Genomic DNA, 132979 nt, shown 5'->3' on the forward strand with positions numbered 1-132979 from the left:
GCTGCATGGTTGGCTGTCTTATTGCTGCCGGTTGGGGTTCGGCTCTTGGGCGCAGACGCACGATTGCAATTGGGATGGGCATCATGGTGATTGGTAAGACAGCCCTGAGCGACGTTTAAACAATGCTGAATGCTACAAGGAGCGGTACTGCAAGCCGCCTCGTACAGTGTTGCGCAGATGGTTGTCGGCAGAATTGTCTCGGTAGGTGTGGCCCTCTTACAGTAGTCTTGAGGTTACTGACATGGCTATCCAGGGTATCGGAAACGGGATGAATACTGGCACTGTGCCAACCTGGGTTTCCGAGACAAGCAAGGCAAAGCACAGAGGACAGCTTGTCGCCACACAGTTAAGCATTGCCGCTTTTGGGATTGTCATTGCATACTGGATGAAGTCAGTATCTTCCCACATACACTTGAGAATACACATCTAACGCACTTTCCGCAGCTACGGATTCTTCCATCTCACTGGGCAGATCGTGTGGCGGTTCCCAGTCGGTGAGTGAGATCCTATGCAAATCATACTAAGCTAACAGGTAGTATATAGCGTTCCAGGCTGTCTTTGCCATTGTTACTGTAATTGCGCTCACTTGGCTACCAGAGAGCCCGCGATATCTTTACTCCAAAGGCAGACACGAAGAAGCTGATGAAGTCATGTCGGCCCTCAAAGGTCTACCGCTCGAGGATGAGGTTGTACAGGCGGAGCGTGCAGAAATCCTCGCCGCAATTGCACTGGAGGAACACTTTGGCGAGTACAATTTGAAAACAATCTTCTACGACAAGTCAGGTCAGAAGATACCGATCCGGATAGCATTGGCCTGTATCATCCAAATGATTCAGCAATTGCCCGGCGTCAATATCGTCATCTACTACTCCAGCACCGTGTTTCTTCAGCTTGGAATATCTGCCGAGACTTCGCTGGTACTGGGGGGTGTTGCTTCAATCAGCTTTTGGGTTGGGTCGCTATTTGGAATCGCGTTTATCGAACGAATCGGCCGCAAGAAGCTCTTGATCTCCGGCACCATACCAATGTTGATCGGGTACTGCATCTATCTGCCCATGGTGAAAGATGGCAGAAGTACCCAGCTATGGGTGGCTTTTGGAGCTACATGTCTGATCTGTTTGGCGTTTGGTTGGAGTTGGTTGCCAGTGTAAGTGGAAGAAATGTCTCTTGTTCAGCATATCGACTGATCATCCACGCAGACCCTGGTGCATTGGACCTGAACTGGTTCCAGTCAAGTATCGTCACGTTGGTGGTGCTCTGAACGCCTTCACAAATTGTAAGGAAAACAAAGCACGTTCTGGAATCCTTCTCACACAAGACTGATCATCTACTAGGGACTTTTACATTCATCATCGTCAAGGTTGGACCAATTGGGATAGCGAACATCGGATGGCGGTTGTACATCGTCTTTATCATTTTCACCTTCATTCAATTGCCAATTGGTAAGTGATGACTGCCCACAATAACAATCCAGGTACTAACCAAGTCACAGTCTGGTTCCTATACCCAGAAACGAAAGGATTGACTCTTGAGGAGATCGACACACTCTTCATCAAGGATCGGGCTGTGACGCACACATTGACGGAGAAGGCAGAAGAGGTACACCATCTGGAGGAGAACAACAAGTCTCAGCATTAGGGAGGCAGCAGTCACTACTTGAGTTCAGAAAAACTGGGGTTATTGTGGAAGGATCCAAGCCTGGTCATCATCCAAGGGCTGTGATAATGGTGACTGTACCCAGGTCGCCTCGGATTTCAGCAGTCCATAATAAATAGTCGGCTCAGCAAGACCGAACATCTTGTCTTTTTCCAGATACAGTGTCCAAGTTTTTGTGCGACAGTAGTCAACACTAAAAACTGTCAGCATCGTAAATACCGACAACCTGTTCCATTCGGCCGATGAATGGCTGAAGTTCGCACCTCATGAAGGTCAAATGATTGTAACTTTGGCGTAGGGCTCGGAGATACTTGTTTCCGACCAATTTTGCTGCTGTTCTTACAGCGGCCAGCCTCACGTTAGCAGTCTGACACAATTCTCGTCACGCCGCTTCAACATCTTGGCAGCCTCGGCCTCTTCCCGCCCAACATTGACCTGGACTCATGACTCTCACACGCTCTTCCCCGAAATCAGACTCACTTCAGGAGAACGCGTCGAGCATGGAGCTCTCCAAGCAGACATGAAGCCTGTGAGGAATATTGCGCCAGACAGGAAACGAGATCATCAGACGATTTTCCTTCCAAGCGCTGCGGGAACATCCCCTCAATCAAATCCAAAGCGAACCAAGATTGAACAGGCTTGTTCATATTGTCGCGTTTTACGCCGCAAGGTTGGTGGGACACCGAGAAGCATGCTATGTACTAATATGCCAGGATAGTGCAATGGTCAAAGTCCATGCAGTTCCTGTGTCGAGAAATCAGTTCCGTGCGATTACGGTGGCGATGCTCAACCCCCGGGGAAGATGACCCTGGCTAGGGCACTCAAGTAAGCGGCTCTTCTAGTTGTGCATTGATTCTTCTTGCCAACCTAGACTTCAGACGGATCTCGGAATTAGAGAGCAGACTGCGCGAGTACGAGAATCTGGACCCTGAGAAAGATGGCGGCACAACTTCGTCACCACGCCATATTGGTCAGATCTATGACTACCTCCCAGAGAGCCATCGACCCGACGATGATATGAGCCAGCTTTTACGTGGAGTGAACTTTCTAACTATCTCGACGAGAAACCCAGAATTTTACGGCGGGTCGTCTTCAAACGCCATTATCAGCGCGGTGGAAGCCCCTAGCCATATCTCACATAAGCACGACTCATCTATGAGGCCAGACCTACCGGCGCAGCAATGGATACACAGTTCGCCGAACCTTCGTCTTGCCAATGCATCCGGTTCTTCCTTACCTCCCAGGCCTGTCGCTGACGAGTATGTGAATCGATACTTTCAGACTGCCCATCACATCTACCCAATCCTCAATCCAAAAACGTTCGTGGAGAGGTATCGAAATTTCTGGGAGGGACTACCAACGGAAGGAAGAGGCTATGAACTTTGGATAGCGGTTATGTACATGGTACTGGCTCATGGCCACCAATGTAGCATGGTCGATCCAGATACCGCAGTGCGACAGGCCGCGCTTAATTCCAATCACGGTGAAGTCTGCTTCAACCTGGCAAAGGCTGTTCTTACCGATGTCTCCTTCACCTCTGGTGATATGTCAAGCGTCAACAGTTTGTTCCTTGGTGTAAGTAGGCTCAAGCTAGATCCCCTGTTGCTAACTCTTTAGTTTGCGTGGCTGTATAACCAGCAGAGACTCCACGAAGCCTACGCTATGATGGGGGTTGCAACACGAGTTGGCTATGCTATTGGTATGCACAGGGAGCTCATTGTTTTGGGCGGTCCTACTGCAGACGCTAATGGCTGGTGCGCATCGTGGTGGTAAGTTAACAATCTGATTACTTCGATACAAGCTGATTATTCCAGGTGTCTCTTCACCTATGAAACGTAAGTTCCGAGAGCCGTCAATGATTGCCGTGTTTCTGACAATGCCTAGCGAACTCGCGGCTCTTTCTGGTCGACCCTGCGGGATTCAACCCCGAGAAGTTGATGTTAGACCATTTTCCCTGGACTCATCACCGATTGATTTCCAGTACCTCGAACGAATGCGACAGTTCTCATACCTGGCTTGGGATGCATACGAACAGGTCTACTCTTTGGAATACAAACACACCAGTGTCTCAGAACGGACCGAGGCACTCAAAATGGCCGATGCAGCTCTTTGCACGTGGTACGATGAATGGTCTGAGAACTCGATTTGGGTCAAGGAACCTCATGGACTGATACTACGGCTGCGTATGACACTCTGTGGACATATGAACACCGCTAACCCCCCTGCTTTCGTACAGGCTACTTGAACTTGCGCATTCTGCTGTACCGGGCATTTCTCAACCTCGTTGTGCAGAAAAAAGAGGCCGGCAAGGTGATCCCGGAGGACCTGCTCGCAGCGGCTGCTAGGTGCATTGTGATGGCCATATCGTTGATTGAGACCACCACAACCTGTATCAACCCGGGCAGTTCAGGGACTCTTCAGGCAGCTCTTTTGCCATCAGCTGGCTATCTTTGGAACGCGACAATCACACTCTTGCTCTACGTTACCAGCCAGGTAGTCCGTGATACTCTGCCCGAAACCGCACCAGATTACACCACTGTCATCTCAAGCATCCAAACGGCAATTGCTTTCCTGACCGTCCATCAAGATGCCCTAGCATCTGCACCCGAGTCAATCAAGAAAGGACAAACCTTACTCAACAAAGCGATAGCCTCGTTCGACGACGCCCAAAGGAATGGGGATGATCCTGGCTACCAAACCGACATCCGACTACCCCATTTTGAGTCACCTTCGGATCAGATTCTGGATTTTGTACACGGCTTCGACGTCCCGACATTTGACTTTGGCAGACCCTCTTCCGATCACATTTCTGGTACGATTGGAAGCGAAAAGTATGCTACAGGCGACCAGGCGCAAGAACCCGATTTCAATGCCCAGTGGACACAGGAAGTGGACACATTTTTCTTCCAACACCTGGGAGAACAGGGTTAGTCGCATATTGTCACCCTCAAAGTTGTCACCACCTGTCGAGAGTCCTGCATGGGGCGTGGATCTGGTTGTGTACGATGCCCTGAGCATGCTGCCAATGGGAATCCGCGGGATGAAATTCTCCCACTCTTCTCCCCACAGAATTCTGACTATGTTGAGGTCCGCAAATTCCCCGCACTCTAACCATTGAATACTCATATCAGGCTTGTCATTGAAGGACAAAATCGAGACAGACAGCGTAGTTGCTTTCGCTGTAAGATTCGTCGTCTCTCTCACTTGCCGATACTGACCAAGAGCTTAATCATTCGAGTAATCCGCGACCATGCCTAGACCGGCTTTGTTACCCGTTCATCACCCTCTGGCCTTTTCATCACCAACAGACGGACATCAGAACAATTTGAAGACTCCAGCGGAACACTCTTCTTTAGCCAACCCTCAAAGCGCTGATGACAAGGTACATTTCCTGTTCGAACGACAAAGACTCGTATCCCTTCTCGACGAATACGCGTATGTCCTGGATGCATGCATGGTCCACCATGCTGCAGCACAAACTTGGGCAGGGCTCTTCACGGATGATTGTATCGTGACATTCCCATTTGGAACACACCATGGCACTAAAGGTCTTTCTGGTTGGTGCCTTGGTGCAGAAACGAGATTCAGCAGAATGCTAGTGAGTTTACCTACCAAGCTTGACTATCAGCCGTCAAGATCTAACCAGCTTCCAGCACATGTCGTCTAACATGACAATCACATTCGAAAGCGACATAATCGCCCATGGTCGGTCTGCACTGTTTGCCATTTGTGGGGTACATTCGGACAACATCAACAAGAACTTTTCCGAAGGAGGCTACTATTACTGGAGCTTTCGCAAAGTTGGCGAGACCTGGAAAATCTCCTACCTCTTTTTGGACGTGATGTGGGAGAATGGCGACTCTTTGGGCCTCAATGAGCCAGGTGCAGCAACTACAAGGGCGGAGGCTGGTCTTGGAAGTCACCTGTGAAGCGAACGTGGATGTAGCCGCAATGGACATATGAAGCACCCAGATTTTATTGCAATGCTGATAGGCATTGCACTGCGTAATGCCTCTTCCGAGAAATGGAAGAGGCAAGGTTCAACTTCAAGTGTCACTTCATCTTGATGGACACGAGGATATCCATGAGTATTGGCGATGTATTATTTGACAAGTCGTCTTCCGGCCTTAATTCTGACTATCATGGGCTTGGAGTTTTCATCTTCCAAATGAGCGCTCTCCATTTTGATCTGGGGTCGCATCATCGCCATACAACCAGCAATCACCCTACCTCCATGACTTCAGTAGGTATACCTGAATCCCTCCAAACCCTCAATAACGACCCGACCTTGTCTCTGCTTTTTATTTTGGACGTAAAAATAAGTGCTGGTGGTGCAGACCGAGAGAAAGGTCATGCAAGCAGCTGTAATGCAGGTGTAGAGCCCCGGCCTTGCAAAGAGAGTTAGCACAAATGTAGCACGAATGCCTTCAGAAGCATGCCTCACCGATACTGCGGTGCATCTTGACTTCGGAATGTCAAGGAGCCAATGATACCTCCGATACCTCCAGCACCCACAATCGTCGCTGAACAGAAAGCCCGTCGCCACACACCTCGGATGTTGTTGGCCTGGTATGTCAGACTTAACGGAATATTTGAATTCGCTCCTCCGATGATGAGAAAGGCCCCGAAATATCGTACACCACTCTGTTTTGCATATCCCAATACGACGACTCCAATGACCTCAATGACGCAGTTGAAGAGGAGGAAGGGAGTCCGGAGGCCGATTCTATCTGAAATGACACTCTGTATCAGGCCGAGAATCGACGCAAACACATAACACTAGGAAGACACAAGTCAGTCGTTGTCATCGGATACTGTAGATGATGCTCACCGGGGTACTCAAGCATTGAGCCGCCGCCTCAGAGAATCCAAGTCCCTGACGAAGGACAATGGGCAGAAAGTATGCTGCGGCATATGTCACAACAGAAGTAAGGCCAAAATTGGCGGCGAAGAACCAAATCTTCCAGTCAAGCGCATTCTTCAAGTACAGTCCCAATTTGAACGGAGGTGTCTCGACGTCCATGCGGTCTCGATTGATACGGTCAATCACGATCTTGATCTCGTCATCTTTGAGGAACTTCCAAGATTTGTGTGCGTCTTCGGGAAAGTCAACGATGAGGAAGTAAGCTACAATACCAAAAACGACGGTGATGATGCCCTCCATGAGGAAGATCCAGCGCCAGCCAGCGTGACCTCCGACGCCGTCCATCTTTGAAAGCTGGAATAAATGTCAGGATACCAATTGTGAAGAGAAGGGGGCCTTTGAGAAACTCACGCCATATGCAAGGATGCCGCCAAAGCCGGCAATCAACGAGCCCAAAAGATAAAATGCAGCATTTCGTTTGGCAACCTCAGCTAGATAGGGATGGTGAGAAAAGTGAATGACAATCTGTTCAACTCATTGTCTTACCTCTGACATACCAAGTGCTCAACAAATACGCACAGCTCGAGAAAAACCCGGCTTCAAAAATACCCAACAAACAGCGCAAGGCCAGCATCGCATGCCAACTCTTGACAAGGCCGTGACCAACCATCACCAAGCCCCAGGCTGTCACAATGAATCCAAGGAAACGTCTAGCTCGAACCTTTCTGGCAATGGCGGTCATCGGAGGTTGGAATGAGATGTAGAATGGGAAGAAGACCAGGATCAAGAGGGTCTGGTCAAGCACGTATCAGTATCACTTGCTAATGCAGGATCCTAGGCCCAGGGCCGGGCTCACATAGGCATTTCCTTTGAGGTCAAGACCCTTTTCAGGGTCGCCCATGCCAGCGACATAGCTAATGAGGAAATTTAGTGTCCGGTAGCACAACGAGGACGTCGCAATTCGACTCACGCATTCTATACATGTCAGCTGGGTAAAAAATGCAAAAAGGACAGGCTCAGGATGCACTCACAGGTAGATTGACACGATCGATCAGTGATGCCGTGTACAATACACCCAAGACAAGACATATTCGTAGATCAATCTTCTTCTTGATGTCTTTTATCTTTTTAGGGTCGACGGTATCGACCTCTTCATCGAATTCGCTCAATCGATCTTGGTGCTCCGACTTTGCTGCCAGGTCTTTCGCAGAGTCTACATTACCTTGTGCCATTTTGACTGATGGTCGAGATGAGAGTCGAAAAGCGGCAGAGGAGTAGAGAGGCCTAGATAACTCATAAAGCGATCAACACTCATGCGGAGTCCCCAGGTCCATCTTCGGGGGGAAAGAAGACCATGACATTGTGGAACGGGCCGGCTATCTATTCTCGACAATGGGACTTTCTCGTACGATACCTACTTGTAGTCATAACGGTCGTCTGTCTTAAGAGTGGATAGTGATGCTCCAACATGGTCTGATGGCCCCATATACGCTATTTGTATACCCGAGGTTATCTAACACTTGGCAGGTGGAATTTGCCCACGTAACAGTATTCGTTCCTCCCCAAGTCATCGGTCGATTGATGTGTTTCTGCCGACGTTCAACATTATTTCCCCGACTTCGGTTATCTTTTGTGTCCCCCAGTGTTTCTCTCCACACTCTCTAAGACACCGTCAATAAAGAGGGTGAGCATGCAAAAGTCTGACGTTGCCGGAAAGGGGAAGAAGAAGCGTGCTGGGAGAGCCTGCATCTTGTGTAGGGCAAGAAAGGTCCGTTGTGATGTGGTGCTGAATGGTACTCCTTGCACCAATTGCCGTTTGGATTCACTCGACTGTACCATCCCAAAAAACAGGCGTCACAGGTATGTCTCCGATACAGTCGATTTAATCACAGCAAGCCCGGGTAGCTGATCCACCTTCCTCGGAAAGAGTTCCAAAGGCCAGCAAGTCGACGGTCGGCATTGCCCCCCGGCAGTCTCAATCGCTCTCAGAGACCACAGCACAACGAACAGACCATCTCCAATGCAGTCACAATATTGACACGAGAGACGCTCCTGCATATTCTGAAAGAACACAGAAGAGCAATGATGGCCTACGCAACTGGCGTGCAGCACCTTCATTGTGCTCTGCCTCAATCTCCTTGGAAGATCCCTCCCATTTAAGGTTGCCTGCTTTTATTAAAGCTCTGGATGACGGCCTAGACTCGACAGATCTAGACTATTTACGGGCGAAGAAGGCATTATCACTCCCCAGCAAAGAGTTTCGCGATGTCTGCGTCGCGCGTTATCTGGAGTTCGCCCATCCATTACTGCCTCTGCTGGACAAGCGCCAACTTCTGTCCACCTTGCGCGAAGATGAAGTTGGTGGTGATCAGATTAGCCTTACATTGTTCAACGCTGTCATGCTGTCCGGGGTAACATTTGTGGAAGATGAGTGGATTGTCCGAGCAGGTTTCGAGTCAAGGCAAGCTGCGCGCAAGACATTCTTCAGTCGGGCTAAGGTAAGACAATACCCGAGCATTCGCCTTGCAGCAAACTAAAATTCTCTGTCAGGTCCTTTTCAATACCAACGTCGATCTTGATAGGTTCGTGGCTTGTCAAGTGGCCGTTCTGATGAGCACATGGTACCCTGGAAAACACGAGAAAGCAGATGCATGGTTTTGGACAGGCACAGCAGTATCTTTGGCTTATTCAATTCATCTGCACTTGGAACCAGACGAGTCGCACTTCAGCATCGAAGAACAACGCCTTCGCCGAAGGCTTTGGTGGGGTACATTTGCCCGCGATCAAAAGGTTGCATTGGCATTGGGACGGCCGCACAGGTCAACCTACTATAACGTCCGAATGCTTTCATTAGAAGATCTTGACGACAACATCCAGCCCTTTACGACAGTCTATCCTTCAGAGACTCGGAGATACACTGGCGTCGTCGAAAATCCTAAAACACAATCTATTTTGGGCAGGTTGTGTATCGAGCACATGAAATTATGTGTATGCATCGCCTCATTCGTCACTACAATCTTCAAATGCCGTCGAGATATCAAGACCAGGAGCAGGGAGGATGTTCAAGGACATTCACTGCCATCGCCGACGAGCCGACTGAATCGCTGTACACAAGATTTTGCCCTCTGGTATCGCGGACTCGCTGCAGATCTGCACTACGAACGAGACGTCGCACTGGTCAAGGACACCTGCATCAGTCAAGCTCGCTGCTTGGCAGTCCACAAATCAACCGTCCACATTCTGTACCACGTATCTATCAGCGCCTTGTACCGGCTAAAAGCCCTATCTCCAAGCTCGACGTGGCGAGACACTGACCTCCACGGAGAGCTACACAGCGCGTCGCAACGCATCCTCCGCCACACGGCTTGGGAATTGACCCGCACAAATCAGGAGTTATGCGAGTCAGGCTTCATGCCGTATCTATCTACCGGAGCCGTTGGCGGCGTCGTTGCCGCTCTCGTCATTCACCTCTTGGACGTCAAGGCGCCGAACGAAACCGTACGGCGTGCAGCGGTGTACGGCATCCAGCAGTGCAAACAATTCTTGCTGATCCTTAAAAACGCTTACAACACGGCTGTGGATGCACTGGATTACCTTGAAGAAGCCGAGAAGCAAGATGCCAACATTCCTGCTTCCGAAGAACGAGACATGATGGACACCGAAGACGCGGCGTCCCAGCCTTTTCCAGTCGCTCATGCCCATCAGCGGCTGCACAGTCCCTCGTGGGTGCCGACCACGCTGCTAGAGGAGGACTCCTCGTTCGCAATTTTCCAACAAACTCCAACGATTCCAACGATGGAGACGTCTCCATTCAAGGATACAGACGAGATCTTTTGGCAGTCGTTCATGGATGGCGCATCGACTTATGAGTTTCACCAGGGTACAAGTTTACCTCTTTACGATTTAGGCTTTTCGTCCAACGACATAGGCAATTTTGAAATGCCCAGTATGCTTTCATGATCGAAGATGAAAAGACAAAAGGTTTGACACGATCTGTATGCAGGATACGAGGCAGGAGGTTTACGCATTGATATTCGACACAAAGGATGCCATTATGGTATGACGGTTTTCGCAGGACGCTGAGCCTCTAAGTTATAGGTGTCTGTTTTGGAAGCTACAGTTGGAAGACACAGCCCATGACATCGCCAAACTCATTCGCACTCATCTTCTCCCCGGCTGTTCGACGGTTGACTGCGCCCAGTGCCTTGAATGTTTCCGACCACGAAACTCGGACTGCATCCCCGTCATCCCATCCGTCCGATGTGGCACCATCGACAGGCAGCATAGTCTGATCATCTTTCGGAGAGAGGGAATGAAAGTGCTCCATGTGCGAATCCTCCGACGGCAGGGGTCTTTCTATCTGGGGTGGTGTCAAGGCGCTGACGATTCTTGGTAGACTGTGAGAGGATATTGGTGTTGCGGACTTGTATCCAAGATTAACGTCTACTCGTCCCTGGGATGAGTTAGAGTTCTGTTTTTCTCCCCCAGATGCCGACGAGGCCAAGATTGTCCCGAACCCAGGTCTCCCGTGTGGAGAGTCCACCAAGCCCGTAACGTCGGCGGAGGGATGTTCCATGCATAGAGAGTTGTTGCCTTCTGAATAGTAAGGGGATTCTGATATCATGATGTCTGGGTGGTAATGGTGGACGACATGTTGATCGAGCATTGCTTCGTTGGAGTTGAGACTGGCTCCACCTTGATGGTTGCATACATTGGGTGCAATATCCGGAAAGGCGGCAGACACATCAAATGTGCATGGAGTGTGAATGTTAGGGCAATCTCGTATGGGGCTGACCCCTGTCGCATCGCGAGGATTTCTCTGAGCTTGCAGAGACCTTGCCAATCTCTCAGCCGGGGCGTTGATATCGGCCATGCTAGAGAAGAATCTTTGTAAAACGTCCAGTTGACTAGAAGCTAATTTATGCATACTTGGGTCCTCGATATGTGGTATGCTGGTCAAGAGAGAGCTCGCAGCAAGTGCGGCTTGCTGGACTGTGGGTGGCGGAATGGCGCCGAGTTCGAATCGTTCCATCATCTCGGAGAGTAGGTTACAAATTTGTATCGCACTATTCAATACGAGGTTGGAGATTGAAGCAAACAGCTTATGGCGAGCCAGGACACTATCTGTGTCGTAGACTGGGGATCGCAATGACTTTGGAGAGTTGACTGGGCGGAAAAGAAGAATATTCAGGGAATGGTACTGCTGGCTGTAGGAGACATTCACAGTAAGCTGCTTGGCACAAATCAAGTCTGTCATGCTTCACGGGTGCTCAAGAATACAGGATGCATTTGGGACTCACTGGAGAAGGAAAAGGCTTGGAGTGGCCGAATGTCTGCCTGGTGCTGCTTTGTCGAGCTTCAAATGGGTCGGTAAGTTGGCATACCAGTATTTAAGCCGGCCGTGCAGATGTGTCAGCAGAGGAAAGGCCATTCCTTTGTCTTGTAAGATGACATTGTTACCCGAATGCCGCTTCCGATGGTTCGACACCATCGATTCAGGGATGGCGTGGTTTTGAGCTACGTCGGCAATGCCCATAAGATCTAGATGGGCGTTGTAAACTTGTGAATTGAGGTCATTAGGCTTGGATGTAAAAGTAGACGAGCGCAGGTGTTTAGTTGCAGGAAGATGGACGGTATGACAACCGCTACCGGAAGCGTGAAAGTCGAGACCCGGGCCATGATCAAACACGGTCCAGATGCTGGCAACGACAGTGGGTGAGTCTCCATAAAGCATGTATTAGTCGATCAAGAGGAGACGTACCTGTGGATAAATCTTACAGCTCGCAAGGTCATTCGCTGAATAACCAGCTCATCGTCGGAAATGTGCAGGTCGAGTAGGGTTTGTGTGCTTTGAAGCTCTTCAATCTTTTGCAACGCCAAGTCTTGAGTTTGGACGTGTCAGCTCAGCCATGAGACGGAATTACAACAGGCCAGGGAGACACACCTAGATAAAGTCTCGCCGAATGATCCCTTCCAGACTCCAGCTCGAGCTGGGCCAAGATAGCGGTAGCCTGAACCTGGCATACACTGCTCCATTGTTGTTGTTGACCAACCACGGTAGGCAGAGAATCAATCGTATCTCGGAGTTGTCTGTGCAAGGATGACTCCCAGCCGCCAGGAAGCAAAAGACGAGCAATGTCCGGTCCGCGTGTATGATGGTGATCTGCACGACTGACACCCGTGGCCAAAATTGCGAGATGTAACTCGGGAGAGCAAAAGGGGCCGCCGATCACACCACACCCAGCATCTGAATGCGACTTGGAGTGGGTCAAAGTAGGAGTCTCGAGACTGGCCAGGAAGGCCTCCTTGTGCACAAGTGGAATGACTGCGTTGAATCGGTCCCAGAATTGATCGAGCAGGTGGCTTTGGAGAGTAGGGTCGAGCTGTGCGATCATCGCGACGCAGCGCTCCGAAGAACGAGTCGCTGCATCGGAGCACGACGCCCGATACAAGTCGAAGTCGTGACTTGGCGGTAGCATTGTTGTGTTTGTTCGTTGCTCTTGTCCGATCTTTTCGCCTTCGCCAGAGAGGTCTTCATTCAGCAGGCGTAGGAGGGTGTCGGTGTGGTTTCCGGGGCTGCTGTTGTCCCCGTCATCGTTGCAAACGAACATGCTCGGAGAGAAAGAGTGTCTGCCGCAGAAAAGACGCCATTAGTTCCGTAGAATGTTTTTGCCGCGGCGAGGATGATATGGCTCGACTCGATGCTTACCTTGATCTCCTCATGCTGGTGCGAACGGCTCGTTGATGGTTGTAAGAGCGGCGGCGATGGGTAATCTACAGAGCCAAAAAGAAGGATCAGAACTGGCTTGAGAGTCATGCACCTGAACCGCATGGAGTAAGGCCGTCTATGAAGCTATCTGTAATGTGACATGTCGGTTTACGTGCAAACACACGTACCTTTGATTGTGCGAATCGTTGACCTACTGCGCATTCTTCGGCCCTTTGGGTCTCGATCCTCATCTCTCCCGCCATATGTCGAGGAAGGCCATCAGTCGCGTAAGAGATACAGTAGGTTGTGTATGTAAGAGTGTGTGCACACGTCTGTGTTTGGTCGTCAAAATTGTGGTGTCGCCGGACAGTACCGGAAGACCTGCATCTAGACTAGTAGAAAGTATCTAATGGAGAAAGATCTTCTACCGCCGTATACGACATGTCTCTGCCTCAGACCGGCATTGAATTGATGGCCTGCGACATTTCACTCAACATGTGAATGAGCGAGGGGCATTCTTCCCGACACGAGGCAAACGAGCCATCCCCACCGAGGTCTCCGCAGAAGTGGAGGTTGGGACCTATTTCATTACAAACTGCAGATCTCATCGGCCCCCATACACAAGGCTTGGGAGCATCAGTAGCCGATGATCAAGAAGCCCGAACCTCGGTCGACGCCCACGTTTGGCTAAGAGTGTCTGTCACGCCCAGAACCCTTCGACCTCAGTTGACATGCAAATCCACCCTCTGACTCGACAAAGTCTTATGGCAACAACAACGAGGCTCCCAATCTTGGTGGTTGAGCATAGTCCAGTATCTGCTGATTATAGCTCATGTACCGAGCACGTGGGATGATTTCATTTATCTGTGTCTGCGACAGTGTTCTAGTGCCAAGTATATCTCATTTTTTCATCCTCTTTTTCATTGTTTGGAGGCATTCACTCATGCATCTTTCTATGCCCTTTATCATTGACATTTAATTCCCTACCACAATATCTAGTCTAAAGTCGGGCTTTTCCAGACAAAAGAGTCTGAACTGCCTCGGTCGTCAACGGAACGTATCCCGAACCCTCCTTTTCGATCCAGTAGATTCTGTCCATACTTCCTGTCGGTAATGTGAATCCTGAATAAATACCACAGATCAGCACCATATCGTATAGGAGACGGGTCGCACCTTCACTCACCTTCTGATCGAAGCCCAGTTTTGAGCTTTTTCATGATCAAGGACACTCGATCAGCGCCAGTGTCGTTATTGCCGACATTTGTTGTCATGGTACGATCTGTGGCCAGCACACGCAAAAACCGGGGAACGGCATATCCAGGCAAGGCACCAAGTGCATTGGTCGTGGCCCATCTCTCGAGCTCCCTGACCGTGTCCAATTCCTGAGCATCCGGTCCAGACTCCGAATTGGCTTCGCTACCGTTGAAAGTGACAGCAGCACATCCCAACTGTCCATCGTACCCGTATCTGTTCATCGGGATCGCGTAGACATTGACAGATGCGATATTTGGGTGTCTGCTCAGGCAGCCCTCGACTTCGGTCGTAGAGATGTTGTGTCCCTTTGCACGGTACGTGTCGCCTAGGCGATCGTGGAATGATACGAATCCTTCGGAGTCCTATTGCGTAAGAATATGTCAGTCTCGTTGCAAATCTGGTTGGCTGGCATGACCTATGTAGCGTAACTTACCATCATCATTGCATCTCCGAGTCTGAAAAACTCATCACCCTTTTCAAAGACATTTCGAAGCACTTTTTTCTGCGTAGCATCGTTTCCACCTTCACCCACATAGTCGTGTCGCCGCTGCACTGGCGGGGTAACCCGGCATATTGACTCTCCAATCTCGCCAGGTCGTGTTTCAAGACAAAATCCCGTCTTTGGGTCTCGCAGAAGCTCACCAGTTTCCAGGTCTGTTCGGACAATATAGAAAGAATTCTGGAAGAATTTGCGCATCAGAGGACCCCAATGTGCAACCTTGCCGACGCCACGATCATTCTTGTTCGAGACGAGGATTGAAGTCGTCGCTTCACTTGCCGAGTAGTACTCCACGATCCAGGGGATACCGTATCTTTCGCGCACAGCTCGCCACACAGTAGGCGCCAGACCAAGACCAAAAGCGAGATCTACCTCGTGGTCTTTCTCATTCGGAAAACGAGGATCAGGTGGAGATTGGACAAGGTATCGCAACATTTCACCAATGTACAGAATTGCATTCGATCTTGATTGACGAACGTCTGACCAGAATTCTCGACGGGAGAATTTACGTGCCAGAATGACCGTGCCTGATGTTGAAAACGTTGCTGGTAATGCAGCAAATCTGTAAGTTCAATGTCAGTGTCAACGATTCATAACTCGGAATGCAACTTACGTGGCTGTGCCATGGAACATTGGCAGGCAGATGTAGAACCTTCGACGCTTTTTCTGCATTCCAGGGTACCGGTTCGAACATGAACCGGACAGACTGTAGCCGGCAGGCCAGATCAAGGCTTTCGGCATGCCTGTCGTGCCTGACGTGAACAGATATTGAGATGCCTCGGTGTGCAATACTTTTGGTCGCGATGATTTGGGAAAGTCTCCCATTTCTGGCGTCGCTGGAGGCAGTCTTGAGTGGTCGAGGAGAGTTGTACGCCTCCGAGAAGACCACTGGCCTGTCGGTGGATACGTTTGATGGTCATACAAGATGATCTGGCCGACTTGAGGACATGCGGCATCACCATCAAAGTCGATAGCTCCATCGTTCAGATCGAAGGTCTGCCCGACTATATTCGACAACTCGTAACTGGTGAAGAGCATTTCGGCATTGCTCACTTTGAGGCAGTGCTTGATGTGGTTGCCTGTGATGGATGTGTTGATTGGGGCTGGGATCGCACCGAGCTTGTACAACGCCCACCATAGTATCATAAACTCGGGCGAGTTGTTGATGAACAGACCTGCAACCATCCTGTTCTTCACCCCGAGATCCGTGAGTGCTTGTGCACACCGACCAATCTCCAGTCTGAGGCGGCCATATGTCCAACTTCGTCCTTCGAATACAAATGCCTCCAAGTCATCATTCAGGCCGTAAGTGCAGTGTAGGACGTGGTAGAAAGACCAATCGTCCTCCCCGTGAATGTCGTACAGGTGCTGCGTATATTTTTGTATACTTCTCTGTCCTCGAATTTGAGCAATATCCTCGCCGATCGAGTATTTGCCATCCAAGTACATGCCTAGGCCTGTAGCGGCGGCGGCCACGGCGGCAACAGCAGCAGTAGAGACTGGCATGGTCAACAGCTTCCGTTTGGGGTGCTGATTGTAGGGACTGTCGAGGCACGAGTGCTATACAAACACTGGAATCGGGCCAAAAGTAGTCAAATTTGTTGCTTGGGCGCAAGGCTCGCCCCGAACATGCCATCTCCTCGTACAGCCGAATCGACTCAGATGTGATGTGCGGGGAGAAGGTGTTAGGTAGCCGGGGCTATGCAAAGCCAGGGTCCACATTGTAGTTGGGGAATTGTTGCCAACTGCCAGTGTCTGTATGTTGCCTCGGTTCGTCTCTGAAACAATGAACTGTGCAGTTACGGTGACATGGACGTTGGCATACGTTCGTGCTGTCGGCCTTGCCACTAGATCGATGAGTCTGCGACATCCGTACATTACTCAATAACCCAGTGAGACAGTTGAGCCATTCTGCACACTATCAGTCCTTCGTGTGCACTTCACCACACTCAGCGCCATCAAACGCACCTGCGGTGGTGTGCTCCGCGTCATGGGGCCACCTGCCAGCATCAAGAGGCTCCTCATCGCCAACAGGTCAGTTCGGCGCCCCAATTTTTGAAGGAAGGATTGATGCTGAGATTGAAACAGAGGAGAGATTGCTATCCGAATCATTTCGACCGCACGGGAGCTTGGAATTCACACCGTCGCTATATACACCGCAGACGATGAGAACCATGCTATCCACGCGGACGAGGCTGTGCGCCTGAAATCGCCCGAGGACTTTATGAACAGCAAGCTACTGACACAGTTATGTCTGGATTATCGGATTGACTCAGTGCATCCCGGATACGGCTTTCTCTCAGAAAATGCCGACTTTGCCGAATCTCTCGAGGCAGTCGGGATCCGTTTCGTTGGACCAACGCCGGAAATCCTACGACGAACCGGTGATAAGACTACCGCTCGTGCCCTGGCCGAGTCGTGCGCAGTGCCGGTTCTGCCAGCATTGAAGGAGCCCATTTCGAGCTTGAATGATGCGTCCAGCTTCATAAGTGCGAACGGTTACCCTTTGATGATCAAGGCCGTCGATGGCGGGGGAGGTAGAGGTATCAGATTGGTGTCTAGTGCCGAGCATCTCAAGGATGGGTTTGATCGAGCCCGAGGAGAGTCTCCTGGTGGCAAAGTGTTCATCGAAAAGGCTGCCATCGATGGGTACCGACACGTTGAAGTCCAAATTATCGGAGACGGACAAGGTCAAGTAGCACACTTGTGGGAGCGCGAGTGCAGCATACAGAGAAGGTCAGTGTTCCTGAATTATAACTTCTAACGGTGCCTATATTGATGCTCGATTCAGGTTTCAAAAAATGGTCGAACTTGCTCCGTCTACGATTCAAAATCGCGATCTGATAGCTAGAGTCATCGAAAGCGCAATCAACTTGGCAAAATCGGTATGTTGAAAGAATAGTTCACTATGGAAGCTCCCTTCACTGGCTAATTGCGATGCAGATACAATATAGATCACTGGGCACGTTCGAATACCTTGTACATGAGACCAGAGCAGAGTTTTACTTTCTGGAAGTCAATCCGCGACTACAGGTTGAGCATACTGTGACGGAAGAGATCACAGATGTCGACCTGGTTCGAGACCAGCTGCTGATCGCTCAAGGCGCGACCATCGACAGCTTGGGATTACCATCGCGTGAAGTGTCGGCATCACCACAAAAAGCACCGAAAAAGGCAGCTATACAACTACGTGTGACAGCTGAGGATCCATTGCAAGGATTCACATTGAGCATGGGCCGCATATCTCAATTTCATAGTCCAGGAGGCAGGAATGTCAGGATGGAAACCCACCTCAGTGGTAGTCGCAGTACTATCGTCGGATCATCCTTCGACTCGTTGCTTGCTAAAGTCATTGTGAGCGCCTCCGCGCTCGAAGAAGCTAGAGCCAAAGGTCTCAGAGCACTATGTGACCTAGAAATTCAAGGTGTGAAGACGAACCTGCCAGTTCTTTTGGGCACTCTTGCCTCCAGCGACTTCCAGCAGTCTGCGTGCTCGACTACGTGGCTGGAGAGAAACCTAGCCGACATCATCAAACTTGGTCAGGACATGAAACTTTCAACCCGAGCTGCACGACAGGCATCCTTCACATCAGCTTCCGGGAGTGAACCTGGATCGACCACGGCAGCCGGTATTGGCAACCCCTCAAATATGCTCTTCAAGAAGGGCGACGCTTTCCGAGTGAGATTGAGCGAATTGCTCGACGATGGACAGATAGGTCCTGAACGAGAGCACGTCCTCGTCCTAGACCGCATCATGAACAATGACTTTCCCAATCTCATCACCGGCGACGTGTCGCTAGCGTCAGAGTCGTCCGAAGCGACGAAAAAATTCAAAGCCAGCCTGGCCATCTCAACTACAGGACTCAATCTAGCATCATCTCATCACAAGAGAGGCGACCCGTCAAATCCAAATCACATCATTCTACCTTTCCCCGGTACTGTGGTCGAACATCTCGTTGAGGCTGGTGACGAAGTGCAAGAAGGCGAGGTTCTCATGGTGGTTAGGCAAATGAAGATGGAGTTGGAGGTTCGAGCACCGGCTGCCGGCGTGGTCAAGTGGGCATGCGAGATTGAAGAGGGTGAGAATGCTGGTGAGGGCATGTTGATCTGTGAATTGGAGCCGTTCAAGGAGAAAACTTCAACGAGAGACGGGCTCGTTGCGAAGTTGTAGAACGGTTGTCAAGTCATGAAGTCTAGTGCTTGATGTGCGCCCATAATTTCCTGTTTGATAGAATGGCTATATAGTCATCACGAAGAGGAATGCTAGATCCAATTGATGCGCTTCTAGATTCATACATCATTCCAACTGTCACGTTGTGGAGCCCTCTAGTATAATGCATAACTCAGATGGCTCTTTGACCTAAGAATGACAACATCGAGTCGCTAAGCGAACGAAGGATGAATTCGACCAGCGGCCCTATCCAGCAACCGCTGTGGCAGCACATCGTCATATCTGGCAGCCATATTAGAAGGATGTCGGAAGCGATGGAATGCTCAGAACTCACATTTGTATAGCCCACTCAGCAACGACACTCCTCGTTTGTGCAGGGTCAATGATCTCTTCGACACCAAAGGCGTTGGCGGTGCGGATGGGATTCATGAGTCGACGATATTCGTTCTCTAGTTGATCGTAGAGCTCTTTTTTCTTGCCTGCTTCTTCCGCTTGTTTCAACTCCCAACGATGCCCGACCTCGATACCACCATCGAGTGGCAAACTTCCCCATTCACCACTGGGCCAGGCCACACGTCCCATAGGATCACGACATGCGACCATGATGCCACCAGCGACACCATAAACCCGACGGGTCAAGACACTAAAGATTGGGATGGTTGTCGAGATGTATGCCTTGCCGAGTTCAACGCCCCATCGCATGGTAGCTGGGGTGTCTTAGTCAGTCACGAAGAGTGTGTGGTCTCCTTTAGTCTTACGCACCTTGTTTCTCGGCCACTGTTCCAATGGCGTACCCTGGGACATCCACAAACTGGACGATGGGAAGATTCATCACATCACATAGCTTCAAATGTCGTGTAATCTTTTGAGAACCACCAGCGTCGAGGGCGCCAGCATTCACTTCGCAATTGAGTGATATGACTCCGACCGGGCGCCCGCCGAGCCTCGCCAGCCCAACAATCGCAGTCCTTCCCCAGAGAGCTCCAATCTCGAACCACGAATCAATGTCAAAGACTGTCTTGATAATGGCGCGGGCATCATACATGCGTTCTTTCTTTCGAGGGATGGCCGTCCTTAGCTCTTCACTGACTCTGGTGATGGGATCTGCCGTGGGGATGACGGGAGGCAACTTGGAATGACCACTATTTGGCAAGTACGAAAGAACCTTCCTGATCTGCTCGAAACACTCGGCCTCGTTTGCTGCTAGATTGTCGATCGTTCCGTTTAGACAGTGGATGCCCGGACCTCCCAATTCGCGCAAGGTAAGACCTTCTTCGAATGTTGCTCCTTCAACCACTTGTGGTCCGGCGTTGAACAAGCTTCCAATATCGCCTGCCATGACCGAGAAATGGGAGATGACGGCTCGTGCGGCACCAATTCCAATCTGGGGACAATGTCAGCGCCGGTAATCGTGCACAAAAGCCCCCCGCGGCATCACACTCCTCGACCGAAGGAACTGGAAACGCACCGCAGGACCTAGCACGGCCGCCAAGTTGGGAATGCCCATATTGAGACCCTTGACGGCATGTATGAAGCCGGGCACACCTGGAACATAGGACCATCCATGGGTCTTGATCGTGCTCACGGAACCGCCGCCAGAAGATCCATCAGTCAATTTAATAATTGGCATGTTCATAGAAACTGCCAGTTTTTCCGAATACACCTGGAGAAGGGAGGCGGTGTCAATACGAACAAATCACTACCATCTCTGCCGAGCGAGAGACTCACAGTCTTGTCAGAAATGGCTCCATCGGCATGTCCAGCTCGAATCGTGTAGTCATCGGCCGTGATGATGACTTTTCTGCCTCCCAATAGGCCAAATCCTAGTAAACGGTATAAGGAACCACAGCTATCGCAGATTTCTGGACGCTCTCACCTTGGAGGTTATTTGTCGGCTGGAATGACACCGGCTCTTCGTCTCGTGGACCAGTCTGCTTCCATTCCACCCGGCCACTCGCGCTGCCTAATTCTCTGAAGCTGCCATTGTCGACGAGCAAGTCCAGGCGTTCTCTCACCCACAACTTGCCATCTCGTTTCTGTCGGACATATCCCCGATTGGAAAGGTCGGGCGTATGTGCGATTTGACTGAGCCTCTGCAAGTTTGAAAGAACATCCGAGTAATCTGCTGGCGGGCCTGCGGGTCGGGGCCCTCTTGAGCGACGACCTCGTTTGGACGAAGATGGAAGTGCCTCCCCCTCCCCTTGTGCTCCCGCGACGTGCCCGGCGACTTGTGAAAGACGCTCTGCCGGTGGTGATGCGGCTGAGGCGGACCCGGACGCGGAGCGGCTTTTGGGACTCATTTCTGGTTTGATGGAATCACGCAGTACTCCCCTCCCGCCTTTGATGGAAAGACTCAATTATCAAGTAGCACACAGTATCACGGTCATACGAATTCGAGTGTGGGTAGCCTCAAATGCAAAAGAACGATTGCTCCCATGTGGTCAGCTAATTCGATGGCAAACCCCCAGACCGCCGTTCCCTACGGGTAGATAACCTCGGTCCATTTGTGAGTCTGGAGTTTTAACCGGGGGAGACAACTGTTTGACCCCCACATGCGGTGATCCCCAGCCCGATCTCACAACCCTGACCCGACGAGTACAAATTACGTGCCCAAAGATAGGTGATACATCGCGCGGCGCTATTTCAACTCCGTAGATACCCAGGTATATACTCCGTAATACAACAAAAGATGAAATTCCCAACTCGTTTCATCCATTATGCATGTATAGATTCTGCAGGTACCACACCATTTCTCGGAATAGATTTGCCAGACAAAAGCGCCGGGATGTCATCCCACTCACACCTACACAAAATCTTGCCAAAAGAATACCCTCGGCGATCGAGTTCTTCAAAAACTTCCTCGCACCTTTCAACCTCTTCTCTTTCACCGGCGCTCGTGAATACGTGCATTGCGGAGCGCAGGGCGAAAAACACCTTTTGAGGTCCGAGGATGTGCATTTCTTCCGAGAGTAGATACTCCATTGATTGAGCGATCTTTTTCGCTTGGGCCAATACTTGTCCCTGGGTGAATTTATCGGTCATGGGCGCCATGACCAAGCCAAAAGTCTGGCTAGCGTCACCACCCAGAGATGACAAGGTGACTGTGAGCATGCTACTGTAGAGCAGGAGGAGAGTAGTCCAGTAGGAAAGGTGAAGATGTGCGATTTCGAAATTTTGAAAGTGCAGAGAGTTGGGAAAGGCGGATATAAATCGGGAGAGGAAATCGGCCGACGAAGGTCGCTCGTAGTAGAGCGGTCCGGGTTGTCTAATGGTGAGGTCCTGATACCAGTTCTCGAGCTGACAGTGTAATTCTCGTCCCTCCTGCATGATCTCTTCCCTCTGTGTGGGGGCAGTCTCGGACGCGGTGAGTGCGACCGTGGTGTTGAGCTGCCCCGCTCTCTCGATTAGATTTGCAATTTGAGCCATCGCATCTTGCAGTCGGTCGAGGTCAGACTTTGGGTGCATCTTCCACGGCACTGTCAGCCAGCCCTGTTGTGCAAGATATGTCGATTTTCGAGTGGCCAAGGCGTAGGTGATCTAAAGTCGGGGTCAGCTACTGTCCACGTACATGCAGGACAATGCGCTCGCTCACACTAGTAGATCTGAACCCCAGGAATAGACGATGACTTAGTCCATGGACATGCGACTCTGGCCCTCGAAGCTGGATCAACCTTCCCATTCCTTCTACATGGCTGGCCCATCCGCCGAAATTGTCTCCGGAAACTTCTAGGAGCTGGTCAATCGGTCAGCATCAGCCTCGGGAGTCGTTCATGCTCCACGAGAGGAGACTTGCCTCAAAAGTGGACAATGCCATACAGCTGGCAAGAGTCTGCTCTTCGAAAAGTAGATTGTGGTGTGAAAGAATGTCTTGTAGTCGGTGCAAGGCTTTGCCATAATTCGCCGTCCCTTCCCGCCGGAGCCTTTCGTCCCCGTGTTTGCGACCCAAACAAGTCAGACTCAGGGCCAGAATCGCGAGATCAAGAGATGCGTTATTTGCGCTTGATGGATTGATGGCTTGGAGCCAGGAAAGTTGCGCTTTGTTTCCATTCCGAAACTCGGGTTCTTCCCTGGGAATGTAGTGTTCGAGAAATTTACCAAACAAGTCTGAAAGGCTGAGCGGCGCGAGACTTGTACGCTGAACTATCTGATTGTTGAGAGATGCAGTGTCGTCTGAATCGGGGGTACTGCGAGGCGTGAGACTGTTGACGGTGCGCAAATCAGTGAGCGAGGTCAAGGGTTGAGTACGAGTCAACAAGGTCTCCCGATCCAATGCGCTCAAATTCTTGAAATGTCGTTCACGTTGATAACCTCCGCAGACCCGATTACTCTTTATACATCGAGCGCAGGACGGTTTGGATCCATCACACTACCACCGAGTTAGTCCCTCTTTCTACCAGGATACATCTCCACCACAAGCCAGATATCAATACGTACATGGATCTTTCGTTTTCGGCAGGTATTGCAACCTTTAGATTTTCCAGCCACGCCTACCATCAGCGTCACAGATGAAAAGCGCAATGAAGACAGGACCTGATTGTTGTTTCCATAAACGTTGATCAATTTTTTCGGAAGACTTTGCGATGCTGACGGATCATCAAAAATGCACGGCCCTCACCGGATTTTAGGGCTTTCATGCACAAATCAGCCAAGGAAACTAGTCGTCAATGCTGATGCGGCTCAGTGACCAAAGTGGACCTCGGCGTAGTAGATTTGGGCTGTTGACATTCAATCAAAAGGGGCCAGAAGGAGGAGAGATTATTTCATTATTCCTGCTGCCTGCGGTGACGTGTTTTGTTGCGACTTAGTTGCTAGAGAGGAATCTTCCAAGACAGTCGATACAGATCTTCTAGCCTTTGGCCGGAGAGACCACCCCTATTGCATGGTCTTCCTGCTATGATTTTTTAAATTCCAGGGAAATTAATGTTCGATAGACTAGAGCGTGTCTTCGGTTTTGACAACTTGCGCTACACCTGTCGACTTTATCACCTTGGATCGCCAACCACCGTCCTCATAAATATGTAAGATACGAAAGTACTTCAATTATGGTTATTTATTCTACTTTACCCAAGGTCCATGCTCCAAAACTCCTTCTAAATGCTCCTTGTCCTGTTACCAAGTATTGTCAATCGCTCCAGTCCTTGCCTATTTCCATCGCTCTCTGTCTGCTCTGTGCCCACTCTTTTACAGAAACAAGTACAAAACACCACGCCATCAGAACTGCCGTTACGCCCATGGTGACAGTAGCCACTACCATTGCATTCAGATTGTTTGCAATCATCGATTCGACTGTATCTCTGTTCTGTGGTCTTCGTCAGTATAAGTTGCCGTCATGAGACTTGCCAATGATCCCTTACGCTGGCCATAAGCATGAAACCTCCCGACATCAGACAGAATGCCGTGATAAGCTCGGATGGTGGCCGAGATGGTGAAGTAGACCGTGCCGGTGCAATGTATAGCAGCAGGTATGTAACACCTCTCATGGCCGCTGCTGCCGTGAGGAAATTACCAAACTGTAAACTTTTAGTTACAATAACCTTGAGGAGCACAGGCAAGTCAGAAATTACCCATTTATGCATCATTGTAGATGTCACCGTGTCTTGATGGTGGCCACCGAGAATTGTGCCCAGCAGAAATATGATCATCGCAGGTACAGGGTTTGTCGAGTACCCAGGAACTAACGTCTGCTTCTCCTCCAGGGTGATGGTGCTGTCCGATGGTTGTGCTTTTCGAGATTCCCTAGAAGCCCGAGACTCGGCCATCAAACCGCACTATACTACAGTCAGTATCTACCGCAGCAACCGAAAGTCTGGTAGACGCACCAGACCACCGCCAATGAACAACAGTGATATGGCGACATGTTCGAGATCCTGTGCTGTCCATGCTTCTCCCCAACCAGAGAGATGTTCTAGAAACACATTGGTGATTCCGTAGATAAAAATGAGCAAACATTCAAGCCCTTCCATGGAGATGGAGCGACTCCTTTCGCGAGATGGAGAATTTGTCGTGGCCTTGAGATTCCAAGCCCATCCACGTCCAGCAAAGCAGCCGATGCAACGGAGCGTGGTTATGATACCAAAGAAGAAGAAAACGCCGCCTTTGATGAAATGCGCTAAACCATTGAAGATCTGTTTTTCATGCTAGACTTTTGTCAGCGGTGTATTCAGGTGCAGTAGACGGGAGCTACTCACAAATATTCCAGCCATAGTGACTATTCCAGTGCAGATGGAAACAAATGCGAGTACGATCATTGCCATGAGCAAAAGGCTAGACGTGAACGCCGCAATAGGGACAAAGCGACCAGCTGAAATCATTCTGGACCAGCCATTTTTCCAGGAAAAGGGTCGTTTCGGTCGTCCATCGCTTGTAGCTCGCCAGGGAAAGGAAGGAAAATTCCAACGAGCGTGAGAGTCGGGTCCAATGGCATTTCTTCGATTTGTTTGAGTTTGTCTCCAGGCCGGCATATATGTTTGCTCTGCGGAGCGTCTCTGGTTGTCATCGAGGGACTCGTTAGATTCTCGGAAAGGGCTGGAAGACGACATAAGCGGCTGCAGGTCGCGATTCGTATCAAAGGTGGCTTTCATGAAGGGTTTCCGCCCAACCCTTTTCACGATGCTGAGGACAGACTCCAGCACAAGAATTGCCGACAACGTCCAAACAACTCCATGATGTGAGCTGTTGGGATATAAGTCGGGTGTTTTGGACTTGTATGCTAGACCGAAGACAGTCCCCAGCCCATGTAGTCCGAAAAGTACGATTCGGGCCGGATATACAAGGTTCGAACTGGCGATCTCCAACGAAGCCACTGGAGGTTAACGATTAGCGTTCAGTCCCTGGGCCGAGAGAAACGAGGCACTTGCAAACGGGAAGAGCTCCTCCCCAAGCCAATATCATAAGCCCGATATGAGCATATAAGATATTTGGAGCGATAGGTTCTCTAAAATAATTCTCGGCCTGCGAAGAAAGCGACATGGTCACATTGGTTTCGTTGGTACGGACTCGAAGTGATGTATCGTGGGAGGGAGGACTCTGAAGAGGTGAGCACGTTGGTACGGCACTGCGAAGTGCCTGTGTCTGGAATCATGATTCTATATATTGTTCGGAATTCCCGGAGACAGATTGCTGCAGTCATACGGTGGCCTGAGTTGGTGTGACTCTCAGAGCCATCAATAAGCAACTGCAGACGATTCAAAGCCTCGTGGGATCGCAATTTGTAACCCTAAAAAGGATACAGCCGTGAGGCGCTCCAGGATAATGGATACTTGTGACGGCAATATTGGGGCGTGCCAAGGCTGACGTAGAGATGGCACAAGGCTGTGACTGAACTAGACCGAAAAGGGCAACAAGTTGCGACGTTGTGCATGCTGTTTGAGTCCGTGGGCAAGATGGACTTTAACAGTATTTGGCGACTTTGACACGTCGGTATCTGGATGTAGCTAGTGGGAGGACAGCGCGAGTGATGCCGATCATGCTTTCGGACGAAGGATATGTGCTTGCGGAGTAACTCGATCAAGCTACAGCTTTCACAAGACCGAGATTGGAGACTGGCCAGTAATCTAAATCAGATGTATGATTCGGCTCTCTCGCTGTTAGGATGCTCTGCATATCTCTCGGGAGCATACCTACGCACGCTGGTACTTGACAAGGCAACAGGTACAGGTGCCCATCATCAGCAGTGTGAACGGACGGACAGTATCCGATAGGGTGGCATAGTGCGAAGTGACCTTGGGCAAAAGTACCATACAACAAGAGCAAGAGTCAGGGGTCAGTGCCATGCTCCGGATAGACTTCAGTGGCCCTCATGACTGCGCTATCGTGCTTTTGAATGCGGTTTGAAAGTGCTTGTTTCCTTGTCACAACATGCCTCGTCGATGGCGGTGTCTTTGAAATCGCTATTGGAGGAGAGAGTGCCATGGTCCATACTGCACAAGAAACATCCTTTGGTGTCAAACAACTTGGGACAGCGTAGATCTCGATATAGGATGCTCTTGTTGGCCTTTCCCTCCGATCGCTGGATTTACACCCAGGTTGCCCACACTGCCAGACTGGAGTCTTGCTTGCCTTCGACGGTACGGCGAAGAGGTCCTCCTTCTTGGGCAGAGAGTCACTGAAACCATTTAGCATCAGATATTGGACAGGCGGAATAGCCGATAAGGCTACGATCTCTTCTGGCTGGTTATGAAGTCCTGCCCTGGTTTGTTTTGGCGAGGCCAACGCCTTTTTCTTTCGCACCAAAGGGCGGATCGGCGACGGCTGTATTGTATGCTATACTCCGTCTCTTGCGTTTGTTCTTCTCCTTCTCCTTGAGCCCACTTTCAAGATCACTTCGTCGCAGCTAGCCATGGGTTGGCCGGAGCAGAGACACCTGGAGCTCACAGGTTTCGCTTTCGCTTCGAGTGATGGCCGAGTGTTGTATGGGAGTTCCTAGGGCGCTGGAATGCGGGCGGGTTTAGTAGATAGCAAGGAATAGAACCAAGGGGGTATCTGTAGCTGAGCCTCATAAGTTCTAATAGAAGACTAGGACCGAATCTGTCGCCTCAACTTGAGGTACACTTTCGGCACGAAGTTCTGCAGCCTTTGTCCAGTTCTGCTTTGCTATAGCTTGTTGTTGGACTGTCGTCACTGGCTGTTCAACACCTACTTACTCCATGGGATAAGAGGAGCCGCGGTGCTCTTAGAGCGCTTGCAGCTCCTCAACTCACCCATAGCCAGGTTGAACTGAAGAGGACATCAAGCCAATTCCTCCCAGGTCCCTGGGCAGATATGTAGCTTCGGATACTCCATAAAGCCTCAAAAGGTACTCCGTAGGTACAGGACTGTACATGATGAAAGGATGATTTGACCAGGCTCACACATGTTGAACTGCGAACTGTCGCATTCGATATCAAACGATGCGATCACCACGCTAAGCCCATTTCGAATACCTCATAAAAACATCTGCTGATGTAATCATCTTTCGCTACACTGTTGACGTTCCTCGGACACCGAGACGCGTAACTCTGCCATGTTAACTTGAGCTCAAACTAAGTAGATCTAGCATTGGTCTAGGCTGGCTAGTGAGATCGTAATTGAGGTATTTAGGTCAAATCTTTCGTCTCCAACCCACAGGTAACGCCTCTCTAGCATGATGCCCTCGTGAAGTTTATGGCATCATTCCAATCGACGGATCCAGTGCATTGTCCCAAGCGCGCCAATCGAAATTCATCTGCGAAAGTATGCCAGGTGACAAATGTGACTGCTCTTCATCCACTTGAAAGAACTCTCGTGGCATTTCTTCTTGCACCGCCGGCGAAAGGTCACCGCTCGAATGTGGATGCGAACTTGGCGCAGTCGAGTCGTCGTTCACAATCTGGTCGCCACAGATGCAGGAGCTTGAAGAGATCGCCGGAGATGGGTACAAGACGTGGTGATCTGCTCCAATGTGTTCCAGAGCCTTCCTTCGTGTCCTGAGGAGCATCGTCCAAGCATCCTTTCCAGCCGGCGAGAGTTGACGTTGAGGCGGTTCATCTCTGCTGACAATGCCCTCATCCACTTGATAAAGTTCGAAAATCGCATCGATCAACCCACGAGACAATGCCGCGTGGTCGCTGTGGGGATGTTGTAAGAGGTCCGCTAGAAGAGTTGCTACAGCTTGAAGAGGCTGGTATGTTCCGGGATACATCCAATGAAACGGTTCCGATGTGCGATCATTGCAGACTCGTATGAAGAGCTGGAGGAACGCTTGGGCATGTTTGACGGCGCTGTGTTTAACCATAGATGTCAGCTCATCAACGAGTCATCTCATCCGGGATCTTTTCTTACTTCATTCTGATCACATCGTGAGCAGACATCGCCGGGTCACGGAAGAGGGGGCGATAGAGCACACAATAGGCTTTGTGGACCATCAGATGCAGCAGAAAGACGGCCCAAATCGTGAAATCTACCACTTCTTTGTCATTGGGGTCCGGTCGTAGACCCCAGACGCGGTCGAATGGCCGTCCACCTTGGCTATCGTCTTCAAGAGCTCTGTTGCGGGTGGCTGTTGGTGTCGAGGAGCCAGAATTTGACCTCAAGAGTGTCTCGACGGTAGATCGTACACTGTTTGCAACATCCCTGAGTCGTTTGGCCACCTCGTTGACCTGATCAAGTGATTGGAAATAATCCTCGAAATGATATTTCAAGACCTCCCGAATCTCCTTGGTGACTTTGTATCGTTGAAGGGCCACCACGTAGCGTATATCAGCTGCACGAGATGGTCAGATGACATCCGAAATGGAACAAGTATGGAGATGGCCAGATACCTTCAATGTTGAAGCCTGCTGCACCTTCAACCCAATCATACCGGGCGATTTCATCCGTATTTGCCATCTTCTTGTTGATGAAAAGGGGCGAGAGTCCCGAGGAGCTCGACGACATGACATCAAGATGCAAGATATACCACCAAAGGCGTCGCCTCGTCTCCATCTCTGCATGCGTGAATCCTGCATCAGGGATGTGCCGATGAAGACCCATACCAAGTGCCAGTCGAAAGGAAGTGGATATGAAATCGGGCACGTCCGAGAACTCTTCTTCCCTGACGAATTGGCTCTGTGCGAACAGATATGCAGCCAGTGAGTAAATGCTAGGACGTCGAGGGAATCCGGTCAGGCTTGCCGACACCATAGCGGCAAAGTACATTTGGCCCGTCTCAGGAACATTTGTTTCGCCTAGTAGTGCCCTCACTCGCGGTTTAGATGCAGATGACAACGTCGAGAACAGAATCGACGTCAAAAGAGAAAGAAAACCTGGCTTCTTGAGCAACAGGAGGCTGGGCTCACTGTTGTGCATATTTCCTTGCCTGACTCCCTCCCAGAACTCGGCGAAATCTTCCGCGAAACTGTGGAGGTGTAAAAGTGGTATCAAGGGAAAAACCGTGGAGAAGAAAAGTCTGCACAGTTTTTCGCAGACATCCCTGGTTGGCAAGAGTGCCATGACACACGAGACATTGTAGTTTCTTCCGCAGAACTTGCACTTATTAGATGCTGCTCCAGTCCACAGCGCTGAAGGTCGAGGTGGTCGAAATTTCGAACCAGCCCATCCCTGATGATCTTCAGATGTCAGTGGCCAACGGACAAAGTGGCTCGAGTCATCCGGGAGATCATCGTTATTGTCCAAGCGGTTGCTATCCTTGAGTTGAGAAGTTGGCGGGCAGTGCTCTACAACATTGGGGGAAAGGACGTACCTTTGACAGAAGTGGGTTCGCCCAGTATGTCGCAGGGGTATAGACCGATCGCCCACCAGCAAAGGCTGCCAGGCGACCTTTCTCGTTTCTATTTTGGCTTGTGTTGGTCCGTTCATGTGCTGGGTGCGACTTAGCATGTCAGACTACACTGGCGAGAAAGAGGAGTCCTACGCTCATGTAGAGACTGGGGGACTCTCGGCTCGTCAACTCGAGGGAGTGCCGAGGACGTGAACGATGCAGACTGGGTTCCTGTAGCAGATGGCCCTTCTGGTAGGTCTATATTTGTGCTTGTGTCGTAGGTGCAGGTCAATCGGCTGCTATTACACCGCATGCACACTGGATGTGTCTGCCGCCATGTCAGTATTATTCAACACGCTCCTTATCAGCTCGCTAGATCTTACCCTATCACACCTCACTCTTCGTTGTCTGCATGTGAGGCACGAAGTTACAGGGCGTTGTCGCTTCATACTGATCAATAACCTGATTCAACGACCTCCAAAGCGAAAACTTCCAGGCAAATCCAACGGGAGGTAATCACTGTGCTGTGTGCAGTTAAGAGCAAAGGAAGAACGGAGAGGTCAACAGTTGACCGATTCACCGTCAACTACCATTACTATTCTCCACAAAGGCTGTGGCGATAGTGGAGTCAACACAGCAGAAGAGACAATTTGAACCTTTGAATTATGAAAACGGATCTGAAATGACATGAAATATTTCACTGTGGTTATAGCGGCACGTAGGGAACCCATTCACTAACTAAAAGTAAAAGAAAGACTGGCCGCTATATGTGCCCTAGCCCTGAGATCGCACCAATCGCCTTGAGCTTGTAAGCTGTGCCCTACCAGCTCCCCAGTTGCCTGAGAGCAAGTGCCTACTTTTCTAATGGTTGGCTAGAAGGAGAGATGATGAACCGAGCTAGTGCAATGAGGGTGTTTATTCAGGTGGGCCAATGGAATAACGCTACAACCGCGAGGCGATGAGTCGACTAGACTATCTTCCCGAAATAAAATATTCTTCAGACCAACAACCATCATATCTCCTTCACCACATCGTCACCTTTTCGCCCACGAGACAATGGGAAGTGTGGCTAGGCATGGACGTTGAATCAAATCTTTTCCGAGTACTGCTTTCCTTGCTTTGACCCTGAAAAAGGGAAGTACTTGGAATAGACGGTCTGGGGATCGTTTATGACGAGATCATCGCATAATGTTGCGCTTGTGGGCAAGAAGACCTAGAAGAATATCCCCTATATTCCGGCATGGAGGTCCGAGTTATATCCATCAACAGTTGGCGAGCATTGCTACAGGAGCAAACACACAACCCTCTTCAGAAGATCATCAACCTTTGCTAGGTACTCATACTGGTCATCATGACACAGAGTTAACGAGCATTTCGGCACGCGCCCCAGATATTCGCTCTCGGAAGGATAGGCTGCGAGACCACCTCAAGCCATTCTCCGAGTTCCTCACGGATTCATATTCTCGCCAACACAATTATCTCAGAATCTCGATAACCGAGAGGTGCAACCTGCGATGTCTATACTGTATGCCTGAGGAAGGAGTTCAACTTTCTCCACCCTCACACAATTTGACAAGCACAGAAATCTTGTATCTGGCCAAACTGTTTGTTGAACAGGGTGTGACAAAAATCCGACTTACAGGAGGTGAACCTACGGTCAGGAAAGATATTGTCGAGCTCATTCAAGAACTTGGTGCTTTAAGAGCGATAGGATTGAAGGAGTTGTGTATCACCACGAACGGAATCTCTCTGGCGCGAAAATTGGACTCTCTGGTGGCAGCTGGCCTCACCAACATCAATCTAAGTCTCGATACTCTCGATCCATTTCAATACACTCTGATGACCAGACGGAATGGCTTTGAAGCTGCCATGAAGTCGGTCAATAAGATCCTCGACCTCAAGAAAGGAGGATGGCCAATCAAATTCAAAATCAACTGTGTGGTCATGAAAGGATTGAATGATCGCGAAGTAGTGACGTTCTCTGAACTCGGCCGGAACGAAGACATTGAGGTTCGATTCATTGAGTATATGCCCTTTGACGGTAACCGATGGTCCAAGGGTAAGATGATCACGTATCAAGAAACCCTCGACCTCATCAAACAAAAATATCCAGACACCCACAGAATCCGAGACCAACCCAACGACACTAGCAAAACCTACAAGATCCCTGGTTTTGTCGGGCGCATTGGTTTCGTCACTAGTATGACGGAGAATTTTTGCTCAAGTTGCAACCGACTACGGATCACAAGTGATGGAAATCTAAAAGTTTGTTTGTTTGGGAAGGAGGAGGTATCGTTGAGGGACATTCTACGAGATTACAACAATGGTCAACCACTGGACCAGTCGTCCCTGCAGACCCTGGAACCCTGGAGTGTCAGTGGCCAGGAGGGACTGGAACATTCTAGCAATACTTCTCCAGTGTTGCCAGACCCAAGACCACGACTCCTACGTCTCATAGGCATGGCGGTGAAGCGAAAGGCAGAAAAACACGCTGATCTGGGCGAACTTGAGAAGTTGGAAAATAGACCGATGATCCTTATTGGAGGGTAGCAGACTAGAAGTATGGAAGCCTGCCCATCCATTTAGCTTACCATAATGAAAGGATGGAAGCTGGTCTTTGCTACTGGTACGAGTTACTCGTACTATTGCAATTTAGATTGTTAGATGAGCATCAAATGCCGATCTCTTCAATGAGGGGGTGTGCAAATTGTCTCGTACGAACGGCTCGCGCGAGATCGATGGGTCAAGTTTGAGTTTAAGAAAAACCCACATGGCATGCAAAGCGCAGTAAGCAAAGGCAAAATGTGGCCCGGAATACCCGGCTGATGGGGCATCCACGTATCAATCCTGTAGATCATTTGAGTTGTCTTTCTGCTAGCTGGGCTGAAAAGGCCGTGTCGCCCTCCATTAGTGAATTTTTGTGTCAATTCTTGTGGGTAACCACCAACTCGGTGTTGATTGCTTTCTTGGTTACATGTAGGATTAACCTCCAGATACATGCAGGGATACCTTCCAGATACTTTATAGCTTGCAGTCACTAGTGCAATGAGTCGACGGTCATTTTGTGGGCCCTGACGACCAACATGGATCCTGCCACGCTTTCTCACTCGCTCCCTCTTCTCACATCCAATATATGCACCTCACCATCATGTCAAGCAGTCTCACGCTCCCGTCTTGCCAAAAGTCCCCTCTGCCATTCCATTTGTCGCCGGGTGCTGCAGCCTCTTCTTGCTGACCAGCCGAAGTCCACCAACCAGCATAATGAGCAGCTCAGCCCCCAAGATGACTCCAAGTGTGACCATTGCGCCAATCACTCCGCACACTGCCTTTGAAATGCCGTTGCCATTGCCATGGCTAGATGTCGAGCTTCCACTGACTGTAGAGCCGGCACCGTCAGTGCCCAAGGCGTCCGCGGAACAAACCCCAGTGCTATTTCCACAAGCTTCACACCATGCTGCCTGGCCAGAGATGGAAAATTTATTCATGCCATCAACAAAATCATTCCATGGAAGGGGGGATCGCTTGCTCCCAAAGAGAGGATACTCTACCGGTTCCGAAATGTTGGATGTAGTGCCATTGTGGAACAGGAATCGCACATATATGTCATCGGCTGATGGCCAGCTGCTTGAGGTGACGGTGGAATTCGTTACGAGCTCCCAGGTCAAGGTGCTGGCATAATCGGGAACGCCAAAGAAATCCGGGTTGACTGAAGTCAAATTGCTGAGGCCGAAGAATGACTGCATTCCACCGTACGCTCCAAATTGGATGTTGACTTTGGACTTTCCATGTCCCTCAATGGTCGAATTCAACGCAGTTACTACTTCGGCAGCCAGGATGGAACCAGTGACTGCACGAATGGGCTCGGATGCGTTGAAGGCCAGGCCAAACTCATGTTGATCAGCCAAGGTCTTGAGCTGAAAGAAGTCGGCATCGTCTGGCAGTGGTACAGACGCGTTATGAATGGATGCTACATTCAGAAGATCCCAGACCACATAGGCGTTCTTGAAACTGGTCTGCTCTTCGGTGAAAGTTTTGGCAACATCAGAATATATTCTGTGGTATAATGACTCCGTTCGGTTGGATGTTTCCAGGAATTCAGCTGAGGCGAAGTAATTGTTGGAGCTGATCATAGCATTGGCGCAGTTCGTGCTTCCTTGCAACCAAGCAGAGTTCTCACTGTTGGATCCAGTCTGAACAGCTTGAAGAGGGATCAGTTGATAGCCATTGAGCGGGGACTGTATGAGCGTCCCGTTTCGAAGGGTATTAGACCCTAGTTGCTCGCCCACTGGAGGATAGAGACCTTGGAGGAAGCCTTGAGCAGAATTTTGCAAAACAGTGTCTGATGGAGCGGAAGCCGTTATCTGTGATTGCTTGACCAGGTCGCTGTTTACACCATAGATCCTTCTGCTTGCACTTTCGGCGACATAGCGATTGCGAAAATAGGTTCCCGATGTGAAAACTTCCTGGTAGCCGAGATCTGTCAAGTTGGCCGGAGGAGTCGACTTTGCTGTGCGATCCCCATGGCGAGAGAAGATGTAGACCCCTAGAACTGTCTCTTGGGAAGCGGCCAGCTGCGCCGTTGCAAGAGATATTAGCAAATATGAGAGACGCATGGTTTGCAGAGGTGAGATAGAATAGACTGGAAAGTGAGAAATTAAGGATCGATCCTATGAAGCGAACCAACGTGCAAGGTAGAAGACTGTGATCGTGTCCTATATCCTTTTTTTTTTCTGATTTGAATTGCCGATTGTGGTGGCTCAGAGAGATACCTGCTTTTCTTCACAAGCTGTCTCATTCGCTGTGACCGGATGATATCCTAGAGCAACAACACGAGGTCGGTGCACAATCTAGTACAGGTTCGTCAAGTCTCTGCTCACAAGTGGACACAGCGTAAATATCATCCTGGACAATATCGACATCAAAAGCTCTCATGTATATGCTTTAGCGGGATGTATGTGGCTTCTGCCGACCAATGCAACCTCTCATGCTGACCCGTCTACACTCAATAGGTGCATGACTTCGTATTTCCTGAGTACCTTCGGTTGGCACTTTTCCAATCAGTGGGCTAGAACCACCTCGCGTCGTTAGCTCAGATTTTAGCTGATATCGAGTCAGTTCAGAGTTTGTGTCCCGGACACCATTTCGTGCGATTAAGCGTTCGAGCTTGAGCAAAGAGTCAATGACCTCGCACAAGAGTTGACGTCAGCTTTGAATTGCTACTTCTGCCTCGAAGCCGTATATCCTGAGGTGTGCCACTTTAGTTCCCTCTCCCGTGAATATCTTTGAGCACACCATCTCTCTCTGTGTAACAATGGCTCATCCCAAGAGCACATTCATGCGACCTCTCCCTGGAGAGGCTTTACCTATTCACAATCGCCCTGACGAGTGGAAAATTGAGCAAGGTCTCTCTGGAGGTAAACTGCCCATCCTCGACCAAACAGGCTCTGAAACTCGTATCATCGCACCTCAAAAATGGCCTGATGTGGTGAAAGATGAAGCAGCTATCAAAGCAGTAGGAGATCCTGAGAAGCTCTTCAAGCGCGAACTGGAAGGATGGAAAGGGTACGATCCATCTTGGTAAATTTTGTTCACAGCCTTGTCCAACTGACTGTTGTACCTCTAGCTACGTGGAATGGGAGGACTACCCAGAGAAGAAAGACAAGGCTCGCAGGATCCTCGCTGCCCAGAACTTTCCTCCAAATCCAGAGTTCCAGATGGGACCAATTCCGGATTCCAACCCTGTTCTACCTGGTACCCATTGGAAAATGTGGCACCATGCCGTCGGTGGTGAACTCACGGACGTACCCGAGGACTCATGGGCAACGGTGCTGCGCGAGAAGCATCCAGAAATGTTGCATTTGCTTCAGTTTCCCTACAATGGAGAACCCCCCAAGCGACTTGTGACTGACAAAGCGGTTACACCCAATTCTCTTCATTTCGTTCGAAACCATGGAGGAATCCCCTTGATCGATAAACAGAAATTCTATTTCAACTTGGATGGTCTAGTGGCGAATCCAAGATCATTCACTCTTGACGACATCATGGACGAAGCCAAGTTCCCCAGAGTCAAGAAAGTGGTCACTATGCAGTGCTCCGGAACTCGTCGTATCGAACAAATTTCTCTCTATGCAGGTCAGGGTGACGAAGTCCCCCAAGCTCCATGGGCAGAAGGGGCCATTGGTACAGCCGAGTACGTTGGGATCAGCCTCAAAAAGGTGATCAAGGCTTGTGGAGGACTTCTGGAAGGTGCAAAGCATCTGGAGCTCTATGGCGCCGAGACTTACTTCAAGGACAATGATGTGATGAATTACGTGGTCAGCGTCCCATGGTCCAAGGTCAAAGCTAATGAGGTTCTTCTCTGCTGGGAGATGAATGGAGAACCACTTCCTGCCATTCATGGGTTTCCACTGCGAGTTATGGTCCTCGGATATATTGGAGCTCGAAGTGTCAAGTGGCTCTATCGCATAAAAGCAATCGAAAATCCATCTTTGGCCCCGGTACAAAGCAAGGAATACTTGTATTTCAATCAGCAAACTGGCAAATATAATCAAAAGCCGACCGATGGCATTCAGATTCAAGAGATGCCGGTCAGCTCAGCAATTATGTCGCCATGGACGAAACAAGTCGTCTTCCACAATGGCACAATTCATTGCAAGGGTTGGGCGTATTCCGGAGGCGGTCGTTGGCCGGAACGTATAGAGTTATCTGCTGACGGAGGCTTCAATTGGTATGCCGTACCGAACTCGAGTATGTCTCCAAAGCACAAATGGACTTGGAGAACCTGGGAATTCGACCTTCCTTGTGACGTGGAGGGTTGGGTTGAAATTGTCTGCCGATGCTGGGACAACTCACTCAACACTCAACCTCTGACTGTCCGAGCAGCCTGGAATTGGGGTCTTCATGTAACCAGCTCTGCTCATCGTATCAGTGTCTACAGCGTCAACAAAAGCCATGCCAGGACCAAGGAGAAATTGCAGCGATTCGTGGAGATGGACTCACCCCTTGCTCCGTTGACTTGGCCAGAGGAATTTCCAACTCAGAGCTGGGAGGAGTATAAGCAGTTCTGGAAGGATAACGATCCCAGAGACGTCGATGATTGAGTTCACGGACTTAGGACTTGTGCTGATCGGCTTTGCTATGTTTAAGACCATTTGGTAATCAAATTGCTTCTCTAGTTGTTCTAAATCATGGTCTTGCACAAAGATCGTCCTTGTTGGGCAATGCAAACCACTCTCACCGTCTAAATCGCCAATAGCCCCATTTCCTAATCCAAAATTCCTCCCAATGATGTCTCGGCGTCAAGTAGGGCCATAGCTATTGGAGCAAGACCGTGCGAGCGACCCCAGCAAGTCTGTGAGACAGGTCCAGGATGTATTTTGTAGCACGATTCTAAAAATGCCGCAACGAGCAGCAGCATGTAGGTGGCCAATGGCAATTACTGCATTTGCGATGGTTGCTGACGGATTACGGGGATAGGAAGTCTCCTGGTTTGGTTGAAACTTATCTCTAAGCATGCATCTGTATATCATCGAAAGGCCCGCCTTGAGCTCGGAGCCCTACGAGGTCCCCGCAATGACAGCGAATCGTGTCGATCGTGATGGAGGAGTGGAAAATAACACAAAGACGGTTGGTGGACTTTCTCCCTGCAAGCTCTACAGCTTCGCGTAAAGTCTCGTGCGAGGGCTCGTGCGAGAACTTTTCAGGGGTCTGACAGTGGGTCATTACTAAGTCGCTAAGGTTCGAGACTCCGACTGGTCTAAGGTATGAGGGGTGACCGTTGCAATGACCATTCAAGCGACACACCAAAAGCATGCTCAGTGATGTGAACGAAGATGTACTCGTACGATGGCATGACATTGCATGAAGCCAGAGAGGGAATGCAGCGCGGGTAGTCCGAGTCACCCGTCCTCACCATCGTAGACATAAAATGTTAGGTTGTGTAAAAGACAGCCCCTTGTCCAGCACATTTAAGTCTTGTGTTGGCATAATTTCCAGCTGTAAATCCAAGCTTTATTGACATCAGCAAAAGCCGTCGACAATGACTTCCTCGCAGCCATACTACACTCTCGCCGAAGGCGTCCCTTTGCCACGTAACGATACCATTCAACAACTATCGACGGGATCCGGGGGTGGTCATGTCCTGCTCACAAGCACACAGCTCCTTGAGAATCTGGCACATTTCTCTCGTGAACGAATCCCAGAGCGTACAGTTCACGCAAAGGCGTCCTCTGCACGAGGCTACTTCGAGGTTACAGATGATGTATCAGACATAACGGATGCAGATTTCCTCAACGGCATTGGGAAGAAATGTGAGGTCTTGATGAGAATCTCAACAGTTGGGCCTGAGCGTGGGTCGGCGGACACTGTTCGAGATTTTCGAGGCTTCGCTGTCAAGTTCAAAACCAACGAAGGAAATCAGGACTTTGTCTTCAATAACCAGGTAAGTCCGAGATACTATGACGGACCAAACCTGGTTCCTAGAGAAGACTAAATGCTAAAAGCCTCCAAGCCAGTGTTCTTTGTTCGCGATCCTGTCAAATTTCCCTCGTTGAATCGAAGCCATAAGAGACACCCGACAACGAATGCGTCGAATGCCGATATGTTTTGGGACTTTCATGTCAATAATCAGGAGAGTATCCATGCCCTTATGTTCTTGTTCGGTGACAGGGGTCTTCCATCATCCGTTCGTCACGTCAACGGCTACAGTGGTAACACCTACAAATTCACAAAAGACAATGGTACCTCATCCGTGTATGCACGGATCACATTCAAGACCAATCAAGGAATACACTACTATACCAACGCCGAGGGTGCCAAATTCGCCGGTACAGCGCCGGACAAACATATTCTCGATCTCCAGGATTCTATCAAAGCCGGAGACTTCCCTTCATGGGATGTGTACATCCAAGTGATCCGCCCTGAGGACATCGAGAAGGCGCCCATCAACATCTTCGACATGACCAAAGTGTGGCCAAAGAAGCTCTACCCGTTGCGAAAGATGGGGCGCGTCACTCTGGACAAGAACCCCAAGAACTGGTTTGCTGAGGTCGAACAGGCGGCCTTTTCTCCAAGTAACATGGTCCCAGGGATCGGTCCCAGCCCTGACCCGATGCTGCAGGCCAGAATGTTCGCCTATCCAGATGCGGCTCGATATCGACTAGGTGTCAACTATCAATTTCTCCCGACCAACGCCCCAACCAGCAAAGTCTACTGCCCAATCGAGCGGGATGGGTTCATGAATTTCACTCAGAACTACGGAGGTGATCCCAACTATATAGGCACGCAGATCAAACCAAACAGGTTCACTACAAGGACCAGCTCGGAGCCGACAAGCGAAGTTGAGGCACTTTCGTTATCGTCCAAAGCGAAGACCGCAGACCAAGTCCAAGTCACCTTGCCGGTCTCGGCGTTCACGGAAGTAACGGACAAAGACTTCGATCAGGCAATTGCTCTGTGGAAAATCATGGGCACACAGGATGGTGCTCAAGACCGTTTCGTCAACAATCTGGCTGGACATGTGAGTGGCGTTGAAACCAAGTGGATCAGAGAGAAAGTCTACGGTAAGAAAGCCCCCCAAATATTCACACTTGTAAGCATGCGTATGCTAATGCCATGGGCTGTCTAGAAATGTTCTCAAAAGTCGATAAGAATCTGGGTGACAAACTCAAGAAGGTAACGGAGGGGAAAATCGCTGGTGATCATGCCCATGTCCATAAGACCGCATGGCATTAGGGACAAACCATGTTCGTACTGATCACAATATGACTAAGGGTGTCAAGCAGCGTGGCGTTGGGATATCCAACAGATGCACAGTGTGGCTGTCCTTCGTCTAGGTTTACATGTATACATAGTAGGCTCGATGCATGCCCAGTGAAAATCAGCTAGAGCTAGGCTTCTTGACATCCAATGCTCGCTTATTCGCAATCTTTATCACCAGCTTGTTTCTTCTGCCTTCCATACTGGGTGCTGGGTGTTTCTCAGACCGATTGCTTCTAATAGGATTACATGTGGTAATAAAAAACTGAACATGGTGGGATTACATTGTCACAGCCCGCTATATATATATGGTTCAACCTGGAATTGCACGTCAATCACGCTAGTACCTTGTTACAGGCACAGTGAAAGTCATCACAAAGAACGGATAGCGTAGAATATTAAAGGCGTCTGGTGAGGTGAGACGAATGGAAGCGTGCTTTCTTTTTGTTACAGATAGAGAGGAGAGTGTTAGAGGAGGCCCCCAAGGTTACATCAATACAGCCCTGTGATCATTTCTTGTTGACCCATTCGGTTTTTCACGCATCAATTGCAAGCCCTCTAGGTCAACAGGTAGCCCAAAGCAAGCCCGAGAATGGGCAAGGACATGAACATATGACCCTTGCTCTTGTCAGAGGTGACCCCCTCCGCCTCGGACGATAAGGTGCCATCCTCAACCAGCCGCGACAAGACCAACGAGTCCCCCAGTGCGACCACAGTACCAACCAAGAGTGAGATTCCTAGAGTCCTCTTAACGGCGATGGAGGCGAGCGGGGAGTTCCGACATAGAGAGGAAATTTGCCAGAAGGCTGTGAGGGAGAGCAGTGACGCGCCGCTCGCGAGGTTGCGGATTCCAATGGCTTGAATGAATGCCTTCTGCTCGAAGGACGAAGTTGAGCCAGCTTTTGTGATCACACCGAATTGGCGTGCCCAATCGAACGGCGATTGGAGGGCGTAGATGCCGCCTGCTAAGCCTCCCGTCCCCAAGAGGATCGTCAGCCCCGGTAGCACGGCGGAGTGGAGGGAGGATGTGGAGAGAAGGGTTTTATCCATGACAATGATCAATTCGCTTCGATTTTGGGGCTTGAGGAATTGTACTTGTCTGTGGGATTGTTGGGATGATAAGATGGTCTATATACTATGGAGCAACTGGAAGCTGTGTTTGTTCCGATTCAAATACCGCTTTGGCACGGGACACGCGTGCTGCCTCAGCCACCGCATCATAAGTGAAACTCAATCGGACAACGGCTTCACCTTTTGAAGTATCCCGAGAGGCTGCGGGGAATCCGATACCGAGAAACCACTTTTCAGCGTATGAAAAGTCTCGACAAACGTGCATCTTGTAAGACTTAAGCTTGCTCAGAAATTTACCTAAGCTTGCAGCAATTCATTTTCGACGCGTGCGCCAAACGATAAGTAGCACCGGCTAATAATAAACTGCCTACGCCGCGTCCCTGCATTGCCCCGGTTAGAACCCTTTGCATGATTTCTAGAATATGAGCGACTCAAGCTATTCTGGTCTAGGTAGTTTCTAACTCATACACTACATGCACAGGCGAATTGTGTGTCTACTACCAGTGCCCAATTCGGTCAAACCCAATTGAGCCTTTGGGAATGCTTCAGGCCATCAAGCCAACCCCGAGACCGCCGTTGGTGCTGTGGACATTAGTCTGAGCTGCTGATGGCTTTAAAAGGCTTGTCAGAGCGCGTTCGAGCGTCTCATATGGATCAGACGTGGCCGTTGGAAAGCGACAAGCAATGTAGCGATCAGGCCGTACAAGAAGTGCACCGTCGGCACTGATCTCGCTCAACTTGGCCCAAGACCTTGTCGGATCACCAACGTCGCCACCAGCTGTGATGCGATAGCTCTCGATGGGAATGCCCGACTGACCAGACAATCGTGTGGCGGCTTCACACCAATTTTTCCCCCTGGAGCCGGTGAGTATGATGAAGTTCCCGATGCCTCCGAGGTCATGAGTCGACAAGCGGTTACCACGTTTGTTCAGCCAAACGTGCGGCAGTCGGTGACCTGGTCGAGTCGTCGGGGTGTAGGCAATGCCCATCGGATCTCGGAGCGGGGCTGGTGATCCGTCAGGAATCGTTAAGCCTTCCTCGTAATGGAAGCCTATCTCTCGGTCATGAGGGTCAAGCTCCATGCGGCCGGTACCAAACACTTCAGCTCCAACTGCGCGACGTGTCCTCCCCATAGGACTGTCTTCCAGGTACTTTAGGAATACTGCTTTCCTCTGCTCTGGTGTCTTGGCGTGGATCAGTCCAATTCCGGCTTCAAATGCGAACTGGTTTTGAAAAGCGAACAGCGCATACTCGATGTTGTCTTGGATCACTGGCCTTCGTTCGGTCTCATAAGTATGCAGGATTGATTCATTGGCCCAACCCTTTATCACTGCCGCGAGCTTCCAGGCCAAGTTGTCCGCATCCTGGATCGCCGACTGCAAGCCGAGCCCGGACGTCGGAGGTTGGCGATGAGCTGCGTCGCCGATGAAGAAGACATTGCCGACGTGGCTTTTTTCAATATGCACTGATTCAATATGCCACGGGCTGACACCCAGAATCTCAGCGTCTAGCTCTGGGAGGTTCAAGAGTGCCCTGAGACGGGTGAGCGCACGCTCTTTCGTGAGATTTTGGGCGTCCGGCTCATCAGGTGGGATCATGAGGTGAATCGTCCATGTCTCGGAATGGCGATCCCAGTTCTTTGGACCAGCCTTGACCAAAGCGCCACCGGTCCACGAGCCAAATCGAGGGCCAACGAACCAATGGACAACCACATCGTCGGTCACGTATTCGGAAAGGTCCGCTCCGAAATAAAGGCTCGTCATGGTTGCGAGACCAGACTGTCCAACCATCGAAATACCAAGCATTGGTCCGACCGTTCGGCCACCGTCCGCCGCAATAACATATCGTGCGCGAATCTTGTGCACATGACCATTCGCAACCTCGCGAACTTCCGCCACGACTCCGCCATCATTTTGGAAAAGGCGGGTTAATTCGAACCCGAAACATACCTTCCCTGGGTTTCTGTCTTCTGCATTGCTACGGAGCAGAGGCTCGAGAAGATACTGACCCAGACCGGCGGAGAGTTCGGGACTATCTTTCTCGAATATTTCCCGAAAGACACCTTCTCCATTCACGTCGAGGCTGAATAATTCTCGCCGGTCCAACTCGTCACTTCCCCCAAGAGAGGTTACCCAGGTGGATCGAATTCGGGTTTCGGCGGGCATACCAATCGCCTGGATTTGATCGGCTATACCATGGCGACGAAAAATCTCCATGGTGCGTTGGTTGTGAGCGCCAGCCTTGGGCATGTGCGACGTCCCGGGACGTCGCTCGATCAACAGAGAGTCTACGCCCAGATCAGACAGTAGGATGGAGGATGAAAGCCCACTGCCGCCTCCTCCAACTATGAGGACGGATACTTCGTCCGGTAACATCGCGCCTCAAGTTGCGATTCAAGTTGAAAAAGTATAGGATTGTAGATCGAGCGTTGGTTCAGAGAATAACGGCCCGGGGGGCAGACTGAATATCGCTACGATATAGATTCTTGTTATGATTTGGAAAGTTTAAACTTACAGCGACATAGGAATAAAAAGTGATGAGTTGTTTTGCCAATTGGAACGGTACCGTAAGCATAGTTCCAACGGAAGCGTGCCGGCAGGGGAGTCTATCTCGGAAATGCACCAGTATCGAGCTCGTCCCGGGGATGTAGTCCTTGTCCTAGGCGGGATGGTAGAGGGGGTGGGGCCATCATGAGTTCTATCAAGTATTCCGATCCCCATCGGAACGGGATGCTCACTCGTACGTTCTGTAGACACAACATTGGCCAGTTGTGCAACCGTTCCGCATGGTAGTGCCTGGTAAGAAGTGATTAATGAGCCTCCGGCTATAGCTTCGCCGCGAACTTAGGAAGTAAAGTTGAGCGCTTCAGCGTGCGAGTACACGACCGCAAGACTGCAGCTGCAGGGGACGATGTATGAGACCAGTTGAACCCTGATCCACAATGTGAACATGAGCTAAAGACCACAAGTTTCCGGAGCACAAGCTCTAACATTGATGTATGCCTGATTTTCAGCATAGAACTGAGCCTGAGGATGGACTGTAAGTACGAGTCGTTGAATTGACTTCATATTTGTGCTGACGCCATGCAAAGACGACATTGGGGCTGATGGTGACGTAATTAGTGACCTCGAGTACATATCCATATGAGATTTTCAAGGCACGTAGAGTAATGTACTACTTGCAATCTCAGCTATCTCATCCACAGATGGCAAGACAATCAAGCCCCAATGTCCAAACACGTACAGATCCAAAGGAAACCCTTGACCAAGTAAGACAACCTATGTTACACCTCGACCTTCTTAGCTTTTCCCGTGCCAGGCTTATGGAGAGTCTTGTTAACATAATTGGTGAGATAGTCGTTGACATCTTTGACGAAGAAGGCCGCAATGAGTCCGATACCCGTAAAACCCAAGGACGATAGATATACGATTTTAAATGCATGGGTATATGCGTGCTTGGTGGCCAAGGTAAGGGCGTCTAACACTCCGATGTCTATGCCAGGCACTGCTTTGAGTGCTGCTTGAGTTCCGTTAGCGACAGCTGCGAAAAGGTCTGGAATACTGCTGGCTGGTAGTCCAGCCGCCTCGACAGCTGTAGTGATCTCCTGAGGCAGAAAGGCACCTAGTCGGTCACTATAAATTGCTAGGAAGACGCTGACTATAGATTAACCGTTAATTCACCATAGTGATGCTCCTAAGGGGGGTACATGTTGACTTACCAGCAACGGTGCCGAAGGTTAGCCTGGTTGACCCAAAGAAGCCTTGAGCAACACCGATATCGTTGGGTGGAGCCACAAGTCCAACAATAACGATCGTCACGAGATTGATCCATCCGTTTGCAAGGCCAGCAAGGACGGTAAAAGCTACAGCCATGCCCTTTGTCCCGTAGGTCACGCCCGCCATACCGGTACAGAATGCAGCAGTCATTGAACATGCAACCAGCATCTGCCATTTGAGATAGCCTATATTCCTGAAGAGTGGTGCAAAGAAAAGCTCTCCGAAAACCAAGCCTATCCCTGTCGTAGAGGACAGGAAGCCGATGGTAACTTCGTTCGTGGTGAAAAGCATACTGATCTGAATTGGCCAGAAAACGTTCAAAACAAGCCAGACCATTTGCATCGTCGAGCCAATGAAGATACAGGCTACGATATTCGGAATCTTTAAAAGCCGGACAGGAAGTAGTGGCTGTTTGAGTGGCATAAATGTTTCGTACACACCAAATGAGGCAAGTAGAAGGCAGCCCACCACCAAGGACGCAATGACATGTGCACTTTGCCAGGAATACGTACCTTGCGCCCAGGTGAATCCGAGGAGGACTAGGATGAGGCCAGCGAAGTACAGCAAAACACCCTGAGATCAACATTAGTAGGTGGTAGCGACAATGATGTGTTCTGGTTGTATACTAACTCCATAGTCCAAGGATTTCACTTCCTTCCACTTGGTCATCTCGCTATTGATCATATGGAAGTTGGGTGGGAAGTAGCAGGTGGCGAAGAGAACCACTGATACTCCGGCCACGGCGACATTCAACCAGTAAACTCCTCTCCATCCCACGGCTGTATGGGCAATCATTGTTCTCGCAATAGCAGGGCCAAATCCCAAGGTTGGCAGGACTGTCACTGTTATCGCAGCCTGTCCCCAATGGCGGTATTTGTTGGGAAGTAACTCGTGGATGATCACAGGGTACAATAAACCTGCCGCACCGCCAATCCCAGTCAGGACACTTCCGCCGATAAGAACATCGACGCTGTTCCCAGTAGCACAGATTATGGAGCCAATGACACCCAGAGTTTGTCCACCAACAAGGAAATAACGTCGGCCTAGGATGTCGGAAAGCCGAGCGAAGAATAGGTGCAACACTCCAGTGAAGAGAGTGTTGACCAAAGAGATAAGGTAGATGTTTGGCGAAGGTCCAATATCAACGTTGATGACGGAGAGGACATTGACTGGCATTGAATAGCCAATAAAGATGCTGTTGGCCAGAAGAAAAGCAGCAAAGATAGACCCGATCAGTCGTGGCGATGCCCAATAGTTTCTGAGGTCAGTGGCATCGTGACCCAGCTCGTTACGGTGAAGAGAGTCTTTCGAGTTGACTTTCGTCAGTTGTTCCATTTCATGATGTTCAGCTTCTTGTTTATTGACTGTGTCTGCTACCGTTGTCGACATTTTGTGTCTGCCTCTTGACGTCGTGTATGGGAAGTACTTGGATTGACGTTGCAAAAAGATGATCTTGATTTTTGAGACCATTCTGAGCCAGGGGAGGTAGGAACAGTGTTCACCTGCTTAATATCTTTCGAAAAAAGCGTTCAAACTCCTACGGTGATAAGGCTGCCGGAGATCGGGGCCCCGGACGGGGTGTCGAACCGGGGTACTGAGCGGCGGGCTAGGCATATTTCTTCGAAAGAGTCGATCCCTACCCAGGGCTCCGAGTTCCACCGGCCCCTCCGGCAACTTCATTTCTCTACAATATTTTAAGAACATCTTGTGTAATATACCCCGACCTTCGCTCGGACTAACCGCGTCAATGACTTTCCTGGGGTTCATAGTCGAAGGGTTAGCAAGCAATTTTTCTCCGTACCCCCTGTGCCCCACATAATTGCCCCGTGGAAGAGTTCCTCCGAAGGCTCGGTGGAATAAGGCTTTGGGGGACTCGGTCACAACTAAAGAGTACTCGGTAGCTCATTAAGCGACTACTAATCCTACTCTTGAGTTTATTTGCCTGCAAAACGAACGCTTCCTTCGACGTAAAGAACAGATACCATTACCACCGTCAGGAAGAGCTATATCATGTTCTTTGGCCTCTTTTCGAAGGACTCAGGCATCGTAGGAGACAGATCCAATCCCATGGATCTTCTTTCTTCGACATCTCTTCGGTACTTGATAGCCCTTTTTGTCGGCAGCCTGATTGTCCGTTCAATCAAAAGACGCTATCTTACAGCTTTACGTACTGTCCCTGGCCCTTTCGCCGCGTCAGTCACGAGGGCATGGCGCATCAAAGAGGTCTACTATGGTCATATTGAACAGACAGAATTGAAATTGCATGAGCTGCACGGTATGATCCTTGGTTTAACCAGTGGCATAGGCCCAAGTACGGGACGCTAAGGCCTCAACAGGCCCTCTCGTGCGAACAGGCCCCAATGAAGTGATCACAAATGACCTCAACGCGGTTGATCTCCTCTACAGCATCGGAAGCAAGTTCCCAAAAGTGAGTTTCATATTAGATCAGAACGACCATAGATGACTGAAACTTCGACCACAGACAGACTTCTACAGACTCTTCGGATTTCCCGACGTCTACGGTGTCCACCAGTTCTCAGCACTTCCCAACATGCTGCATAAGAAGCTAGTGCGGTACACTGCTGGGGCATTCTCCATGACCTCGATTGTAGAACTGGAGCCGTTTGTTGATAGTTCGGTGGAATTCTTCATTCACAGAATCAAGGACATCGGTTCCAACAGCACTCCTATGAACATGGCCGAATGGTTCCAGTGGTATGCATTTGACGTGATCGGGGAACTTACATTTTCTTCGCGCTATGGCTTCATGGAACAAGCCAGGGATGTGGCCGACTCGACCAAGATCATTGATAAGTTCCAGGCGTATGTTTCCTTCGTTGGCCAGGCATTTTCATATCATTGGATGCTTCTTGGGAACCCTATATTGTCCTTGTTCATGAAACCACCTTCAGGAATAATTGGCGACGTAGGTCTTTTCAACCTTACGTTATAGGACATATGTACTGACTGGGCTGATAGATGGCTATTCGGGAGATTCAAGCTCGACAAGGCAGGTCTACTGACAGACGAGATATGCTGTCCCGCTTCCTCAAGGAACATGAAAAGCATCCAAATGACTTTACAATGTCTGACGTCTACAGAGCTGGAGCCATGACCATGTAAGTTTGGATGTCTGTAATCGACCCTTTTCCGGTGCATCGCTGACATTAATATAGCGGTGGAGGCTCTGACACAACCGGGATTGCGCTAACCGCTACCTTTTATCATTTGCTGAGATATCCTGAAGCCTATAAACGACTTCGCGCAGAGATCGATCAAGCCATACTTGACAATAAGCTGTCGAAGCCCGCTAAACTCCGTGAAACTCAATCACTGACATACTTGCAAGCGGTAATCAAAGAAGGTATGAGGATTCATCCATCGGTGGCATTCATCCTTCCTCGACATGTCCCGGAGGGAGGGTGCACTATCGCTGGGAAATACCTACCAGCAGGCGTAAGCTAACCACCCACGTCTTCAGCTTTTTCTCTATTGGAATGCTGATATAAATATTAACAGACGCGCGTTGGAATGAACCCATATGTCGTGCACAGAAATAAAGAGATCTTCGGCGAGGATGCCGACATCTTCCGGCCTGAAAGATGGTTTGAACGCGAGGAGAAGACTATGAATCGCTACATGCTACAGGTGGGTCAAACAGCAGACCACTATTTATGGTGGGATGGATGAATCAGAACTTTGACTGACGAGTTGCACATCATAGTTCGGCCAAGGGTCGAGAATTTGTGCTGGCAGGCATATAAGCATAATGGAAATGAACAAAGCCTTGGTGGAGCTTATTCGGAACTTCGACATCGAGCTTGCAGATCCGAATTTCGAGCTCAATACCATGACTCGATGGTTTTTGAAGCCTGATGCATTGCCTTGCATTTTCAAGCCACGCTCACTTCTTTGATGAGACCGACCACATGGACCAACCACTATGAATGTGAATGTTCAAGTTAAATTGAGGGAATCTCTAATATATCAACTTGATCGTGAAAACGGACCAGCGTAGAATAACTAAGCTATGACACGAGGTCTCTTTGTGCCTAAAAGATGAAATGCTATGTGCGTGTGCAAAGGGATTTTCAATGAAGACAATGCAATTCAGACAAGAGATGTGCAAGTGTACATGAGCACCATTTTCTATGGCAAACTATAAGATGATCGAAGCTTTGTCTATCCGGCGATTTTCACACTCTGGCCAGTGGTCGACTCCCTCGACCCGGATTTGTCTGTATTATTTAATGTTCAACCCTAGTAGCTTCTGTGCATTTTTGTAGAGAACCATTTCAATCTCCTCCTCGGTTAATAACTCACTCTCTCGAAGCTGCTTGATAAATTGCAGCCCATCATCCATGGAAACCAAAGGATAGTCAACGCTGTACATGATACGATCGATAGATGTAGATCGAATCAGGCATGCCATGGCCGTCACATCAAACATACTTGTGGTGAACCACAGGTTCTCAGTCCATACCTGGTCCCATGTCCGTTGAAGATGGAGCCAGCTGTGACCTGCGGCATACTGCATCCGGCCTTTCATAAAAGGCAGCATCTCACCCATATGTCCAAGCACAATTTTTAGTCTGGGGAACTTGTTAAAAAGACCACAAAAGAACAGGCGCAGAACGTGACTGCCCACATCTGCGTGCCAGCCCCATAGGTGCATTCCCAACATCAGACCGAGATCCTTGGGGTAATTCCCAAGATAGAAGTGGGCGTGTGTAGGATCTGGTGGTGTCGGGTGGATGTAAACCAGTGTCTCAAGTTCTTCGGCCTTCTTCCAAAATGGGAGGTATTTCTCTGCGTCATAAAAGATACCATTTGCATGATTTGGAATCAAAGCTCCCAGAAAGTTCAATTCTTTGACACAGTACTCAAGTTCGGCGCATGCTGCTTCCGGATAAGTCATGGGAAGGCACGCAAAGCCACGGAGTCGAGTTGGGAAGTCCTTCACAGACTGCGCGATTTGCAGATTGGTTCGTCGACAAACCTCAGGCGTTTCGAGACACGGCACCGATGAGATGACCTGTAGAGAAATACCTCCATGGTCAAGATCCCGGATCCTGCCGTCTCTGATATCCCGGAGCTGGGTCACAACCTGAGGTGGGAAGGTGTGTAGGCCGAGTTTGGACACCGAGGGTGAACCATATAGGGCGTCAGATATAAAATGATCTTCTAGGCTGATGGCTGGTATCATAACTCCTGGCGAAAGCCCGTAGAAGACTCAAGGATTCTTAGAGGCTGTGAGAGTTACCAAGGATGAAGTGTAAGGCTGGTGCAACGGATGTCTTCCATCAGTGGAGAAGTTCCATATGGTGCAGGAGTACGAGAAGATATAAATTGTTACTCAGTATCGTCACTCTCTACGGCATATTGCCCCGGCCGCGAATATCGGCCCCACCAAAAAGGAGCTTCGTTCTCGTTGAGGGACAATGTCATTCCCTGCCCACAAGATCGGCATTCCACAGACCAACCCCGGACTAACAAACCTTTCCTTCCCCATGAGCAAGTGCTTCTTCCGCGTCGAAACAAAGCTACTACAGTTCGGAAACGTCAAGTAACAGTTTCATCCCTTTGGGCGATACAGCAAAGCGATCCTCCATGTCCATATCACTCTCCGTCATAGCCTCGTTGAGGCGTAAATCTAGTTGCCGAAAAACCAGGCTAGCTGCCAGTAGCAGTTCTGCCCTCGCCAGGTTCTGGCCGATGCAATTTCTGGATCCTAAACTGAACGGCGTGAATGCCTTTTCCAGATCACTTGATGGAGGCTGGCCTATCCAGCGCTCGGGGAGGAATGTATTTGGTTCTGCGTATACCGATGAACTCCGGTGGTGGACGTAATTCTGCATACCGACAATCGTACCAGCTGGAACCACGATCTTGTCCGACTCCAGCGGGACATCAAGGACGCGTGGAAGAGTTGAGATGATCGTCGGATAGAGACGCATTGTTTCCTTGATCACTGCATTCAAGTAGGGAAGGTCCTTCACTTCTGCTAGTTTGCAACCTGCACCTTGAAGCTCTTCCCGTAATTTCAGTTGCATATATCGATTCTCCGGTTTCGAGAGAATGTAGAAGAGGTAGACAAGTGTAGAAGATGTCGTGCCGCTGCCTGCAAACGCCAGCCCCATTGCCTCTTCGATAGCCTCGTCCTCACTAAGTCGTCTTCCAAGGTATGCGTCCTCACTTCGTAGGAGTGGTGTACACATGAAACGCTCTGTGCTGTCCAGCTTTGATTCATGTCGAAAGTCGCGAAAAAGCGATCTCATGAACTGCTCGTAGAGCTTACTCTGTCTGAACGCGTGACCGACCAAGCCAGGAATATACTCACCAAGTCTTTTCCATCGCCTGAGGAACGGAAAAATTGATGACATGATGAGGACTCTCGGAGTATCCTCCATCGCCTGCAAGAATGTCACCGCATTTTCAATCGACTGCGCAGAGATGTCCTTGTTGAAAGCTGCTTTACAGATGACTTCCAGGCTGAATAGTTTGCACAGTGGCATGATGTCGGCAGTCCTTGTCGGAGAGGCCGCAGATCTTGTTACAATCCGCTCGACAAGTCTCTCACTCATTTCTGCAATCAGCGCCTCGTTTTCATTGATTGCCAGTTGAGAGAATGGCTGACTCATCATCTTGCGCCGGGCTGAATGCATCGCCTTGTTTCTAAAAGACACGGTCTAGAGTCAGAGCTGTGTATGGAAACTATCGCTACATGCTTTCTTACCGGAATCTAGCAAGATTCTCGTGGCCTAGAAGTGTGGTAGCCTTGTAGAACGAGTCCTCCTTTGTGGTAGTATTCTGGCTGTAGATCTTCCGATAGAGCTGGTAATCTCCAATTGAAACTTCCCCAGGGCCAATACGAATTATCGGGCCATATTCATCATGCAATTTCAACAAACTCTGTTGAGCATCGTCAGCGACTTTTATGGACATCAATCCGGTCTTATTGTCATATCTTGATCCTACCTGTGCACGATGTCCTCCAACCATCGCGGGTGCCATGTACTGTGGGAAGATCTTCGCCAGGAATGGGCCGGGTACTGCCCGTAATGGATGGAAAAGGACATTATAACAGGTCTTTGTGCGCCAGTCAGCGAGAACAAGCTTGGAGCAGGAGATTGATGTGAAGATCTGCATTATTATACATACTGTTAGGAGCAATTTAAGTACCCATATGCAGCAAATGGCTATACCAAGTGCAAAGATGCTGGAGTGCGTGGAAGATAACATTGGTATCATCTTAGGGGTGGTTTGGAGAGGCTAACGCGATCTGCTTGACTCTGGCTTCTCTTTATCGTCTCTGAAGCACTTGGATGGTGTCGGCAGATGGCGGACAGAAAATTATGTGTCCCAAACTGAGCCCACCATACTCGCTATCCCGGTTGTAGTGGAAGACCTTGGACCTCTTCAGCTATTTTATCTCACGTCAGGAGAAGGCCAGCTCTGGTCTAAGCAGCCTACTACCAAGATCAGCACATCCCGGGAAGTGTCAACGTAATCTCTCCGGTTCTCAATTCTTTAGCTCGTGACTCTAGGTTCAAGCAGAATCCTGTGGCATCACTTCTCGAGCAAGCGGAGATTTCGGGAGCCGGGAGAGGAGGGGGTGGATTCTTTGTATCCAAACCTCTAATTAATATTGGTGCCTTGGCTTGAAGCTCGGCCCCTACTCTTCCGGTGGGGTCGAGTAATAATTTTATTACTGGTATCGAGAATCGAGAAATCTGTTGTAGTATTAGTTTAGCCACAAGTACATTGACAGAAAGTATCATTGCCGAACACTTTGAAGTATAGTCTAGCATTTCTATTACTGGAAGTTGCCCTCTTCCACGTCGACTTCATCGCCATTATTCATTCGCTGTTGATAAATTCCGACTATGTACTTGGACCAGGAGTTGAGCTAGAAAATCATCAAGGCATTCGAGCTGTTTGGTAACATTGCGGACACCAGAGGAGCCCCCGCCAGAAGTACAGTGATACGTTCTTCTGGCCCAGAGTGAGGGGAACCGGTCAAACATGCTGAGTTGGGACGAGACGGTTGATGTCGTCGTGGTCGGATCTGGAGCTGCTGGCGTCGCCGCAGCTTTGAGTGCAGAGTACCACGGCGCAAGAGCGATCGTGTTGGAGCGCAGTGACAAGCTTGGAGGCACCACCGCATGCTCTGCAGGTGGCGTATGGATTCCAAACAATGATCATATGCACGAGGTCGGATCAAGTGATTCACGCGAGCAGGCACTCGCCTACTTGCGTAGCCTATCATTAGGCGGAATGGACATGGAATTAGCAGAGGTCTATCTAGATGAAGCTCCTGCTGTAATCCGATTCCTCGAAGCCGATGGATCTCTTTCCTTCAACGCTACAAGTTTGCCCGACTACCAGCCAGAGAACCCAGGAGGCACTTTCGGACGGACGCTGACCCCACAACTATTCCCGGCAGGGCAACTTGGGGACACACGCTCAGCTTTACGGCCAGCACCAAGCTTCCCGGTCCCGTTCTGCTGGGAAGACATCCAGCATGGCATCAACTTGATTGATCCAGCCGTCTTCCGCGATCGCCTCTCCAAAGGGCTGGTTGGGGGCGGAGAGGCACTGATAGCAGCTCTGCTCAAGCAAGCCCTCAGCAAAGGGGTTGTGTTCCGTCGCAATGCTCGTGCACGTCGCCTCGTGATAGACGATGGCGCTGTTGTCGGCCTCGAATATGACAATGTGAAGGGCCGAACTCACAGAATTGGAGCACGACGGGGTGTGATCCTCGCCAGCGGCGGGTTTGAGTGGAACAAAAGCCTGGTCAAGGATCATGTGGCCGGTCCCATTGAAGCACCGCTGAGTCCGCCGTCTTGTGAGGGGGATGGACTCATTATGGCTATGGAGGCTCAAGCAGCGATCGCCAACACGAAAGAGGCTGCATGGATGCCTGCAATTTGCATCCCAGGAGAAGAATACGATGGACACCAACTCTACCGATTGACTGGAGGCGAACGAGCACATCCTCGATCTATCATGGTTAATCGTAGTGGGAGAAGATTCGTCAACGAAGCGCATAACTACAATGACGTTGGCCGAGTCATGCACAACTTCGATGAGATGAAATTCGACTACCCAAATCTGCCTGCCTGGATTATCGTCGATGCTGAATTTATGCAACGCTATCCGTTCGCAACTCGTTTGCCAAGAGATCCTATCCCGGACTGGATGGAGACTGCTGCAACCCTACAGGAACTCGCCGAGAGCATCGGTGTTGACCCGGATGGATTGGAATCCACAGTGAAGCAGTACAACGCCCACGTGGAGAACGGATCTGATCCCGATTTTGGTCGAGGCAGAAGCAGCTATGATCTGGCATTTGGCGATAGCTCACGCGAGGGTACCCTTCAGACACTCGGTCCCATCGAGCGAGCGCCGTTCTATGCCTGCCGAGTCTATTCTGGCGTGCTTCAGACAAAGGGCGGACCCAAGATTAACACCAGGTCGGAAGTCCTCAGCGTGCGTGGCCGCCCAATTGAGGGCCTTTACGCGGCCGGCACAGTCAGCGCAGGATTCACGGGCATGGCTTACCCTGGTGGTGGAGGTATGGTTGGACCAGCGCTTGTCTTTGGACATATTGCCGGTCGTAACGTGGCGGCAAACGAGGCTCGTTTCTGAACTGTTCTCCTTCAAAAATGGTAGATTTGAGCCCACTGGCAAAACGGTGGTGTTGATACGTGGTCTTAGCAGCAAGTTGAAAATTATCAATTGGAGTCTACGTGTAGTGAACCGCGTATTACTGTAGTGGCCGTCAGCACATGTCGTGGATCTAAATGTCTTGTTCACATGCTCCCCACATGCCGTAATTGAACTCGCCGGGACACGAGGCTCCGAGAGGGGTATTCGAGCTAAAGACTTTGGCCCTCTGCAAAGATCCCGAATCATGATAATCTCGATCGGCCCCTCTTCATCCACCGTAACTTGAACCTGGCTACTTTCCACTGTTCATCTCATCTTCAGTTATCGGTGCTAGCTGGAGCAAAACCAAGCCAGAATGAACGGTAGACTTGAGAACCCGACGGAGAAAGAACTGCCATCACAGGTCTTCGAGCGGCCCATTCTAAGAACAGATATTAGCAATGCTGGAAGCCCAGTCTTCACGTACGACCTGTTAGGCGGTTTCACCCACACCTGGACAGACGGCCAGCCTACTTACCAATGCAAACGCTGCGGCAAACATTTTGGTCGACTGGACCATGTGAAGAGGCATTGCCGGTCACGTGAGTCTCACCGGCTATTCGAGTCCTGCTGCTGATAGTGTCCCAGATGTGAATGATCGTACCTACATGTGTAATCTATGCCCGAAAAGCTTCAATCGAAAGTAATTAGCTCCTTGATATCCGCGTGCTCTGCCTATGTCCAGGTTCACTAACTAATTTGTTAGAGATCTTCTGGATCGCCACAAAGCGATCCACGTCTCTGTGAGCCGCAATGCGGAGCATCACATCAAGAAACGGAACCGAGCAGCAAAAGCCTGTTCTCACTGCATAACTTCCAAGACGAAATGCTCAGATGATCGGCCTTGCCAGAGATGTCGTGATCGAGGACTGGCCTGCGGTCCAGAACCTGACGTTCCAGCCCTGCTTCCTCCAGGCGCATGCATGCAGTCTGAAACCGTAGGTAGAGACTCATCATCCATTTTCAGCCCTCTAGAAACTTGGACACCCCGGAATCCAGAAGGCCAGCCGGTAGCCTTGGTCGACTCCCAGACACAAGAGCAGCTAAGAGACGAGAGCCGGGCAGTCAACTCACGGAGTCTACCATTAGGCAAAACATCCAATGGCCCAGCCATTTCGTCATTTTGGGATAATGACATCTTTTCGGCTGATTGTGGTCTTGATTCTGCACTTGACCTGGACGAAGACATTTTGATGGCTATGGATTTGGACTGGAGTTCTCTAGTTCAGCTCGACTTCGACTTGAGTAACGAAGGTTCAAATAGTAGACACGAAGGGCGGTCAAGGGACGATAATGGTTCGACCAGTGGAAGTCGATCTCGGGGATTCCTTGTGCAAGAGTTTTTTAAAAGGTCTCTTTGGCTGTGGGAACCCGACGCTCGCGACTCGACGTCCACGGAAGAGGCACCACACCTATCAGAGGTCGAGGAACGACACTTTCTGTCCTCAAAGTCCATCGAGAAAGCCTCAGACGACCGAGCGGATGGCTCGTCATGGATGGCAGGGTTCACCTGCGGAAACGAGGCCCGAGATGCTCTTCTTATCTTGGCCCAGCGCAACGCTGATAACGGTGCTGTATTACGATGCTTTCCCTCTCCAAGGGTGTTGAGCTTCCTCTTAAAGGCGTTCGCTTTTCAGGAAACCGTGAACCGTTGCCCTTTCGTTCACCTCCCATCGTTCAATGTGGACAAATGTAAAATTGAACTGCTGAGCGCCTTAGTTGTCGCCGGGTCCGCCAATTTTGCGAACCGCATGATTTGGAAACTCGGCCTAGCGCTTCAAGAACGTACGCGGATTGCCATTTATAAGATACTGGATCACAACAACCCGGTAACGCCAGATTTGGATATCCTACAAGCTCAAATCCTTTGGGTTGAAGCAGGTTTATGGAGCGGCGTACGGCGAAGGATGGAAATTGCTGAGGCGGCTGCAAATAACCTGCCTTTGGTAGGTTTTACATCAAGCTGTAGAACTGTCTCACTAAGCGTGATAGATGATACGACGTGCAGGGGCCTATTATTCGGGCTACTCTGAGAACATGTGGGTTCCAACATTTCAAGACGACGGTGAGCTTTTGCAGTCCAAGTGGGCGAACTGGACGGCACTCGAGTCTTTCAAAAGGTGAGGATGCCTATGAGAGAAGAGAGAACATCCGTTGACATTTTTGGCAGATGCGTATTCCGCGCGTTCATAGTCGATATCCAAGGGTCAGTGGCCTACATGCGAAGCCCACGGTTTTATCGCACAGAAATCACGTCTGGTCTGCCCTCGGCACATACCTTATGGGGCGCTCCAGATCCCTTGGCCTGGAGGGCGGCAAATCTTGCGGAAAGATCAACCGCGCAAATGCCGCGGCCGACTCTGCTCGATATCATTCAGGACCCTTCCACTTTGCAATCATTGCCACAGGAATATGATTGCGAACTAAGTGCTTTTGCAGCACTACATTGCCTCTGGCCACAGATAGTTGCGCTTCAGGAGGCAAGAACGTTACAAAGGGGAACTCGAAACAGCAAGCAATCTTCTCAACCCACCTTTTGGCTAGAAGCACAGCGTCAGGACCTATACAAAAGGCTGGCGGAAATAAAGGACAATGCAAGTGTAGTAGGAGTTCTTACTGCCGAAGCCCGAATTGTATGCGAGCTGTTTATGATGGCCCTCTTTGTCTCATTTGTCGATATTGAGAAGCTCGTTGGTCGATTCGGCATCGAGGAGTCACGACTAGCGACACCAATTCTGCAGAGCTGGTCTGAAGGAGAAGAACTACGTTACGCCATGTGGCATGCAGGGCAGGTTTTGAAAGCCGCGCAAGCAATAAAACCTACTCAGCTCCGTGGCTTCTATGCCATTGCCGTGTATCAAACATGCTTAGTGTTGGCGCTGCCATTCCTACTGGAGGCAATTGGTCAAGCTGCCAGGAGACAAACCCCGGAGCCGCACACTAATCGAGCATATCACCATCAAATCGGAGAAAGGGTGACCAACACCAGGGATCAAGCAAATCTTATTGTCCTAAATGGGCCAGAAAACATGCAAATCAAGTCGTTCCTTCTGACGGGACAAGGATGTCCAGCTCTGCTTCTCGGCGATGAAGTCAGAGCGCTCTCTAACGTCGAGGTGATCCCAACCGTGATTGCAAAAATCTTTGAGGGTAATTATGCAACCACATCTGATCATATTCTTCCTATGCCCGAGAGATTGGTCGCTCTTGTCAAAGAGCTGGCAAAGCTCACTGGACGCTGAGATCTGGTGACGGAGGAAGTGGGTTCACGCTTCATTTCCTCTGAGCATTGAACTGCATGGTCCAATAGTCAATAGCCTAGCATAGCGGGCTCATCTTGTTTGCATACACGGGGACCTAGCGATTCAGCGAAAGATAATATTATCTCGTTGAATTTAGGAAACGATCTCTGTTGTGAGATCCTTTGGCCAGAAGGGTGCGTCTACCTCGTTCCCTCTAGTTCCGACGTTGTATTTAAACGTAACGTCATTGTGTTGGAACTTGATGATCGGCTTTACAGCTCTTACCGTTGCACCGATGGCTTTACTCTCACGGTTTTCAAAAAATTCCGGTCTCAATAATTTGTCCGAACTATTTTCTTTGATCATGCCCAAGAACCGCGGAATCGTGTAGAGCATATTGTGGTGCGATCTAGTAGTTGACATTGCGTTAGGAGTCCAATTCGCAGTAGCAGCAAGGAAGGATAGGTATCATACCGGAAAACCTGGCGCCCATTTCTCGTCCAAAGATCCTGCCAGACAGCCTCTGGATACTGGCCAACACTGTTCGCAAGCCAAGTGTTGTAGTAGTTAAGTGCAAGGTCGACCTTGTAGGAGCCTCCCACGTCCGCACGGCGCATCAAAGCACATAAAATACCACAGACCCCAGCGATTCCAGTCATATAGTCGCTATTTGGGAAAACGGGTGTCACCGCTTCACCGTTTTCGAGGCCCATAGCCTTTCCAAAGCCATGGGAGATACCGACACAAGCATCGCTGATTTGTTGCCAGCCTGATCGATATGTCCACGGTCCATTCCAGCCGTAACAATTCTCGCGCGCGGAGATGATACCGCGCTCGCGATCTTTACACAGATCAATGATATCCTGCTGGCCAAAGCCATATTTGTCTAAAACACCTGGTCGGTATCCCTGAACGACGACATCGGCGTCTAAGATGAGCTCCTTCAACTTTTCCCTGCCGTCCTCGGTCTTGAGATCAATACTGGCATTCCATTTGCCCCAATTTAAGTCAAGATGTAGTGAACTGTAGTCACAGATCTTCGAAGAGGTGATTCGCATGACGGATGCACCTAGCTCCGCGAGACCACGCGTCACAGCTGGCGCTGCAATGACTCTGGTAAGGTCGACAACCTTGAGTCCAGCAAGCGGCCTCTGAGGAGATGTCTGTGGGGTGGACGGCCACCAGGTCGGGAATTGCGAGGAGTTCTTGACAGGGTGAATCTCAAATAAGCCCACGTGGGCATTCGCTTTGCCATGCTCAGAGGCTCGAAAGGAGTCCGGTGACTCGCAAATCACGCCTGCTTGCTTGTAGACATCTGAAGCAAGTCTTTGCATCTCCGAACTCTCGATTTGTGAGAGCTTCTCAAAGAAGGGCTCCCACGCGTCTTCCCAAGACTTTGCATCACGCTCATGTGGAAGTCCGATAGAGTCGAGGGTCGGCTCAGGATTCATGCTTCCATGCAAGTGAAAGTACTTGCCATCTTTGGTTCGATAGATGTTAGTGGCATTGACACGATGAAGGGAGGAAGCATGTTTATGGCAGTCATAGTCTTTTATGTACTTGTGCATTTTGCTGGCTCCCACTAGGTCTGCGCCGATCTCGTCGTCGGTGTCGGGGTTCACCTTCCACAACAGTGTGGAAGCAAAAAATAGTTGAGCATGATCACTGTTGATGGTCGCAGGCGAGGCATCTGTGTTGTATTTGCGTTTCAACAACGCGGCGATGAGTGATGCTTCTAGAGCCTTGAGTGCAGCTGCTGACTCGGCGAATCGCCAATTGATGGGAATACTGGGAGAGTCTGACCCAACAAATCGTACTAATTCTCCAAAGTCAAGTGCTTCTTGAGGTAGATCTTTCGCGATCAGAGGGTTTCTGAGGATGCCTTCTTTGTATACTCTCTGAGCTTCCGATGGCACACTGTAGGAGTTAGGATATTCGGCGACCGCCATCGTATCCTCGGCCTGGATACTCCCCATAATGACTTTTGTTGTAGTAAGAGAGGTCAAACAAGTGGTCACGCCGCGTACTTAAGGGCTTTCCAAGCTCTGCGCTCGACCCAAAGAAGGTCAATGGTTGATGCTGTCTCTATTGACTGCTTCAAAGCATCAGATGAAAATGTTTCCTCGCCTTCCTTGTCAGTTGTTGAATTTGGACCGAGCTTAAACTCGGCATTCAAAAGCGGGCGCAGATGAGGAGAATAGTAGCGGCCGCTGGTGATCCCGAGTCATAAAAGACGAATCAGAACACTGTAGCTTGGTAGCCGGTGATCGACCCAAACTCTGACTAAACCATGATGACAACCATGCGTTTTGACCGAGGTTCAAAGACTTCCGGCAGGGTTTTGACTTCACTGACAGCTTACGTGGATAAAACAATGTAATAGGAGACCCCGGCGTGACATCTTTTTCTCAGATTTGCATAATCCAAATTGAAGAGTCTTCGAAGTCAGAACACTCAACATGGGCGACGCAGGAACTAGATGGGCTCGGATGGGCACAAGGCCAGTCCTAGTCGCCAATTGTTCGGGAGCCAGAGGAGATCCTGGCTACCAGATGCGTCGGCAGGCAACCGAAGGTGATGTTGACTTCATCACTGGCGATTATTTGGCCGAAATGAATCTTGCGGAAAATGCAGTGAAGATGAGCGAAGGTAAACATGACGGATGGGAACCCACAGCCTGGGATGGCCTAGAGCAGACACTCGACGTCCTAGATCAGAAGAGAATCAAGGTCATCATAAATGGTGGATCCTTGAATCCTAGTGGACTTGCACGCAAATGCCAGGAGCTGATAAAAGAGAAAGGCTACAACCTCAAAGTAGCCTATGTGTATGGCGACGACCTATTGAGTGAAGTCAGAAGCGATCTTGAAAAGACTGGGGCTCTGCCAAAGCATCTTGACTCCGAAAATGACAAGGTCTCTCTCTCTGCGAATGCCACGGCCTTGCTTGACACTCGTGGGAAACCGATAGTGTCAGCGAATGCGTACCTAGGCGCCCGTGCAATTGTCAAGGCCCTCGAACTTGGTGCAGACATTATCATTTGCGGACGAGTGGCCGATGCTTCTCCTGTAATTGGGGCCGCATGGTACTGGCATCAGTGGAGCGACACTGACTATGATCAACTGGCTGGAGCTCTCATTGCTGGGCATCTTATTGAGTGTTCAGCCTATGTGACTGGTTCAAACTTTTCTGGGTTTGATGAGTATCCGCTGGAAACATTCCTTGACCTGCCTTTTGGTATCGCGGAGATCTCTGAGGATGGGACATCCGTGATCACTAAACACGAAAATACAAAAGGATTGGTCAATGCAGACAATGTGAAATGCCAGTTTCTGTACGAGCTGCAAGGTAGCACATACCTCAACTCTGATGTGACTGCCCATGTGGAAGACATACGAATCGAAGAGATCAGTAAAGATCGTGTTCGCCTTTCCAACGTCAAAGGGTCGCCACCACCCCCTACGACCAAACTGGCCATTTTCTACCAGGGCGGATTCGAGAGTCAGTTACTACTCAACGCCACCGGATACGCGACAGCTAAGAAGTGGGAGTTGATGGAGATGCAGTTTCGGTATTTCTTGGAGAAGAAAGGGCTCTTGGACAAGTTCCAGCTTTTCGACTTCCAGGTGCTGGGAACTCCAGCATCAAACCCGCAAACCCAATTCAGCAGCACGACCTATGGCCGAGTACTCGCACAGGCGGATTCCGAAGCATTGCTGTATGCATTACTACAAACCTTTTCGGAGTTTGCTATGCAGCACTTCTCAGGCTTTCATTTATCTTTGGACACAAGAACCGCACTTCCGCGTCCATATCTAGCATTTTATCCGGCATTGTACCCTCAGGGCTCGCTAAGTGAGGGCGCAGCGATTCTGGATATGGAAGGGAAAGTAATTCAAACTGGCGAAGCAGGGCATCCACCCCAATATCAGAAGCTGAGCCAACGAGACAACTATGAAACGAAGCAACCTGTAGACATTTCTAGCTTTGGACCAACAACAGAAGCACGGCTAGGAGACGTCGTCCTTGCAAGGTCAGGCGACAAAGGTGCAAACATCAATATTGGCTTGTTTGTTCGAAAATCTCAGCATTATCCCTGGTTGCAAACCTTCATGACTCGTGCGCGGATGCAGGCTTTGATGGGCGACGACTGGAGAGATGACTATTATATTGAGCGAATGGAATTTCAGAACTTGTTGGCAGTCCATTTTGTCATTTATGGTCCCTTGGGCAGGGGGGTGAGCAGTTGCAGATTACTAGATGCGTTGGGCAAAGGATTTGCTGATTATATTCGGGATAAGGTGGTGGATATTCCCAGAAAATTTCTAGAAGAGAGAGAAGCGGCTAAGCTGTAGAGGATGCTGTGCTGGACGAGATTCGTGTTACACACCTTCGATGGTATTGCAAAATCAAACACAGTGACACCCTGGTACTCTTTGTTGGCTATAGTAAGGGTATAATCCTCGTATGACCTGGTCAGCGTGCGAAATGCAGGCTCGTAATGTTGAAAAGTACAGAAACATATTCTCCGTACACGAGATAGCAATCTATATTTACCCCCAGCCATCGTATTGAATCAACACAATCTATGGGTGAGCGTCAAATACCTTTTGTCCCCGGTACCAAGTTTGCTGTACCTTGGCATTCAACAAGTTCTCGGGTTCCCAATCCCCATCGAGTACAACCAAGTCTGCCGACATACCTTCCGCAAGGCTGCCGGTCCAGGTTTCGGCAAATCTAGAAAAGGCTGCATTTATTGTTGCTGCCTTGACAGCAGTGGCCATAGGAACGGCAAACTCCGGGTTAGTTCGATCCGGTAAGGAGGGATTGATAGTCGATCGTCTTGTCGTGGCATGGTAGAGATTGGGCAGAGGAGGATGAGCAGCCGTAGGAACGTCAGTCCCGAATGCCAGACGAGCCCCTGACTCATGGAATTCCCGATATGCAAATGCTCGCTTGCACCGATGTTCTCCTATCATATCTGGCCAAGCTGCCATCAAAACAGGATCTGAATGCACCGGTTGCACTGAAGCAATAATGCCCAACTGGCCCAGCCTTTTCGCGCTTTCTTCGGAAGCAAGTTCCAAATGTTCGATACGGTGTCGCCGTGTTGGATTGCCCAAGCTAGCGTAAGCATCAATGATCTGGCTAATGGCTTTATCACCGATAGCATGCACAGCACATTGTAGACCTGCGGCGTCTGCGAGTTGGACGACCTTTTTCAACTTCTCTGCAGACCAAATGGGTTCTGTGGGATCGGATTGGCCTCCATATGGCTGGCTCAGGGCAGCAGTACATCCATCAACAGTGCCGTCCACCATGATCTTGATCCCGTTGATACAGAACCTGGGTGATGTTGAAGGGTGGTACTGCTTATGCATCGCGATTGCTTCGTCCAGGCGGCGCTGGATGTCCTCGTCGTTGTCGGAATACGAGATCATCCAATGCGCTGCAATATGCAGAGGCATCTCATTGTGCTCTCTATATTTTCGGAGGCCTTCCCACTGTGCCTTGTCCATCGCCATATCAACGACACCAGTACATCCAGCTTCACTGTACGTTTCAACGGCTCGTTGGAGAGCCACACGCTTATCATCTTCATTCAAGTTCTGTACGAGGAAGGGAATGACGATACCATGATATGCACTCTCCATGAGCAATCCACTGGCAGCCCCTTTCTCATCTCTGCAGATTGTCCCTCCTGGAGGGTTTTCCATTGATGCCACATTCAACTCCAGGAGAGCAGCGGTGTTGCACCACACCGAGTGTTGGTCCATGGCCTCGATGTAGATTGGTCGTGGGTCGATATCGTCCAGCATCGATGCCAAAGCCTTTCCATCCGTAGTCCCTTGGATCCAGCCTTTGACTGAGATCCGAATGGCAGATGGATTTGACTGCGCGTATTCCGCGATCTTCGAACGGACATCTGCAAACGATTTGCATGTTACGATGTTGAGTTTCCCTAATCCCAGTCCGAATGCTAGAAGGTGAACATGGCTATCGATGAAACCTGGAGTTATTATCTTGTCGTTCAGATCAATTTCGCTTGCCCCTTGAGCTCTGGCCTGAGTAAGAGCATCATCCTCGCCACTACCAATTTTCCGAATCACTCCCTGTGACATCAGGATGTAGCCACGATGCAGTTCCTCACACCCCTGCGACGAAGTGAAGATCCGAGCATTCTTGAGAATTGTGGTCTCCATCTTGAAGTGGGTGGCCTAGATGAGATCCGTGTCCAAGCAGCTGTGAGCCAGCCCCAACCAGCCTGTAAAAGTTCTGAAATGTCCCGCCAATGCCGGTCTGAAGTTATGTGTATCATTCACTCTGAGCCTGGGAGAACTTTTCGTATTTTCAACACCTTGGCTTTTACCCTGCGAGCTTACATATCATCCATCACCAGCGACCGGAAAAGAAGGAGTCTCATCGCTGGTGGAGCTGCGTGCAGGTGCCCCAGCAATCTGCGGAATTTGACGCAACTGGTTGAACATCGGGATGAATCGGCGGGGCTCAGATCGTGCGAGTGGGGGCAATGCGCAGGGAGAAGAGCTTAAAACCTACGATTTTTTGCCTCCCCAAGTACTTCAAGTTATCTCATTGCCGTTGGCAACTTTGATATCTTTATTATTCATAGCAACTACACAGTAACAAAGTCCGGGTTAGGTGACACGATAGGGAGAAAGGACCGGATCTTTATCAATTTCAGCTCTCTGTCTTTCTAGGCTACACTGGTAGACGCTGCCATTCCCTCATCAGGCTGATGGCGAGCGTAGTGGCTGTACTTGATGGCAGTTTTGATACGAAAGTGCTTCCCCCATTTAAGAAAAATAAGGCTTCCCAACATAATGACCGCATCGATAACAGCGACCGTTATGAAGACATTAGAGAGTCCTACACCCTTAATCCAAGGAGTCAGAGCAAAAACAAAGATTGTTGGAAAGAGATTCTTGACAAAAGTGACTGCAACCAGACAGTCGGCGATGATCTAGAATTTCGCGTGTCAGAATATTCTCTCCAAATAGGAAAAATAATAAGACAGAATAGCAACTTACCAAACCATATGCATCGGCCAGATAAGTGTACGACATGCTGACAACGGCAGTAGCACCGAAACCTGTCAGTCCCGTGCCCACCGCAATTACTTCCCATGCAAGTCCTTTGTCCATTGCAATACCAGTTATCAAGACTCCAGAAACCAAAAACGGTATTGACGCCAGAATGAGGTACAGGCGCATCTCCGGCTCGTAGATACCCTTGTTTGACTTGGATAGCCGGATAATGGTCCAGTCACTCAGAGGTCCACATATCAGAGCTCCGAGCAAGATACCAATGAATCCTGGCAGTCCCATCAAGCCAAGTTGTGAGGCGTTAAAACTGTACGGAGGAAGCGTAATATAGACTGAGAGAGCTGTGACCGATATGATGGATGCGGATGTCATCGCACCCTGCAGGAGTGCCATGTAGAAGACGGCAGGAATAGAGGTCAACACCTGAGCAGGCTGGTAGCAATGTTTGAGGAAGTATCTGAAAGGGATCGGGGAGGTTGACCACAGGCTAAGTTTTTGGTAGTATGACTTCCGTCGAGGTCCGGTCGTGTCCAGATCGGTGATGATGGAATTTGCTCCACGACTTTGCACAGTGTCAAGTAATACAGGCTGTTTCTGGTCTGACTCCTGAAAGTCCAGTCCTTTCGTCGAGGGGTCAACCTGATCCCTGGAGTCTGTGTTCTGGACGCCGTCTATGGTGGCGCGATCGTATCGGGTTTCCTCGTAAAAAAATGTGAATGCGAGCAACAAGATGCCTAGTAGTATGGCAATCCACCACCATACCCAACGCCAACCCTCAGAAACAGTAACGTAGCCTGCTGCAAGAGGGGCCAGAGATGCGCCGACGTTGAGCATCCAGACATAGAAACTGTTCATGCGACCTCGTTGGTGTACAAAGAAAATGTCGACGATGGTCATCTGAACCATGACTTCGCATAAGGCTCCGACGAAGTTGCTGATGAGGTTGACAAGCATCAGGTCGGCAACATTGTGGATTCTGGCAGACCATACGCTCATGCCCACTTGAACCAAGAGACTGAGGATGTAAACGGGGCGTCGGCCAAACTTCAAGGCAAACGGAATAAGGGCTAGACCACCAATACAGAGAGTACCGCAGCCAACAGCGTAGCTGTCGTTGAGGATAGCATAGCTAAACCCGAGTTCCAAGTTCATTGGGGTCCATGTCACAGTTGCAGAATTTAGTCTGAAGAGAATATTACTGTCAGGGGCCTTTGGTGCTATTTCAGAGAGGGGGATGATAGAAGACACCTACAGTGCGAAGACGAGCAGGGCATAGAACGAGACCAGCACAAGGTTCAGATATTTCTGCCATGACGGCCAGTTCTGTCAACGGTCAATATGACAAACGGTGATGTGATATCGGAAGCAATCCAAGCTTACCAGAGGGTCATTAGGATCTGAGGATGGTTTTGGCTGTAGAATGATTTCTCCTTTGGTTGATCGATGGAAGTCTGAAGCCGACGGTCAGCTCAGAGCACGCCAGGACCCTGGTGTTCAAACGTGATACTTGCCTTCGATGCTGATAGTTCCAGGTGGCCATGCCGGATTGACGCTCTGGGTGGCTGTAGTCTCGGCCATGTTGTTTATTCTTGAGGTGGTGATCAAGTTGACGAGAGAAGCACTCAAGAGTACGAGATCTGAGAGAGCGATTCAATCATTTATACATTTACATTCAAGGCATATCATATACTTCATCCTCATCGGCATATCCATGTCTCGTTGATTTCGGAGTGGAGAAGTCTATCTATCATGGATCGAATTGCTGGGCTTTGTTAGGGCTAAGCAACCGAAATCCAACCACGGACAGGGCCTGAGGAGACCTAGAACCACATTTGGCATTGGTCTCATGCGCAATGTGTCGCCATTGGTGTAACAGGGCGGGGGAGGGGACGATAAGGGCTCGCGAACAAGCCAAGCTCAGTTGTCAGACCGAGATCTCTCAAGTGCCACGCACGCTCCACGTCCCTGAGTTGGAGACAAGACCTTTCTCACTCTTTGCGAAACATCAAGCTTAGGAGTGACAGTTGCAACTTCACATCCAAAACAATTGCGTACAAGAAAATATCGGCACTTCGCAACGGAATTATACTCTCTGAGATACTGGCCACTGCATGGGCCCCACTAACAAGACGTTGACCATGTGATGGATGGGGCTGAATTGGCCATAAAAAAATATCGCAGTCCCCGTCGTCGCCCTGCCCATCTGCGGACGAAAACAGGCTGCCTTCCTTGTAGGACACTCGTGCTTATGATAACCATTTCTGACTAGGTATTTAGGTAGGAAGCACAAGCGAAAATGCGATGAGCTCAAGCCAATCTGTCATAATTGCTCCGTCTCGAGAAAATCGATCTGCACCTGGCCTATAACCAAGGCCAATGACGACAAGGCAGATGCTGCGGATTCAGAATGTACAACACTCAGCGAAGACGAACTGGACAGCAGTCTAGGAGCAGTCGTGCCGTGGAATATGCGACAGACTTCGGATTCACCGAGCCGAACGATCGAAGATACTCCTGTAGTGATCCTTGAGGACGTTCCTACTAAATTGGGATTCCATGGACTTGGATCTTATGGCATCAATAGCTGTCGCAACAGTACAGATTCTGTTTTGTTTGATTTCATGCGCCATGTCTTTATTCCACAGCTCATACGACCAGCAAGCGATCAACCGAATTTGCAATCGTTGATGCGAGACTGTATACAACTTGGTCTACGTCAGCCGTTCTTTCTGAGTGCATTATTAGCTTGTTCAGGCGCCGAAATGCGGGAGAATGAGCGCGTGTATCGCCCACTCGCGGAAATGTACTATGCAGCAGCAGTTACTGGCCTTCGCAATTTTCTAGTCAACGAATTTTCTGAGGATACCGAGGTCACTGCTTTGCGTACAACAATTTTTCTTTTGATATACGAGGTAAGTCGGCCTTCATGCTCAGCAGACTATCGTTTACATCACCTTGATCAGAATTAACGGTTATGGTCAGCGAACTCGTACACATTTCTCCCCAGATCTAGAGACTCATTTACAGGGAGCGGCCGCATTGCTCCGAGCCCTGATCGTCAATGACACATTGCGCCTTTCATTGCGCGGACAAGATGACATTAAAAGGTCACTTCTCGAATCGTTCATTTTCCATGCAGCGACCAGCATTCCGTTTCAAGCAGGCGTTCGTCAATCCAAGACTATCGATGAAGCATTTGCACTGGCTCAGAATTGCCTGGAAATACAGACACTGAACGAATCGTGTCTCCAGCGGTCCTCGCCCGTTCTCGGAGCGCCTCCAGAATTGTTCAGACTTGTTCGTCAAGTCGGGCTTTTGTACCAATCGTCCCAACAAGGGCCTGTTGATCTGGTTGAATGCTACCAACTTGAGAGGGAACTGATGAGATGGGATTGCAGTAGAATCCAAGACATCTGCTCATCAGTCTCAATTGAGGATGGTCACACACGGAACAACCTCGGGAGCTCGTGTTCAGGCAGAGGTCATGAGGATGTGCTTCTTTTGGGACCTCGAATCTATCATCTCGCATCTCGAATCCTGATCAGAGAGGTTATCAACACACAAAGAGGCAAGCTTGAATGCTCCGCTGATGATCTGGTCTCAGAGGCACTGCATCTTATCGATCGTTTACAACCTTCGTTGGATTATTTCGCAGACTACTACTCTTGGCCCTTCTTCGCCGTCGGCGTTTGCACCACTGACCACCACGCACGTCAATGTCTCATGAACAAAATTCTCGCTTTCTGGGAGACAACCAAAAATGGGACCATGCAACGCCTGAAAGGGTTGCTCACAGGGGTTTGGGGATGGTGCTGGTAGTCTCTACTGGAGATCCGATTCCGTTCTGCCACATTCTTGGACATCCTGGAGTCTAGTCGATCAGAGACTGGGACTGCTTCATCCATAACTCCTTATACCGATATCCGTTCTGGAGAAGCTGTTGGTGTGTTCCTTGCTCGATAATACGGCCTTGATCGATCACGAGGACGACATCGGCGTCAACGACGGTGGAAAGGCGATGAGCAATGACAAAGGTGGTTCTTCGGTTGGTGAGGTTATGTAAGGCAGTTTGAATCTTCGACTCGGTGATGGTGTCAATGGCCGAAGTCGCCTCGTCCAGAAGGACAATTTTGGGCCTTTTCAACAAGACTCGAGCGATCGAAAGACGCTGCATCTCACCACCCGACAGCTTGATCCCACGCTCGCCGACTTTTGTGTGGTATCCTTGACTGAAAGTGAGAATCTTGTCGTGGATGGCTGCAGCCCTACATGCTTCAAAGACCTCCTCATCAGTCGCATCCAATCGTGCATAGCGAACATTGTCCAAGACGGTCGTATTGAAAAGGACCGTCTCTTGTGGCACGACGCCAAAGACTTCCCTCAAGGAATCCTGGGTGACATGTCGAACGTCCTGTCCGTCGATCAGAATCCTGCCGGAATTGACATCGTAGAAGCGCATGAGCAGTTTCAGGATTGTCGATTTGCCACTTCCTGTCTCTCCTATCAGGGCAATCTTCTGACCCGGCAATGCTTGAAAGCTGAAATGATCCAACGCCAACCTGTCCTTGTGGTATCCGAATCCAACATCATCGAATTCGACTTTGCCTGCGCTGACATCAATCCGCCTCGCCCCTTCAATATCTTGGACCGTCGGAGTTGATTTGAAGAGTTGCAAGAGTCTCTCGGCGTCGATCAGGTCGGTTGTCAATTGGCGGTAGCTGTGACCCATCACCATGAGTGGCATAGTGATGGTGTACCAGTAACTTTCCACCGCGATCACGGTCCCAATCGCTGCTAGTCCTTGTGACACTCGATGAGCGGCGAGGAGGATGACACCAATCTTCCCAGCCTGTTCGCAGAATTCTTGTGCTCCATAAAGGTAGATATAACTGTCATTACTGCGGAGATCAGCTTCGGCGATTCCTTTTAGGACCCTGGAAAGCCGGGCCTTTTCGTAGCCTCTTCGATTGAAGTACGACACGATGGGCCAGTGGCTGATGGTCTCGTACAGGATTTTGCTCTGGTCGCGTTCCCGTGCAGAGAGGTCTCTTCGGGAGGCGTTGACGAAAATGGTGATGTACGCTGTGAGGAAAGTGAAAGCAACGGCGACCGCCAGAACCAGAAGCACAGCATACCCATCAAGAAGGTACGCCACATACCAAAGGGCAATGAAAACATCCAGCACCCCGGGGACCACCTCCAAGACAACAATCTGAAGCAAGGAATTCAAAGAAGTTGCCTGGTCGAGGGCCTTGATGATCTCCCCAGAATCCTTTTCATCGTGAAAATCCATCGAGAGACGCATGACATGGTCAAAGGCAGCGACCACTAGCCTCTGGAATGACCACATGGAGATGCGTCGCTCAATCATCTGGTTCAGAGCCCCGAAGCCTGTGGAGTCCGCGGCCAAAAGTCCGAAGAGCCCGTACAGACCGACGTCCAACCACGGGATCCTTCGCTCGGCCGTGAGCCTGTTGATGATTATTCCTAGCTGTCTCGGGGCCAGGACATTCAAGGCTCTGGTAAGTAGGATGTTGACAATCAAAACAAGGATAGCCAGGGTCAGTCGGGTATTGCCTGAAGGCCAAATATATTGCCAGAAAATGCCAAATTCTTTCAGATAACCAACCCAGCCTCCGGAGCTCTTCAGCCTCTTCTGCTGAATCTCCTTCAGTTCTCTATCCGACTCGTCATCGTCATCACTGTCCGACTCATATCCAGAAATCGTGTCGCTGTCCGAAGACCTGTCGGTTTTTGAGTAGGATGGGTTCGTATTCTGCTGTGTCGCCTCGGAGGACCAAGATGGCGACATCAATGGTCTTGTCTCGTCTGTGTCATCCGCGTCGTCCCTCGGTGCTGACTGGCATCTACCCGAAGCCAGGCCAAGAACCGAGAGACCGGCCATGAGAACGAGTGAAAATATCTGGACAGCAAGACTTGGCCAGTACAACTGTGAAGTGGTGAGAGAAAGGCCGGTGTAGGTTATTTCCAGAACAAGTGTCAAGACCCATGCCGGGAGATAATGTCGCGAAATTGGAGATGGGGTTTGGGCTAGGCTCAGAGACAGCGTCGTCCATAGCAAAACTTCCGCAAGCATATGAATGTGGGCATCTTTGCGGAACTCGACACCTGGAAGTACCTCAAGGACGGATTGAGTCAGATAGGCGACCGCTATGGTCCAGCTGAGCCAAAGCGCTGGCCCTCGCCATAATCTGTGCCGCTGCTCTTCATTGATGCTCGTGGCCTGACAAGCAAAGTAGATATTAAAACCGATAAAACATACTGCAGAAAGAATTGGCGATGCATAGCGAAAGACAGTGAGTACTAGGCCGGCCGACATGATGTGCTGTAAAAGAGCTCAGAATGAAAACGCTAACGTCGATATGCAAAATAGCGATATGCAAAACAGCGGAGGTTTTAGAAGCCAAGTAAAAAAGCTGGAGAAAAAAAGAGGTCCAAGTATCATGACATCCGATGAAGACATGTTATACAATAATACTGTGCTGGAGTGTGTGTAGCAAAAGCGACCCTCCTGTGCCGAGATGAATGACGACCGACGCCCCTGACATCAACCGCCACATGTGAAAACGCTGTGGCCTTATACAGTGACTCACCGGTGGCTTTTTAGCCGTGTTCGTAGGGGCAACGAAGGGCTGAGTTTTCAGCCTAACCATGATCTTTGACTCCCAGCCTTGTACGTTTTAACAACCGGCCTGGACAATTGGGGGAATAAATGCTCTGAGCGTGCTCAATTCAGAAAAATTACCAGTGGTGACGCGTTAAGGATTTTTGGGTAAGGCCAGTGCGTCCCACCACAATCACCTCTTATTACATATGTGCGCGTACCGTATTTCTTTGTGCACCGGTTGGAAAGCCTGGAAGGTGGCGGCGAAGCGCCTGGACTCATGAAATATTAGGCTCTCGGAGCTTGCGCCTCCTAGGCCAAAAAAATCGAACATCCCTGCAGATCCCGCCTGTAGATGATTTGCTGGTCTCCTCTGGGCTGCTCGTATTGGCGGTCTACATCCCGTTTCACTTGACCTCATGCGGTAATAATAGCCCTCACGAGTCAGAGGCAGCTCGTAATAATCCCTTATCAAAGGTGTTGATTGGGATTCGGAATGATGACATCCTTCATTGAAGATATCAGTTGTCATACGAGGGGGGCAAGTTTAGATTTTGAAAAGATAGCAAATGTGGTTTCTCTTGCCTTGTTCTACCCAGATACGGATCCCCATCATACTGTACATTTTCAGAACGCCACCAGGGCCGCAAATACAGCAACGCACAGGGCATAAATGCCGTCAACGTGAAATGTAGCCGCACCGTTCGCTTTGCTGCCATCGCCGGACCCTGTCCCATCTTGACTGCTACTGTTCTGGCTGTCAGTGCCGCCCGTGACGTCCGGAATGAAATCGGTGACGTTGGTAGGATTGCCATCATTGAACAGCGTGGCGTTGCCACTCAAGCTGCTCTTGTGATTAGTGCTGCCGTCGACACACAGTGAGTAGGGCTTAGTGCCGTTTGTGCCAAACGCTTGCCCTGCTACGGTGGCCCAGATGGAACCCACGCTTGACACGTGCTCGGGTGTGTAAAAGAGACGGCAGTCGGCAGCTTCGTACACGAACTGCAACGGTGTGTAGCTGGTGTCTCCCTCCGCGATGTTGTTGCGCATGTTGAACGAGATCTCATTGGTCTTTTCGCCGCCGCTTGCAGTCCTCAAGGTCACGTAGTCACCGAGATTGTAGATGGTCTCGAGCGAGGTTCCCTTCATGGCATCCAGTGTGGCATTGTCCGCCACTTCATAGGCGAGATTGGTGATTGCGATGAGGTTGCTGAAGTAGATCACTTGGCTACCTTTGACTTGCCCAAGGGTCTGCATTGGCCCCGTCTGCGATCGCCCGCCAATAGCGATTGACTTGACTTTGCCCTGCCACTTCAGGAAGTGTGTGAGCAGGGTGCAGGTGGAACCGCAGTTTCCATCGGTGAGGACAATCATGTTCTCTGGCTCAAACGGCTGCGGAGCGAGGTTGCTCTCGTTGGCGTACCCAGAAATTACGATCGCGCTGAATGATTCATCGTACTCGGGATCCGAGAGATTGTAACGATTCAAGTTGGTAGACTGGCCGTGGCCGGGGACCTGGACAGGGCCGTAGTAGTCGTCGAAAGATGAAAACGCCTGGAGGGAGTCGTTGAGGTATGTCTCCGCGGCGAAGACAGTAGTCCCACCCATATCACCAAAATTGGTATAGTTGTCAGGCTGCTCGTGCAGAGCCTCGGTGGACAGATTCGTGATCACTCTGCCGAGCAACTCAAACCCTTCGTGGGCTCGAGAATTCGATGCACCGTAGGGTATCAACGAAGGGAATAATTGTTTGAAAGTATCATAACCAAGTCCAACGCTGCCTCCACCATTGCCCGACAAGTCTATGATGAGATTTCTCTTCTTTTGTTGACGACAAATATCAAGGTAGTCGGTTAGAGAGTTTTGGAAGCTCGAGGCTGCAGTTTCAGACATTTGACGGAGGGCCAAAACAGCGAGGTCTTCAAACCCTGGATCGTCAAAGACATACCCAGATAGCGAACCATCCTCCGAGATGACAGTGGGGGTTGGGTAGTGATCAATTTGTGTGATTTTAGTGGCACTATCACTGGCACTCGCACTTGCAGTGGCAGTGGGTGTTGCCGACTCGACTGATGCTGTGGCCGACGCGGATGACCGGGCATCTTTCTCGGTAGCGTTCAAGAATTTTTGATAGAAACTGTCACCATCCACAATGCCCGTGAAGTTTGCATTCACCAGTGCGAAATTGTCCTTCTCCACGCCGGTGCCATTCTCATATGTGAGTGATGTTGACGGACCAGGATAGAAGAGCAACATCCCTGTGAAAGTCCCGAGGCTTGGGCCGGAGTTCTCTCCGCTGTTGAAAGAGTAGAAGAAGTTATTGTAGATCGCATCCGGATCTTGTGGACCACCAATCATACTTTTGTTGCTGCCAATGGCCAAGGCATACTCAGCAGCGTCGGCACCGTTGATGGAGGCTACCGCTGGTGGGTTTGGACCACCAGATAGGTAATCTCGAACGTCAGCTACAGGTCCTGTTAGCCGGCGCCTAGAGATGTACATGTCTCGACGTACCTAGAAAATAAATGCGAGGAAGCCGAGATCCATCCATGGAAACTGAAACAAGAGGACCGAATTGCGACTGGTAGCTGAAGATACTCAATCCGTCGGGCACAAAAGCCAAATGGCCGTCATGAGCACTCGCCAGAATCAAGGTAAGGTTGCCTTCAAACTCCATCTCCTTTTGAATTGCTCCAGATTTCACCGAGCTTCGCAGTGCAGCCAGCTTTTCTGTGAGGTTAACCGCGGCCATGGGATATCCGTCTGGGGGCGAAGCCAAGAACTCTAGAGTCGACTGGAATTCAAGCATCGCGGCGAGCCCATCGATCAGCTTCACGGCATCTTCCTGGACCACAGGCACGGAGGCAGCACAATCGTGCGCGAGACTGGCAGCGAGGAGAGGTCCAATGGTTGCTCGTACTGTCAGCCCTTGTCCATGAAACCACACGGGAAGAGCACTGTACCAGACGGAGAAGTTGATGCATAGGAAGCTTGAATGCTGCTCACTTGGGCGCAGGCTGGCAAAGTTCCAGACGCAGTCGCTATGCTCGGCGTATTGGCGGCGGTTGAAGCCAATACTGAGGATGTCTGCTGACCTTTGGCAACAAAGCCAAGGGCTAAGAGAGATACAGCTGCTCTCGGCGAGATCATCTTGCTCTGCGTAATCTCAAATTCTCTCAAAATACTTTGATGCCAAGGAAATGAGAGAAAACGCAGAAACACAAGATATCAGATTGAAACTCAGGATGAATATCTGTCTGGGGAGCTGAGGTATTTAAGATAATCCATGACCAGCTATCCTGCCTTTTTCGCATGTCTGGTCGCAGCCAGATTCCCGTGGACCTGGGGATGTGGGTTCGCGGTGTTTGAGTTGAGAGACATCGGCCACCAACGAGGCCGACGATAGGTTGGTAGAAGTTTGGGGGCCATCGTTTGGGATGATCCAGGGTCACTTCGCTGCTGGGTAGTGGTACTCCTACCTGCACAGGATAGAGAAGGAAGAGGTAGTAATAGATATTTCCATGAAGATCGTCGTGGTCGGAGACCCCAGAGCGGCCTTCCGCATTTCCTAAATAGGTGCCTCCGTAGAGAGATGTGGGATCGTTCAGTACATCAGCCACTCGTAGACGCTTGATTGGGGCGTAGAGCATACAATAGGTAATGAGACGGGGTACAGAGTTTGGAACAATATCATAAGGATTCTAAGAGAACTATCCAGGTACCATTATACTCGACGTGGGCTCGTGGCGTTGTCGTGAGATATTAGTGCAACAGCAAAAACCATCATGGTTGTTAGTCATGGCTGACTGGTCCTTGTCTCGGCAAGAGTACCCCGATGCTCTCAAACGACATCCTTGGCGGGTACACCCTGTGCTGTCCTGTTAATGTCCTCATCGACTCAGATTTCTCGTTTGCTGACAGCTGCGGAACCTCTTCTGCACGTTGGACAGACTAAATTGAGGTGCACTCAGGTCAAGAATGCCGAAGCCGATCAGACCTAGATTAAATATTGTACTTGGCAACTACTTAGTAAAGAGTGGGCTGATGACCGCATCGGCTGGTCTCTAGAGAAAAGCTTCAGCAATCCTTTTCCTTGCTTCTGCAGGTGGATATCACATCCTCCGCCCGTGATGGGGAAATTAACCAGACGACATCTATCCACTCAAAGTAAAAGAGACGAATTAGGCGTCTAGATTGCCGACGATTGTAGATGCTGACGCCGGAGGAAACACTGTTGTCCGACGGGTATCGATGACGTCCAGGAGCAACGCCTCGAGATGGTGGGAGTTATCCGCAGCAATGGTTCAGAAGGCCGAAGGTAAGGAAACGTATAACACACGGCGTGTATATTTATGATGTTGCACTCTATCGATATGAACAATGGCACCAGTTGATTTAACTCAGATCTCAATCCAAGAGCTTGAGTCTTCCAGTCTTCTTTGGATCTCCTACCTAGCTATCTTCTATGTTTCTGGTCTCGAAACTCCTCCAGAACCTCTAGTTTCTCGCTTCACCGCACCTGTTCTTTGCGAGCTTCGGTTTGAGCTGTAGTAAGGGCTTTGCTTCGGCCCACTCTGGCATTCCTGCCTAACCTTGATTGGACGCCCTTTGCTTACACAACGGCCAAATCCGGAGTAGGCATTGGGATTGTATCATTATGAGGCCGCGCAAAACGTGGAAGTAGAAATCTGGTACGGTTGGAGATGAACTGGTCCTGTGTGAGACGGAGGCTCGGTGAACAGAGCTTTTGAGCTATATCCTCCGCGTATCTGCGACAAAGAATCCGCAATATTCACAATAACAGATCTTACCCTGTTCTGGCCGAAAGTCGTGTCCAATTAATGTCGTCCCCCAGATCAGCAGCCCAGCAACAGCTTATCGAAACGGGAAGGTGAAAATACCAAGGCCAGGATAGTAACCGGGTTAGCCGTAATCAACGGCGCGTTCGAGTCGTTTAGCCGATGGTTCCTTTTCCTGGCTGATAGAATTCTTCCAGATGAAGAATCACAAGTTCGGCTCATGGCGGTCCATCCTCGCTTTCAGGCCGGTGTGCGGATGGCTGCCATGCAGAAACATCTGGCGATCATGGATGTGGTGATGGGTGGAGTATTGGTCACCGGTAGTGGTAGAGCTCGATGCGGCGGCTTAGTCACTGAAGGAAGATTAGAAACATGTCGTAACACCATCGGGTCAAATCCTACCATCTGTCTGTGGTCTAGACCCCATTGGATGGAACGGTCCATTCGGTTGGATAAACGCTGTCATGATGGGAAGTCTCTTGGGAAGACCCAGTTATACCGACGCCGGAGCCACATAAAATATGGATATAGTTGCGAAGCAGTGCATTCCGCCATGCTACTCTTCTCCAAGCCTGGAGTCGTCTGGATTTGCACAGCTCAAACACTCGCATGGTATTCGCCCTCGGCAGGTTTTTCATATCCCGATGCTATAGCCAATACCCTCCGTTCGGCTGTTGAAGCAGGCCAGTACCATTGCCATCTTGACACGCCGTACCGATGTGGTAAACTTGCACTAGCAGTGATTCAAAGGCCTGTCTTGCTCGGAATGTCGATGAGACCAGACCCTGGCTAGTGCTCCGGCGTTACACCCCCGTTCTTTGGGTATTCTTTGCTCAAAAGTTCCTGCCATATCTTCCTTGAGTGATCCAATGAATGGCAGTATCATAGTTGTATCCAGGCTCTGAGGTCTGTCACCGCGATCGCTGCGAGTTGCCATGGCAGCGCATGCAGTGACGGCCAAGTAGAAGAGACTCGACCAAGGAGAAAGTGTGCCTCAGACTGTATCCGATCACCTAGCGGAATTGGGTGATTATTTTGGATGTCGATGGTATAAGAAGAGCTGCTTAAATAATTATATTCACTTTCTCTTGACGGGTGACGGCATTCATCAGTGTACGTCCACACAGGCGTTGAAAGGCAAAAGTTTCTTCCGCGATGAAGGCGTGCTTTGCCTTGGGCGTATGCGCTTTGGGCCGTAGTCTGCCTTTCGCCAATCCCTCGAGAATAGTTGGAGTGTGCTGTTCGTTGCGGCCAGCCTTGCCTTTTTTACATCGCCCTCACCCATGTCTTCGACATCGCTACGTTTCCTTTTGGAAAAACTCGGCATGAAACCGTCATCTGCTGGAGCGGAATGTGACGTAGGAGGGCTTTTTGAAAGTGCAGGAATTCCAAAGCGTGATGTCTGAGTTGAAAAGGTCTTCATAAAGGTCATCTTGGCTGCATACTGTTCGTAGTTCTCTGGCGCACCAGACTTTATCCGTTTCGCAGTAGTATCTTCTTCTGGACCGTCGATATCGGGAACTGTAGTTTCGGACGACTCGGGGTCACTACAACTTTCACTTTCGCCGCTTGTAAAACTGCTGATGGAGCCAGGTGTAGGAGTTTGACCCTGCAGAAACCTGGCTTCTCCCTTTTCTAAGTCGAGAGGATGTGTGCAAGTCCAGATCTGAGATAAAACCGGATCCCGGCGAGCCCAAGCCGGCGAGGCCAAGGACAGGCCTTGCTCGCAATCTTTTGTATTTTCGCACCCCCAGACATCCTCTTCTCTGGAGCCAGAGGAGACTGAGTGCGAGAGAAACTGCCGTAATCGCAGGCTGGTGCGCGCAAGGATTGTAGGTATGAGGGCTTGGTAGGATTCGTCTATTGTTGGAGGCGGCGTCGCCAATCTTGTGGTATCCAAGCACAATGGAGGAGGGGATTGATCCATGCAGTGCATGGCGCACTCTTCAATCGCTTAGCGATATGTCATTGGTACCTCGAGGATGGATTCATCACGATCATGGCGATGGTGATGGTGATGGATGTCCCCAAGACTGCGCTTTATGTGTCGTGGTTGGGAGAGTGGCAATGGCTCTTGTGAAGAGCACAGAGAGCCAAGGCGCAGTTATCCACGTGATCTTGCTGGTTGCAATATATAATTTCGTATTTGGTTTCCAAGTTCCGCCGTATACAACGTGCTCAGCCATCTGGCGTTGGCTTAGCCTTTCTTACACTACGTGGATGAACCAGAGTACGAGGTCAAATATGGCCAATACAGAAACCTCTACTTGTACACCTGATCGTGATACTGCTTCTGCAAGTCCGCCTCCTTTGGGACCATTTGCTAGCTTGGTCCCATTGAACAGAGATGCACGCGAGAGGTTTTCTTCCGCCGTTCAGACCATCCTCGACAATCCTGATCAGTGGGAACGTGCCAGAAACAATCTCAGGTGGGAGCACAATCGGCATGAGTCGGTGAGCACAAACAGTGTCTTCTCCGATGCAGAAGATGTCGCTCAAGAAACCACCGTTTATGCGCATCCTGCGTATATCGGAGAGTATTTGTTCCAGTTGGACCATCCTCCTCGGCAGGGTGCATGGATCCTCGGCGATGGACGAGGCTCATTTCGTACTGATGTCGACTTCCTCTTGACAGCGCCGCATACTTCGCGTGCTATAGCAGGCAGACATGCCCTGATCTACCATGACAAGAGGACTAGGCGCCTTCTACTTAGAGCCAACCACAAAGTCATTGCACCATCCCCAAGCAATCCCGGCACTTCGATAATGCTCAACAGGAAATCTGATCCTCAGACAATGGAACTAGTGCGCCGTCACGAACTGAGAATTGGGACATGCACCTATCTCTTTGATTATACGGACGCCGCAACTTCCACACAGTACTCCGTGCGCCTCGGCGATTTCATGCGTAAAATTTATGGCGAACAGTGGCAAGGGATCAATTCTCTGACTCCAGGCCTTCTTAGCGTTACACCTGACGAACAATCGATGCGCTTTGGCAAGTACAGCTGGCCCATTGGCGCCTTTGCGGAGGGTACATTCGGCCAAGTAGTCGCCGGAACAACCATCAGTGGAGAAGCCATTGCCGTAAAAAGGTTGAAGTTTCCGAACGGTAACGACCTTGCAAAAATTCAGAAAGTTATGGCACATCTCCAGGGCCATGTATGTTCTTTTCATGAATATGAATATTTGTAATCGTAATTGACCTGGTGCAGCCTCATATTGTACAGCTACTCGACTGCTTTGCTAACTCCGATGCAAAGATTCCCGAAGCCTACTGTTTCTACCGACCATTTTGCATAGGCACTTTGATAGATGTCTACCGTGCTAATATTCCTCTACAGTCTTTCATAAGGCTCACTCACCAATACTTTGCGGCCCTGGCATATATGCACGAAGAGAGACATACTATGCATCGTGACATCAAACCTTCCAATCTTGGCGTCCAGCATCTTGAACCTAGCCACGGTGTTCTACTTGATCTGGACGATGCTATAGCTGCCGAGTCTTCGACGGATCATCAAAAAGGAACCATCGCTTATCTTTCACCAGAAGTAGTGGCCATGAAAGACCCAAGTCTCAAAATCGAATTTTCCACGAAATGGGGGGTCGAGTTCACGGAAAGTTACGGCCCAGAAAACGATAATTGGGCTCTAGCAATGTCTATATATCATGTATATTTTCGGAAGATCCACAGGACACTAACCACACCGCAACTGGTGGAGTTTATCAGAGAAGATATACAACGCGAGTCAGAAGCAAACTCTTCCTTTGCACCCCTTGGCGACGTTCTTTTGGCTTTACTTGTTGTCGATCGCAGCCAACGAATGTCGGCGTCTATGGTGGCACGAGAGCTGTTGCTTGTTCTTGAAGCAGGTCAAAAGCGAGGTATCTCAGAAGCATCTGACAACAACGAGGATACGTCAGCCAAGATGCTATCCAGTCGCCCGTAGACTTGGTCTGTCATTCGAATTTTGGCCACTGCAATGAGCGATGGTCATTAATATAGACAGTAGATAGGCAGAACCGAATGTTTTGATGACGCACTTCAGTACTGATGACTAAACCCAACCACAGGAGCCACCAGCCCTCTCGTTGTTGTTTCGCTTAATCATCATGTGCAAGTTTCTCCGAGATGTGGCGTTGGCTCGTGTGCGATCGCTGACCAATCCTGCCCCCGTGTGAATCAAGGCGACGAGATCACCTTTTCTTCGCCATAGACTGAAGGTAGCAGATAAATTCATGAAAGGGCATTTCGCCGGCATTCATCTTTCCCACCAGCAAGGAAACACAGCACACCTTGGGCAGAGGCCGAGCATGACTTCGACAAGATGAGCTAGCCAAAAGACAAACGCCTAGCAGTACCCACGATCTGGCGGGTGCTGTTGGTCTACAAGAATCCGCAATGGGGATCAAAGGGTGTTGGACCTGTAGAGGTAAGGCAAACCAGGAGAACAGGTGTTGCCATGGACACTGGACTGTGCTAATCCTCCTCAGAGCGCAAAGTTCGATGTGACTCCGTTTGGCCGAGTTGTGGCAATTGCATAAAGGCACAGCGTGTGTGTAAAGGCTATGGGATTCAACTGTCCTGGCCTCGAAATGGCGACAAAAAAAGAACAATTGTCTTGCCAGATACGCTTTGTGCAGGGAGCACTAATCAAGCAAACATCAAAAGATTCTTGAATACATCTTCCTGGGACATATCGTTATCGGCCGAGCTAGAGAACAGAAGGCTTCCTGGTACAACTCACCTCGGAAGCAGAGTCAAACTATCTGACACTAACGGCAATCACCTGTAGTACGTTACCTTCGTACCATGAGAGTCCCCCACCCGAGGTATCTATCGCCCATCACCTTGGATCAAGAAGAGTTTTATCTACTTGGGTTCTGTATGTTGGACAGCTCCCTAGACCTCACTGTCTTACTGACCACAGTATCTCAGTCAATGAATCAAGATCACTGATATTGGGACCAACCGATCAGGAGGCTCTGGCCAAGTTTATATTGAGGGTCGCTTTCTCGGATCCATCTGATACAACCAATCCAGTCTTGCAAGGTGTGCTTGCTCTCGCTTCACTACAGATCCACGGTAGCTTCAAGAGCTTTCGCTATAAGCATCAAGTCATGTCGTCAGTCAAAGAGTCTCTAAACTGGTCTGACGAGAGGACTCTGCTTCGGAACCTGATGGCAACCATGCTGTTATATCACTATGAGGTAATTCGACCCGTCCGTATCGGCGCGTCACATTTAGCTAATAATCACAGCTCTCACTCGAATCCAACTCAAAAGGCAGTTGGGTAAACTATCTATGCACCGTGAAAAAGATAATCAACACGTCTCCGGCAGTTCACAAGCTGGTTCGGCAAGAATATTCGATCTTCCTGGACTGGATCTACTATCATGAGGTCCTCGCAGAGTTCACAGTCAGACATTGGAAGGTACCTTACGAAGGCTGCGGTTGGGCTCCAACAGCAAGATCTCTCAGCGTCACTGAAAGGAGCGTTCTCGAGGTAGATTGGAATTCCTTGACGTCCGCCGTCGTCATCTGACACTATGGCAGGCAGAGAATAACATCGGCTGCCCAATTAATGTGCTCCAGCTGGTTGTGCGTGCATGCAGGCAAGCTATCGTGACGAAACCTTTCGAGACGGAACCTACAAATGATCACACGGAGGACACCAACACACTCGAACATAGTATCTCCCAGGCAGTTGGAAACTATGGCCCCATCCACGTAGAGTCCACGACATCTACAGACCAAAACACTGTGATTTCCGATCTTCATCGAATTGCATGTCTGATCTATGTTAATCGGGCGGTCCATTGTGTTTCAGGAACAGAGTTTCGTCACAAGCGCCTTGTGAGAGAGGGAATTTTGCTGTTGACCAAGATGCAAACATGCCAGTACGCGTGGCCATTATTTATAATCGCCTGTGAAGCCATTGGCGATGATCAGCGCCTTGCCGTTATGGATGTTTTTGAACAAAGCCAAAAAGATCGAAGACGAAGATCAAGCCATATTCACTTCATTCAGCATACTGTCGAGGCAATGTGGAACCAGCAGGATTTGAATACAGAGAACCAAGTCGACTATTTGACTATCTTCAATGCGGTCGTTGGCGGAGTCCCATTCATACCTCCTTTTGCCTGAATTCAACTTCTTCTATGTTCTATCAACAACTACTCGGTACCTGCAATGGTTAGAACCATCCATCACTATTTCCACGATGTGTCAGAGTTTTTCCACTGTCTGCTTCCGTCAGACCCTGGATCACCTGGAGCTGAAGCTTGATTGCTTCTTCCACCGAGATCGGCCCTTCGACGCTCTTGTCGATTTTGTGAAACGCGTTCAGCATGAACTTCCGCACCTCCGGATCGCCGGTGACTGCACGAGCTATGTTGAGTCAGTAACCTAAGCTGATGCATTCCGAATATCAACAAGACTAACCGGAATCCGTGTCGACCCAGCCTGGGCTCAGGGACACCGTCTTTATACCCTCTGGGGCCAACTCAATGGCATACTTGGTGGCGATCATATTGACACCAGCCTTGCTGACAGAGTAACCCAGCAAGGTAGAAAGGCCAGTGATCCGAGTAAACTCAACATCACCACTTGGACTGGTAATGAATGCAATTTTTTTCTCTTTGCCGTTGCGTATGAGATCAAGGAAGGCATTGACGACGAAGATGTTGCTAGTCACGTTTGTTTTGGTCTGCACACAGTCAATTTCGGCTATTATCGATCATGGGCTAGCTGAAGTGAAGGGCCATACATTCTCATTGATCTCATTTACCAATGCCTCTTCTTTGCCATGGCTGCACCGTGTCAGCAGAGTCAGTCTTCGTACGCATCAGGCTTGACACTCACAAAGCACTCGGCGACAACGCGCCAGTATCAGGTCCTGGAGAGCTTGCGTTGAGAATCAACACATCAAGTGAACCGGCTGTAACTTTTGCAATTTCAGCTGCAGCCTGAGCTAATTTTCCTGGATCGGCAATATCGGTCACCACAACATGGATGTTCTTCCGCTTTGTAGCAAGTTCCTCAAGTGGACCGGCAGTCGCTCGACTTCGAATGAGAGCAAACACCGTATTCTCGGAGTTCGCAGACTTTTTGTGGTAAAGTCAGCGTCGTGTTTGTGTTGTCGGTATAATTGTGCTGGTAGACTCACAAGATTATTGACGAAGCCGAACTGTGAAGGTGTTTCAATTAGCATTTGACATTGTAGTGGTGGTGCTCTAGGGGTGTTAGAAGCTTACGCCAATGCCTCGGGTTGCGCCAGTAATAGCCCAAGACACCATTTTCACGTTTGTTGATAGAACGCAGGGATGGCTTCCAAGTAAAAATAATTGAAGAAGGGTGAACTATCCTCTCTTAAGCTGATCGATGGTTATGATACAGCAGCAAAATGGGAGACTGTCGCATCCTAATATACTTGAGGTCAACATAATCGTCATGTTTAGAAGTATCTAGCAATAAAGGATGTGCTATAATCACTGGAAAGTATTTTCGAGGTCGTATGGTCTTATTAATCCACGTCTGGACTGTTCGCTGGTACTAGTGTCCATGCCGTGGCATTATGTAAAGTGAGGCAACTTTCTCCGGTAGCAGAGGACTCCACCTAGAACGGTTCTCGCGATTTTGGTGCGGGTTGGTGCGGGCTAGTGCGGTTCGAGGCATATAGTATGATGCACTGAGAAGTGAATTTCATACTTGATTTGACTTGGCTCAGCTAAACCAATGCGATAGTTGGTGTGACTTGGTATAACAGCTCTTGCGTAGCCTGAAACCAGATTATAAATGCTTCCAAAGGTTGCGTCGTAGGCTTGACGCCGTCGAACGTTGTAGATACAATATAAATATCACTCTTGGGCTCGAGGAGTCTGACAGTCCCAATTTCTATCTACATATTTATACATACCAGACGAAGGGCTCAGTACCAATATCAAGCCGGGTTGACCTAACCATAAATCCACGAAACATGGCCGCCACGATACCAGTTGCCCTCATCCTGGGAGCAGGACCAAATATTGGCCAGACAGTAGCTCAGATCTTTGCTTCGAAAGGCTACAAGGTTGCTCTCGCTTCACGGTCACTAAACGAGGGAGAAAGTACAGACAATCAACTGAACATCAAGAGTGACTTCTCCAAGCCTGATGATGTTGTCAACGCATTCACAAAGGTGAACACGGTGTTTGGAATTCCAAGTGTCGTTGTCTACAATGGTAGGACTAGATCCTCAATCAAGCCTTTGCACTCCCTCTAACGTGTCTCAGTCAGCGCTTCAACCTTCACTCCTGCCAAGGAGCCGTTTGCTCTTCAACTGGACGATCTCAAACGAGACTTGAATATCAACGTTATTAGTGCATACGTTGCGGCGCAGCAAGCCGTCTCCGGATTCTCCAAGCTTCCAAATTCTGCTTCCAAGACGTTTATCTACACTGGAAATATCCTCAACGTCAATATTCTCCCAGCGTTCATTGACCAAGGCATGGGGAAATCCGCAGGAGCACATATGATCTGGGCTGCAGCAGCTGCGTACAAAGACCGTGGATACAAGTGAGCCATTCTTCTCCTACTTTCGGCTGCTTGTGATAGAACTGACTTATTATAGATTTTACTATGCCGACGAAAGAAAGACGGACGGGTCACCAATTTACAGGGTCAGCGGAGAGGCACATGCAAAACACTACTGGGAGCTTGCGGAGCATAACTCGCAGGGTCCCTGGTTACAAACATTCGTCAATGGTGCGGGATACACGAATTTTGACAATCCTCATGAGTCCTCTCTTTGAGGAATTTGAGTGTTGTCACTTGATTATATCACCGGCAGAACCATGTAGAGTACCGCTAGCGCAGTGACTTGTGAGTCGTACCGACTCATGCTCACCTCTATATTTTAGATCTTTCTCCATGGCAGCTTCACCTCGTGGGATCTCTAAAATGAACGATTCAGTTACGTACCTTTAATCTTCGCATGCTTCGTGCCGGGGAGACCCTTCCGGGACGCTGGCAGTTTTCTGGAAGTTAAGTGCACCCCACCGGTGACGGATCTCTTGTACACCGGCGGGACGATTTCTATATACTCCGATATACACGCTATGGTTTAGTAGTCGTTTGTGTGGACGAAAAGTCTTGGGCACTATGGGGAGAGTGCCATTGATACCCCACAGTAAGGCTACAGCCCAGACCCCGTGGGGTCTTTATGAAATCTCGGTTCCAGGAACTAGATTGAGCCGAAGCTGCTCACACGTCAAAACTCTATCTCGCGTGTAGCACGGTTTCTCAGGCGGAAATTCTGATGCAGCAATCGTAGAACAATTCAATAAAAGCGCCTTTTGGCAAATTCGAGCCGTGCGCACACAGGTAGCTTTGACCCTTGAAGAGAGACCCTGAAATCATGGAAAACATGCGAGCATTGAAAATCCTACAGGGTGCGAAAACACCGACTCTGGAGACCGTCGAAATTCCTCCAGTAGGACCGCAGGATGTTCTCATCAAAGTCAAAGCTGCCGGCCTGGCACCAGGCCCGTTCAACCTGGCCAGGATCGGCAGGCTCACTCATCTTCCAATGACGCTTGGCCATGAGGTCGCCGGCGTGGTCGAGTCGGTTGGCAACTCGGTCCGCCATGTGCAGCCAGGCGATCGAGTCCGGCTTCACCCGGGTCTCTCGTGCAGATCTTGCGATCTTTGCCTGTCTGACCGCGACCACATGTGTGCACAGTGCGGGATGATGGGCTTCCAGGGATTCAGTAACGACATTCCCTTATTTGAGAACTACCGAAACGGCGGATTGGCGGATTATGTGCGAGCACCAGAATGGGCGGTTGACAAGTTGCCTGAAAATGTCAGTTTTGAACTCGGGTCCAAGGTCCACGATCTTGCTACTGGTCTCAATGTGCTGCGACAGGCGGACCTCCAGCCTGGTTCCACAGTTATCGTGACCGCATGTACGGGCGCCATGGGTGCTTCGGTCCTCAAACTCGCAACCTTCTTTGGAATTCACCGGTTGGTTCTGGTGGGACGATCGACAGAGCGACTCCAGGATGTAGCCAAGTTAACTGGCATTCCCTGTGACATCGTAGCAACGGATCAATTGTCTGAAGACTGGGCGACCAAGGGTGGGCTTGTGAAGAGCTTGAAAAGCCTCTTGCCCGGTGGAGCGGATGCTATCATCGACTTGATGCCTTCAGGTCAAGCAATTTTGCAAGTTGTCCAGGCGCTGCGTACCAACGGGGTTCTGGTACACATTGGAGGGAACAGCGCTTCATTTGACCTGCCCATGGTCCTTTTCATGGCCAATTGTTGGAGAATCGTGGGAACACGCATGCATTCAAGGAGAGATGCGAAAACAATATTGAAGTGGCTACAAGAGGGACGTTTCAGCGCAGAGGATTTGATCACTCATCGATGGGAGTTCGATCAGTGGAATGAAGCTTTGGCTTTACTTCAGGACAGGTCTGAGCCTATGTACATGAGTGTCATCTTACCCTGATAGTACATGACAGCCAGGTGTAGACTTTTATCAAGGATACTGAAGAGTTCAGAATAGGATATGATGCATCCTTACTGCCACAATGATTTTGTCGTTCTTGAACCAGTACTCCGATATAGCTGAGCATAGTCCTATGAACCTGATTCATGTCACTCCCGCCATGCTAGCGCTTCATAGCGGATTTACGTGTTGAAGTACTGATTGGATATGGCTAGATATATTACTACGAACCTATACCATGTCGCTCACATAATCCTAGAGTTTCACAGTAGATTCGCTTCTCCATAGTATCGACGAGCTCCAGAATGTAGCGGTACAGGCGTCTTGAGCATCTTTGCCGGCTCTAGAGGGTATGTCAGAGGACTTTTCGAGGGAGGTATGTGCTTGTACTGTTTCTCAATCGACTTTCTGGTCTCCACCAAGCACCAGGTCAGAAGATAAGCCACTTCTGCAGGCATATCTTCCCGGACGAGAATAACAAAATCGGAGAAGTTCAAGGCTGGTAGATCTTGAGACATATTGGCCCAGAACCCCGAAGGCAATGGGTTGTCTCCAAGGCTGATGCTCTCCTCGAGATGCTTGAGGGCCTCTAGCTCCGCAGGCAGCGGCGACAATTTCTCTCCTTCAATAAGCTCTGCCCACCACGGAGTCATAATCGCTTCCTGAAGTAGGGAATCTGCTTCACCATTCTCCACAAAAGCAGTGCACTGCTCAGGACGGTGTGCTCGTAGTACCTTTCCACCCCATGACTCGATCTCATTCTGGGAGATTTGATGAGCCTCCAAGAACTTGTCCGCCACGAAGCCGATGAAGTTGGTTCCATCGTTTGTGGATGTTGCGAGTCTTATCGGTGGTTTTTGTTCCCGTAACTGGGCCATGGTCTTGATATTGTACTTCGGGTCAAGTGCCAGGACCATTCTGTCGTTCTGCGGCAGTACAGCGAGTGCTCGCAGATGAGGCATCGCCTTATTAAACAGATGCTTTCCTCCCAACGCGTTTTGCATGAAACTAGCGGGTGTTGCCACGGCCAAGTCGACTTCGCCGTCTGCAAGTTTGGTGATTGCCTCGATCCCTCCATGTCGTATACTCCAGATGGCAGTCCTACTTTCTGGACCAGCGCGATCGCAGAATTCCTGGGTGAGCCAGGAACAAATTCGATGGAAGTTGGCTTGTCCCCAGTCTCCTATGAAGTGAAGTTCGTATGAGATGGACAGCCGCGGTTCATCATGCGCAGATACCAAGAGGTTTTTGTGGTCTTCGGCGTCAGCCATCTTGTGATCTTGTACCGCACCAGTGCCAATTCTACGAGAAGTTTTTGGTTAGTCTACTTGGTTCAAAGGAATTGTCCCCTCAGTTGCATTTAATATATCCGTATTTTGATGATTCGATTAACAGTAGCATCAGGTTGTCTGTACTTAAATACCCGATGACATCCCGACAAGTCCCCTGTGGGACGAAACTTTGTCGCTGGAGAGGCTGTAAAATGACGGCTCCCGGTTCATTCTGTATCCGACTACCGAAATATTACCTGGACGTCTACTTTCGCAGTGCAATCCCTCAAAGTTGATTTCCTGACATCGGGTATATGGTCGCTATGATAAAAAGACCACGCAGATCACTAGAGACCGCCTGTGTATAATTATTCACGATTTCACCGACTTCCTTCACATTCCTTCCCGAACAGCGTGTAAACTCCACATGACCACAATGGACGTCGTCCAAGAGATTATTACTTCGTGGCCCAAAGATGAAGACACCTTGGAGGTGCAGAGAAGGGAGGAGTTGCTGTTTCAACAACCCAGTATGGGTCCGGTGAAGTTGAGGAGTCACGAACCGATCCAGGCAGTTCATTTTGCGTCCGCTTTCAAACCCATCAAGTTCGCACGGCCTGCTGGCATTTATGAGAGTCACCATCTCCGTGTCGAATGGCAGACGATGGCAAATTTTCGGCAACCATTCTACCACCGAAATGCAGACGTGGATGAATTGTCGTATCAAGTCTGTGGTACGCGGACCCTCATGACTGAGTACGGAACAGTCGATCTTGAGCCAGGAGACTTCACCAGGATTCCGGTCGGTGTTGCTCATGATAACTACGGTATCGACGACATCCACCTCCTCTTTTACATACCGGCTCCAGTCAAAGAGTGTGGTCCTATCGTACGACGGGCAGAGGCCCGCGATCTGCAATTCGAGGGCTGGGCACCAAAGGCCATCCCGGAGGTCATGACACTATGCCTTGGTGGGCCGGAATGTGACATTGCTGCATCTCTTGTCGACGAGACGTTGCTGCTGGAACATGCAAAGCATGTCGATCAGCACAAGCTCATCCCAGTCTTGCGCCCTCATGCAGAGGATAGAGGAACATCTTGGCTTTACAAGTCTGAATTTGTATGGGTTGGGCACACCGAGCGGAACCCAGGTGAACAGCCCGCCTATTATCGTCATCGCTTTGGTGACGAAATTCAGTGTCAGATTAGTGGAACAAGAACTGTGGTTACTCAACGCGGAGTCATCGACCTCGAGCCAGGAGACTATATCTGCATTCCCACTGGTGTCCCTTTCACTGATATTGCTCATGAGAAGACAATGTTCATCTCGATACTGACTCACCACGAGTCCCCGCCGGTCGCTCCAATCACGAAAACGGCACGTCCAGCGACATTTGCAGAAATCCAGAAGCTGAGAGGCGTGCATCTCAGGAATGGAGAATGAGCACAACTAGACTTCATCAACAATAAAACGCATAGTCTGGTATCTTTCAAGTGGCGATAAAGGCTTGTTTATTTCACAATTAACATACAAAAATCTGGCCTTCCTTCGATATTTGGGGCGGACGAATATTTCCGTAGAAGCTGCACCCAAGTGTTCAGAGCACCCACTAAATTCATTTAAGGTGTGCATTGTCGCTCCGTACACTGTGCTTCCGCCTAAGCTGATTCAATTGGCTTCGGATGAACCACATGGTAGGTCTCTATCTGCATGGCCGCAGATTGTTGGTTCTCACATGCTGGTGCCTCAGGTATCGACGACGTATCACGTCCCCGACGTATCCCCAGTGACTGCTTAGGGTGTTTCGTTACTCACGGATTGGAGAGCTAATGGAGGTCGCATGGGGCTTAGGTCGTCACACGCGGTTAAGTCGGGAATCGGCACGATCCTGGATCAGGTTAGGGGCTTACTGAGTGCTTTTAAGTAAAACCAAAGATTCGCTGTCAACAAGAATACACTACCGAGGAGAGATTCCCGAGCATAATAAGTCAGTACACTGAATATAATCTGTGCAGGATGGAAGACAACCAAATCACGCCGCATATGGAATCAATCTACCACAAATTGATACGGGGCAGTCATATCCTACACTATCACAATGTTTTGGACGCGTTCGGCCATCTCTCGTGCAGGCATCCCAGCAGTCCAGAAAGATTCATCATGTCACGGAACATGGCTCCTGGAACTGTATCCTCTGCAAGTGACCTAGTCGAATACTTGGTCGAGAGTGCGGAGGCTGTTGACCCCAGTGCTCCTCGGGGCTTCTTGGAGCGGTACATCCACAGCGAGATATACAAAAGGTACCCCGAAGTCCAGAGTGTAATCCATAGTCACTCGGAGGCAGTCGTACCGTTCAGTATCAATGGAGTTCCCATGAAGCCGTGCTATCACATGGCGGGCTTTCTTGGATCTGGTGCACCTGTCTGGGATATTGCCGACTCCTACGGTACCAACGATACCAGAGACATGCTAATATGCAACAATTCCTTGGGAAGTTCCCTAGCAGGGTCTTTCTGTAACTCCGATCAAGCGCAAACTGGGACTTTTCCCACTAATAGAGTCGTTCTGATGAGAGGGCATGGATTCACAGCATTGGCAGAAAGTATCGAGGCTTGCGTGATGACTGCGATCTACACACAAAAGAATGCCATGATTCAGACCACAGCAATAATCACACATGCCATGTACAATTCAGGAGACTCGAATGCTTGGCCGATATATCTTACCAAGGACGAAGCGAGAGACGCAACCCATACAAATTCGGGAGCAGTCCACCGGCCTTGGGATCTGTGGTGTAGAGAAGTCGAGGCGTGTTCTTTGTATCGGCACGACCCTCGAGACTAGGTAGTAGGTGGAAATATACAAAACCTATTGCCCTTACCATTGGCGCTCATTGTCTTTGCGATTGAGGCTCAGACAAGCTGGTCGTGTTATCTGCCTTCATGTTTCTCGATCGCAGTTCGGTCCTAATGCAAGATACAAATGCTCATTGCGGTCGAAAAATGAAGTTATGGCGATCAATGATGCTCATCAGTATTGTCGGAGTGTCTAGACTAATAAATACTTAGTGAAGTGGCTCAATCAATGGGATTTATCTTACTCATCAAACCAGACTGCGCCTCAATGTTCATTAAGGGTTTAGTGCAGAATCCGCAGCGCACGTGCTGCCCGGGGCGCTCCGGTATAGTACATATGTCTCCAGCCCTCTCACTCAGGCTGGAGGCTGACACTAGATATTGGATCGTGAGCTAGTTTCAGTTTATTGGGTAGCGATGCATTTGAATCACTTAAGGCGTCGATCTATCGATAAGTGGCGATGAAAAAACAGAGCTAAATCCTGATAGTACAAATATAGCGTAGGATGCTAAAATAAGCTGGACCAATAGGATGCTAACGCTAGTGATTATTACCCAATAAACATCATTATTAGTCGTACTAGCGGGTCCAGCCCGTAAAGTCTCTCAAGAAACGTTCTTCTCCCTCGTCTTCCTTACTCTTCTTCCCTCTAGTGAAGCGAGGTCTCGTCCATTGAGGCTGCAAAGCTGACCACCATATCGCCTGCTGGTGGGCTGGGCAACAGGAAGAAAATAGAATGGCGACAGAGCAGGCTTTTCTTGAAAATGTTTTTCTTCCCCATGTTTTGCGACTTGTTGTCACACCTGTACACACTGAAACGGTTGATCAAACCAACGTTTGACATTTTAAGGCTTGCGAATTGCTTTTATCTTTTGAATGCGAACTTGAACATTGAGTTAGCATCATTGTCGTACTCTGGATACCTTCTAGTCCCTCTCCATCCAATACGAAGTAGCTCTCGGGCAATTTCTCGGCTGGTCGCAACACATCCACGGGAGCCATGGCGCTCACTCACGACTACAATCCCCTCAGTGGAAGCGAGGACACCAAAGACGAGATTGACAGCAACAGCAGGCCGCCCGTGAGCATAGCATGGTCCAAATATATTCTATACATGCTGCTCGTGGCATGCGCTGGTTTTGGTGCAGCGTTTGGCACGGTTTTCGCCTTATCTTTACTTAGACCGGGGACGAGCGACACGACTGCATCTCCCGCCGCTACTACCACTTCTCTGTCCGCAGACACTGTACTGCCCACTGCCTCCGTCGAGCATCTGGCCGGCCAGGCCGATGAGACCAACCCGTTGGCGGGCAAAGTCCTCGATTGCGGATACTCTCCCACAGAAGCGCGGGCCAAGGGCTGCGTATACGATGTCATGATGCAGGATTGGGTCCCAGAACCGTGTTATGACAGCCTGTTGACAGAAAGATACCTTGCCAGAGGAAATTATACTTGGTATGCGGACATGAATGGGAATGTCATGCCGGACGAAGAAATGCGCAAGGGTGAACACAGCGCAGCATGGATGTCGGGAGATTACCACAAAGATCACTGTATCTTTTCTTGGGAAAAGCTCATCCGAGCAATGCGAAACAACTGGCCCATTAGCCAGGAGTTGGTGTCCTACGACCATGTCCTGCACTGTCAGCATCAGACTTTGGGGGAGGATGGCCATACTCACAAGCGCGACGGAGGTATTGGCGTCATGGCACCAACCAATTATGCCAAATGTGCACTCTACAGTACATGGAAAACGGATTTCATCCCAGATAAACATGCCGCAGACACTAAATAAGAATTAATAATCGACTTTATGCTAATGAGAAAAGACAACATTGGACCTCACACTCAAGAAGATCAAGGAAGGCGTGTAGATTCTCCTTGCGCGTCTGCTGACTTTGTTGCCGTCAAATATCCGTTCCATAACCAGGGACATCTACCCTCGCAGGTTCCGCTCAGCAAATTTCCTGGACAATCCTTGGCTCCTTGGGTTAATCTCTGGAGACTCAATCAATTGTGTGGGCTCATCGAATGCCCGAGAGCATGCCGGAACTCCTTCAACACTATGGCCTTATCGTGAGGTTTTGTCTGAGCGACCCGACTTTCTGCTCCGTCCCAACTTTTTCGGTATGAAGAATGAGGAACGAAATGAACAAAAACTTGCTTGAATTGTTCAGTCATCTTCGAGCACCTTTCGAATGTACCCGTTCAGAGTTCTTGGCTTTGTCCCTGGAAAGCATCCGTCGCCTTTGTCCTATGCCTCCGACAGAACGATCGCCATCCCTCACACTCTGTGGGATCAGAAACTCATCATCCCTGGTTGCTATGTACACAGTGTTCTAAGATGTTGATGTCCGAGTTTAGCCTATTCTCAAGAAACTCGTCCTACATTGGGGAACTTCGGTAATCTTGTTCGAAGTCCAGATTCCTGTACCGCTTGTTGGGCCCTTGAATGCTTCAAAGTCCATGCTCAGCTACACTTTTAAGTGAGATTCATAGAAAAAAAATTGGTTTGATTGGAGGTTTAATGAAAATAGAAATAATTGGCCCACCAAGAAAAGTTGTTTGAAGAAATGAAAAAATCCTTCAAGCCGCCGTCAGTTAAAATGCTATATCTAAACGCTCATTCAGATATGCTCCCCATAGAAAAGTTACATAAATTTGTCGCCCGCAGTAAGACGCTCTCCCCAGCGACGAAAATCTGCTCTGCCAGGAGCCTTGTTCCCCTTTTCTCTTTTAGAGTCATCATGGTATGCAGCGATCAGGCTTTGGTAAGAACCGCCACAACCTGTGAAATTTCACTACCTTAAGGCTGAATCTTGGTACCGCTATTATAGTCAGGGCCGTCGTAAAAGGTGTTGTGAAATAGGCCGCTCGCTATTTGGTAACATTGGAGTTGCGGTGATCCGTAAACCAAGAAGCCAAGGCAGTCGTTGTTTTGCCCACATAATTCTGCACACGAAGCATAATCGGCAATATTGGTAATACTTGAATAGCCGCCGGCCCCAGCATTCCAATCCTGGCCGCAGAGGCGATTGAACTGTGCGCCCGAGCTGGTCGTGAAGGGGTCGGTTTGGTCAGCACAAGTTCCTGTTATAGGAGAAAGCTTGCGACCGAGATCGAACCCAGCGTTACCTTGCACCCCGTTGCTGTCGGCGTATAATGTACAAGTTTGTATGGTTGTGGGGTCTGGATTGAAAGGCGGGTCGGCAGGAAGCTCTGTGAACTGGTACTGGGCGTATTGGCAGCTTGGGACATTGGCACATGACTCCATGCAGTCGGCAAAGGAGGCACTATTCTGAACAGATCCAATTTGGGTGTCACCAGTTTGAGTGTTGCATTCAAGCTCGAACTTGTCGTTATTGGCTGCTGTATAAGGACTCGATATGGCTGTATAAGTTGGAGAACTATTGGCGCTGGTAGTAGTAGTGGTGCTGGTCGTCGTGCTGGTTGTCGTGCTGGTTGTAGTTGTTGTCGACGTAGAAGTTGTAGTTGTGATTGTCATAGAAGTGGTCGTGGTGGTTGTGGACCCCATCGTTGAGGTGGTAGTGGTGGCAGGGCGAGAGATCAACATAACAGCCGTGTCGTACATTTTGGGGACTGCTCCGCCGTTTGAAGAGTCTTTCAGGTAACAGTGGCCCTCTTGTGATAGGTTGACCACGCCAGCAGCAGTTTGGTCAAACACAGCGGCGACACAAGCCGCATTATTATCACACATCGTTAGACATGCGTCGAAGTTCGCCACCACCGCATTGTTAAGGTCTCCACTAGCAATGTCCATATTATAGGCTTCTTGGTACCGACTTCCTTATAGACTAGTGTAGACGGATTGATCCACACATGATGTAGGCCCTGGAGTCGCAGTGGTGGTAGTGGTGGTGGTGGATGATGATGATGTTATGGCTGGCCCTGACATAACGGAAGCAAATTCATAACCCGTTTCAGAGAAGATAGGTTCACCGACTGACGCTGCAAGATTGCAATTGCCATTGTCCAACACCATAAATTCACAGCTATCTGTGGTAGAGTATGCATCCACACAAGCCTCAAATGACATTGGTCCCAGCTGAGCAACGAACTGAGTAATTGATTGAGGGCGTTGACCATAAGAAAGTGAAAAAGTTGCACCGTTGGGGGCAGTAAATGGATTGGTCAAAGCTTCACATGAGCGCGTGGGCGCTGAAGATATTGTGATTAAAGAGACAGTGCTTGAAGTCATGCTGGTTGAAGACATACTCATTATTGTTGTAGGCGGAGGTGTAGTTACGATCCTGAACCAGACGTTCCAGTAAGAGCTGGATGATTGCGCATCTTCGTTAGTCGTTGTCTTGAGGTTACAGCCGTTAAATTCGGGCCCGATTGGTGTAGTCCACCCAGCGCACCCAGTTAAGCCGTTACACACGGTAGCACACTCTTTATAGCTCTCTGTCTGTGCCGGTCCAAGGTCGTTACCTTGAACGTCTACATCCGGGCAGATGTAGTAGTCATAAGCTCCACTAGTGAATTGGAATTCGGTATCATCGTAATATCCGGCTATCGAGGTAGATGTTGGGGCGGTGGACGATGTCGTCATCATAGAATATATGGTGCTGGAGCTTGTTATAGAGGCTGCCGTTGTGATCGACATGGTGCTTATTAGCGTCGATTGACTGGTCGTAGTCTCCGAGACAGTAGAAGCCTGTGTTGATGTGGTGGACTTAGCTGAACTGCTCTCCTCAGATGAAGTTGTGGTCTCTCCGGACGAAGTCATTTGGCTCGAGGCAGCTATGCTTGTCTCGCTTGATGTGGTGATCTCCCCGGTTATTGTTAATGTACTTAGGCTACCGGTGGTTGTCTTCATTGACGATGTACCTGTAGCTAAACTTGTCACTAAGCTTGTGGTCTGTGAGGTCGACGACATCGTGGTGGATGAAGAGGTTGATACCGATGGAGGAGCTAGAGTTCTGTCAGCATTTGGCGCCCGAGACGAATAATCGAAGAACATACCTTGTTGCACTAGATTAATGGGCTGTGCACAGGTGGTCTGGTCGATGACCACGTAAATAGTGCTCCCATAGAGGCAGAAACCTCCTGCACCCTGAACCTGGCCGACCCCAGCAGGGAAGGTCCAATACTTGAACCTAACCGGTGGGTTGGCAGACTTGATGAGCGGTGTATCTGTCAAATCACTGTTACTTCCCACTAGCTCGTTGTCCGTGACCAGGAAATCCCCATATAGATAAAAGATCGACGCCGAGGATTTTGTATCAGTCAAACCGGCTTGATCACTATCTTCGAAGGTGACATAGCCCTGTGTTTCTGCCCTTCGACGTTTTGTTGAAGTGGTCGCAGTAACCTGCATAATAAACCCTGAAGGGAATGGGATCGATGTAGAAGAAGAGGCTGTCGCGGTTGAGCTTTCACTGCTGGATGCAGAGCTTGTAATAGTGGAAGCAGCCGAGGTGGTGCTGGATGAAGACAATTAACTTGTTGAGGTAGCCTGCGATGACGATGCTTGTGAGGTCGAGGTAACAGTGGAAGATTCTGAGGTAGGCACTGAGGTGCTGACTAGAGAAGATGTCTGTGAACTCGAGGTGGACATACCAGAAGAAGTCGGTAAGCTGGAAGTCGAAACTTGGGAAGAAGTTGATAGTTCTGAAGAGGTCGACGGTATAGAGGATGTCGCTATTCCGGAGGAGGACGAGCTGGAAGTAGAAGAACCAGGAGTCGACACAGCCAAGGATGTTGAGATAAGGGAAGATGTCGAGACAAGGGAAGATGTCGAGACAAGGGAAGATGTCGAGACAGGGGAAGATGTTAAAATAGTCGAGGACGATGATCCCGAGGTACTCCCAGTTGAATAACTTGATATAACGCTGGTAGATGTAATGGATATAGTCGTTAGGGATGACGACGGAGTGGCTGACGACGATCTAGATGATTGAGAGCTAGTGGCTGAGGCTGTGACCGTAGACGAAGTTCCGCTGCTTGTTGTAGTAGCCGATGAGGTCGTAGAACTTGATCCTGTATCCAAAACAAGGTAAATTGGATTTTGGCAGCTGCCGGGCTCGACATATGCCGCAACAAAGTTACTAAATGAACAAAAGCCAGCCGAACCTCTAAGCTGGGCCAACTTTCCGATAAAGAACCAAGTTTGTAAGCCAACAGGCATGTCTGTGAATAGCTTGACCGCGGAGATTGAATTATCCGAAATGGTACCTAGATATTGGTTATTCGAGACGAACGTATCGTTGTTAGCTCTGAATATTAATGCTGCTGAGTCTGAGCCCTTCATAATGACACTAGTGTTGCCGTTGTCGAAAGCGAGGTAGTGTTGAACTGTATGCTGCCTTCGAACTAAACTAGTCGGTGTTGCTTGGATAAGAAGCCTGAATCCGGCGCCAGTGGTGGTAACTTGGCCTACTGTGCTGGATGAAGAACTGCTAGACAAGCTGCTGGACGAAGCACTACTTGCTGAGGAGCTACTGGAGGAGGCGCTGCTTGCCGAGAAACTGCTGGATGAGGCACTGCTTGCTGAGGAACTGCTGGATGAGGCACTGCTTGCTGAAGAGCTGCTGCTAGAACTGGAAGCCTGGATGCTGGTGGGGTTGTTAGAGCTCATTGACGTAATGGTTGAGCTGATGCTTGTGCTAAGGCTGGTAGTCACAATAGAGCTGGACAAGGTTCCTTATAGTGGGTTAGCTCAATGGCTTCGGGAATGATCGTTAATTGTCAGCTAGGCTCACCTGAAGACGTGGACCATGGTTTACTGGTAGATGTTACAGATTCAATCGGCGGTTTTGTTTGTGTCCAGTCTGCCCAGGTCGCTGGAGGTTTACTAGTGCTGGTAGGTCCATTAGGGAAGATAAAAGGTGGAACAACATAGATAATAACTTTAGTGATGATAATGTCAAACTTAATTATCATGGGTTGAGCGCATTTCCGAGTAACGGTGGCAGTCCAGTCTCGGCCTGGGAAAACTGCAGTTGTAGCAGCGTTAGTGCTAACAACAACACTACCACCCTAAGTATGGGTGACCGTCTGAGGTGGGACATAAATAGTAGTTGGAGGTGCTCTTTGTGGGAATTCGAAGACATAAACACTAGCAGAAGGGACTGATGTATGCTTTGAGTATACTGCAGATGCAGTGTTGGAGAAAATGGCCTTTGGGTTGTAGACCTAGACTTTATCAAATTCGCGGCATATCGTTGGCTTGTTGGCGGTCTGCTGACACTTGATGACGTCGAGGTTCTGGAGCTTCTGTCCATGAGGCCCATTGCACTTATCGTAAAGGCCGCTACCTCCATAACCAGGGATGGCAAGAGGACCCAATTGGTTGTACGGTGCATTCCACTCTTTCATTACCGTTGTGTATGCAGAGACGGTAGTTACGTGGGTGAAACGTCTCTTCCACTTTGTTGTGACGGTAGAAGTAACATATGTATTGGTGATGGTACTGGAAGCTCGCGAGACCAGAACGTTTTGATCCGTTTTGGTAATGGTAGAGACAGTAGATGAGGGCAATGCATATGGACAAGGAATGACGGTAGAAACGAAGTCCCATATTGAATACGAGTATTGGGTCCAGCATTTAGTCTTGATGCAGATCTAGTCCTAAGGCGAACAGGTGGACACCGGCTGATACTAAGTGGTGACTGTGATGGGAGTTGGTGTCTTCCATTGGTTAGGAGAAGGACAAGGAGTGATTGTGGTGAGTGTGCTCGTTGTGGGCTGTCCCCATGCGTCCGCAAGAGCTGCGCCAAAGCTCCCTGCAAGGAGCAATCCCGTGATGGGATTAAACATGATGCAAAAGAATGACTGGGGTCGGATAGGGTGCAAAAATAACAAAAAAAGAGCGACTGAGGAGAGAACTTGACTGCTGTGCTATTATCTGCTCCTTTATACAAGACAGTACCTGTGAAAACGGTCCCAAATGATCCCAAAACAAACTTCAGTTATACGCTGACATGATAGGCGTGATCATGATTGCGATTCTATAATAATCAATCATTTCTCAACTCGTCTAGGGGCAAACAAGGTTAGCTCCACCGCAATACATTAAGAATGAGTGATATAGTAAATTTATTGTTGGTGCAAGACAGGCCAATTGAGTGGGCGAGGCCTAGCAATCTTCTCTGACGGGCAGCATTGATGCTGGTGGAAGTTAGGCTTTTAAGGCATCGGAAATCTGGGTCGAGCCGAGATCTACTCCTTATAGGCGAGGGCGGATGCTGGAGTATAGTGAAGATGCTACTGACAGTCATTAGACTCGCTTGATAGTGGTATGGATCCATAGATCGCAAAAAGAAACCAGGGGATTGGCTTCTGAAATGAATGAGGCTGTCTGTCAGTGTGCTAATAACGACGTTGAAGTTCGCACACTTGGTTCAGCCGTGAGGTAAGCACTGTGTGAGTTTTCATTGGGAAATCTTGCACCTATGTACGACGATTGGCCTCGTGGTCTGAGGTCTTCTTGGCGACACACATAATTTCTGGGGTTATCTGATCTACACATTCTTCGGTAGTTTAATCGGCATTGATGCGAATAGGGAGCGTAGAGTGGCTCGTGGTACGGAGAAAGAATCCTTGGTATTTACGTGTGGCATTCATCTTAGCCTTGTTCATAAGTTAGGGAGCTGGCTAGAACGCCAGAGGCGACCATTTTTCCACTGGCAGGTGTCTTAAGAACATTGACGGTGTGTGGGTGGCCAAGGTTAGGGGTCTAGCGGCTTGAGCCATCTGTCACTGGGGCTCTGATGGCTCCGGGATCGAGGATAGTGGCGCGAAGGATATCATGATACCTTATTCGGAAGGTAAAATGTGATATAGTGTCAAGCGACTCTCCCTATCGTAACTCCTGCTGTATAGGTAAGAACGCACTGTTTCTTGGCCTAAGAAAACATCGATTATGTTATTATGATATTTCCTTGTAAGTCAACTTGTGGAAATATTTCTTTAGGTTTGCAGTGATCTTCGACTATAGTATTACTAACTAGTATAAGACCAGTAATGTTATTTCTTTATCATAAAGAGAAAGTTTATTTCGATCAATGAAAACGCAGTCTAACGAGTTCTCTTAAGCGGGGTAATATCATTCTCTTAAATTACTTGACGTGCAGAATACGTAAAGGTAGCGCTGGGTAACAGGAATCTCGTATTTAGATATCATCAAAATACGTAACAGATGTTTGTGCTGTATATGCGCCAAATTTGCTTCATGCCTGGTATCAACCTACACGAGCATAATCGAGATTCATATACCGTCGAACGGTAACACACTAGAGGTATCGAGAGATGATTTAGAAAACAAGAGTTAGCTAACAAAAAAGAACTTATCCCACTGACATCGAAACCGCGTTTGCGGACTAACTGAAATTGTAGATCGGCTTTCGCTGCATCATTGCCCTAATTAGTGACGTGAGAAAACCACTGGTGAGCAAATAAACTAGTGACATTCTGGTTAATAGTAAGGCTGAGTGTTTAAGAGCTCAACAGAAATGATGGTGCACGTATTGAAGCTGACGGCTATAGAGTTGGGTTCGCAAAGCCTACTCAATACTGGGTAACTGGTACTGAATCAAGCGACCACCACTGTAAGCGACCAATCACTCTAAGAAAGCTGTGAAGAACTAATAACTTTGCCATAGTCTAATTTATAAGGATCTTGAATGATGGTCGCAACATCGCACAACACTCTCTGCAGCTTGCTAACACCAGTCACCAATAGCACAATAATTAATATCTTCAGATCAGCGAACCGAAACATGGTTTGGCATTGGCACCATGGCTCTAAAAGAGTCAGTTTCATAAAGGCCTGTCCGATTTTGACGCTCGTTAGTCGTCACATCGCATGCTATACTACGGCTAGATGCCGATAATTGTTCTTCGCTATCTGAGCTATTGTGATCTGTTCAGCGCTCACTCCACGAAGTGTATGATTTCGTGTTGTCGTTGCTTGAAGTCGATTAAAAGGCATGATGCTGGCTGCGACCAGAACCGATATAGGTACGTTATCGAACTTTCGCGGCCCCTATTGGGTTTCTAGGAGAGGCTTAACAAAAGCAAATTAGTTACCGATAATTAACCCGCTACATATGACCGCCAATTAATTTTGGTCGCCGCAGGAGTTCACTCGCAGCTAATGAGTACTGACACTCTAAAATCCTCGGAGCGTACATGATTGATTGATGATTTCACTTGGCAATGTAAGTGGCATGGTCAAATGTTATTATAGCAAACCAGCTTCTTTCCAAGTCCCGTTATCTCGCGGATATAAACAGTATGCCGATCTAAAATTAGCAATTGAATACGTGTAATATACCTCTCTCATCCGGCTTACTGTCCTTCAATAGAAAGACCGTTATATATAAGCTGTTACTTCGTGACTCCCTTCCCTTATACTATCAGATTATCGCTGTCCATTACCGAGGACAAAGAGCGAACTCGAACCCACAACTATTGAATACCAAGTATGTCCGAGAATGGCAAAATCATTGAGGATGACAAGATAGTCGATTAGCGAGATCCTCTCAGCGAAGAATAACAAGAGTTTAGCAAGATTATGAGTTCTTTGGAATTGGATCCAATGGGGGTAGTCTGTCTTAGTAAGGATGGGGTGTTACGATTATTGACGGCGGATCGCGATGTCATTGATGCTGTTGCACTTGCCCCGAAACACATTAAGGCAATGCTCGACAGAATGCTGTTTAGCCAGGAAGCCGAAAATATTTGGCGAGGTGTGGATGGCACTACTGTGCCCAAAGAGTAGTGGTATAATCCAGACAAAGACGATCTGCCGCCACCGTTGAGTGAAGAAGAGAAGGAAGAGGTAAGGACGATGATGGAAGAGAATAAGCTGGACGGAACACCCCAGGAAGGGGCCTCGAGTTGCTGTGGCCCAGCCATGATGTCGGATCACAAAATTTTGAAGCCATAAGTATGATGGAAACGCCGTATTTCTCATGCCGGGTTGTTTCCCTCGGGAAGCAGTCTGACTTAAAACACCTGCCAACCTGATGTCATCGGGCTGGTTCCGCCGACATGAGCTCTTACCTACGTATCAGCCACAATAAACTACTCATCTGTACCAGCAAAATTAAGCTTGGGAAAATGATGAGGTGATCCAGTGCCGAATAATGCCTGCCTGTCAGGTGGACACCCCTTAGGAAGACAGGGCCCCTTCTTTTAGCATCGCTCCCACGATACCCCAGAAGACGAACTACTGTATATCTGCGATTTCACGCCCCAAGACCTCTCAGCCTGGGAGCAGAGAACATGTTCCAAGGTTGGAAGTGTTATCTTTCGTTTTCTAAAAATGCCCCGCGCGTATCCCATGGTTAAAGAGTAGACTCTTTTGGAGCATTCGAAATCAGGTGCTTCGGGACCGACCAAGGCCGCTTCTAGGCTTTGGAGGATTTGATTGTTTGCTGTTGTATGGCTTGGCAATGTTGTCTTGTATAGCATTCGACCTGTTTCTACAACGATAGCGTACTGTAATATCCTTGGCTTGGGCTTGAATATGCAAGAAATGGAGCTCGAGTCACTGTCTTGCACTCCGGTCGAAAGGAGTTAGTGCGGACATATAGAAGGCACTGTACGGTAGCATAGCTCTCTGTTTAAGCGAGAAAGATCTTAAGTACAGTAGTTATCATGTCGAATCATGCTATTACTACCAATACCACCCATAGCTCTGAGAATATCTTTCAGACGCATTATAAACTACCACTTTCACAGCTTCCTAACATCGCAGCACGCTATCTACATGAAGGACTCCGTGGGGCACGCGTTCGGTTGCTGATGGTATCTTGATGGTGGAGAGCGGGCATTGACTAGAGAAGTATCAACGAGCAGGCCTTGCACACTACACGTACTTCTTATACGGTACATCTGGACTTCATGCAGCGCACTTAACCAGTGGCTATTTAGCTGGGGCGGCTGGGCGCTTGACAACCCCGGTAATAGTAATTCAGCTGGAGCAGAACGCGGATTGGGCGGATGCTGCGGATTAAGTCACTGGCGGTGGCGTCCACGATGTAACCATACATCGACACAGACGAGTCTTCATTGGTAAATAGAAGCACAGGAGGGCTGGGGATGGCCTGATAAGTACAATAGACAGAGAATAAATGCTATGATTGTTAGTAGGGATATCTAACTCATACTTAAACGCTGTATAGCTGCCACTTAATTGGCGGCTGGGACAGCCTATGGCGTTGAAAAAAAGAGTTTAGCCAAAACTCGCCAACTAACGTAATGTAGTGGCCAGTACGTGTTTTCTGCGGCGGAAACTGTGTGGGCAGTCTGTTAGATCTTACCCACTCGGTATTTCCCATTTCAAAGGATGTTGTTATATATATCCAACCTAAGAGTGGACATGGCGTACATTTCGCAGTAAGTCCTGTTTCGACTTGTTGGCACTTTGGAATTGGTTGGTATCCAATCCGCAGCTAAATGCAACTGATGCCTTATTTGTCATGACAAGCTTCTTGAAAAGAAATCGCGTGGCCCGCTCCGATGAAGTGTGTGCATGCAAAAAGCCAAACGGTAAGGTCTTGTGCACCGCCGTTGAATCTTGCTGTAACAAGAGAAAGACGGTCTGTACTTTCGAGATCTGATAGACTCCGCTGAGCATAGAAAACGATTGTCCTACTGGACCGTCTTCGTAAGAGGCAGGAGCTGTACAGACTGCTGGTTCGCGTGTAATTTTCGCAAGACAAAAAGGTTTGTTCCAAGTGACTTGGTCAGTGAGAGAATGCGGGCGGTGTCAAACGGCCACGAAGCTTTGCTCCTCATGTCCAATAATGCTGACAACTCTCACCTCTAATTGACTTGCCGCATTCATCTATAGGCAGGCAGTTGAGGAGATCATTGATTGCCACGTTTCTCCACCAAGCGACGACGTACCCCCCACTGAGCTGTTGTCCTAGATTTTCGTGTCTGGCCGATTTCGCCGAGTCAAAATCGGAGGATCGGCCGTGGCCTTTGCAAATCCCTTGACCTCCCCGACAGTCTACATTTCGGAATCCACAATCGGCCACATTCTCGCAGGCATGGACCAGGAGAAGGGCAAGGCCAACTCACAACCATGAAACAGATACTTTCGAAGGTATAACTTAGCGACGTACTCCCACCCGAAAGGCGGAGCTATTCGGCTGGTGGCTTCTGAGCCTCAAAATATTCGCAATCGTTGCCAGGTCGCTGGATGTGCCTCAAGGTTTCATTGTGAAGTATCTCATTCTTTGCCGGGCCGCAGTCTACACAAGGGAAATCTAGTGTTAAGGACTTCTCGTCAAATCATAGAGTCACCAATTTGCAGATTCTCGTCATATTCCACAACCGTGTACCTTGACGTTCAAACGAACTGTACATCATGGCAGAGACGAAGGGGTCGCCGCTCGGGCTCTACATAGCACTTCAGAGTACTGGCTTGGTCGAGGTGGCTTTTGACCCGGAAAAGCCCCTCGAAGAGTCCATGTCCGTCACTTCGACTTGTACAAAGGCCGGTTACAAACCAAACTGGGTTCTCCCGCACAAGGACAAAGTCTACAGTGTCAGTCGGACCAACTTTCCGTACAAGGGATCCTCTTCTGGTGGTATTCATGCATTCAGAAAGGGCGGGCCTCGAGCTGGTCTGGAGCCCATCAACCACGTCTCCAGTCGTGGTGAAGGAGGCTGCCATCTTGAAGTGAGCCCGGACGGCAAGGCAATAGTCGTTGCCAACATTACTGGCTCTACTATCACCGTATGCCCACTGGCAGATGATGGCAGCATCGGTGAACCCACATTCGTGTTCGACTACAACAAGACCGATCCTAATGATGTCGAAGCCCATCCTCACCAAACGTCCTTCGACGAATCTGGACGATTTATCATTTCGACGCTTCGTACCATGGACAAAGTGGACATTTATCGGTACAATGGTCCCAGCGATGTGAAGTTGGCGAAACGATTCGCCTTGCCAAAGAAAGTGGCTGGACCCCGGCATTTTACGACTTGGACCACGGGACCTACTAAAATGTATTTGTATATCGTTAGCGAAAAGGAGAATTCAGTCCGGGTCTACACCGTGGACACAAGTTCGACTGAAATTGCCGTCGAGCTAAAACAAACTCTCTCGACAATGGGCAAAGACCTGCCGTTGACAGATTTTGGCAAAGACTTCGCGTCAGAGATCAGCATTAGTAACGACCGCAAATTCCTATATGCCTCCAACAGAGGCCTGCAGAATCTAGAGAACGACACCATTTCAGTATACGCCGTGAATCAGGACCCAGCCAACGACGAGCATCACCTGACCTACATCGACACCCAGCGGATATACGGCAAGCACCCCCGTAGTTTCTCGCTCTCACCTGACAAGGAAAATAAATGGGTGGCTGTGGCCAACCAATTTAGTCAAGACATTGTCATATTCGAGAGAGACGAAAAGACCGGTCGTCTAGGGAATTTGAGAGGCAAGCTCAATGTAACGGCTAGCTTACCGCCTCGGTCTCCTCTAGACCAAGTAACGCTGAAGAAGGAGGTGAATTGGGAAGGCAGCGTCAACCTGCGCGACATTCTCCAGGGGCGAGAAGGAGGGCCTGTATGCGTGCAGTGGAAGTAGGGTGGAACTCATATGGCTTAGTAGGTAGTGGTTGATAGTGCGATATCTTGGTAGCTTGTAGTGCACAGATCAACCATAGTCTCAAGTGGTCAGCACCATTCGGTCATCTCTACGGATGTTCAGAAGGAGTCTAGTATAGGCGACAGCTGCACCGCTTCTGGGTATACCATAAGCAACCACTGGGGACTACAACAAGAACTTACCTATGCTCAGAGTACTCATATGCCTCTACCGGTGCCGTGATGGGAGCGGTATGAAGCAGTTTCAATGCCATCTCCGGTGTTCGGAACTTCTAAACGGCTCGAGGGTCATCTAAAACAACGTAGGCGACTTGCCAGTCTTGTCGCATGACCAAAAGGGACCCTCCTCAAGCATAAATTGTGAAGATGACGGCCGACACTAAGAAAATGCCCTCGCTCGCCATTCTGGATGACAATCTCTCAGTGTCCCCAGCACACTTCAGTCACATCCCATCTTCGTCCCTCAGTATAAAGGTATTCAAGAATGCTATGCCACTCCGAACTCCTGAGGACGAAGCAGCCCTGATCAAAACTCTAAAACCATTCGTGATCATCTCCACGATGCGCGAAAGGACATCATTTCCAGGATTTCTGCTTCGCCAGCTCCCCGATCTCAAGTTGCTCCTCTGCACAGGAACTCAACTCGAGACATTCGACATGGAAGTGTCCAAAGAATTGGGACTTCCTGTCGAGGACGAATACGGTGAGAAAACCTTCCAAGTAGTCTCAAAGAAGACTCTTCTCCAGACTGCAGATGTGATTACGATACACTACGTCCTTAGCGAGCGATCCAAGGGGATCGTCGCAGAAGAGGAGCTGTCCCTCATGAAGCCGACTGTGGTGTTCGTCAACACTTCCCGCGGACCTCTCGTAGTGGAAAGGGACCTGCTAGATTGTGCGAGCCACGGGAGCATCGCCGGTATCGCGCTCGACGTCTTCGATCAAGAGCCCTTGCGGTCTGACTCTCTCTGCTGCTCACATGATTGGGCCAAGGATGGGAGTAGCAGAGTCTTGCTGAGCCCGCACATGGGCTATGTTGAGACAGATGTCATGAACGACTTCTATGCTGGTCAAGCGGAGAGCGTTGAAAGATGGCTGGAGGGCAAGGAACTGGAGGATCGGCTTGTCTAGCTTTGCAGACAGCTGAATGTGACGGATGGAACAAGTCAGCAATTCGGGGCCCGAGTTGTGTACCCACAATTTGTTTGATGTTCTCTCGTATTGACTATGTAGATTCAGCCACGGTCACGAACACGCTGCCTAGTAAACTGGGAAAGATGCGCTTGCAACTCCCTGAACCTTGCAATATGAAGGCCCTGGAAATACGAGGCCAGTTTTCGGCATTACCAAGAGCGAAAGAGAACGTTGGGTGAGAAGTGTATCAGACAACAATCAGCATTGGATTATGTAGCATCGGGAAATACCCTGAGAAATTGTTCGACCCCTTACTAGCTGTTTCGTTCATCACAGGTAGTACGTAAAATCTGGATGACGATCTCCCAGACCCTCAGGATCCAGCGATTCCACTTGCACAGATTGAGAATCGTTGCGAGCCTCGACCTTCTTCTTGTTGTGCGACATGAGATAAAATCTCAATCCGGCCACAAAGCCGAAGCCTACGACGGCAGATCCCAGGGCGAATGCATTGCCTCGGCGGTATAACGGCTTGTCGCTGTAGATTTGCGCAGCTACAACAACAAAACACTGTCCGACCATACCTTGGATGGCGAACAACCCCGCCCTGGCATTACGCGTTAGCACATACCCGTTTCGACACGAAGGTTAAGTTTCTTACCTCCTGGTGAAACCGGTGATGTTACTGGTGGTCCAGGCGCTGAGCAGGATGATTCCCGGGAACGAACCAATGCTGATCAAGAAGCAGCCGGCAAGACGAACACCCTGCACCGAGCTCGCCAGCAGGAGGATCCAGCCAGCCCCATCAAAGGACAGACATGCAAGGAGGCAGATTGCTCGTTGCTCCAACCAATCCGAAAGGTAGCCGAACGACACAGTGGAGATGGCCCCAGTGCCAAATACAGCAACGGCGAAAAGCTGCGTGTCCAGTGTCGAGTAGCCGAAAGACTTGATGATGACCGGGAGAAAGATAGACAAGCAGGCGAAGTTGATCTGGACGTAGCAGAATATGGCAGCTAGGCTTCTCGTTAGCCATTATAGTGGTCGGAGGGAGCAATATGGGTAAACTTGCTCATGAGGTAGGCCTTGACATCCGTAAAGAGCCCGAGCAGGTGTTTGGGACGGATCTTGGCTTCGACTTCGTTGTAGGCCTCCTTTGTCCTGCGAAGTGCAATTTTCCTCTGCTCCTCGGTCCAACCCCATTTGAGCCGTTCAGGCACAGGTGGGAGGAGGAAGAATATAACGACCCCAAAGCCGATAGTGACCACGCCTGTATCTCCGAGTCAGTAGCCAACGCAAGAATCATCGGCAAATGTCTTGATCTTATTCTCTCGTACCTTCAATGAGGAAGATCCACTTCCAAGCAGGAAGTCCATGTGCGCCATTCAGATTCTTGAAGATGCCATAGCCGACTAGACCGTTGAAGGCACCGGCCAGCGCTGAAGTCGAGAAGAACCAGGCGCCACGTGTCGCCAACTCGTTTCGCTTGTACCAAAGAGAAAGGTAGATGACACCTGCCTGAAGGAAGGCTTCTCCCATGCCCACGCCAAATCGCAAACCCGCGAGAGCGGAATAAGAATTCGCGGCGGCGCACCTAGCTATGGTCAGATGATTCCACATTTTCACACATCGAGTGCCAGACATACGAGGCAGTGAATGTTCCCCAGACACATAGTGCTATCCCGAGCTGAACGGGTGGCGTGACGACTCGCAGAAAGATGTCTCCAGGCAGTTGAAAGACGATGTAACCGACAGAAAACAACGAAACGATCGTACTGAGTTGGTGGGAGCTAATGTGAAGTTCCTCCGTCAAGCCAACGGATGCGGCAAAGCCAACGTCGCCGCGATCCTAAATTCGAAGTCGAGTTGAATAATAGTTGGGTACGATGCGTAGTGGGTGTTGTGCTCACCAGAGATGCTAAGAAGTACATGACCGACAGCAACGGCAGGATCCAGAGGTCGATCTTGCGCACGAAGCGCCTTTCAGCCTTGAGTTCTTCAGGGGTCTTTGGTTGCTCGGCGTGGAAAGCATGGTTTTTGGGTTTGATCAGGACATCCTCAGCAGCCACTCCAGAGAAGATCTCGAGCTGCTCAAGTTGCGCACTGGTCTCCTTGACTTTAGGGGGGATAGACATGTCTGCTTGCCGCAAACTGAGGAGACGGGAGCAAGATGCTGTTTGTGCTGCCTTGGCAATGGCTCCAGGTCTTCGTAGGGGCTGTTGTGGAGAGATCTCTGGGGATATCAGAGAAAGAGAATAGGTAAGATATATGCTGTTGAGCAAAACGCCTAGAAGGTCCGGCTAGTTTAATCGCAATTGCTTCGTAACCCTCATTGGCGAGTACTGCCCGGAGTATCGGCCACATTGACTTTTCCGCATGATACCGAAAGCGAGTCTAGCCAGCTCCAATACTCTGGTTTTGACCCCGGATGGGGAAGGAACGAGGGGACCCATGGGGCGAGAGATTGACTGTTTCGGCCTATTCGGCCACCACGTGTGGCAGTATCGTTATTAATTTTTGGTCTGGACAATAAGGCACGGACGTTCCGGGCTGGAAACCAAGTAGAGCACCACATCTCATCTTTGATGTGGCCATTCCTGTCTGGTCTGCCCAGCCAGCAAGCTTATCTTGTAATGGCGGAGATTGTTTCTTTGTTGCAGTGCTCGGGTTCGGCTCTGGAAGATGCAAACAGTAGACTACGCTCCCTGCCAGTGACTGGAGTCGATAATACCTGAGGTTCTAGATTGCGGGCATAGGCCCTGCGTTCTCGTCACCCTACTACGACAGCGGGTACATGTAAAATCAGAGCTCACACCTGGCTGCAACCGATCTCAAGAGTGGACTCAACAAGGATGGTTTTTGTTATTGCTACGTCTGCGCAGGCCCAGCCCAGACTCTTTGGGGAACGAAAACAGTTCCCGTCATGATCCGCCTTGATGTCCGCTCAAGTGACAATGTTTCATACTCTTTGCCCTTCGCTCTCGCCTCTTTGCTGCTCCTCTTTACATGTACAGGCATCGCTCCTGCTGGGTGGCTAATCCGCAGCACGTTGCTCCGCTTGCTGCTATCGCTCATCTGTTTCGAGACTACTGATCCTTCCACACGGCTAGCTGCCGCCAGGCAGACTGCTCCAGTACCGGGCATGGTGTCGTGGCAGCGGTTGGAGAGCATGACTCGGGCGGTGATGTCGACATCGTCGCGGGATGGAGGAGCTACCAAAATGACAAAGGGCAAGCCAGGACATTGCTCGTCCACGAGTTCCCAGTCTTTGCACTGTCCGATGAGCTGCGTACCCTTTCCGCGAAGTTCTTTGAGACTGGCCACCGCTCCGCTGTTTTTCGTGATTTGGCCGGCTGTCTCTGAGCCGGTCAATCCAACATCTATTGCGCGGACGAAGATTGAATAATTTCCTATGTCGCAGATGGAAATCTCAACATCCTTGCCGTCCACTATGATATGGTCAATCACGTTACCCGAGGGTAGAAGGCCCCTTGCAATGTGTCCTCCTAGAGTCTGTAACGTATTAGCACCGTAAAAGGCCGGGTTGCTACTGTTGAGTATACTAACATTACTGTAGTCCATCAATATCGGCGAACCTGTGCCCAGAACTCCTGCGATACGTGATCCACCTGTAGCGAGTGAGTATCCGGTGGTCGGATCGACCACAATGTGAGAAATGAGGATGCTCTTCGTGTTGGTGTTGAAGATGCGGACTTCTCGTGCTGTCAAGCTCTCGTCAGTGCTGTACCCTTTGCGGACAATTTTGACAAGTCCCTCGTCTAGAGCGAAAGGACCGACTGCTGAAGATATGTTTCCACAGTTGCCTTGGTAAGACACTTTGTCTTCATCAGGTAAGACCTGGACGAAAGTAAAATCGACGTCTGCATCTTCGCGGCTGGAGGGGTTGATAAGAGTAATTTTCGAAGTGTGCGTTGTCGCCCCGCCCATGCCATCGATCTGGTGTGCATCAGGTGTCCCCATCAATCGCTTGAAAACCGTGTCTCTGAGGGGTCCCGGAGCAGGGAGATCCTTTTCGTAGAAGAAAAGGGCCTTTGATGTCCCACCACGGATATAGGCGCAGGGGATCCCATACTGGTCAACATGAGCCATGATCAGGAGTCTTGGATAGAGTGAAGAATGCACGAATCCTGGACTTGGCCAGTTTCAAGGTCCGGAGGGTTTGCCAGGATGCATAACTACATGCTCGGTCACGATCGGCCAAGCACATGACGCTGTGTTCGCTGGAAGGCCGGAGTCGGGTTCGGACGGCCAAAAATGCGTCTGTGCTGCCTCCATGGTTGAAGTCGAATTATCCAAAGTTGTGGCAAATGAGTGGTGCCGAGTACGTTCATCCGGATAAAAACGAGGTTGGCTGTTTGGTTGTGTGCTGCCGCTCGTGCTCACGACCAGACAATAGGTGGATCTCGGCATTCGTAATGGACATTCGGACGCGAAGCTGTTGACGGGGACGCCGAGTGCTCGCCGACGTCTTCCGTATAGCTGCAATACTTCAGTAAATGGTTTTGGTACATCTATGAGCGTCCGCCTGCGCGGACTATCCGTATTATCGGCTTCGACCAAGTTTGCTTCCGTGAGATTGATTAGCTTAACCCTTTTGTTTCACTGATACTAGCGGGAGACGCAAGAACTTTGGAATCCGAGTGCAGAGAAAGATGGTCGCCAAGGGAAAAGATATGACGCTCGAGGCGATTGCTGACTTCGTCGTTAAGACACAGGAGGAGGAACCCCCTTCCGATGCCATCGCAATCGCCACGCATGTCCTGCTAGACACGCTCGCCTGCGTCTACGCAGGCATGCAATGCCCCGGAGCTCGAGCTGCAGCTTCCATTTCAGACCTACCATGCAGCCCAAAGGACGCGGGCACCGTCATTGGCAGCACCGAACCTACGACAGTGGAGATGGCCGCGTTCTGGAACTCCTGCATGCTGCGTTATGCCGACACAAACGACTCTCTCACTGCGGGCCACCCGAGCGACATGCTGGGACCTCTCATCGCCATCGCAGGTGCACGCGAGATGAGCGGCCCTGTCTTGCTCAAAGGCATCGCTGTTGCATACGAAGTCTTCCATCTCCTGATGCTGCACCATAGGGGCTACCACAAGCATAAGGGGGCGCTAGTCGACAACCTGTCGTTCGACCAGGGGTTCTTCATGGCCACAGGAGCGGCGGCTGGCATCGCCTGTATGCTGAAATACGACCACACCCGTACCAAGACAGCCGTATCTCTGGCTGCTTGTAATGGGTTGCCGCTTCGAGCAGGTCGCGCTGGCGAGCTCTCAAACTACAAAGGCGTTGCCACCGCCGTAAGCTCTCGCGCTGCCGTTTTCTCCTGCCAGCTCGCAGAGGCTGGCCTCACCGGTCCATCTCATCCCTTTGAAGGCCGGCATGGATACATTGAGATTATGGAAGGAAAGGCTGGACCGATGAAACTTCAGCCCTTTGGCACATGGGCCGTGAAGCGGACCAACTTCAAATACTTTCCCTCCACAGCCAACACACAGATCGCAATCTGGTGTGCAAAAGAGTTGCGCGAAGAACTGGATGTGTCCCAAGTCCGTGAGATTATGCTGCATACTTCTCGCTTTCTGTGGCATGAGTCTGGCAGCGAGCCGGCTAAATGGGCACCCATGACGCACGAGACCGCGGACCACAGCCTCCCTTACACATTCACGATGGGGCTACTGGACGGAAACGTGAACCTGGAGACATACAGTGACGAGATGTTGGCTAGCGACAGATGGCGCACGTTGATCAAGAAGATCAAGGTCCAAGTCGACGATAAATTTGAAACGGAGTGGCCTGAAGTCATCCAGATACGGGCGACGGTAACAATGGCTGATGGAAGCACGAAAGAGCACTACTCACGCGACCCCAAAGGCCACTGGCTCAACCCTTTCAGCCGCGAGGACATCAGAGCCAAGTTCAAGAATTTGGCATACCCCATTCTCGGCTCAAGTACGGACAGTATATTCGACCATGCTGAAACTATCGCAGAGAGCAAGAATTGCAAAACCTTTTTTGAGGTATTTGCTACGAAGAGTACTCGAGTCCCTACAGTATGAGGAGTAGTTTCCTCTGCAGCACGCTAAGAACAACGAGTGAGAATACAGATAGTGCAAGTATCAACGCTGAAGTAAGATTCCCTGCATCGGCCGCCCATTATACCTGTCGTCACCTGTAAGGTTAACATGAAAATGGATCAACAGGACCGGAAAAGCAGCGAACGGAACTATCGTGACCTTTGTATACGGCTTGCTACCTTCGGCAGTAGTAATGAAAAGTCTAGGCGACTCTCCCCTGCCGAGTGCATGTAATATTCCCTTTTCTCAACACCAGCACAAACAAGCCCAGCGGTAGTAGCAATGGTGTTATCTGGCATCGTTGAAAGTCATCGCAAGTAGCACAGAGATTGTGTTAGATTGATTCTGCCAAACACTACTTAGAGACATTCATTTCGCCAAAGTTCTCAAGCGCGTGGGCGTGTTCTAGCTCTGCTGTACAGAATAGCACGGGGGGATAAAACGCCCCGCGGCTTACCCTTCTTGGGGCGTCCTCCAAGGTATCGCCACCCTGTGCTGTGATCCCGTAGCACCCGAGCCAGAGTGCTCCAGGGTGGTTTGACTAAAAAGGTTTCGTCGCTATCAACACCCAGTTGAAGCAGCTCCGCCCATCGGCTCCAGCAAAACGAGCCTTTGAAATAGAATTTGGGATCCCTCGTACTTCGTAGTGCCGGCCGCAAGGTAGAAGATTCGTACAATTTCACCGGCCTCGACTGTCAGTCGTCTGGATCGTTTCGCATTAATATTTCACATATCGCACTGCGATCGAGGGTCATAAAGTTTAATCGTGATGCAACTGCAAGCAAGCAGATACAGATTCATGCCAACAAAAAAGGGCACTTGTGGGTTCCGCCCCCGCACGGCATGTGTCAGAAAGTCCCCCATGCTGTCTCAAATAAGAGTAGTTGTTTTCCGGGTTTGCGAGCGACCTGTTCCTTCTTGTAACCTCATCTTCAGTTTCTGTTGTGGCGTGTCTCCGTCATCCGGACTCATTTCACTAGCTACACCGCGACCTCAATGTTGCCCATGACGAATTGTGGCGACAGACCCAGGCAGGCATCCAACGTGCTAGGCCGAAATAGGGCGTGCAATGCCTGTCGCCAGCACAAAGTATGTCCAGTTTAAATGATGAGTGGAGGTGACATCTAAGCGACTGACACTGCATGTACTTTACAGCTCCGCTGCGATGGTCGTGACGAAAATGGCGGATCCTGCTCTAGATGTCGCAAGATGCATCGAAAATGCGTCATTACACCGAACCTCCAGCGCCGTAACCGTCAAACGTATGTCCATTTCACATCCATTCGGCGTCCTCAAGATTGGACCTTTAAAGCGCACTAACGCCCTGCTACTACAGTAAAGCTGAGTTGGAGCTGGAAATAAGTAGGCTTCGTGAGCAGGTCACGTCGTTGCCCCAAAATGTCCCGCCGGTTGAGTGTGCCGCCACCTCTACTGCGTTTGTAGATAGACAGTCCAGCGTCATCTCAACAGACTCTAACCAAGATCTCGTAGCGGGCCAAGAGCCCGCCACCATCGAAACAGAAACAGTCTGTGCGAACATGGTCGCCCCTGGAATCTTCCATCAAGAAGCCGGTCATAACTCCATGGCAGAAGCTGGCGGGCTAAAGCAGTTGAGCCAGATCGGCCGTTCAAATGCGACATACGTCACACACACCAGCACTTGTTATACTTCCAAAGGAAAGGAACCTTCTTATCAAGATACAGATGCAAGTTCAAGCACAAGTAAATACGTCCCGCGAACGATAGCGGGTAGGGAGTTCAGTGCCAGTAAACTTGCGGGCTGTATCTCTTGGTAAGTTTTTCACTCACACGGGACTTGCATCAATTATGTCCTTTCCTCACATAAGTAACAGCTTTTTCTCATCCTACGCGCAAAACGTTCCCGGCTTAGTTGATACGCTTAATGACCCAATGCACCTCTTCATCTACTCCGAGTTTCTCTTTTGGACCATCGTCTACATCGGTTCCAGAAAATTCACCAAAGACCCGACCATCGTTGAGTTTCTCGCCAAACCCCTGGGGATCCTCGCACAGCAGTGTTTATTTGAGCCTGATCAAGCCATTCCCAGTATCCAAGCTGCCATTCTTATCTGTCTCTGGCCCTTGCCGGACGACACCAACTGTGCGCTCCGTTCGCATGCCATGGCTGGAGCTGCCATGCAACTGGCACTGCAGAAGGGCCTGCCATTTGCCTCAAGAAAGCAGGACTTCTTTCGAATTTCTCTAGGGCAGTCTGAAAAGGATGAGACATTTCGTGCCAGGCTCTGGGCCTATTGCGTCATGGTATTCCAGGGGTAGGAACACTTTGTCACTGCCATGTACCGTCTAACAGCCAAAACAGTGGTAATATTTATGACGGATTTCTCTGCACGATGGGCGTGGATACAATCCATCTCGATCGAAATCTGTCGGTTTTTAGTGACTTTTCTCCGCTAGTCGCATACCAGTATCAGCTCCATCACATTCACGTTGAGGCTATCACTGCTATACTCAACGTCATGGACCCTGTTACCAACAAACATGATCATCTCCTTAACTCATTGGTTAATCAATTCGATAACGAAGCTCAACGCGTTGTCTGCGAGCCCGAGGACAATTTGAGTAGGTACGCCCACAACCCGCGTCGCCGCCTGCGATTGCTAATAACATGAACGCAGCCTGCCATGCTCTGGCCAGTGTCCGACTACTCATACGAGCATTTCACTTTTTCAGTGCGCCAAATTCACAGCGCAATTCGGGCATCCTGCAAGCGTACTTCATCGCGTGCGAAGTCATCAAGATCGCGTCTCAACTGGATCACAGCAGCGACTTTGGCCTATACTGTACCAGCATGCAATACCGGGTACTGGCTCTGTCGGCTGTCATAATTCTTCGCGTCCTTCGAAGCAGCCTCGGTGCACAGGTTGATGCAGACGCGGGAGAAAGCATAGTATTTGAGGCAATTCGTCTCGCCAGGCGACGCAGCATCCGAAACGACGATCTCGAAGCTCGGAATGCGTTAAGACTGACGCAGCTATGGTCGTCTGACCGAGCTTTTTTGTACAGGGACGGTACGCGCGATGGCCTGCGGCTTCTACTCCATGCCCGTTTAGTGAGTTTACGAAGTCATTAAGGTGGTCCGAGCTATATCGCTAATTATCCCGTATCAGAGTATGAGTGTCTACTTCGATCTGCATTGGTGATGGAATGCGGAATTTGGAGGTAAGTCTAACCCATATCTCGAGCCAAAAGACGGGCAGCAACCATTGGATCCAGCAGATACATCAACAGCAAATGCCGTGGCTATCCAAAATGTCATTGAGGGCCGGGAAACCATGGGTCTGACGGGTTCAGAGTCGCTCGAAAACGCGACTTTCTTCGGAGACTTACCGGACTGGAACTGGGAAGAGCTTCAAGATGGACTATTACATTCGTTGACAATGGCTATATAGTTAGTAAAGCTATTACTTTATCAGTTAAATTAGTCACCCAGATCGTCAAAGTTTATGCTTGCGCCCCGGTCAACGAAGGGTTTGCTCGCTATCTGACCTCGTAGGTGGTGATGACACCTTGGAGCCTGCAGACTTGAGAAGTAGCGCAGTATTGATGATGCGATAACTCGCGCTGCGTTTGCCCTAAAAAAGTCCAATTGTTTCATAGGTAACTACACAAACATTGTCGTACGCTATTGATAGAAAGCCTGAAACCTTTTAGCAGCCGGCGATCAGCATTGAGAAGTGAGGCTGAGATTGCAGATCTTCGTATGCTTAACGAAGCAACGAATCACGAAGTAGGTGGTTTCATTATAGAGAAGCGTAGCGAATACCTGTGATCGAGGAGTGGACTGCACCGGTTAAGGCGGGCCAAGGCAAAGTATTTACATAAAATAAGGCGCACACCTGGAAGCCGATTTTGTCTAGAAGGCATCGCACTATTTAAAACGGTCTATCTTCAACACCACATCTCGGTTCTCTCTGATCAGAGAATATCAGCTGTTACGTCTACAAATATGTGTTCCAATTTGCTCTTATTTTCCCTTCCCATCATCCTATCAAGTGTTAGTGCTGCCTTGAACATTCCTGCGGTGGCCGAGTTGCACACCACCAGGCATTCAACCAACAGCACACTGCGGAATTTCACCGCTAAGCTCCAGGCCAATGCATACGGTACGACCTTCGCCGTTAACGTGACGTTGGGTGGAGGTCAAACATTCCCCTTGTTGGTAGATACTGGCAGTTCAGACCTCTGGGTTGTGCAGAATGACTGGATATGTGTCAACGACACCAGTAATGCCATCCTACCCCGAGAGGATTGTGGACTGGGTCCAGAAATGTATCACCCAGATTCGACATTCCAAGAGGTTCCAGACGAATTTTATGGAGAGATTATGGGTAACGGCCGTCAGAGCGGAATTCTCGGGAAAGAAGACGTGACCATTGGTGGTGCCACAGTCAAAGGCCAGACCATTGGCGTCGCTAACGTGTCATCTAATCCTCTTGATGGAACTGCTAGCGGCATTTTCGGATTGGCATATCCCGTCTGGACTTCTGCACATCCTGGATCTGTCCTGAACCAGTCAAACAACACTTACGATTATGACCGAGTGATATACAGCCCATTCTTTAACAGCCTATATGAAGAGGGACAATGCGAGCCTTACTTCAGTTTGGCTTTGGAAAGGATACCACTGGGGGATGCTTCCGGGCCAGGTGGTTATCTCACCTTCGGCAGCCTTCCTCCTGTGCGACACTCCGCGAACTTCTCCGTTGCCCCGGTCCAAAATACTCCTCTTCCCGTCAACATCACCAACAACAAGGCCCAGCCCTCATGGTGGTCTGTCAACATTGACAGTGTTGTGTACGGTCCCGGGGATGACTCTTCCGACAACCTCACCACAAACTCGACTCAATTCTTGGCCGTGGTCGACTCAGGTAACTGGTTTAACTTCCTTCCGAACAACCTTGCCGACCTGATCAACAGCCGCTTTTCACCTCCGGCCGTGCTGGACCCAACAAGCTACCCACCAACATATAAAGTTGCCTGCAACGCGAGCGCTCCGACCCTTGGGTTCAGCATTGGGAACCAGACATTCTTCCACGATGGACGGGATCTGATCCTCGACATGGGTGGCGACAGCTGCGTCTCCTCCCTGATCTCGTTCGCGGGCGTGTCTTACGAAGGCGTTCAACTGCACGGCGGTATTGTCGGAGCGTCTTTTTTGAAAAATGTCGTTGCGGTGTTTGACTTTGGAAAAACCGAGATGAGGTTCGCGGCACGGACGAATAGCACTGGCATTTCTGGTGGCAATTCATCGACATCAACGACAACGACTCCGTCATCCACTTCTTCTGCTCCCGGTAATCTTCTTACGTGGAGCACGAAAGGTTTAATGTTGATGGTGGCAATGGTGTTTGCATTTACGATTACTGGCTCGGTATAAAGCTGCCCGACCATGTTTTCGGCCGAATATTTGGTGGGCTCTGTACTCCGTAGCTGCCAGAGTTGAGCTGTTCTTGCGATCTGTAAATAAATGTATACATTTTATGACGATTTTACTAGATCACGATTGACTACAGATGTGTTGGTTAAGAACTTTACAGCTTACAAGGGCAATTCCTAAGCTTACCTCTTGTGCTAGGAGACTCCACCGATAACCTGCCAGCTACATGGAGGCCAAACAGCAGGTTTCTTAGGAGATACATTAGAGCGTCTAGATTCCTAGTTAGTGGCCGTTAGCAAGAAATGCGAAGCCGGAAGACTATTTCAGTTCAGAAACTTCAAGTGGAATGGGAAGAGTAAGGGAGATGCGTTATTACAAGTTCAATTTGAGGCCATTTAACAAGGCAACAAGGTCACCATTGAATTCGCTCCTCAATTATCTCCAGTCTGGCATCTGGTCGTGGCCTGCGGGTGAACACAAGAGTAGCATGTCTGTCCATGTTGGATGGTTTCTGGAGCCAGGTGTCCTTCACTCGGCTCCCCTCAACGACATCTCTACAGCTATATACGTAGCCACTTTTCTCTTCGATGGAAATGATCCTAGATACGACCTTCGCCGCCGAATCACTGTCCCAGACGCCCTCTCTCCTTCGGCAAGATGTCAGAAGTACTAATGCCCGACGTCGGAGAATAGGGTCACGGCATTTGGTTCCAGTCAGATATAGACCAGGTAAGATGCCGAGTTCGTGCGAATAGCTGAGCTCACCGTCATCTCCTGGCGCTGGTGCTAGAGCAAAAGCATATTCTACAATCTTCGCGAACTCGTCACGAAGGTTGTCATACAGGGTTTCTTCCGCCCCTCGAGGCACAGTCAACAGGATGTATCCGGTCAGGTAAAGGATTCGGAGGCACATAATTCCATTCCTCTCTTTTGGTTCTGAGGAATTGTGCTTCTGTAGACGCCATGTCTCCATTGCGTCCCACCACCGGGAGAGACTCTGCCCGATACTATTTCGAGAAATATCGCTATCTGCGGCTTGATGATTCGCGTCTTTCTCTCTGCCTCTCTTGTAGTCCATCACTTGCAAAAGTAGCGCAGTAAGACGTCCTCTTGCTTCTTCAAGACTTGATATGGAGACTTCTGAGCGGATACGGGAAATAAGATCAGGCTCCATCATCGAGATAGTCCATGCGGGATGAAAGCTGGAGGCTTGAAGATCAAGGCGTGAAAAATGTACGAGAAGGAGATCTTCAATTTCATCATCGTTGTGGGAACGCTGGGGTCTTGCAGTCTTTGGCAGGTAATTTCGCTGGATGATGCCACTTGACTCGCGGAGCAGTCTAATGCCGCTAGAGACGTGCTTGAAAGATGTATTGTAGTCTCCATACAGTGCTTCAAACGAGCTGAGCACATAACATGCAACCAGGACAACGGACTTTGCCAACGGGTTCATCGGGCGCAAGAGGTGGTGAATGGCTTTGTTATAATGGTGAAATACCGAAGGGTCTGGATTGGGAGGCCTTCCGTTCACATACCACCGATGCAAACTGCCAAGTGCAACCGTGGCGTGAAAGATACTCGGCTCGAGCACGGAGAGCTGAAGAACATAGCGTTCCCATAACTCGGACCTAAAGTAGCCAGACAGGTTGGCAATGGTACGAATTTGGAAGAACTGGAGGGCATTTGAATCCCAGTGCTGAGGAGGTGCCCACGTGGGATAAAGGTTGCCTAGGGGGGACAGGCATCGGAGATAACTATGGTCGTGTGGTTGTATAATTGAGGCTCTCCCTATGTTCTCGTCATAACCGTCGCATTGGCGTCCCGTGGAACGACATTTCACACAGGCGGGCTTCTGTTCGTCACATTTGATCCGGCGAATTCTGGAACGTTCGTCAGCGTTGCTCGTTGGCTTTATGTTCTGTTTACGGGGTTGTTTCAGTCTCGTACTTGCAAGTTTTGCAACCGGTCCTAACTTTCGGCTTAAACGCCCTTGGTCGTGTTCTCCACGTATCATTATTCGGATTGCAGCTCATGATAGTTGCTGCTCCTTACAGGGTTCGTCATGGATGATGTTCAACCTATAAGCAAGACCGTCACCAGTAACATTATTACTGTGTCAAATTAGGAAGTGCACGTGCTCAGTGGAGTCAGCGTCTGCGAGAGCTTGAAATCAGGTTGCATTTTACAGTTCCATGACCCGTCACCCGACGGCTTTAGCATCTCCCAGTTGGTCCGCTCGTACAGCCACGAATCGTTTAAGCCACATGCAGAGTAGCTAATTCCACACCAAGTGGACCCCTCATAGCTTCGTGGAGGGTGCCTAGATGGCTATGGCGGCGTAAGATCCAGTTAGCATTTAGGAACTATAGGCCCGACAAGTTTGAAAAGAAAATTTAACTAAGTATGGTAGTGATTAGCCATGATTATTCCAACACTGAAAAGATGAGCCTTCCCTCTCCACTCAGCCATTAACGGATTCGTATGTGAAGACGAATAGCGTCGTTCATACGCTGGAAGGGTGTCGTGGGCCGTGGAGTGTTAACCCCAATCGTTGCCGATCATGGCTTCCCATTTCCGCATTTAGAATCAGTACGACTATGCTCTAACTCGAGTCCGCCATAGTTCCAATGGATAGGACGCAGGAGAACTATACTCAACAGGAATGATCGGAGGCGGTGTTGTTAGATTTCTGTCATCCTGTCAGGCCTTGCTGTACCGCAACCAAGAAGGGGAGGCCCCAAAGCTCTCGGAGACATAAGACACTCGAATCTTTCGTTGGCGCATCCTTTCTCCCAGACAATTTGTAAGAGCTGCGCTCCGAAAAAGAGTCCAGTCGCTTAAACGACATCAAGGAAATCTGGCCGCCAGCAAGTTTCGACACCACTAGGCTGATAGGTATCACCACAGATACCGTCCGCTTCAAATATCACAATGGAAGTCCTACGCCATCACACTTATGGCCGGGGATTAGTCTCAGTTACTGCCGCAGGGGCCTTGATCGCTGTGGTAAAAGGCATAATCTGGTGTATACTTGACTATAAAAGGTATCTGGCTCTTGGACCGGGTGGTCCTCCTTACAACATCTTTGGATGGGCTGTGATTACTTTCTTCATCCGCCCATTTACTTTGGGCAAAAAATACACTACATGGACTGGGGACTACCCAGCAGACGATGCCCACGAGGAACTCAAAGCTCTTTCACCGAGAAGTGGCAAACGGCCAGCTTGTGACGGCATTGGCCCACACAGACAACTATCTCAAAACGCACCTGAACATATGAAAGAGGTAGGTTGTGACCCATCTCAATAGCAGCCCTCCCAAAGCTTCTTAGTGTTATGTGTTCCTCTCTCTTCATGATTGATTCTATTGCAGGAGGTGCTTATGACAAATACAATATAGTCTATCCGAACTCTCTTCGCCAATGCCGCTACTCAGAACCCAACTTTCTTGGAAACCCGAACATCTGGATACGAACGCCGTAATAGTGCTTTGTACGCAACGAGGGATTTCCTGCATCGACAAAACCGAGCTCAGGGTGAGTCAAGGCTGCCAGAGGCGGTGTTCCTTGCTCGCGGGGAAATCGGACATGCGCATGAGGATACGTCTAGCCACCTTTACGTTTCACGAGGTGATGCCCGCATACTCATCGAGAAGGGATGGGCTGAGCGACATCGACTGGCTGTCCCAAGACACTACTTGGTGAAAAACATTCTGGGTGTTGCAGACACTTACCTAATTATCTACGCACCCCGGGACGAGACCGAAATGGCTGCTTTAGAAGTAATGCTAAGGCGCAGTATCGCCTTTATGACAGGACAGGAGATCGATTCGATTGAGTGGAAATTTGTCGTGTAGTAAACGCCAGGTATCATTTTGCTGAATGATGCCCTGAATTGAACTAGAATTTTTCTGTTGACGAGAGGACAGTCAAGGATGCAGAAGTCACTCAGTAAATAGCGTGGATCTAGAGCATTCACGTTTTTCTGACTGCTAGCGAACTTATCTAAGCTGAGGTCTGCCATGGTAATCGCACGTATGCCCGGCTCTCCCATATGGGGATTTATGGGTGAACTAAGCCTGTCTCTCGTGTCCGTAACTATAATTTCTCACTTGATTTTAGAGCTTTTGGCCTTCAAATGCATTTTAATGGGCTCTATTCAAATTGGCTTGGTGGCGTCGCCGCGTTATTGTTGCGTTGCCCTTCATCCTAAAGTGCACTGAGCCAGAAGTCTCGTTCCTCCAGATTTGGCAAGTTTTCCCCCTTAGGCTAGTGCGGGTGACCCTGCTGCACTCCATACACCCCGTTGTCACGAGTTTACACCTTTTGGGTTTCTTCTAGCACGTGTTCTCTTCCTGGTGTTATAGTGTATCTATTAACAGGCATAATTCTGGTTTAGACTGGTCGCCTAGAATGATATGGACTAACCATGAGACCGCCATGTTAATTTTTCATTTTTCTTAGTTTTGATAGGCACCTGAACATCATCATGGTTCGTGATGGTCACCGACATGTACTGGATCGTGAGGTGAGATCGTTAATGGTAGGATATTAATCGCGGCAAAGATTTTGTTCACTATGTCTTACTTTCTCAAGCCAACTTTTCACACATCCAGAATACTCCTAAGGTGTTTAGCTAGTGATAATAAGACACGCACAATAATGGCACCACTAATTAAGGTTAGTATACTTATATATAAGGAATAAATTATTAATACTATTAGTCTCACCTAATTTACTAAATTTATTAAGTAAAACTTTAGTAAAAAGCTTACTTACCTAACTCTATTACGCTATAAATAGGTAATCTATCCACATATAAAGTAGGTCTTAATATAGAGAGTAAGTAATCTATTTATAAGGTAATCTATTCACACATAAAATTTAAGCTTTCTTGTTACGTTTCGCTCCACATAGGGTGTCACAAGACATATAGTCTTAATAGGTAGGAAGTATAAGAGGCAAGGTCACTAAGAGCGCAGTACTTAAGCGAGTACAAGAGCGAAGTGATCACAACCAAAACATATAGGTATAATTATGAACTAAGTTAACTACGTGATAAAGCTATATAATAATTATTATTTATTTATACCTTCGCGCTTAGTGATACTCAGTACTACTTAGTGTTACTTAGCCTAATCACTATTAATTATAACTAAGTATAGTTAATCACCCTTAGTCACGTGATAACTCTTAACTTTAGTTATCTTAAGTTTCTCTTAGTATTTCTACCTTATAGAGTTAATAGCTATAATTATAGCTTTATCTATAGTCTATAGACTAGATTTATTTATAACACTTTTCCCCTTCTTCCTTATACGTTATTTATAACGTATATAAGGTAGGTATTTTTCCTTAGGCGCGTCTTTTATTTCTTTCTTTTCTCTATAGCTAATAATGCCTTAGTTCTAAGTCTTAAAGGTTAACTATTCTTTTATCTTTTATTATTATATTACTATTTTCTATATTAAGACCCTTAGTCACTAAAAAATTAGTATAAATTATTATATTTCTTATTAGAATTTAAACTCTTTATGTTTTATATTAAATAATTATTTAAAATATTTATTCTATACTAAGAAAAGTGTGAAAAAATGTGATAGAATATTTTTCGCGGAGAAATTTAATGCGCTAATTATATAGTGTAATTATTTAGTTAAAGTTACTCACTAAAAAGATAAGAATATTTAAAGAATATTAGTAGAGATTATATATATATAGCTTATTCTTTCTAAGATTAACACTAAATAGAAATGATTATAGTGAGAGACTAATAACTTATTAAATAAGTAAAAAAAAATGTTAGTTTAGAAGCTAAAATCCTTAAATAAGCTAAATTATATAGATTTTCCCCTAATTACCTTATTTATAGTGCTTATAGAGCTAAATAATACTTAACTAAAGTAAATATTTAAGTTAAAGCCTAGGTTTATATCTTTTTTTCTAGGTTCTATCTTAATTAACTATTCCTTATAATTATTAAACACTATTAGTAAGTTATCTCTTTCTCTTTTAATTATATTACTAAAGTATATTTTTTAAAAGGTATTTTATAGGTTTCTAGGTGTTTTCTTCTAATTTATATTTTAATTACTTAATAAGGTAGTATATTTTTCCTTTAATTCTAAAGTGATCTAAGATTCTTTTAATATTATATAATAATTATTATATTTCTTTATATATTAGTATTAACTTTAGTTTAGTGTTTAGTAATACCTTTTTAAGAAGTAATTTATAAAATACTAAGTAAATATTTATTTCTTTAAATAGTTTTAACTTAAATATTATTAGTTTAAGTTTTTTTTAATTTTATAAGGTTTAATCTTAATATAATTTAGTTTATTAAATAGTCTTTATATTTTAATATTTTTTTTAAAAAGGTATATTATCTTCTCTTTTATAAAGTTTAGTCTTTTAGATCTTCACTTATTTATATTTTTAACTATTTTTTCTAATATTTTCTTAAGTTTTTACTTTAATAGTTTATATAGTGATTATAACTTTTTAACTAAGATTACTACTTTTTTTATAATTAGTTTAATATCTCTTATGTCTTTCTTAATTTATAAATAGTATCTATAGTTTATATAGAATAGTAATATTTCTATAGCTAAAGTACTATTATTATAAGTGAACTATATAATAAGTAGTAATAATATCTAGTTATTTTATTAAAAATTAATATAATATTATAAATACTATTTTAGTGTTTAGTTTATTCTTTTTATTTATTTATTACTTTATAAATAGAACACTATTAATAACTTTTAATAAATTTCTATAAGATTTATTAATAATTACTAAAATTATAATATAAATAGTTTATCTTAATTTAAGCGTATTTCTAATAGTATCTTATACTAACTAATAATATTTTTATAAAGAGTATAAATTAACTCTTTTACTATTAATACTTTCTTATATAGAATAAAATATATATATTTTATTAGGATATTATTTATTACTAATATACTATTAAAGTTTATATCTATAAGGGATTCTTTAAACTTAGATAACTTAGTAATAAAGTTTAATGTAATTATATATTATACTTTTTTTAGTATTATTAGTGTTTAAAGTAATCTATATAGTTTATATTAAGTATACTTTACTTTATAGTATATATTATAATTCTTAATATAGTTTATTATGTCTTTCCTAACTTCTTTCTAAGTAAAGTTTCTTATAACTAACTTAAGTATTTTCTTAATACCTAAATATTTTACTAACTTATTATTAATATAGATAATAAGTAAGTAAAATAAATAAGTAAGTAAAATATCTCTTTAGATTTTCTAAACCTAGGAAGTATTAGTTATAAAACTCAGGCTAAGTTCTATCACGTGCACTAACAAAATTAGGGTTATTTATGCAAAGTTCCTTTATACTAAGTTCTTAATAACCACAATAGATAATGAGTTAAAACTTTAATTCGACACTTCTAATAGTTTATTTAGGTAGCTTACTTAAATTCATAGTCTTATCTTATTAGGTAAGTAAAGAAAGTGATAATGGAAATTTGAGATAGTGTAGAGGGCTAACTTAGGGTTAACCTAATTAGGAGCTCTCAATCTAGCTTAGGGTTAATAATTAAACCTAATATAGTATATTATATAGCTTTATAAGTGCGTAAGACTACGTGACTAACACTATCTTTATAGCTTATATATATAGTTAATAAGATAAACTTATAGAATATAACATTTTAATCACTAACTTATTTATTTAGCTCTTAAGAATATTAGTTAATATGAAATATCTATTAGGACTTATGTTTTTAATAGAGTATTATGTCTTACTATGTCTTCACTATAAAGTAAGTATTTAGCCCAGAAAGGTGATTAAAGTTTACTAGTGTAATGTTTATTAGTGAACTAGCTATTAACTTTAAGATATACTTATATACGCTACTACGTTAACTATATAAGACCCCTTCACGATCTATATACTAATATAAAGTGCCTTAATACTTAAATTACCTATATTTATTAGGTATAGCTATAATAACTATAATTACTTAACGCGGAGCTATAAGCGCTAAGAACATTATAATTAAGAGAAGTCTTATCTAAAGAGTGAGATTAGCTAAATATAGGTTTAGCTATAAATATTTTCTCACAGTTAATTCGCTAAGTACTAAACTATTAAAGATAAAGAAGAGAATAAACTAAAGAAGAGAAAAAAGGTAGTTATATTAATAATTACCTTACTTCGTAGTAATTATGTATAGATATAGATAGTAAATTAGTAGAAGTAATAAGATAATGATTAATAACGAAAGTATCTTAAAGAAATGAATAACCCGGAGAATCTAAGTAAGATATTAACGTGAGTTAGGGAGATAGGATAGACCGCGCACTTTAAGAGTAAAAACTTATTATTTATTCACGATACTAGTATAATACTAATCATAAGAAAATGACTTAGTGATAGGTCTTATTAGTCACACTACACTAGTAAGACTTAAGAGCGATAGAAGTAACTTATAGCGGCGATAAAGAGTGTTAAACAAATAATTATGAAGTGCTATAAGCGTCTTATATGAGTCCCGCATAAGACATTACACTAGCTAAATAGGATTAACCCTAGTAAAGCTTCACTAATGCCATTTAAGGTTAAGAGCTCAAAAAAGTCTATACTAGATTACTATAAGTATATTAAGTAATATTTAGTTTACTGTCTTTATATGAGCTAGCTATCTCACTAAGAGGCTTAAGCTTAGTATAGTATTATGTTAACCCTTAATTAGTGGTAGCTCTTAGATTAGGTTAGTATTGTCGCTACGGAAGTGACTTATAGTGTGTAACTAGCACATAAAGCGATTAACGCTAACAATAAGAAGAATCACTAGGGGTGATACTAGGTACTAAATCAAGCTATCTTTAAGTTTTAAATCGTATCGTAAAAGCAGAACGTGACGTTTTAGGTCTATATTAACTTACTCTTACACTTTGCTACTATGTTAGGTATTTAAGAGCTAAGTGGTTAGATAAAGGCTTCTATATTCACTAGTATACTGGCCGGCTTAATGTGATATAGTCACGTGATAATATTAGAGTATATCTTTAAAACACTTCTAGATAATCTCACTAAGCTTATTATATTCTATATAGAATACTTCTCTAACTAATATTGTTAATAGCTAGTGAATAAAACCTATACACTATTTAGCACTATTATTTAATAAATAGTATATAGTAAGGACTACTATAAGAAGACTAGTGAATAAGCTAAGATAATATAAGATTAAGATAGATTAAGGTTATAATATCTTAGTTAGTTAATTACGCTAAGAGATATTAGGCACGCTCTCTAGGCCAGCATAAATAAAGTCACTTAGTTTCTAGATTAATTACTCTTTAAGCTGTGAATATTAGTGATTAAGCGAATTAACATGTAATGAATTTAAGACTTACTAATATATTAAGGACTAGGCCACTTATTTATCACTAATTTGCGTAATTAATAGCTTTAATCTAGATAGAAGTTTCTAGCTAAGCGAGCTTATACGATATATAGGTAGTGATCTCTTAAAACCAGGTAAAGTCACGTAAAAGTGTAGATATACTTATATTAGGTAAAGGGTTTTTAAGCTATTTAAGCTGTTAATAATTATTTATAGGCTAGGTAGCCTAGTTAAGGACCTAAGGTAATAGAGATACTTCACTATAACGTGCAGTAAATAAGTGAGAACGTTAAGGTAGTTAATAGGTAGGTAGTGCTTATTACTAATTATAATAAGAGTTAAGCTATCCGTAGATTAGGTTATAAGGTGGCGCGATAGCTTTCGCTAAAGGAAAGCTAGAGATTAGTGATATATATCGCGTGGGTAATTCCATTCGAATAATATCTTCGCAAGGAGATAAATATTATCTTAGTGAATAACTTACTTATACTATATTTATGAAAAGACGCTCGCTCTAGGCTTTATAATATAGTTACACTAAGTGCGAGCTTAGCGCGGTTATTTAGTGCTTACACTAAGGTTAAGCTTAGTGTGTCTATATATTAACACTTTACTATCACGTTAGTGCGTAAAATTAAAGGCATTATAATATAATAAGTAAAGATAAAGATTAAAGACTAGGCAGTAAATAACTTAATAAATAACTAGGTCACTAGTGCGCTATAATAGAAGGCTAAACTAAACTATATTTAGGATTTATAGGCTATATATAGTAGTGAGCTAGCTTATTTATAATACGCACTAAATACTTAGTTCCTTAGCTATTTATAATCTAAGATAATAGAATAGTACCGCGAGATTAGCGGTATTTAGTATTAGTTCTTATTAGGCTTAATAAAGGCTGTATTAAATACCGGTAAATCTATAAGGTAATCCCGTATTAAGCCTAATTCTAGTGATAAAGCTTAACCTATAAAGTGATAGTAGTGAGAAGATATAGTGAGTAAGGCATTAATTTAATAGGAATTACAAGAGTTATTAGGGCTAGTCACAGTGTAAAAGAGTGTAAAGTAAGGGTAGGTAGTGAAGCGAATTCTAGTGATAAAGGCACTAGAGTAGCTAATTATAATATTATTAATAGGCGATAAGAAAAGTCTACTATTTATACTGCTAGTGATCTTAAAAGAGAGAGATAATGAAACTACTATAGTGATAGTGCTATTTATCACATTAATCTGTGACATAATGTGATAAGCCTATAAGCTTAGTATTAACTGTATTCACTAGTAGTTTACGTTAACTATGGGGTGTAAGGGACCGAAATAATGAGCTTATCTTGTGGTGATTAGCGCGAATCTCGTGAAGGCTAGTGAATTTATGTAGTATCTAGATCACTTATAATGACTAAGTGTGTTAAAGAAGATCTTTATAGATAAGAGTTATACGCTAGTGCAGAATATTAGTTATTAAGAAGGACTCTTATAGGTAATTAGTTTATATCGCTATAACTACGCGATAGTCTTTCTCACCATAACTTTACTAGGATATATTAAATAACGTTTATAGTAAATAATATTAATTAATAAAGCTATCATTATCTAGGTAAGCACCATTAAATATAATATTCAATATTAAGTGTAGGAAATCTCACGAACAAAAGATATAGCGTAGAAAGTAAAGAAAGTAGTTAGTTAGCTTAGAGCCTAACACTATTATACTATGAATAGGTAATCTATTCATATATAAAGTAAGTCTTAGTATAGAGAGTAGGTAAAATATCTATAGAGTAATCTATTTATATACAAAATTTAAGCTTTCTACACTTCACTTTTCTTATTAAGTAATTAAATATATTTAGTGCTATATTATAATGATCACTATGAATTTCATTAATATTTTTTCTGTAGTTTATTTAATATACTTAATAGTTTATTTAGGCTTACTTTAAACTCTTTTAGCCTATCACGCGAGTTAGTAATGAATAATAATATCTTAAATCCTCACTAAAACACTTAACTATTCACTCTAACCCCGCTAGTTTAATGACTATAATCACTTATAACTTATGGCGTTATTCTCTGCACTAAGCACTAAATATATTATACACCTAGAAAGAACTTAAAAGAATATTTAAAGAGAAAGTATAGCATTACTAAAGAGTGAGTAAAGAGCATTAAGGAATGAGTCACTACTTAGAATGTTACTATTAAGGTCACTAACTCACTAAATAATAGCTTACTCATTTATAGACTTTAATTCTTTAAGGGGTTTATCTATACTATCACTAATTTATGTAAATACTAAGTTACTAGTTAAGAGAAGATATAGAGACACTATAGCTATAAATATAGAGTTAACACTTAACGCTAATAAAATAAGCATTCTATATATTAGAAGGTTATCTTATAGCACTTCTTTATGAAAGCTAAAGCTAAGAATTATTAGGTAGTGTAATAAGCTCTTACCATTAATAATTTGAAGGCTAACTTAGGCGCTATAGATACTAAAAACCCTGAATCTTTACTTAGGACTTCTATACCTAGGTTAAATTCTAGGCGTCTTAGTTAATTACTTCGCCCTAATGTCTTTTAAGCTATTCTATCTTAGGTTAAGAATACTATCTAGCGTAATAAAGTATATTACTAGTAAATTAGTGAACCTAATTATGTTTCTAAGATCTTTTCATAGTTATATAAGAGTTAATTTTATTATTATATCTTTAATATAAATACTAAGGTAGTGACTATATCTTATAAAACCCTTAAATCTTAATAGAATAATCTATATCTTTAGGAGATTTATATATTTATTAAGTGAGTAATGATTAAGATATATAAGTTAGTTCTAAAGCTACTATATATTAATACTAAAGTGCTAAACACATTTTAATTAGGTATCACTAGTTAGAATCCGTTTTAAGCTCTTTAAAATTAGTTATTATTTTAGAAATATATAGCAATCTTTTAAGCATTATTATATTATTATATTCGCGTTTAGAAGGGTCATTTTAATGTGTAAAAGTTTGTTATTATGAAGAATTAATTAGAAGCGTTACTTCTTATGTTAAAGGTTAGTAAGAAGTTATTAATATGTTATTCTTCTTTAGATATAGAGAATAATGTAGAGTTAAAAAAGAAAAATTATTACTTAGTGAAGAAAGAGAAAACTAAGAGAATTGCTGAGCTTAAACCTATACTAAATCACTATATCTTTAATTTCTATATTATATTAATTTAGCACTAAATTATATATATATATAATAGTGCTATTATGTTATTTATTTATATATGAATAACCATTATTTAAGGTTAAAATAAGATAAAGACTATTATATTTTAGTTTAAGGTATAAGTTACTAAACTACTAAGTAAGTTAATTTATTACTACTAATTAGTTTTACTTTAGAATACTTATAACATTAAAGAACATTAAAAGCTTTAAGATATTAAGTAGCTACTTAAGTAGCTATATAAGATATAAATCACTAATAATTCTTATAATTCTATTAATATTATAAGTAACTAGTGATTATATATAATAAAGGTTAAAGGCGCTATAATCCCTAAAGCATTAATTATCTAGGATAAGCGCGATTAAAATCTTATATATAGTAATATATAATATAATATTTAAGATCTAGTTAAAGAAATTATCACAGTATTATAGGAGGCTAAATAAATCTTCTATAATAAGCTATACTTTAGCTTATCTAATATTCCTATATTTTATATTACTAAATTATAGAATAACTAATTTAATAACTAACCTAAATATAGTTTCATTAAGGAAGTTTAGAATACTATTCACTTTAAAGGCTATAAGACGTGGCTAATAAAGCGTATCATGTAAGATTAAAACCGCTTAAACACTATCTTTTATACTGAGTAATATAAGTATAATGAGACTATTATATAGCTAATTTAGTTAAAGTTCACTAAAGAGTATAAACTAATGGATAAGGAATTTAAGGAGGCTCTCTTAGTAAGGTTATATAAAGGCTTTAGTTAGCTAATATAACGAGTTAAGTTCTTAGGAATTTATTAGCGAAACTTAGGTTTAGCGCTTCGTAATCTTTAACTACTATTTAAATTTCTTTTATTTATCTTAATATACTATAAATCCTAAATATATATATACGTATCTTATTTCTTTATTTAGTTTATCTTTCCTAAGTTTACTTAGTTACTTATTTAGTATCTTACTCTTATCTAGTTATTCTATATATTACTATTAAAGGAGTGTAATATTCCTAAAGCTATAAGTAACTATTTATTTAATTAGGGGGTTAAGACATAACTTAAAGATTATATATTTACTATATTATCTCACTAAAGTAAGAGAAGCATTAGATAAGCTCTCACTATTTAAAAATGGTGTTAAATCGCGATAACTATCGCTATTAAGTACTTTAGTGATCTTAAGTTTAAAGGTAATATTAATATTACTAGAGATAAAGATAATAATATGAACAAAAACATATGTACTAATGGCATTTCACTTCTAATATTATTTCACGCTTAGACTGCGCACACTAATATTACTAGTAACTAACTCTATAGTGATCGCACCATTAACTTTGCTAGACTCTTAATAAACGCTAAGGTCTAGGTATATCTATAAACTAGTAAGCTTTAGTGAACATTATTTAAGGATAAAGTTTATGCGCTTCTCACTAGTAAGAGAGCTCAGTCTATCTTAATATAAGATCTTATCACTATTAGTATTTTATTTATGAAGAAGATTATAATCTATAGTTAGGCTTAACACTGTTTTATTTAGAGTTCTAAAGAGATTTAGATCATACTTTAGTGGCTATATTATAATCTAAATATATAATTTTAGTTTAATATTTAGTGTTAAATAATGAAAGTAGTTACTTCATAATTTCTTAAGGTTATTATTATTTTAGTGACTAGTGATAATAAGAGTTTAGTATTTATGCTCCTTATATTTTTACTTTAGTTATTAATGATAGTGATAATTATGTCGCTAGTTATACTTAAGTAAGATATAGTCTAATAATTTTAAGATATTAATATTCTATATTCTGTTTAAAGCCTTAAAGATTATCCTAAATAATTTAGTGAAGTGGCTATTCTCTTTATCTTTATTAAGTAAACTATTTAAGAGTTATTTTAAAAATGGATTAGTATTTAAGACACTAATTAACTTTTAGACTAAGTTATAGTAGGGTTAGGGTTAGGGTTAGGGTTAGGGTTAGGGTTAGGGTTAGGGTTAGGGTTAGGGTTAGGGTTAGGGTTAGGGTTAGGGTTAGGGTTAGGGTT

The 132979-nt window shown here is 47.8% G+C and overlaps 27 protein-coding genes across 29 annotated transcripts in view; 13 read left to right on the top strand and 14 right to left on the bottom strand.

Moving 5' to 3' along the window:
* Positions 1 to 4587, top strand: part of PV06_08594 (uncharacterized protein) — a gene marked incomplete at both ends in the record, with an annotated part of 4901 nt that extends 314 nt beyond the window's left edge. Inside the window, 15 exons of the mRNA XM_016409947.1 lie at positions 1 to 93; positions 140 to 201; positions 254 to 390; positions 445 to 494; positions 544 to 1147; positions 1200 to 1276; positions 1335 to 1442; positions 1493 to 1599; positions 2009 to 2326; positions 2375 to 2481; positions 2535 to 3231; positions 3274 to 3425; positions 3471 to 3491; positions 3541 to 3839; positions 3893 to 4587. The exon at positions 1 to 93 is cut by the window's left edge and continues 49 nt beyond it. Of these exons, the coding sequence (XP_016260255.1) occupies positions 1 to 93; positions 140 to 201; positions 254 to 390; positions 445 to 494; positions 544 to 1147; positions 1200 to 1276; positions 1335 to 1442; positions 1493 to 1599; positions 2009 to 2326; positions 2375 to 2481; positions 2535 to 3231; positions 3274 to 3425; positions 3471 to 3491; positions 3541 to 3839; positions 3893 to 4587 (3527 nt within the window). The remainder of the gene's footprint in view (positions 94 to 139; positions 202 to 253; positions 391 to 444; positions 495 to 543; positions 1148 to 1199; positions 1277 to 1334; positions 1443 to 1492; positions 1600 to 2008; positions 2327 to 2374; positions 2482 to 2534; positions 3232 to 3273; positions 3426 to 3470; positions 3492 to 3540; positions 3840 to 3892) is intronic.
* A 319-nt stretch (positions 4588 to 4906) lies between these two features.
* PV06_08595 (uncharacterized protein) lies at positions 4907 to 5585 on the top strand (the record flags this gene model as incomplete). The annotated part of the gene is made up of 2 exons (XM_016409948.1): positions 4907 to 5254; positions 5310 to 5585. The coding sequence occupies 2 exons, from the start codon at positions 4907 to 4909 to the stop codon at positions 5583 to 5585; spliced, it is 624 nt and encodes a 207-aa protein (XP_016260256.1).
* A 5049-nt stretch (positions 5586 to 10634) lies between these two features.
* Positions 10635 to 13131, bottom strand: PV06_08596 (uncharacterized protein; the record flags this gene model as incomplete). Its single annotated transcript, XM_016409949.1, has 4 exons — positions 10635 to 11727; positions 11821 to 12219; positions 12282 to 12402; positions 12465 to 13131. 4 exons carry the CDS (start codon positions 13129 to 13131, stop codon positions 10635 to 10637), a joined length of 2280 nt encoding a protein of 759 aa, XP_016260257.1.
* Positions 13132 to 21867: 8736 nt separating this feature from the next.
* PV06_08597 (uncharacterized protein) lies at positions 21868 to 26233 on the bottom strand (the record flags this gene model as incomplete). Its single annotated transcript, XM_016409950.1, has 9 exons — positions 21868 to 22689; positions 22745 to 22885; positions 22946 to 23518; positions 24380 to 24451; positions 24507 to 24662; positions 24717 to 24920; positions 24972 to 25289; positions 25341 to 25954; positions 26149 to 26233. 9 exons carry the CDS (start codon positions 26231 to 26233, stop codon positions 21868 to 21870), a joined length of 2985 nt encoding a protein of 994 aa, XP_016260258.1.
* A 454-nt stretch (positions 26234 to 26687) lies between these two features.
* On the bottom strand, positions 26688 to 27862 carry PV06_08598 (uncharacterized protein). Its single transcript, XM_016409951.1, has one exon. The coding sequence runs from the start codon at positions 27271 to 27273 to the stop codon at positions 26908 to 26910; it is 366 nt and encodes a 121-aa protein (XP_016260259.1). The 5' UTR covers positions 27274 to 27862; the 3' UTR covers positions 26688 to 26907.
* A 305-nt stretch (positions 27863 to 28167) lies between these two features.
* PV06_08599 (uncharacterized protein) lies at positions 28168 to 31012 on the bottom strand. The gene is made up of 6 exons (XM_016409952.1): positions 30751 to 31012; positions 30521 to 30695; positions 30350 to 30468; positions 29430 to 30294; positions 28951 to 29371; positions 28168 to 28889 (listed from the first exon to the last, which is right to left on the bottom strand). The coding sequence occupies exons 1-6, from the start codon at positions 30814 to 30816 to the stop codon at positions 28292 to 28294; spliced, it is 2244 nt and encodes a 747-aa protein (XP_016260260.1). The 5' UTR covers positions 30817 to 31012; the 3' UTR covers positions 28168 to 28291.
* A 7393-nt stretch (positions 31013 to 38405) lies between these two features.
* On the top strand, positions 38406 to 40119 carry PV06_08600 (uncharacterized protein; the record flags this gene model as incomplete). The annotated part of the gene is made up of 3 exons (XM_016409953.1): positions 38406 to 38807; positions 38877 to 39927; positions 39993 to 40119. 3 exons carry the CDS (start codon positions 38406 to 38408, stop codon positions 40097 to 40099), a joined length of 1560 nt encoding a protein of 519 aa, XP_016260261.1. The 3' UTR covers positions 40100 to 40119.
* A 272-nt stretch (positions 40120 to 40391) lies between these two features.
* On the bottom strand, positions 40392 to 41249 carry PV06_08601 (uncharacterized protein). The gene has a single exon (XM_016409954.1). It carries the CDS (start codon positions 41171 to 41173, stop codon positions 40682 to 40684), a length of 492 nt encoding a protein of 163 aa, XP_016260262.1. The 5' UTR covers positions 41174 to 41249; the 3' UTR covers positions 40392 to 40681.
* Positions 41250 to 46980: 5731 nt separating this feature from the next.
* Positions 46981 to 48886, top strand: PV06_08602 (uncharacterized protein; the record flags this gene model as incomplete). The annotated part of the gene is made up of 7 exons (XM_016409955.1): positions 46981 to 47245; positions 47307 to 47398; positions 47453 to 47896; positions 47950 to 48089; positions 48147 to 48426; positions 48490 to 48618; positions 48695 to 48886. 7 exons carry the CDS (start codon positions 46981 to 46983, stop codon positions 48884 to 48886), a joined length of 1542 nt encoding a protein of 513 aa, XP_016260263.1.
* A 13623-nt stretch (positions 48887 to 62509) lies between these two features.
* PV06_08603 (uncharacterized protein) lies at positions 62510 to 64126 on the bottom strand (the record flags this gene model as incomplete). Its single annotated transcript, XM_016409956.1, has 1 exon — positions 62510 to 64126. The coding sequence occupies one exon, from the start codon at positions 64124 to 64126 to the stop codon at positions 62510 to 62512; it is 1617 nt and encodes a 538-aa protein (XP_016260264.1).
* A 3778-nt stretch (positions 64127 to 67904) lies between these two features.
* On the bottom strand, positions 67905 to 71447 carry PV06_08604 (uncharacterized protein). Its single transcript, XM_016409957.1, has one exon. It carries the CDS (start codon positions 71325 to 71327, stop codon positions 68859 to 68861), a length of 2469 nt encoding a protein of 822 aa, XP_016260265.1. The 5' UTR covers positions 71328 to 71447; the 3' UTR covers positions 67905 to 68858.
* A 792-nt stretch (positions 71448 to 72239) lies between these two features.
* PV06_08605 (uncharacterized protein) lies at positions 72240 to 75023 on the bottom strand (the record flags this gene model as incomplete). The annotated part of the gene is made up of 3 exons (XM_016409958.1): positions 74576 to 75023; positions 74127 to 74525; positions 72240 to 74077 (listed from the first exon to the last, which is right to left on the bottom strand). The coding sequence occupies exons 1-3, from the start codon at positions 74760 to 74762 to the stop codon at positions 72240 to 72242; spliced, it is 2424 nt and encodes an 807-aa protein (XP_016260266.1). The 5' UTR covers positions 74763 to 75023.
* A 933-nt stretch (positions 75024 to 75956) lies between these two features.
* PV06_08606 (uncharacterized protein) lies at positions 75957 to 78439 on the bottom strand. The gene is made up of 2 exons (XM_016409959.1): positions 76814 to 78439; positions 75957 to 76764 (listed from the first exon to the last, which is right to left on the bottom strand). The coding sequence occupies exon 1, from the start codon at positions 78345 to 78347 to the stop codon at positions 77520 to 77522; it is 828 nt and encodes a 275-aa protein (XP_016260267.1). The 5' UTR covers positions 78348 to 78439; the 3' UTR covers positions 75957 to 76764; positions 76814 to 77519.
* Positions 78440 to 78655: 216 nt separating this feature from the next.
* On the top strand, positions 78656 to 80364 carry PV06_08607 (uncharacterized protein; the record flags this gene model as incomplete). Its single annotated transcript, XM_016409960.1, has 2 exons — positions 78656 to 79573; positions 79627 to 80364. 2 exons carry the CDS (start codon positions 78656 to 78658, stop codon positions 80362 to 80364), a joined length of 1656 nt encoding a protein of 551 aa, XP_016260268.1.
* A 267-nt stretch (positions 80365 to 80631) lies between these two features.
* On the top strand, positions 80632 to 83582 carry PV06_08608. Of its 2 annotated transcripts, XM_016409961.1 has the most exons (6): positions 80632 to 80847; positions 80909 to 81151; positions 81211 to 81300; positions 81354 to 81625; positions 81676 to 81921; positions 81972 to 83582. In XM_016409961.1, exons 1-6 carry the CDS (start codon positions 80817 to 80819, stop codon positions 82560 to 82562), a joined length of 1473 nt encoding a protein of 490 aa, XP_016260269.1. In that variant the 5' UTR covers positions 80632 to 80816; the 3' UTR covers positions 82563 to 83582. The 2 variants fall into 2 exon arrangements, with proteins under 2 accessions (XP_016260269.1, XP_016260270.1); XM_016409962.1 differs by lacking the exons at positions 80632 to 80847; positions 80909 to 81151 and having other exon boundaries at positions 81172 to 81300.
* PV06_08609 lies at positions 82443 to 83792 on the bottom strand. Of its 2 annotated transcripts, XM_016409963.1 has the most exons (6): positions 83672 to 83792; positions 83584 to 83604; positions 83280 to 83521; positions 83185 to 83227; positions 82860 to 83124; positions 82443 to 82805 (listed from the first exon to the last, which is right to left on the bottom strand). In XM_016409963.1, the coding sequence occupies exons 1-6, from the start codon at positions 83711 to 83713 to the stop codon at positions 82612 to 82614; spliced, it is 807 nt and encodes a 268-aa protein (XP_016260271.1). In that variant the 5' UTR covers positions 83714 to 83792; the 3' UTR covers positions 82443 to 82611. The 2 variants fall into 2 exon arrangements, with proteins under 2 accessions (XP_016260271.1, XP_016260272.1); XM_016409964.1 differs by having other exon boundaries at positions 82443 to 83124.
* A 533-nt stretch (positions 83793 to 84325) lies between these two features.
* Positions 84326 to 85330, top strand: PV06_08610 (uncharacterized protein). Its single transcript, XM_016409965.1, has 3 exons — positions 84326 to 84637; positions 84689 to 84971; positions 85027 to 85330. Exons 1-3 carry the CDS (start codon positions 84394 to 84396, stop codon positions 85205 to 85207), a joined length of 708 nt encoding a protein of 235 aa, XP_016260273.1. The 5' UTR covers positions 84326 to 84393; the 3' UTR covers positions 85208 to 85330.
* A 3284-nt stretch (positions 85331 to 88614) lies between these two features.
* PV06_08611 (uncharacterized protein) lies at positions 88615 to 89622 on the top strand (the record flags this gene model as incomplete). Its single annotated transcript, XM_016409966.1, has 1 exon — positions 88615 to 89622. The coding sequence occupies one exon, from the start codon at positions 88615 to 88617 to the stop codon at positions 89620 to 89622; it is 1008 nt and encodes a 335-aa protein (XP_016260274.1).
* A 717-nt stretch (positions 89623 to 90339) lies between these two features.
* PV06_08612 (uncharacterized protein) lies at positions 90340 to 91023 on the top strand (the record flags this gene model as incomplete). Its single annotated transcript, XM_016409967.1, has 1 exon — positions 90340 to 91023. The coding sequence occupies one exon, from the start codon at positions 90340 to 90342 to the stop codon at positions 91021 to 91023; it is 684 nt and encodes a 227-aa protein (XP_016260275.1).
* A 676-nt stretch (positions 91024 to 91699) lies between these two features.
* Positions 91700 to 93682, top strand: PV06_08613 (uncharacterized protein). The gene has a single exon (XM_016409968.1). The coding sequence runs from the start codon at positions 92036 to 92038 to the stop codon at positions 92828 to 92830; it is 795 nt and encodes a 264-aa protein (XP_016260276.1). The 5' UTR covers positions 91700 to 92035; the 3' UTR covers positions 92831 to 93682.
* Positions 93683 to 93723: 41 nt separating this feature from the next.
* PV06_08614 (uncharacterized protein) lies at positions 93724 to 94816 on the bottom strand (the record flags this gene model as incomplete). The annotated part of the gene is made up of 1 exon (XM_016409969.1): positions 93724 to 94816. The coding sequence occupies one exon, from the start codon at positions 94814 to 94816 to the stop codon at positions 93842 to 93844; it is 975 nt and encodes a 324-aa protein (XP_016260277.1). The 3' UTR covers positions 93724 to 93841.
* A 27-nt stretch (positions 94817 to 94843) lies between these two features.
* Positions 94844 to 97777, bottom strand: PV06_08615 (uncharacterized protein; the record flags this gene model as incomplete). Its single annotated transcript, XM_016409970.1, has 5 exons — positions 94844 to 95970; positions 96022 to 96482; positions 96619 to 96947; positions 96983 to 97688; positions 97761 to 97777. 5 exons carry the CDS (start codon positions 97775 to 97777, stop codon positions 94844 to 94846), a joined length of 2640 nt encoding a protein of 879 aa, XP_016260278.1.
* Positions 97778 to 98193: 416 nt separating this feature from the next.
* PV06_08616 (uncharacterized protein) lies at positions 98194 to 98376 on the bottom strand (the record flags this gene model as incomplete). Its single annotated transcript, XM_016409971.1, has 1 exon — positions 98194 to 98376. One exon carries the CDS (start codon positions 98374 to 98376, stop codon positions 98194 to 98196), a length of 183 nt encoding a protein of 60 aa, XP_016260279.1.
* A 7647-nt stretch (positions 98377 to 106023) lies between these two features.
* On the top strand, positions 106024 to 106767 carry PV06_08617 (uncharacterized protein; the record flags this gene model as incomplete). The annotated part of the gene is made up of 1 exon (XM_016409972.1): positions 106024 to 106767. One exon carries the CDS (start codon positions 106024 to 106026, stop codon positions 106765 to 106767), a length of 744 nt encoding a protein of 247 aa, XP_016260280.1.
* A 7173-nt stretch (positions 106768 to 113940) lies between these two features.
* PV06_08618 (uncharacterized protein) lies at positions 113941 to 116302 on the top strand (the record flags this gene model as incomplete). Its single annotated transcript, XM_016409973.1, has 7 exons — positions 113941 to 113960; positions 114027 to 114133; positions 114213 to 114663; positions 114725 to 115165; positions 115213 to 115472; positions 115529 to 115962; positions 116096 to 116302. 7 exons carry the CDS (start codon positions 113941 to 113943, stop codon positions 116300 to 116302), a joined length of 1920 nt encoding a protein of 639 aa, XP_016260281.1.
* A 557-nt stretch (positions 116303 to 116859) lies between these two features.
* Positions 116860 to 118367, top strand: PV06_08619 (uncharacterized protein; the record flags this gene model as incomplete). The annotated part of the gene is made up of 1 exon (XM_016409974.1): positions 116860 to 118367. The coding sequence occupies one exon, from the start codon at positions 116860 to 116862 to the stop codon at positions 118288 to 118290; it is 1431 nt and encodes a 476-aa protein (XP_016260282.1). The 3' UTR covers positions 118291 to 118367.
* A 335-nt stretch (positions 118368 to 118702) lies between these two features.
* On the bottom strand, positions 118703 to 120323 carry PV06_08620 (uncharacterized protein; the record flags this gene model as incomplete). The annotated part of the gene is made up of 2 exons (XM_016409975.1): positions 118703 to 120170; positions 120238 to 120323. 2 exons carry the CDS (start codon positions 120321 to 120323, stop codon positions 118703 to 118705), a joined length of 1554 nt encoding a protein of 517 aa, XP_016260283.1.
* Between the last annotated feature and the right edge of the window lie 12656 nt (positions 120324 to 132979).

This window comes from Exophiala oligosperma (assembly GCF_000835515.1).
Source record: "Exophiala oligosperma strain CBS 72588 unplaced genomic scaffold supercont1.8, whole genome shotgun sequence".
Taxonomy (NCBI): Eukaryota; Fungi; Ascomycota; class Eurotiomycetes; order Chaetothyriales; family Herpotrichiellaceae; genus Exophiala; species Exophiala oligosperma.

What these genes read in the sequence shown, in the direction of transcription:
- PV06_08598 (XM_016409951.1), bottom strand. Translation starts at nt 27,273, where the DNA reads ATGCTAAATGGTTTCAGTGACTCTCTGCCCAAGAAGGAGGACCTCTTC.
- PV06_08599 (XM_016409952.1), bottom strand. Translation starts at nt 30,816, where the DNA reads ATGAAGCGACAACGCCCTGTAACTTCGTGCCTCACATGCAGACAACGA. An exon ending in GAAGAGTGAGGTGTGATAGG is followed by an intron (nt 30,696 to 30,750) that starts GTAAGATCTAGC and finishes ACATGGCGGCAG; the next exon opens with ACACATCCAGTGTGCATGCG. An exon ending in CGAACCCACTTCTGTCAAAG is followed by an intron (nt 30,295 to 30,349) that starts GTACGTCCTTTC and finishes TCTCAACTCAAG; the next exon opens with GATAGCAACCGCTTGGACAA.
- PV06_08601 (XM_016409954.1), bottom strand. Translation starts at nt 41,173, where the DNA reads ATGGATAAAACCCTTCTCTCCACATCCTCCCTCCACTCCGCCGTGCTA.
- PV06_08604 (XM_016409957.1), bottom strand. Translation starts at nt 71,327, where the DNA reads ATGTCGGCCGGCCTAGTACTCACTGTCTTTCGCTATGCATCGCCAATT.
- PV06_08606 (XM_016409959.1), bottom strand. Translation starts at nt 78,347, where the DNA reads ATGCACTGCATGGATCAATCCCCTCCTCCATTGTGCTTGGATACCACA.
- PV06_08608 (XM_016409961.1), top strand. Translation starts at nt 80,817, where the DNA reads ATGGGGATCAAAGGGTGTTGGACCTGTAGAG. An exon ending in AGGGTGTTGGACCTGTAGAG is followed by an intron (nt 80,848 to 80,908) that starts GTAAGGCAAACC and finishes AATCCTCCTCAG; the next exon opens with AGCGCAAAGTTCGATGTGAC. An exon ending in AGAGAACAGAAGGCTTCCTG is followed by an intron (nt 81,152 to 81,210) that starts GTACAACTCACC and finishes AATCACCTGTAG; the next exon opens with TACGTTACCTTCGTACCATG.
- PV06_08609 (XM_016409963.1), bottom strand. Translation starts at nt 83,713, where the DNA reads ATGGTGTCTTGGGCTATTACTGGCGCAACCCGAGGCATTGGC. An exon ending in GCGTTGTCGCCGAGTGCTTT is followed by an intron (nt 83,228 to 83,279) that starts GTGAGTGTCAAG and finishes GACACGGTGCAG; the next exon opens with CCATGGCAAAGAAGAGGCAT. An exon ending in TAAATGAGATCAATGAGAAT is followed by an intron (nt 83,125 to 83,184) that starts GTATGGCCCTTC and finishes GACTGTGTGCAG; the next exon opens with ACCAAAACAAACGTGACTAG.
- PV06_08610 (XM_016409965.1), top strand. Translation starts at nt 84,394, where the DNA reads ATGGCCGCCACGATACCAGTTGCCCTCATCCTGGGAGCAGGACCAAAT. An exon ending in AAGTGTCGTTGTCTACAATG is followed by an intron (nt 84,638 to 84,688) that starts GTAGGACTAGAT and finishes AACGTGTCTCAG; the next exon opens with TCAGCGCTTCAACCTTCACT. An exon ending in TACAAAGACCGTGGATACAA is followed by an intron (nt 84,972 to 85,026) that starts GTGAGCCATTCT and finishes GACTTATTATAG; the next exon opens with ATTTTACTATGCCGACGAAA.
- PV06_08613 (XM_016409968.1), top strand. Translation starts at nt 92,036, where the DNA reads ATGGCGCTCACTCACGACTACAATCCCCTCAGTGGAAGCGAGGACACC.